The 143,635-nt window shown below is 37.0% G+C and overlaps 4 protein-coding genes across 5 annotated transcripts; 2 read left to right on the top strand and 2 right to left on the bottom strand.

Annotated features, from left to right (window-relative positions):
- Positions 1 to 29,853: 29,853 nt before the first annotated feature.
- Positions 29,854 to 42,959, top strand: LOC119773828 (polyunsaturated fatty acid lipoxygenase ALOX15B-like). Its single transcript, XM_038271001.1, has 15 exons — positions 29,854 to 29,994; positions 30,229 to 30,412; positions 31,400 to 31,604; positions 31,696 to 31,777; positions 32,383 to 32,505; positions 32,599 to 32,702; positions 35,482 to 35,648; positions 35,763 to 35,906; positions 36,846 to 37,049; positions 37,208 to 37,294; positions 37,424 to 37,593; positions 39,029 to 39,150; positions 39,507 to 39,607; positions 40,092 to 40,262; positions 42,298 to 42,959. Exons 2-15 carry the CDS (start codon positions 30,260 to 30,262, stop codon positions 42,475 to 42,477), a joined length of 2,013 nt encoding a protein of 670 aa, XP_038126929.1. The 5' UTR covers positions 29,854 to 29,994; positions 30,229 to 30,259; the 3' UTR covers positions 42,478 to 42,959.
- Positions 42,960 to 45,149: 2,190 nt separating this feature from the next.
- Positions 45,150 to 92,421, bottom strand: tbck (TBC1 domain containing kinase). Its single transcript, XM_038271011.1, has 26 exons — positions 92,271 to 92,421; positions 91,772 to 91,981; positions 90,903 to 90,972; positions 89,717 to 89,831; positions 88,938 to 89,011; positions 88,667 to 88,808; positions 88,508 to 88,568; positions 88,354 to 88,415; positions 87,775 to 87,836; positions 86,403 to 86,551; positions 86,076 to 86,214; positions 85,868 to 85,967; positions 84,474 to 84,523; positions 84,212 to 84,341; positions 81,679 to 81,777; positions 81,525 to 81,587; positions 81,303 to 81,429; positions 81,075 to 81,125; positions 80,283 to 80,366; positions 76,728 to 76,813; positions 74,934 to 74,970; positions 72,669 to 72,830; positions 58,387 to 58,559; positions 50,079 to 50,242; positions 47,540 to 47,699; positions 45,150 to 45,541 (listed from the first exon to the last, which is right to left on the bottom strand). The coding sequence occupies exons 2-26, from the start codon at positions 91,962 to 91,964 to the stop codon at positions 45,431 to 45,433; spliced, it is 2,664 nt and encodes an 887-aa protein (XP_038126939.1). The 5' UTR covers positions 91,965 to 91,981; positions 92,271 to 92,421; the 3' UTR covers positions 45,150 to 45,430.
- A 614-nt stretch (positions 92,422 to 93,035) lies between these two features.
- On the top strand, positions 93,036 to 102,027 carry LOC119773832 (elongation factor 1-alpha 1). 2 transcript variants are annotated; one of them, XM_038271009.1, is made up of 8 exons: positions 93,036 to 93,191; positions 95,466 to 95,633; positions 96,706 to 96,885; positions 96,965 to 97,261; positions 97,677 to 97,827; positions 98,793 to 99,049; positions 99,386 to 99,620; positions 101,324 to 102,027. In XM_038271009.1, exons 2-8 carry the CDS (start codon positions 95,490 to 95,492, stop codon positions 101,446 to 101,448), a joined length of 1,389 nt encoding a protein of 462 aa, XP_038126937.1. In that variant the 5' UTR covers positions 93,036 to 93,191; positions 95,466 to 95,489; the 3' UTR covers positions 101,449 to 102,027. The 2 variants fall into 2 exon arrangements, with proteins under 2 accessions (XP_038126937.1, XP_038126938.1); XM_038271010.1 differs by having other exon boundaries at positions 93,046 to 93,191; positions 95,479 to 95,633.
- Positions 102,028 to 106,915: 4,888 nt separating this feature from the next.
- Positions 106,916 to 141,320, bottom strand: LOC119773830 (potassium voltage-gated channel subfamily KQT member 4-like). The gene is made up of 15 exons (XM_038271007.1): positions 141,253 to 141,320; positions 139,066 to 139,156; positions 132,884 to 133,010; positions 130,737 to 130,912; positions 127,580 to 127,705; positions 126,945 to 127,055; positions 125,547 to 125,642; positions 123,737 to 123,825; positions 121,743 to 121,769; positions 118,175 to 118,231; positions 115,837 to 116,060; positions 113,803 to 113,914; positions 111,324 to 111,455; positions 108,937 to 109,063; positions 106,916 to 108,516 (listed from the first exon to the last, which is right to left on the bottom strand). The coding sequence occupies exons 1-15, from the start codon at positions 141,318 to 141,320 to the stop codon at positions 107,266 to 107,268; spliced, it is 2,814 nt and encodes a 937-aa protein (XP_038126935.1). The 3' UTR covers positions 106,916 to 107,265.
- Positions 141,321 to 143,635: the final 2,315 nt, after the last annotated feature.

Below are 143,635 nucleotides of genomic sequence, written 5' to 3'. Positions count from 1 at the left end.
TTTGGGTAAATAAAAAAAATTCAAACTAAAACTGCTTTTTTAGGGATAGTCATAAAGTAGACATCTTTGAAATACAATTGGTTTGACAAACAAAACACATATTGCAGAAAATTGTGAAGTAATGTGTATACATTGTTTAAAATGATAAATTGCTTTTTCAATTTTTCCAATACTGCAATAAAAACATTTATTATATCTATACTGGAATAAAAATGGAACCGTCAGCTTCTCAGCTCCTGTCTCATCCGTCCCTTAATTACTTATCAACAGATGGCTTATCAGACCTTATCTTCATCCTCATGTTGTATTGTATATCTTAAAAATTAAAATGATTTAAAAAAACAACAACAAAATGGTCAATGGCACTAAACAAAGAAAAAAGAGACTGAGCCTGGTCAGTAAGCGCAATAATATCAATGTCTTTAGTATCTGTCAGTGCAACAGTTTTTATGATGTTTTATATACAATAGTCCTATATCATTTTTTAATCCTCAACCTTATCAGCATCTATAGCTTCTTCACCTTTGGCTCAACTGTCAACTAATTTGAATGCCTCTATTCCTCATAATTCCTCAGACGCTGTTGCTCACATCATCTGCAAACTCAAATTCTTTGCTTTAGTAAGAGTAAAATGACCTGTGGAAAAAAGTATCGATCCATCTCCTTTACTAATTGTAAGTTTTTGCCCTTTATATTTTTGTTGATATTTTTCCCCTCAAGTTCCTTGAATTTTATGCTGCTCAAGAGATGAGACTGAAATATTATTCTGGAAAGAAAATAAAATAAGACAAACTGTAAGTTATTATCTAACAACAATATCTTATTTCATTCTTTTCACTGCAGAAGCAAACAGTATATATATTTAGTGAGATATGATATCCACTCTAATGGGCAGATGACAAATTCTAACTTCCTTATAACATTTATGCTTTAAAGTTTCTATATTCATAATACTCCTTTGAACAAGTGGTATATATTCTCAAAAGCCCCTTTCTCATTGGCTGTTTAAGATTTTTATGCACTTTCTAAGTTTAACCAGTAAGGGGCAGTGTAAAAAGTGACAAAGTCCAATGAAGTAGCTAACATGCAACAATATAATTTGCATAGACACCTGAACAGCTGAAATCACACTGGTTGCACACGTAGTGTAAAAAGACACTTTTTTGTCTCTTTCCTACATCAAAGTAGACCAAAGGTTTTTCCATATGCATGTTTAATAATAATACATTTTCAATAACAATTCACAAATATTTATTTGGTTATTAATAGAATAATCAGTCAAAAAAATTATCTATCCTTTAATATTGTGTTATTAGACACTTTTTCAACATCACCTGGCCTAGAGTATTTCTGAAACTTTACTACAGTGGTGAAGGTCGGATGTTATTTTATGGTGTGTGTTGAATGATCGCACAGCGGAAACACTCATTCAGATATTGCATCAGATTTCTCTTTTTTTAAGATTCATGTTTGATCTGCCATTCTTTTTTTTCCTAGGTATTCTGCTTCAATCGTGCATGTATTTTTGCTCAACGTTCCATACTCAGGGTGTGCTACACAGAACAATGGCTTTACTTTGCTTCATCCCTGTAAAGTCCTTTGTTGTGCAACCTGATGAAGACATACATCAACTCAGAGCAGATAAAACTAAATGAGTATATTTACTTCCTTTTGCTGCTTACCTGCTTATTCTTTTGTGGTCCTTATTCCCTATGATGTAAGACTCTCACATTGCTGTTCTCGAAAGATTTTGTCACTGGAACCATTCAGTGTGGTATCTAAAACCCTGGGGTAAAGTGATGCTTCAAGTGCAAAAATTTTCATTATTTCATCACCTTATTTTGTTTGCTCCCTATTCGACTATGAAAACAGGCAGTTTAATACAGTATATATCTCTTATTTTGACATGTGAGCTGTTAGTTACTGTAGGACTCAGAGATCCATTTGTAATATATTCCAACCTGACTTCCAAACTGATATGAATAATGCTGTATCTGGAGTTTAAAAAAATCCCACATTTCTAAGAACTACTATACATAATTTTTCCCAATTTGCTAATGAATCAGTATCAGCGAATAATAAAGGAAAAGTCCGGGCACCAAGGAATGATCAATGGGTCATTATCTATACCTAAAACTAATATGCTTGATTTAATGAAGTTAGCGTTAATCAGTAATAAAAAAAATTGGTAATTTTCATTGATATCACTGAGTCCAGGAATGGCCATTTTTGCCCAAATATAGTAACACCTTACTCCAATAATAATAATAATAATAATAAATCCAATTTGTACCGCACTTTTCATTAGCAAAAATCTCAAAGTGCTACACAGTGCCAGTAAAATCAAAGATAAAAATCAACATCATAAAAATCATGTGGTCATTAATAAAAATCTCAAAGTGCTACACAGTGCAAATAAAATCAAAGATAAAAATCAACATCATAAAAATCATGTGGAGGCAGAATAGGCTTGCTTAAATAAAAAAGTCTTCAAGCCTCTTTTAAAATCATTCAGTGGTTGTGGAGCTCTCAGATGATCTGGGAGAGAGTTCCAGAGACGGGGGGCAGCGACAGCGAAGGCCCGATCTCCCATGGACCTTAATCTGGAGCGAGGAAGGTGACATCTTCTGGCAGTGACGTCATGGTGCGCTAAGACTAGCGCCAATTTCCCCGCTTTAAAAGCAAAATCAATGGGAACTACTAAATACCCATGCAATCAACAATAATTATTTTATAAGATTTTGAGAGGACTTCACCATTTGCGAGAGCTTTAGTTAAAATGACAATGCCCCTCGTGAATGGCAGTTGGATGTTGTAAACGTTGGGTAAAAGTGAAAATTTTTTGTTATTTCACCTTTCTGATTCATGATCCTGCCATTGAACTTCTTTCCAGACAAAAAAACGTGATATGCAGCCAAAATTTCGAAGAAGAATGTTTTCATGATGACTTGGATAATAGCTCTTTGTGACAATTACCAGATACGGCACTGGGACTTGATCAACAGCTGATACCGCACCACAACGCCACAAACTGGTAGGTGGCAGGTCTTTGACAAACATGGATTCCTCCAGTAAAGCACATTCAAATGAAATTAGTCCTAATTAAAAAAAAAACTTACCTTTATTGAACAGTATGTAATTATTTCATATTTAAAGTACTTTCAGACGTTTGAATTCTGAATATGACCGAACTTTACTTTTAAAATCAGGTTTATGGATAAATAATTTTATTTCAGGCTTATAGAAAATCACATAAGTTCCTGAAAATTGCTACATTTTAAGCACTTAAAAATAGAAATGTTCTTTTTTTGGTAACTATTGTGGATATTAATTAGTGGTAAAAATCGGTCATGACAATTTGACATGACATTTCTTTATTCTTAGTTCAATGAGTGCTCAGTTCTGGTCAGCCATTTGAATTATGATATTCAGATTGAATTGGCAGAAATATTTAGAAATGTCCAAATCCCTCTTTTTGTTTTATAAAGTTTTGATCCCCTTTTAAGAGGAAAAGTTCTAGTGACTGATTTTAAAACCTTAGAATAATCATGCCAAATGTGTTTTCTTTAAAGGCCTGTTTACATGCAAGTTAATTTATCATTTTTAAACTAATTAGTAATATCTTTTCAACTCTAGTAAAGAAAATTAAATCAGAGAAATTTATTTTTTTTTTTATTGTTCCTTATGATAATATGACACATGCAAACAAAAAGAGCAAGAACCAAAAACAACAAAAACCTCCGAAATACCAAAAATGTCTATGAAAAGCAGATCCAAATTAAGATATATGCTGTTCTGGAACCATTTGGAGTACTGTAGGGGCAGCAGCTTAATATCTTGGTTTGTTTGTAGAAGTGATGAAATGTTGTTGCACTGATAAACACTTATTGGTTGCTGAGGTTGAAACCCACATGTTATGCATTTCATTCGTTCTTTTCTCTGTCATGCAGCTACAGGCTAATGCAAGGAGGTAGTCGGTAGAAACAAAAATGGAGGAGCCAAAAGAGACAAGTTTTTCTAGGTTGAGCTCTGTAGTTATTAGTATAATGAAATTACAATTCTGTGGGTTTATGCAGGGGTTCTCCAAGATTTAGCCAAACTAGACCAAAATGGAGAACCACTTGACATGGCAACTTTAAATGGCTATAACCGCTGTTTACATCTTCAAAGAGACATGACTGAGGGCTCTAATGAAAGTTCATTTCCAGAGAGTTCTATGTACAGATTCCATGTAAATATGACTGAGATACAGTGGGGGATGAATGAGAATAACTGAATATCAGTTTCGAGGCTGAGCCTTGAAAATAATTTCCCCAGAAATGTCAGTTTGTCAAAAAAATGTTTTGGCAAAGACAAATAAAATAAAAGCAAACAATTAAATGCAGGTTTTGTTTGAAAGTAGCTACATCTTCTGTCACATCCTCTCCTTTTTAGCTCTTATCTGCTGCTGCTCCGTCCCTGGCAGTCGCCTTACCTCACCTTCTCTCTGGCTCTTTCTGTGGAGGTTGACTGCTCAGATTCATTTTCTAGACATCTGCTGGAATCCTCCTCATATATTTTGTGAGAGACTGCAACTCAGGATCCCATCCTCCAGTTGCTGTGATATACTCACACAACAAAATGCCAGGTGTTTTATTTGTTGCCTAGCTCATTAACTGGCCACTCCAAAATAATCAAAAACGATTTAGAAACACCTGAAAAACCTAAATTTACATTAGGCGTTGGTAGGCAAACAAAAATTGCAAGGACTCCTAATAATAATAAAAAAACACCTACTGTATATTTTGAATAAACTTTCAACTCTTATACTAAACTCAACAAACACATACAGTATGGGCCCTGGCTTTGAGCCCCAAAAGCCAGGGCTCTGGTTGTGATACATGTATATGTAAAGAGGACCGTTTTGCTTGAGCTCTGAGAAGGTTGCAACTACCCGGTTTGATCCCAACAGCCTCCACTATGGGTTCCTGAGCAGAACCCTTAACCCCTGACAGCTCCCCGGGTGCCACACAATGGCAGCCCACTGCTCCCCAAAGGGATGGGTCAAAATGCAGGGACTGAATTTCCCTATTGTGAGACAATAAAGGGATTTACATCTTTTTTTGTTGTTGATTCAGATTAACTTTCATTGAGTTTGAGTTATCTTTAATCTATTTTAATCCAGTTCATACCTAACATGAGCTTTAGCAAAATAGGAAGGAAGGAAGGACAAGAAAAATGTCCCACACTTTGATGATGAAACTGGATAAACAGTCCTCACTCTGATGCCAAAACAGGAGGACACACATAGATTAAAAGAAAAGTTGTTGTTTTTTCTGCTGAACTACAGGTAGAACAAAAAAATAACTTTTGTGAAGTAAGCTGTCCTCTGCAGGAAAGTTGTTTCCTCTACAAAGATATTCAAATGACAAGTTAACTGAAGCAAGAGACTTAATTAACTGGGAATCAAACTCAGCTTTTGTTTTGGTTCAGACAAGGAGATGATATGCTAAATTATGCTGAGAGGACAGAAACAGTATAAACAGTGGTGCCGTGGTCTCGCTTAAGTCACAGTAACTACATTTGGCTGCTGGTTGCTTGCATATATAAATGTGTCTGCAGACTGAGGTCTCACTTCAGCTACTTTTGTAGTGCAGTCCAAACCATTTCAATTTGATGAGAAATAATTAAAGCTAGATTGTGGGCTATGTGCTGACTTTGAAACGAGATCATTTTGCAGCAGTTTTTCTATGAACTACATCAGAGCATTTCATATTCATTTTAGTTCTTGTTTTAATTGCATCCACCTTCAGTAAATTAAATTTCAATTTGTTCCTGCAGTAGCACGTAAACTGTCCCTGCAGACGATGCAATGAATTGTTCAAAGAGGGAACTCTAAATGATGCAAAGAGGCTTATAGAAAATTAATGCAACCTTAGAAATAAAAAAAAGCCATTAACAGCTCAGCCACATAAGCAAAATACGTGCATCAGAATTAATCAGGAACTGCAAAGAAGCTCATTTACATTGCTTTTTTTTTATCTTATGCATACATTGGTACAATTATTCTCTAATTCAATGTAGAAGAAAACCTTGACTTCACATCTAAGTATTAAAATGGTTCCACAAAGAGGAAAATGTGTGACAGTTTTGGAATATAGTTGGATTTAAAAACACTTTCAAGTTATATATTTGGATGACACCCTGACTCATTAAAACTGGCCCCCAGGGGACACTACAAAAACAAACCAGCTGCTGAACATAAATAACATTCCAATGCAAAATTCTAATATTTTGAAAACTGATGAGGAAAAAGTGACAGTGCGACTTAAAGTTGTGAGTCCATCAACTCTGGTGTAAAAGACCTAGAATTACAGTCAGAGAAAATCATCCTGACAGCCAATAACCGTTTGTTGCAGTGGTTTCCTGGAGCTGTTAACTGTTTCAGCGTCTAGATCGTTTCTCATAACAACTCTTTAATGATCGATATTTGTGATCAAACACACCTGAAATGACGTCTGTGTTCCCCAATGTGGTCCAGGGACCAATACAGTCACAAAGAGGAACCTCCACAATGTCTGATGGTTTCATGTCAACGTTACATTGTAATGACCAGAAAACGGAAGACCTAGAATCCCAACCAGAATCAGCAACCAGAACTTCTGGAAGGAGATTGAACACTTGAGTGACCAGGTGGAAACAGCGGGTAATGTTTCCAATGCTGAATTCTGGTTTACTAACCTTCTAGGAGTTTTAGGACAAACTTTGAGAGTTTCTGAAGAAGCCAGTTGGTGTGTGACATCACAGACTTTGAAGAAGAATGAACTACATCTGCATATCCCACACATGAATATGGGTGCTATCAGTTGCTAGCATTAGTAAACCCTACTAAAAATTTGTTGGATGTAACTAAGCTAAGGTTTTTTTTTAGATTATTTACAAAAAGACTCAAACTGCTGGTATTTTAGATCTAAAATAAATAGACTGATCAAAAATTTAAATTATATTTAATAGTTTAAAAAGTATGAAACTTTAATTTAAATAAAAAAAAAAAGTAAATGTATATGCTTCAAAAATAAATGTGATAGTCATATGTTAATACTTACCCGAGCAAAGGCATGAAAGTGGATTTTTAGAAGATTTTAATTTGCTGGTTAATCTCTTTGGTTTAAATTGATCTGTGGCAAATTGCGCCTAAAGAACTAAGTATTCTCTGTATTTACCTGTTCACATTTGAACAGTCTCAAAAAGGAAGTGAATTATTTGAGGTAAATGCATTCTCAACTATGGTTAATCTTTTTTAGGAACGAAAGAAGAAAGCAAACAAGAAAAATTCAACCACTCACTAATCTAACAGGCCAAGGACTCAGGATTTGGACTGTTTCTTAGTATGTGATTGGATTCCTAAACTTTTTCAGAATTATATAGAGGAAAACACCGACAAGCTTTTTCTGAAAGATAAAAAAAATAATATCCTTTTGAGCCTTGTAGTTTTTGTTCAGTGGACATAAGGAATATCTTTGGGCAGGCATCAGTTTAAAACAACCCAAAATTGTTACATTTAAAAAAAAAAGGTTTAATGCACAAGCAGATAAGAGCAAAGGGATTTTAATGTAATAAATATGTTGTTCCAATAGGGCTTGACAATACGGCCAAAATCTATATATCACAATTCATTTCTTACTTTCATTGATACCTTATAATTTCGATATCAATATACATAAAATAAAAGCCTCATCAAGACACAAAAGATGTCTGTGCAAAATTAAGACAATTATTTTGCAGTGTTCATAAAACTTCTCTGACATATTTGAAACATTTGCTTTAAAAAACTGAACACATAAAACTAGATAAAATCAGTAATGAGTTTCTGACTGACTGTAATGTAAATTCCAATATGGGATAAGTCCCAGGCCTGTGAACCTGCATTTATAAGGACCATCTGTATGTCCCAACAGCTACCAAAATAATCATCAATCCTGGTAAAATATAAACAACAACACAATGATATAAAGGGATAGGCACTTGCTTATCAAAAGAAGTCAGTTTTGCTGCATTATGTTTAACTGTGCACCTTGGAGATTTTTTTAAAACCTCCCTTACCTTCCTCTTAATGATGATGGTAAAATCATTTTAGGTCCTCATCTAGTCTCCAAATGTCCACAGGTGTGAGTAAACAATGTTTTCTTTCCTATAGCACTTCCCATAATCTTATCTGTATCACTTCAATTTTGTTTTTTCTTTCCCATTTTAAATAGAATAGAATAGAATAGAATAGAATAGAATAGAATAGAATAGAATAGAATAGAATAGAATAGAATAGAATAGAATATACTTAATTGCCCCCTGGATGCAAAAGTGTGGTGGTGAATGGTGCCATATTCAATTACCCAATATAATCAAGTTCTGGTCAAAATTCCTGAAACTGATCAATAATTAATAGTAGATTGTAAGCTGAAAACACTTTAAAATCCTTTTACAATAACTTTCCAAATATGTCAATGTTTTTTAAAACAGATTATCATTTTGCATCTCTACTGAAAAGGGTGATGAAAGTATCAGATAACACAACACAGCTTTATTTGCAAGATTTTTACACGTTTAAAACGGTTAACTGGTAAGGTCTGATTTACACTACCATGTTTTAGCTACACATCAGTTATCTGCAGCTAAAAGACTCAAACATTTAAAGTAAAAATAGATATAATTAATGTAAATATGTATATTTCTGAGATCTTAGATCTTGAAACTGAAACAGTCAGCTGGTCACTTTTTCCCTCTTCCTCCTATTCCCTATCTTATAACTCATTATGACACGAGGGGATTTCTTTGAATGCATGATAGAAGGTCATCCTAATTGTAATTGTTTATTTCTAATATAGTAGGAAATAAAAAATGCAAAATAATTAAAAACATAAGAATGTGTCTAATCAACTGAGATTACAAAATGGTAGAAACATAAAGGCTTGATTTGATGTTCAAAATGAGAGAAATATAAATTTAACTAACAGTTACTGCTTGGTATAGACAGATTCAGTTACATATGTTTGAATTTGATAATATAGTTCATTAAAAGTTCAGTTTATAATAACAATCACTAAATTACCAAAAGTATCTACTAACTGATCAAGATAATGAAAATTGGGTATTCTAAACACTTTGAGTGCCCAGGTACAGTATAAAATCAAGCACTACGAGGCTGTTTCTACAAACATTTTAACTTTAACAACTCAGCCAAGAAAAAGAAGGCAATTAGAATAGTTTTAGTGATACAATATTTTAGGTGTTTAGCGCTCAGACCTCTACAGGAAACATTAACGCTGAAGTTTACTTACATACTTGAAGTTATGGATGATGGTTGAATCAGGGTCACTTAGTCAGAAACTGACATGTGGGCCAAATGTGCCAGAGGTTGGTTGGTTAGCAGGCTGATTGGACTTCAGGAGGTGCAGTCCAATACTGATTGGCTTGCTTTGAAGAGAGATGAGCCTCTGATTGTATGTGGGTGGGTGATTCAGTTTATTCTGTTGAACCTATGCCTAGGCCTCATTTGTGATGCAATATGTCAACTTTAGTGTGATAACTGTGATAAGAAGCTGCTAGTGCAACGAGTCCAGTCATGAAATTTTCTTCAGCTCTTCAGCTTTTCTGCTGAAGATCATTGTACGTAGAAGTCAACACGTTTCTGCTGATTTAATCACTTAAAAACCTCCAGACTTCACATGGATTTTATGGTTTGTTTCATTAGCTGGGCTTAACTGTGAATATAACAAGCCCTGAAAGCATCAGCATACCAAGAGAATCTCTTGGTATGCTCTTGAAGAAGAGATTGATAGACAATTCTGAGCCACTGTCTTTGTGGACGCAGTTTGGAGAGGATACCTTTCTCTTTCAACATAACCTTTGGAATAATTTAGAGATCAGACGGACAGACAGGGCTTCTCTATCAACATCACTTCATGACCTCGCAAATAATGTGCTTTTGGAAGAATAAATAGAAAATCCTATAACATGTTCCTAAACCTTTTGGACAGTTTTTCTATAAGTGCTGAGGCTTTCATGGCTTAACCAAGATAAAACCAACATCATACTGAACATAATGAGTTAAGAAAGGGATGTCACTTAAATGCCTGTCAAGGAAGGTAATTGAATAATTTGACATCTAAGTGTTGTTTATTTATTCTCTAGCAATCCTTCCTCTGGGTGAGTATGAGGTAACCCTGGAAAACCTTCATAACTTTTTGACAAAAGGAGATTTCCAGGAAAAAAAGCGAAAGGGCCTCCAGTTTAACAAGTTTGTAACAATTGCCTGGGGGTTGATAGAAAAAAAGAGGACTCAAAAACAGATATAATGGCAGGTATAGCCATATAATTATACATTATTGGTTTGTGACCAGAGCTAAGCAAATATGTTGTCAGCGAGTTCTATAAGGGATGATTAATTGTACTCTAATAGTTGCAGTGGAGGCTCCTTCACTGACTTTGTGCCATATAGCGACAAGGTAATGGCAATGAGCTATGGGGTTTTGTAAAAACAGTAGAAAAAGCACCATGAACCTCCATCATTGTGTTCTTGCCCCTGTCTCAAAAAGCATGAAGGAGTTGTCAAGTTATAATGCAGTCCAAGCCCGCAGTGAAGAGAGAAAAAGGCTCAGGGTATGAGAACAGACTGGCTCTGAGGACAAAAAATCCAACACTTAACAAACTGAATTTTTAGGTTATTTACATTTTGTTATTTTTTAAATAAAAATCTCTTTTTTAAACCTCCAGAATCTTCTTATTAACAGATCATTAGCGCAGTCCTTCCAATAAAGATGAGCATGGCTCTCGGTTCAGAAGCATCCAAGTTCAACGCGTTCCAGCGCTGTCAGATGTTTTTAAAGCAACCATGTAATCCAACACACTTTTCTCCTCTTGTTCAAGATGCCTTATTTTCCAAAAATAAACTTAGATTGTTCTTGCTGCAGTATGACATGACAGGCAGATCATATCGGTTTATTGCTTTCTTTTCATGCCTCTCAAAAAGCAGCAACACTCAGCAGCGGTCAAAAACTGTATGGCTGCGTGCCTGAATCCAAGAGCTCCCCGGCCCCTGTATCTAACTTCAATATATTGCTGGTGCTGCACTCACCTGTCTATGAAGGGACAGAGGCGAGAAACAGTGTCAGTTATGCACAGGAGCAAAAAATACATCTAAACAATTCATTATTTCATAATTAAGTCAACTCATACTTCTAACCAAAATATTTCATGTTTAATATACGTCATAAATCAGCCAAAAAAATTGTAAACTAGAAAGAATAAAAGATTCAAACATAAACCAAGCATTTTTCTCCAACAAGATGATAGATTACTGTTAACTTAAGTTGACACATTTGCTTGCATTCTTATTTTAGGGCAACTATTACGATTGCACTAAAAGTGTTCTCTTTATTACTGAAGATCCTATTTACATTTTAAATCTTTTGACATTTTAGCCCTCTGAGCTTTGAGCTTGTTTACAGTCAGTCAGATGCAAATCACTGTTATTGCTAAAGGTATTGATGTACTGATGCTATTTTACTATCTTTTGAAAAAATTATTTTACCCATTATGCCTGCCCAAACCCAATAGCATGGGTTTAGCAGAGAGACAGTAATTTTCACAGTTTTTCAAAGTACATCAAACCTGGTACCTCTAAGGAGATTTTAAATGTCTCAAATGAGTTGACATTTTTTCCCTGAATACCTTCAGTTATACAACATCCTAAAGATTGAAAGTTTCACCAAATGTTGTTTTTGAGGTGTAAAAAAAAAAAACACATTTGACTAAATTCAATGCAACCTCAGTTAAATTCAATAAGAGTTTATTAAACCCAAAGGCGTTTTAACTTTTAAAACATCTCATTGGGCCCTTTTCAATAAGTTGTTACAGATGTCGATAGCTGTAGGCGGGAAGGATCTTAAAGTGGTCTTTCTTGCACCAGATCTGGAGAAGCCTTTGACTGAAGACCCTGTGATGGTGTTTAACAGCCTCCTGAAGAGGATGCTCACTGTTGTTCACAATGTTCTTTAGGTTATGAATTCATGTTTTGAAAAATCAGCTCCAGAGGTTCTAGAGGAGTTTCTAGAACAGAACAGCCTGAGCCTTGAAATAATTGTCAGAACACTCTAGTTTTCAAATATTAGAATTGTCATTGCACTTTCTGACAAATTAAATAAAAATATTAATTTAGTATACATTAAATTACAGCATTTTATGCATCACTTTTGATACATTATACATTCCTATATAATCTCTCATATGTTTTTTTGTTCACTAAATGTGTTATGTAAATAACCCTAACCCTAACCCTAACCCTGTGGTAACATTCCCACTAGAGCTAACCAGGTAAGGAGTAGGTTTTCCGCAATAAACTTAGTGTGTCTTAACCCTCCGTAAAGCCAAACACATGGTTTAATTTCCCGATATAGTCAGGAGAGTTCTGTCTTAATTTTATGCGAACAATAACAAAATAGGTCAGTAGGTCCATTAGGTCCAATGGAGGTGTAGGTGTTATAAACACAAACACGACATGTTGTTTTGACAGGGATGCAATCAATGAAGGAGCGGCACTAAGTCAGGAGAAATAAATAATAATAGGGAACAGAATTACAGCAAACAATGCAGTCAAACAGCCCATTAGTATTTACTGTGTAATGAAACATGATCAAAATGAGGAGGAGCCCCATGAGATGATGCACAGGTCTTACCTGTAAGAACATCTTTTTTTTATTCTTCATCGTCACCATCTGCCAGGTGCGCTACTCCCCTGTGCGATTGCACCTAAAACTCATAGTACCATTGAAGATGTAGAGTAGTTTTCCACCATCATTGTCATGGTTACAATAGGCTATTGGTTTGTTTAAGTGAATATATATTTTACATATCATAAATACATATTTAGTCAGGCTGATAAGGCTTTCAACCTTTGTTTGCCCCCCCACCCTCCAGGGACCCAGACCTGGTTTTGCTTCTGCTGCAGTGAGAGTGCGGCAAAGTGGAGCCAGGACTTCAAGGAGACCTGCCACACAACCTTCCCAGTCAAGCAAAGTGGAGAACCCAAGACCATGGCTGTGCAGTATTGGCCAATACTGATACTATACCGATACCATCTGTTTGAAATTGATTAGTGTGTGTGTGTGTGTGTGTGTGTGTGTGTGTGTGTGTGTGTGTGTGTGTGTGTGTGTGTGTGTGTGTGTGTGTGTGTATGAAGAACTGCGTACTATTTGGACGTAAAATAATTTCCATCATGGCTTTGTCAAGCTCCTGCCTACCTTTGTGAAGCAGGAAAAAGACTAATACAAAGAGAATCCAGTAGAACTTTTTATTACCTACCTGGAATGGGTGACAATAGTTGAAGAATAGTATCGGTGCCCTATTTGTTAGTACTCGCCAATACTGATACCACCATTTTAGTGCTATGGGGCCCCTATCCAGCTATGGCTATAGCTATGGTTGCTACAAAAAAAGTCCAAATAGGGAAAGAGCACTTCCGGTCCAAGACCAGCGGCCAAGGAAAAGAGGAACTCTGATCCACAAAAGAACTAAAGTTCTTCTAAGTATGAACATCATTCAATATCAAGCTAACAGAGCTACTCCAATTTGCAGCCACCTCAAGCACTGCAATTCCAGAACCAGGACATGGTTTAATAAATGGAACGAAAAAACTGTAACAGGAAATAAAAGCTACAGCATGCCTTGAGCAGATAGTTAATAGTTATACAATGGATCAGACAATACCTATTACGGTACCACACTGCTTTATTGACGTCATGTGAGGAAAAGGATGATCCTTTTACAATTCTAGAAACTGTGCCAATGTGACCACTCTGCCTGGTACACTACCCACTAAAATCCTTTTTAACAAATATGATTCAAGGGATTCAGTCCTAATTCACTTCTTATATAATAAAGATGTTGTTTAATACAATCTCAGGCTTCTCCTGGGTTTCCAAATAGATTTACTCACCCCCATATTTCACATACTCTGTCACCGCGCGTACGTTGTGCGTAGTATTTGTCTGTCATGTTAATCAATCAAAACTGTTCCACATCCAGCGCTACTTCCCCACACATCACTGTACACGTACGTCTTCTCCGTCCTTCACTGTCAAAATACGGAGCCGAGCTATATTGGATGTGGGATTTCGGAGGATTTTGGCTTTTGGTGTTAGTTTCTTTCCACTGTTTATGTACAAAGAGAGTTAGTTGATGTTAAATAAATCTTTTTTTATATTTGCTTAATTACAGACAAACTAGACATTAAAACAGCTGTAATAATAATTCCACTGGGTATAGGTTATTTGATGCCTTATCTTTACACCAGTGTTTTGTAACCCTAGTCCTCAAGGCAGAGATGGGGGATCTGGAGTCATCAAGTCATCTCTGCCGTGTATTTGTTCTGACCAGGTGAGTCCAATCTGCAAAGGTTAAACCAGATTGGACTCACCTGGTTCAGTGGGTGGGTAGAACAAATACATGACAAAGAGAGGACTTGTTGACTTCAGATCCCCAATCTCTGCCTCAAGGTACACTACCCTGCATATTTTAGATATTTACCTGCTTCAACACATCTGATTCAGATATTTGGAGTTCAAAAAAGCCCTGTTAAACTTCCCCTCAATTGATATCAGTTGTGTGACAGCCTGGAAACATCCAAATATGCAGGGCAGTGTGCCTTGAGGACCAGGGTTGAAAAACATTGCTTTATACAAGTAGTTTGCATTTAGACCTAAAAATCTGCAAAGCTTTGTTTGACTAATTTCATATGTGTAGTTTTTAGGTGGAAATTGCTTCATAAACCTACTGGGTTTAACAGTTAAATAACTCAAACAGCCTCAGGTTTTTTTAGTCTGAACCCTTCCACCTTTAACTAATCATTTAAGCATCCACCTTTTAAGCATTTAATAAAATCTTGAATTCTTAAACAAATACTCTTATATATACCTTGTATAATATAAAACATAAGTGAACTTTGTGTCACATCTAATTATCAGTTCTGATTATTATGGACTGAAATATAATTGACCATGATCAGCTTTCATCATCCATAACTGTACTAGTACAATCATTTTAACAATAATCTTTACTTTATAATCAACAATACTCACAAATATGACAATGTTGTTTAGTAGATAGTTTACAGGAGTATGTCCTCAATAAACATGTTAAATTTCACAGTGGAGTTTTATAATCAGAAATCTAAGATATTTTAGTGCAACTTGAGAATCTAAATGCCACTAAGATACTGATTTTTAAAAAAAATCCAAGGCTTTATTTGAATTCAAATTTCAGTATACTGAAGTATTATCACAAACATGTATGTAAAGAAATGTGTCCACTCACTGTGAGCTGCAACATCTGTTAGAATTTGACCATTTACCCTTTACTGACATTTAAAGGTGAAGTATGAGTGCTCATTATTTTATGCTCCTTTATTTAGCTCTCTGTGTTTGACTTGCACACCCACAAGGCAAAATCTACTTTTTTGTTCCTATTTGCAATGTTAAACCTAGAGACATTTTTTAGAAGTTATAAAGATATATTAAGGCTTCTTTTTTTTGTTGATTATTAAGTTTTCTAAATGTGCAGGAATGGGTTATACATCTAAAAGTGCTTGCAAAGTTTGATTAGTAAACATTAAATATACTCTTTCAAGGACTAAACTGTACCTCATGAAACTGTTATTTAATTTCTTTGTTGTTTTTGGACTCCAGTAAAGCGCTCTAAAAATTAGGGTGGGAAGGCTGTACATCTTTTAGGGAGTGGGGGAGCCTAAGGGGGGGAAACTATTTAGCATGATTTATTGCTCAGGCAAAAAAATAAAAATAAAATCTGCAGTTAATTTATGCCCAAGCTTCAGTGGTTAATATTTTTATTGTCCATTTTTCTTTTTAAAATAATTAGCTGACAATGCTTTCATTATGTAATTAAAAAACATGGATTTTCAAAGACAGCAGCAGAAAAGAAGAACAAACAAAAGCATGAGAGATAAGATTATCTCTTATCTCTTTTGCAGAATGCTGTTGTTACAGCCTATTAACATTCAATCCAAAGAAAAGGCAGACTGGATTGTTTCAATGTTTAATTTAATGTTCTCTTCTCAAACTGGCTCCCTCTCATTTTACGAAAAAAAGAAAAGTACAAATTGAAGTTGTGCTGTGCTTCGATGAGTCCCATAATTGTTCACCTTATTGTATAACAGCTAACATTATTATTTTCTTTATACAACTTCATAAAGGCTTTCATAAACAGCTGAGTTATAAGTAAGAATAATTTACCTTTAGATCTCCCTGACATCTGAATATAAATTAGTTATAAAAATTTTTTTTTTTACTTTCTAAAATGGGTCTTTAGGATGAGATGCAATTTCTTTCCCGAAAGCAAGGTAAAAAATGATAAAAATAACTATAATAATACTTTTCAAGTTAGTTTTTTTTAGAGAGATCAAGTGTGAATATTTTTGTGATGTTTGTAATCATAAGGGATGACTGGATCAAGATTGTCGGATTTAGGAAATTTGGGGCCCTAGGCAAAGACTGTCAGGGGACCCTCTGAATTGAAGATTGAAGACAACACATAAAAAAGACCCAATATACAGATAAAGAAATTTTAATAGAATAGACATACATTATTTGTTCTATGTTTTGTCTCTCTCTCTTCTTGTCCCTTTTCTTGTTGTTTTCCTCTCTATGTTTTGTACTCAGCTGACTTTTCATGCTGTCTCAAAGTTCACTTAGCTGATTGCTCCTTCCTGTATTTCCAAAAAGGCGCAGCTAACAAAAATAACAGTCCTTTTTTCACTGAAGAATAGCCATGATCTGTTTATCTGTTCTCCATTTTTCATTTGAATGAAACAATAGGTGGAAGTAAATGTGCATCCGTCTCCATTTTTTGGAAAGATCCTGTCCTTCACCTGGAGTGGTCCTCCCCGTACTATCGAGCAGCATGCTCAATCAGACAGCTTCTTAAGCGAGGGTGCAGGGTCATCTTCCAGAAGTAGACTGCTTACTAGCTGAGTGGATGATGCTGGACTGACGCAGTCTGGTGGAACAACATCATGAAAACCTGGCTGGATCATTCTGGAATTCTTTCCGTCACAGCCCATCTCTGTCTCATGCTGAAAACAATCACTCAATCTTGTCTATGTCACTGTAACTCAGGACTAAAGTAAGGACTAAAACACCTAAAAAAAAACAAAAAAACCTGAAATTGTCCATGAAAAAAAAAATAGATTTTTCATTGTTTGTAGCAAAAATGCTCAATCAGACAGCTGCTTTAGCCAGAGTGCTGTCATCTTCAGGAAGTAAACTGCTTAGTAGTTGAGTGGATGATGCTGGGCTAGCAAATACAAACAAAATTCGAAACTTACTTTAAAACGATCCATCTTCAATAAGGTAATACTTATCAATATATGGGGAACATCCCCTTCGATGGTTTAATACTCACCAGAAGTTCATCTCCAGACGACGGACCCTCCACAGGTGCCAACGTGCCGCTGAGACTAATGCTGATTGTGGATTACTGCTGCTGGTGTTAGCCGCTGCCACAGTGAAGAAGCCGAAGTCAGTCATTTTCAGTTACTTTTAAGCAGCTTCCTTTTTTTCTCCTCTTTTCAGCACTGCTAGGGCAGCTTATTTCCATCTTTCTCTCTTTTCCTCTTTCTCTGCTCATCACGTTTCTTTGCGCTGTCTGTTTTCAACTGGTTTGCTTCCGTGTGTCTGGACCTTTCTGCACATTTGCAGCGAAAGGACTGATTCAATGTAGTGGACTCTGAAGGGCGAGGCCCGAGAAACACTTAATGTAATAATGTAATGATCTCAGGAAGTTGGACCCAGAATTCAAGGCAAGACAGGCAGTGGGAAACTTCACAGCGTTTATTTAACAAACAGGTGCGCGGGGCTGCTCGTCTGCTACGGGGCGGATCTCTGCAGAGATGGGAGAATACAGGTCAGTGACTGGATGTGGAGCTAAATACGACTTGGAGCTAGTCACTGACCTGATTCAAAGTTCAGTCCGTTCGCGGAGAACACAGCTGAATCCAGGAGGGAGGTTTGACGCCCCCAGAGTTCCTAGAGAGCGAGCGGAGCGGGCGCCAGCCGACACTGAGCAGCAACAGAGTCCAGAAGGGAAATCCAAGGCCGAAGTCAGAAGACAGTTCCAGGTTCAGAAGCCGGTAGAATCCAAGATGAGATAGGACAAACCGAGCAGACAGGGGCAAGGCAAAACTCCAGATCCACAGGGCAGAAAACTGGTCATAAACAGGAAAACAGACAGACTAAAGAAAGCTAGGAAACGTGCTGATGAAGGTTCTCAGTCATCCAGGTCATAGTCATTCCGTAAAAATTCAAAAAATATCCACTGGACTTGGTTTTCAAGATTTGAAGACGTTTTGCCACCTCTCCAGGAAGCTTTCTCAATTCAAATGTCTGGATCCGCAGTGAGTTTGAGTCTTATATGGACAAGGCCTTGTATTGCTTGGAAACATGCAATGGTAACCGATGAATGGGTCGTTTAACGATGGAACTAAATGACCCATTCATCGGTTACCATTGCATATTTCCAAGCAATACAAGGCCTTGTCCATATAAGACTCAAACTCACTGCGGATCCAGACATTTGAATTGAGAAAGCTTCCTGGAGAGGTGGCGAAACGTCTTCAAATCTTGAAAACCAAGTCCAGTGGATATTTTTTGAATTTTTACGGAAAGCTAGGAAACGTCTCACCAAAACACACGAATAACCTGGCGCTGATGGGCACACAACTTAAATAGTAGAGGAGCCAGGTAGAAATGATCGGCGATAATCAGCCGCAGAACCAATTAGACAGGGGAACAAGGAGCAAAGGAAAAAACAAAACCATCAGCGCCAAGATCATGACAAATAAGCATTCTAATGGCATTTTAGCGAACCGTTTTATAAAAAATGTAATTAATGTGCACAAATAAGAGTAAGAGCTGTATTAACCATACATGTAAAAGGAGTTTTATGTGGCCCCCCAGGAATCCGGGGCCCTAGGCAACTGCCTATGCTTGCCTGATGGTTAGACCGCCCCTGCCAAGAAACTAGCCACTGTAATAACTACATCCTTTAAAGGGGCTACTCTCAGAGGGAACTAAACTTTGGTTACCAAAATCAGCACTGAGGCTCTTACCAGATAACATTGTGGTCACAGAACAAACAAAAAGCATGAGCTTGGAGGAATACTACAGTTTATTTCTGTGTTACTCTTTTTGATATTTGATAGAGAATAAATAAAATATAAAACTTTATAAAACTGTATAGTATGGAAATACGATAATAAAAAAAAAGTATGTGTTTTTCCATATTTACTGTAACAACCTAATGTAGGTATTTGGAGTCTTCAAAAAGTCTCTTTGCAATTGATAAAGATGATCACTAACAATTTTTTTAACAACTAGCTTCAAAAATAAGATATATAATATAGTCTTCTTTTGTACTATTATGTGAAACTTACCTCACTTACAAATGAGGTTTATGACACCGCGTTATCAAAATTTCTTGATACTGACAGATATTTCATCTCTACAATGCGACACTACAATGGCAATAACTTGTGCAATGTATAATGTGCAATTACTATTTTATACCCTGTGCACTATATATATATGTATATAAATATGTAAATATCCATCTATATAATTATTCATTTTAACACCCTTTGGAATAACCCTGTATAATGATCCTGCTTAAAAAACAAAAACAAAAAAAGCTGTCATATGTGGGCGCACTGCCTATACTGTATACACTCACCGGCCACTTTATTAGATACCCCATGCTAGTAACGGGTTGGACCCCCTTTTGCCTTCAGAACTGCCTCAATTCTTGGTGGCATAGATTCAACAAGGTGCTGGAAGCATTCCTCAGGGAGTTTGGTCCATATTGACATGATGGCATCACACAGTTGCCGCAGATTTGTCGGCTGCACATCCATGATGCGAATCTCCCGTTCCACCACATCCCAAAGATGCTCTATTGGATTGAGATCTGGTGACTGTGGAGGCCATTTGAGTCCAGTGAACTCAGTGTCATGTTCAAGAAACCAGTCTGAGATGATTCCAGCTTTATGACATGGCGCATTATCCTGCTGAAAATAGCCATCAGAAGTTGGGTACATTGTGGTCTTAAAGGGATGGACATGGTCAGCAACAATACTCAGGTAGGCTGTGGCGTTGCAACGATGCTCAATTGGTACCAAGGGGCCCAAAGAGTGCCAAGAAAATATTCCCCACACCATGACACCACCACCACCAGCCTGAACCGTTGATACAAGGCAGGATGGATCCATGCTTTCATGTTGTAGACGCCAAATTCTGACCCTACCATCTGAATGTCGCAGCAGAAATCGAGACTCATCAGACCAGGCAACGTTTTTCCAATCTTCTATTGTCCAATTTCGATGAGCTTGTGCAAATTGTAGCCTCAGTTTCCTGTTCTTAGCTGAAAGGAGTTGCACCCGGTGTGGTCTTCTGCTGCTGTAGCCCATCTGCCTCAAAGTTCGACGTACTGTGCGTTCAGAGATGCTCTTCTGCCCACCTTGGTTGTAACGGGTGGTTATTTGAGTCACTGTTGCCCTTCTATCCGCTCGAACCAGTCTGGCCATTCTCCTCTGACCTCTGGCATCAACAAGGCATTTCCGCCCACAGAACTGCCACTCACTGGATGTTTTTTCTTTTTCGGACCATTCTCTGTAAACCCTAGAGATGGTTGTGCGTGAAAATCCCAGTAGATCAGCAGTTTCTGAAATACTCAGACCAGCCGTTCTGGCACCAACAATCATGCCACGTTCAAAGTCACTCAAATCACCTTTCTTCCCCATACTGATGCTCGGTTTGAACTGCAGGAGATTGTCTTGACCATGTCTACATGCCTAAATGCACTGAGTTGCCGCCATGTGATTGGCTGCTTAGAAATTAAGTGTTAACGAGCAGTTGGTTAGGTGTACCTAATAAAGTGGCCGGTGAGTGTATATCCCATGCACCTTTTTCTTCTTTTGGAAAATTCTTCTTCTTTGACTATTTGAGCTGATGTAATGAGTAAATTTCTCCACTTTGAGATTAATAAAGTCAATCAATAAATCAATCAATCCCAACTAGGTTCTGTAGGAGAGCCAAAACATGCTTTTTCAATACCAAGTTGTTTAGCGTCATAAAGATGTTACCATAATGTTTTAGACTATGCATCTTAAGCTAACATAAGTGTTTCTCTCCACTATCATTTGTAGTGTTTTTTTTTAACATAGCTGTTAGATTTAATATAGACAACATCATATACAGACGTTCACTTAATTTTCATATTGGACAGATAAGACACTGAAAAAGGTGTAATCATGTTGTGTTGGGCCAGGCAGGCTAAATGTTGAAGGAGTTTCAGATCCTTGTCATGAAATTAAATTAAAGCTAGAATCCTGCACTGATCATCATTTTGGAGAGTTTTGGTCTTTGTATAAGCTTAAAACAGCACAGGTTTAAAGGTCCAATAACATCTTTACTACATTTTGTCTCTTGCTCCTCTTTCTACTCTACTTTTCTTAGTTATTCACTCAAGAGCATTTATAGAAAAGGACAACAGTTAAACTATTTCTAAATTTGCATAATCTGAGGATTCAATAACAGAATGAAGACTGGTATTTCCTTGGTCAATTTTTCTTTTAAAAGATTGATTAAGAAAAACTTGAGAACCCCTTCAAATAGGATAGGCACCGATAATCTGATAAAGGTCAGAACAGGTTAACTTTACAGTATTTTGCAACACAGGGCACAAATGACAAAAAAAGGTATTTCTTAACTGATTTGAGAAACGGTTCCACAGTATTGTTGCACAATTTTTCCCATGAACAGCTGTCAAAAAAGTTTCATAAGATGATATTGAAATAAGTCAATGTTTAGTTAGACTTTGACAAGATAATGCCATTACTGGCAGAGCAATTACCCTGAAAAAAATAATGCAACCATTTTTGGCATTTACCGTATTTTCACAACTATAAGGCGCACTTAAACGTCTTTTCTTTCCCTCAAAATGTGCGGTGCGCCCTTTGGTGCGGTGCGCCTTATGTGTGTTGTAACTACGACTTTTGAGACCACCTCATTGAGGAGATGATGAAAGAGTGGCTGAATGTAAGGAGACCAGGTGTTTTTTTTCCATTCATCACCATTAATCTGTGACTCCATGCATGCCCATCTCACAGCTGATGTGAAAAACATGGTGAAACAAATTAAAGCTGTGCTCGCTGTTATTCAACCGCCTACATCGGTGTGAACCGGACCCAGCAGGTGCAGCAGAAGCAGTGTGTTTACATGCAAAGTCAATGGTTGACGCGTGTATAGGCGCAGCAAAAGGTCCCGCAGCGCGTTTTGAGCAGCAGGGGCTGCGCTGGAGCGTTTAAGCATCTGCCAACGCGCTGCTGCTGCTCGAGATGGAAAAATTGAAGTTTTGCTGCTGGACGCGCCGCATCAACCAATCAGAGAAGCTGATCTGGGAGCTGACAACGAGACAGACACATCGCTCTGATGACATATGATATTAAGGCAAATGAAAAAGGCTGGATGGATGAGGAGATGATGAAAGCCTGGCTGAGGCAGGTGTATGTGAGGAGACCAGGTGGTTTTTTCCACGCATCACCATCGCTGTTAATCTGTGACTGCGTGCCCATCTCACAGCCGATGTGAAAAAAAAGGTGAATCAAATGAACGCTGTTATCCCGGGAGGTCTGACACAGGAACTTCAACCGCTTGACGTGTAAACCGGCCGTTCAAAGTAAGGCTGCGAGCGGCGTGGGAGCGATGGGTGACAGACTGAGACCACAGTTTCACGATAAGTGGAAGGCAGCGCCGGGCAAATTACGCCACCGTTAGCAGATGGATTGTAAATGCTTGGACTAACGTGTCTGCTGGCACTGTTGTTCGAGCGTTCGCAAAAGCAGGCATTATTTTTGAGGAGCCGCCCGGCACGGAAAGTGACTCTGACAGCGAAGAAGGGGAAATTGGCATGTCTGATTTAGCGCAGCTGTTTAATTCAGAAACAGAGGATGATGACTTTGATGGGTTTGATTAATACTTTGTAATAAATACATGAATAAAGCACAATCATACTCAGTTTTGCTCCCGCTCTATTTTTCTACCTGAAAACTTAATTCAACAGCAGCCTCTGGGCCAGGTCTCCTCCCGCGGCGGCTGGCAGGTGTTTTTTCATCTAAATAATCTAAATCTTGCAGCTATATTTGCTGTGATCAGTGGGAATAAAGTAGTTTTAATATGTTTTTAAGTGAGAAAGTCCACCTGAAAACTTCATAATTGCAGTCAGTTCATCCAGATTATTATCCAGCCTATACTATTTCTGTCGGAGCCGCTCAGACCCCCACATACCAGCGGTGCGCCGACAGTAGAAATCCCTTCAACAGCAGCCTCTAGGCTGGGCAGCCTCCAGGTTCACCGCGGTGGCTGGCAGGTGTTTTTCATCTAAATAATTTAAACTACAGGCACCAGGATACCGGTAATAAAAGCGAACATATTCCGTTGGCAGGTTTCAGGAGTTTAATTTAATTTAGAAGTGATCACAGCACTCTGTCATCTGCGATGTGTCTGTCTCACGGCCAGCACCCAGGTTTGATTAATACTTTGTAATAAATACATGAATAAAGCACAGTCATACTCAGTTTTGCTCCCGCTGTATTTTTAAATTAGCAGTAGAGCTATTTAAAGGTAGTAGAGGACATGTACCTGTATATAAAAAACGCGCCCTATAGTCCGGTGCGCCTTGTGTGTGTTAAATACAGAAATGGGACACATAACTGAGACTGCGCCTTTTAGTACGGTGCGCCTTATGGTCGTGAAAATACGGTACTTAATCATATTTGGTTACTTTAACACAATTGTTTCATATTAGCATGTTAGGACATAACTGAATATGACTAAGTAAATGCCAAAAGGGGTTGCAGTATATTTTTCAGTGTGCTGCAGTTTTCTTTTTTAATTAAAAGGCAAGAAGAGGCAACTATATTTTTCACTTCATCAGTAACAAGACAGCTCAAGGTGGTTTACATGAAAAGAACATGAGCAAGAAAAAATATACAGAAAAGAACATTGCAATGGCATAATAAAGGTAGGTAAGGTTAGGCCGCCAACTTTATCCAATAGTGTTCCTGTTGGAAGTTTTAAGTAGAACAGTCCAAAGTTACTCTAGACAAATAGAGATTTAAAGAAGTTTAACACTTTTACATTCGTTGAGGTGGTTTTTACAGATAATTGCTTCATAAGAACTATTTGTTTCTTCTCTGTGTTTGTTTCTAGTATTCAGTTTCTGGGTATTCAGAGCAGACTGGAGCCAGAAGACCTGAGAGATTTGGGAAGTTAATGAAAAGACACCAAATTAAATGTAATTCAGTTAAACTTGTTTCACTTTGATTCAGTTTAATTCAGTTCAGTTCCCTCTATTTATAAAGTGCCAATTGACAACACATGTCAGCTCCACTTTACGGGGACAATTCAATCAGCTCATACTGTCAGATTGGTTCAGAGTTTTCCGTCTAAAGAAAACCAGCTGATTGCTTTAAGTTATGGATTTTGATATGCTTCTTCTGGGTGAGTATGTGACCACTGCAGATATTCGCTTGCGTTTTGTCTGGACTGCATCTGTTGTACCAAGCATGCATGTTGGCACAGTGGAGAGAAAAACTCCCTTTTAACAGAAAGAAACCTCCAGTGGAACTAGGCTCAGTGTGAGCGGCCATCTGCCGAGGCCATCTGGGGTTCAAAGAGATAAAAGCAGAGATTAAGGAGGAACATACTGTCGAAGCACCGATCTATAAAAAGTTTTAATGTTGGAAAAAGTAATGGTAGACTTGTTCCATATGTGTCTCTTTCTAGAAAAGAAGCAGCTAAGCAGACAAGCTCTAAGCCAGTTTTCATGCCAAAACGAATTAAATAAGGCACATTCAATTGAAAGCTGAGCCCTCTGCTACGTCTACGAGGGAAACTGTCATGATCCTGACGCTGATGGGTGGCTTTTTCAGCTGACCCTGCTCACCTGTCTAACTGGCCCCGCAGCTGATTATCGCTGATCTGTTTCACCGGGTTCCCACAAGCGGCAGACTTTCTCCCCCCAGATTTCTCCTCTCCCTCTGGATTCGTACTGAACTCTCACCCACGTCAGTGACTTTTTCGTCTAGTCGTGATCTGCTCGACATTCTTGTCACTGACCGGAGTTTCCTGTCTCTGCAGAGAATCCAGTAGTCCACCCAGAAGACGTTCACTTAAGCTTGGAATAAAACTTGTTTTGTAAACTGTCCTGATTTTGTCTGCTTGAATATTGGGTCCAAGGTTCTGGGGTCATTACAGAAACAGGACTACACAATGGAAAACAGACCTATCATCTGTATTCAAAGGTTTCTCTGAAGTAGTCTATTTGATATTTTTTCCTCAGGATGGTGTCACAGACAAACAAGACCAGACTAGATGAAGAAAAAAACAAAGAAAACAAAAATGCTATTTATTTTGATGTTAAGTCATTTAGGTATTTATGGACTATGCAAGGTATTTTAGAGTCTATTCTCTGAAATACAGGAAGCCAATATAAGGTTGGCCAAACAAATGAAGGCCCTATTTCTTACTAAAACACTGCTGTTTATATGAAACAACAGTACAGCTCAGCATAGTTCATGAAATCTGAATCAAATGTCCTCTGAGACACAAATGCAGTAAGAAATTAAAAATGATTTCTTTGACTCCTCTTTGTAATTGGTGAATGATTTCTAAGAAATAAAAGCTGAAATCCTGACAAATATGTGAAAGGTTATTGAGTAAGACCTTTGAAATCAGTTGGTTACACACAGCTGTTGCAGTTTAACCAAGTTTCCTAATCTGCTTGACCTTTCTCAATTGTGAGAAGTTGCTTTTATTTGCAGAAGTTTTTGTCACTGTTCATTAGTACAGAAAATACACTTGTTATACACTCTTGATTAGTAAAAAAACTGTAAAAAAACAACAACGAAAAAACCCCAAACATTAGCATTTCATACAGTAACATCATGAATAGAGTGGAAGTAGAGTTTCAAATTACAAAAAGAAGAAATATTAGCAAATAGAAAAACTAGTCCGGCAAGTAGAAAAAATATAAATCAAGAAGATTCGTTATCTGATTAAAACTCTATGATAATTAAAAAAAATGAAAAAGAGGACAGAGCGAGCAGTCCTAGTGTTCCTGTTGCTCATTTAAGAAGTTTTTTCTTAAGATCTTTTGCAAGCTTTTGGGAACATTGATTTGCAGTGAGGATAATTTTCATAAAGGGCATCCACCGCCTCAAACTCACATCCATTTTCATAAACATTTGCCATCCTCTATCGATTTCAATTTGATCGAATACAGAGGCACAAGCAGGCTGCCCTCTAGGAAGCCTTACCACAGCACACTACCTCTGCACAAACCTCCACTTTTAACCTTAATTTATTACACCTTTTTTGAATTTTTAATCACCTTTAACCTGATTATCTTTTGTTGTTCTGTATGTTGTTTTGCAATGGAAAGTATTTATTCTGTTTTATTTTAAAATACAGTGACAATAAAAGACTCTAGTTCTTATCCTGGGGATATTCAAAAAAGGCACTTTATTCTCCAAGAAGTCCTTTTTCAGACAGGCATAATGTAAACACCAGGATTGTCCTTTGGACTCCTAATACTCCAATAAGTAATAGGAGTGATTACTTATTGTTTATTAATTGATATGATTAGTGACTCAAGAAAGACAGTATCCAGGAATGTGTTTACTATACTAGGTTTGTCTTTTAGATCCTAGATATTATTCACCTGCAATATATGCAAATAGCTTTAATTTGTTACCCAGTATGACAATTTTCTTCCAGTGATTATTATACAGCAAGAAAAAACTGTTTTATTTAACATTACATGGTTTAGATTTTGCATTTTGTTTCTAATTGGTGGCGTAAATGGATTGTGGAATGTTAAATTGAGCTATGCTTCAAGCAGTGGCGGCTGGTGAAAAATATTTTTGGTGGGGCTGATATAGCCTAGTGTATGTCTCCAACTAATCCGGAATAAGAATTCAAATAAACAATTGGACAATACATACAATTTAAGAGTAATGATTTAATTTACTATATAATAACAGTGATGATTTGGGTCACTGTGACGGGGTTCTTTGGCCTCCAAGAATCCAGGCTCAGTCGGGTTACCGGTGTTGGTGATTTATTGAGCTCAAAAACTCAAAACAGGGTGCAAAAGAAACTAAACATGTACAAGATACTCTGGGCCTCAGCCTCCCTCCAGTTACCAGCAATGTAACAAAGAAACAGAAAACAAAAATTGCCGCTTTTCTTCCCACAGCCCTCATTAAATAGTTTAAGCCCCTCACCTCAGGCTCTCTTATTTCTGATTTCTTCTCATTAATCGGTTTTGTCCATATATTACCTCCACAAACAATTGATGTACAAAAACAAATAATTTTTACAACTTAATTCTTTTACACAGATTCATTGACTTATTCAATTACACCAAACTGGGTTTGAACCCAGCAAAGACGCAGCCAGACTGAAGATGACAAGTCCCCGTAGCATAAACACGTACACACCCACAGCCCCCACACACCCACACAAACACACACACACACACACCCACACACACACACACACACACACACACACACACGGCTAACCCCACTGAAATATTAAGTGTGCACCCTCAATACGCCAGCAGGTAACCAGGACAGCTTGTGTGTTTTAAGTTAATGGAGCTACTGGTCTCAGCGCGAGTGTATTGGTCCTCACAAACACAGTATAACAGGAATGTGTGTGTGGCGCGCAAAGTTAGAGGTTGTTTTAAGCGATGAGGTGGATTCGTCACAGTCACAATAACCATGAGATGAAATGTTCATATCCTACAACAGGGATGTTCTTCTGGCAAACGGGTAGATAAATAAGGATCTCACCGAATTTGGTGGAAGCTGCATCTCGGTCGTTACGTTCGCCATCTTCCCTCTAATTGTCTGCACCTGCGCTTGGGTTCAGAAGCCTGTTAAAGCGCAGTATTTTCAGCGCCCCAAGACCATAAAGTTCCGAGACGCTGATTGGCCATTAAATTCACCTAGCAATAGTACATGATTGACAGATTCTCTGCAAATGTGGGGCTGTCTGATCACAGCCCCCTGAACAGAGACGGTAGGAGTCTGTCTGTGGAAATCCACAAATTAATGACAGTAGATAGGGAAATGTAGTTTATATAATTTGTTTTGCTTATATGTAAACACTCTAGAGAGTAAAACTGACATTTATGAGTTAATTTCTAAAAATATATTTTAAGTTTCTCTCTTCTTATCAGGGAGGGCGGTGCCCCAGCGCCCCCTATGGGCCGGCCGCCACTGGCTTCAAGGCTGTTGACCAACACAGCGGTCGCACAGCAACACAAATGGACACATTATATGCATGTCAGAAATTTGTGGTTTGTTATGCTAAGTACGTTTTTCAAGTTATGTTATCAACCAGATTTGCTCATCAGACAACAGTTTAAAACCTTTTCTACCATGAGGAAGTCGCATAACCTGAAGTTTCAGTTTGAGTATGCAGACTACTTTCCCTCTAGGTTCTTTGATGCCCAAAGCGAGAGTGTCCCTTCATACCCCCACCCCTGCACTGAGCCTGCACTTTTCCCGGAAAGCAACTCCACAGTTTTTCCATAGTCACTAATTTCTTACTTTAAATGTTCACACAAGCATTTTTAAAGACATAATCCAAAGAATATACAGTGTGTGAGGAATAGAATTACAAAAACCAACAACTTAAAATTGTGTGCAAATGTGATGGGTGCAAAACATAAAGCTGTACAATCAGAAGCAAACTAAAATGTCATGGTTCAGACAATAACTTTAAAGGCAACATCCAAAAATAATGAAAAGATGTTAATTTGAAAGTTAAACACCCTGAATATACTACAATAACCAAATGTTTTGAAAATGTCATGGGGGTGAAATACAAAATTAAAGCCATTGTAAAGTTGTGCAATCAAAGCAAAACTCAGAAATTTCTCACTTCTATTTTGGTCAATATTGTTACAAGTAAAACTTAAAAACTTAATATCACAATGTGCAATCAAAGTAATCTTAAACAACAGAGGATCAACAGATCTCACCTCAAGGAAAATAAAGGAAAGGAAAATAAGTTGTTCAAACAGTGTTCTAAACCCCCTCTAAATATTGTAGGCCCAGGTACTCTGATAAAGTTCAGAACAGGTTCATTTTAAATTTTATTTCCTACAGTATTTTACGTGACGCTTATCTTGCACATAATCAATGCAATTCAAACAAGGTATTTCCTAACTGATGAAATGATAGTTTCACAATAGTATTGCTGAGGTGAAGCAGTTGCATAATAGTTTAATCGTATGGCATTGCAGATGAGACATTGTTTTATTCAAGTGACTGTTTCATCATACTTTTTTGTTAAAAAGAAAGGATTTTAATCACATAACTATATATTCATGTAATTTAGGTAGAAAACTGTAATTTTTCTACCACTGTCGCTTTGTTTAAGAAACAACACCAGAATTTTTGTTTTTGTAAATCAATAAATATTCTGTTGTGCTCTGTAAACAACATTCTAGACAAAAAAAATATATTTTTTTCATCATCATCTCTTAAGCTGCAGTGACACACATCCTTCATCATGTCTGCTACCCTCATACTCAACACTGTCCACAAAGGCTGTGCTGACTAACCCACATATCCATACTCTGAGGTCATGCATATCCTGAAGTAGGCAAATCCATGGTGTTCAAAGAGATGAAAGTCCCTACATGAAAATAAGAACTGGAAGAGCAGGACAGGTAGGAGGATGGTGGTTTCATCACAACAGCTGCTTATTGGTACTGAAGGAACACTCCCATAGCTCTGTGTATATAAAGATATCTGTGGTGAAAAGTTGTATCAAAGCAGCAGTTTTTTAGAGGAACTTTGTGGTCTTATTAGCAAAGGTGAGAGAATTACTTCCAAACAATTTTGCAGAGTATAAATAAATATGATTTTTTTTCTATATGTAGCTTTCATGTCAAATGTTGTTTTTCCAATTATCTGTGATGCAGTGACCTTTTTCTCTCTATTTGTCTGTGAGCTATCAGGGAAAAAAACTAAATGTTTCATTGATGTTCTGGCAATACATTATCACAACACTCCCTTAATGAGTTTTTCTTTCTTCTTTTTCTTTGTAGCAACAAGTGGAATCTATTTTGCAGAGAAAAGATGTTGGACTATGAAGTGACTGTATTCACTGCCAACCGCGCCACTGCTTCAACCTTTAACAACGTGTTCATCAAACTGATTGGCTCAAGTGGAGAGAGTGAACGCAAGTGGCTCTGGAACTTCAAGGGAGCTTCAGCATTTGTCAGAGGAGCCGTAAGTCTGAAAGTTTCAGTTTAAATGTAGCAGCTGTTTTATCAGCCTGTCTTTAGCAGACTCACAAAATCAGTAGTAGAGGAACAGGGTATGTGTAAATGCTGAGGAGGTACTGCATCCTTTTATGTAACAAACTGGGAGAAGTACCGTACAGGGAGTTTCAAAAGTAATGTGGTGTAGTTTTTGTTTTACTATTGGTCAAGCTAATGCCCCACATTTTAGTACATTCAATTAGGATTTTTTTTAAGATACTGCATTAGAAAACTATGCACTATTTTGAAGTGGATAGAAAATTATATGATTTAAAGCTATTTTAAAATTAATCAACATAAAACTGGGTCCTGCTTGAGTCATTACTCTCTAAACCCTCCTTTGCAGCAACTACAGGAATATGCTTCTTCTAGCTTTGGAAGTCTAAAGAGCGATTTACTGATCACAGTTTAGACTTCTTCTACTTTTGCAAAATATGTTGTTGTTTTTTTGTTGGTTTCTGTTTTTTGGTTTATCAGGATGTTCAACATGTGCCTGTATCAAAACCATTTCATTTTAGTTTCAATTTGCTATTGTTTCGGGTCCTTGTTCCAAAAACTCACCTGTTTCTACAGCCTGCCAGTCTGTATGCCCAGAATAGTACTTAGGGATATAAAATTAAGAAAAGGTGAAAAAAGTGATGTAGGTTTAAGATTTTTATCTCTTATAAAAATGGAAAAAATAATTCTCTTTTCACTTTCCTATAATGCATTTATTTTTACTTTCTAAAATACCAACGAAGTTCCATGATGTTTTTGCATTTCTATGAGACAAAATGTGAAAAGGTTTGGGGCATGTTTTTACTTTCAAAAAGCCCCTTTAAAATTCATTTTTATCTTCTTTCCTGAAATACATTGTATTTTTAAGCTTTTTGCAATAATTTTGCTGAAAAGGCATTTGGTTTTCTGTTGTCTTGTTATTACTGACTGTTTTTGCAATTTGTTTTACTGGCCGTAGGTGGCATGTTTTAGAGTTTCCTGTTGCACCTCCCTGGGAAAACTGGTGCTGATAGAGCTTGACAAGCAGCCTCTTTTGCTGTTCCCAGAAGATTCATGGTTCCCAGCAAAAGTAGAAATCAAATCCCCAGAGGGAGCTTGTTACACCTTCCCCATCTACCGCTGGATTAATGACAACAAGGTGCACCGCTTTAGAGAGGGAACAGGTTTGTCTGAAATTCTGTTAAAAGCTCAGTTCTATTGCAGCGGACACTTTTACAAACACATCACTACATGTTTTTCTGTCTCTCCTTTTAGCTCTGAAAGGGTTTGAAGATAAACATCATCTTGGCAGGAACAGCAGGGAGCAGGAGCTCAAGGAGCGTCAGGAGGACTATTGGTGAGACATCAAAGTGGCAAAAACACAAAAGTTCCTCATCCCATTTTGAATAGTGCTTATTTACTTTGATTTATAAACGAAGGTTTGTTGTTAATTAAAATAATATTTAAATTAAAATGCTATTTTAATTAACAAAAAAGTTAATTTTATTATTGCATGATTTACCCATTTAATATGGCATAACATAACCAACTACTTGCAAATTTAGATTTTCAATTAAAAATAACACCCTATTTATCCTTAACAGTATTATGTAACTCACTGAAATGATATATGCTGTTAACTGACTAAAACAGGGGATTTCTAAATGAAATGTATGTACCGTAATATATTGCTTGAGAAGTGTTTCTTTGTTTGTTATTAGTTGTAAGCTTTAATCATACAAATGGAAAAAAGCAAATGCTTGAAATATATTACTCTGCCAAGTAAAAATCTATTTGAGATTCAGTTTTTTTTTTTGTTGGATTGTGTTTTTGATTAAATGCAAATGAACTGAGAATGGTGATATCAAGTTTTTATTTATACCAGAATTTACAATTAAAAGATCAAATCAAATTTCCTATGTTTACTATAGTAAAACTTAATATAAACTCTGTTTGTCTCAGCTGGGATGTGTATTTGGAGGGAATTCCTCACTGCTTGAAGGCAGATGACCTGCTCTCTCTCCCTTATGAGGTCAGATTTTCCTTCACCAAGCAGACAGAGTTTCTTTTCACAGCAGGGGCAGGGTAAGGTCATAATATTCTCGTGCATTTCTGCCATCAATCAATCGTTGCATATACAAACAATAACACTTAGCCTTTCTGATTTGTATTCACTAGACTGACAGAGCTGAAACTGAAGGGATTGGCAGAATGTAAAATGGGATGGGCGGACCTCGATGCAATCAACAGGGTGTTCTGTTGCAAACAGACTGACATGTCAGGTACTGCCTCCTTAAACTAAAGCAAATAGCACTGAGCCTTAAATACTGCTGAGATAGGGATGTGTGTTTACTATTTGTTGGTAGCTGTTAAAGATGTATTTTACAAACAAAACAGTAATGGAGTGACATTGATAGTTAGTAGTGGTTTTGCTTAATTAAGTTGTATAGTTCTTCCCTGAAGGAATGTTTTTCACATTGATAGAACATTTGATGTTTAACAATGTCACACCAAATTCAAGATGGGGATAAAACTTCTTCCTCTTTCATAATGCTTCTATCCTCTATTTCATGTTCTTAATTATTTAAAAAATATATAATCATTACTGAAATAGAAAAAGGTAGTGGTGTGGTGGATAAAGTACTCAACAGTACTACTTGATTAAAAGTACTGAGACCCGTTGTCAAATCTTACTCAACTACAAGTAAAAGTTACTCAGTAAAAAATCTACTCAAGTTCAATTCAATTCAGTTTATTTATATAGCACCAATTCACAACAAATGTCATCTCAAGGCACAGTTGAACCAGATCATACAGTCAAATTGATTCAAAGTTTTCTATCTAAGGAAAACCAGTTGATTGCATGGACTCATTGAATCAAAGGCAATCCCTCACACTAAGCATGCTTGTAGCGACAGTTGAGAGCAAAAAAACTCCCTTTTAACAGGAAGAAACCTCCAGCAGAACTAGGCTCAATGTGAGAGGCCATCTGCTGAGGCCGACTGGGGTTCAAGGAGACTGAAGCAGAGATACAGTAAGAAGCAGAGATACAAAAGGCAACTGTAAACCAGCTCCACAGGCGATCCCTTCAGAAAACACACAGCCAGGCAGACGAGTATCGAGCCAACTCCCATGTCAGAGGATGACGGTCACAGACGGTCACAGTCAGAGAAACAGGACTACACTGAAAACAGGCCATCAGGAACATCTATAAAGAAAGATGTTGATTGCAGCAGCACAGCTGATATTTCTCTCCAGGATGGTGTCACAGCCAAACAAGACCAGGCCAGATGAAGCTACTATGAGAAAAAAAAAGCAGAGAGAGCATAATGTTAGAGATTGAACTAACACATTCTACAGAGGGGGAGAGTAGAGATAGAATGAAGCAGAATGATGAAAAAAGGGATCCCTATTTTCTCCAGCAGTCTAAGCTTATAGCAGCATAACTATAAAGACAGCTCAGGATAACCTTAGCCACTCTTACTATGAGCTTTATCAAAAAGGAAAGTTTTAAGCCTAGCCTTAACAGTAGACAGGGTGTCTGCCTAATGGACCAAAGCTGGTAGTTGGTTCCACAGGAGAGGAGCCTCATAACTAAAATATCTGCCTCCCATTCTACTTTTTGAAATTCTAGGAACCACTAGTAAACCTGCAGATTGAGAGCGAAGTGCTCTGTTAGGAACATAAGGAACAATCCGATTTCTGATATAAGATGGAGCTTGGCCATTTAAGGCTTTATATGTGAGAAGGAGGATTTTAAATTCTATTCTGGATTTAACAGGAAGCCAATGAAGAGAAGCCAGGATAGGAGAGATATGATCTCTCGTTTTAGTTTTCATCAGAAAGGATTTTGGAACAGCTGAAGGCTTTTAACTACAGTTTGTGGACTTCCTGGTAGTAAAGAATTACAATAATCCAGCCTTGAAGTAACAAATGCGTTGACTAATTTCTCAACATCACCCCTGGACAAGATATTTCTAATTTTTGCAATATTCCACAGATGAAAGAAGGACACCAATGAAAAATAACAACAAGAGCTTTTACTTCATTCTCTGAAATCAGTTTAATCCCATCCAAATGAAGTGACTGACTAATCAGCTTCTTTTTGAAAGACTCTGATCCAAAGACTATAACTTCTCTTTTGTCTGCAGTCAGGAGCAGAAAGTTAAGAGTCATCCAGGTTTTATGTCTTCAAGACATGCCTGTAATCTATGTTATGGGTAATGGGTACTACAGGTATTGTATTGAACTCACCTTTGAAAATACTTAAAAGTAAATACATTTATAAGTATTCAAGTATTCAAAAATACTAATGAAATTTTCTAATATCAATACATTTCTGTGTAATTTTTAGTTTAATTATCAGAAAGTACCATAAACCACCTGATGTATTAAAGCGTAAAGCCATTTTGCTACAGATTCTACACCACTTGTAAAAAACTTCAGCATCAAAATACAACTGAAAATTCAGGACAGCTAATGTGATTATCATTAATTTAAAAACAAAGCACAAACAAAACTTCATCCTTCTCACACTCTCATTATGGAATAGAGGTTTATGGTTAAATCCACCACAAAGAACCCGCAACTCGTACTACTGAGCAACTTGGTCACATGGGAACAACTAACACCCTAATTAAAAGTATAAACTAAAAATAATATCTGCCCTGAGTTTCTCACATTTGTGGAACGTCATAAAATTTCTAAATTAGTGGTGTTCAAATTCTGTCCTAAGCGGCTGCTATCTTCCATGTTGAAATTGCATTTAAAAAGTAAGTAACTAGCAGTTTCCTTGGAATGGAGTGGAGTAGAAAATACAATATTTGTCTTATTTTGGGGGGCAACTTATAACATTCACTCCATTATATTTCGATTACTCATGTAAAATAAAGATAACAAAAATTACTTAAGTAAAGTAATCAAGTAAATGTACTTTTATGCTTTCCATTTTTTTAATCAAACCTGCCTCACATTCTTTTAAAAATGTGTGATAAACGCTGCAGCAAACAGTTTTATTTTAGGGAGACTTAAATTTGATCTACACCCTTTTCTTCTTCACAGACTATGTCCAGCAACACTGGAAGGATGACGACTTTTTTGGCTACCAGTTTTTGAATGGGGTCAATCCCATGTTGATAAGACGCTGCACCGTCTTACCAGACAACTTCCCTGTTACTGACAACATGGTATTCCCTGATTCTCAGTTCAGCTTGGCCGAAGAAATGGAGGTGACTGCACACACACACAAAAAACATGGATATTTCTAAGAAAATTTGTGGCTGTTATGTTTGAATACAAATTTGACTTTAATGTTTGTAAATCCTTCTTAACATTTTAAACAGAAAGGCAACATATTCCTTTGTGACTACAAGCAAATGGACGGAGTGAAAGCTAGCACTATCAATGACAAGCAGCAGTACCTGATGGCTCCACTTGTTTTGCTCCATAAAACTCCAGATGATAAACTCATGCCTATCGCTATTCAGGTGAGATTAGCTTTTTTAATACAGCCAATAATATAAATTAATTATTAAGATGTTAATTTAAAGCTTCCAGGCCAGCTTTTATGCTCCACTAATCTGGAACAAACAGCCAGAAGTGCTGAAACCCTAAACTGCTTTAACTCCAGATTAAAAGCTTGTTTGGTTAGAGTGGGCTCTGTCAGTCTATCTAAACATTATTAATTGGGTTTATAGTCCAACATGATTTCATTTTATTGTCAACCATTATTTTCAAGTTAATTATTCATGTTTATTAATTACTCAGTTATCTTTATGCCACTGCAACAGGTTTTTCCCTATTACATTTCTTTTATCATGTACAGCACTTTGAGCTGCCACCTTACCGAAATGTGGCATATAAACAAAGTTGCCTTGCCTTTTATAAGCCAGAAGACTCACATTTGGCAGCGACAGGAGGAAGCCAAATAGCTGGAAGTAATTCAAAAATAAACAAACAAGGCACTTAAGTAGAAGATTGGAATGCAATCAAATCTGTACTAAGAGTTGGTTAAGTTTGTACATCAGAGCCTAAAACTATAGAATTAAACTCACACCTACAAAGCAATGAACTTCACTCTCTGCATTTAACCCATCCCTTTGGGGAGCCGTGAGCTGCCATTGTGCACCGCCTGGGGAGCAGTGTGGGGGGTAAGGGTCTTGCTCAGGGACCCAGAGTGGCAGTCCGTGGGACTTGAACTCAGAACCTCCGGGATCTAAGCGCAATGCCCTAACTACTAGGCCACCACTTCTCAGGCCAAGATTAAAGTAGTGCTAGAAAAGTCTGCAGCTTGTCCATTTAAATTGTTCATCTTTTTGATTATCACATAATTTCATTTTAAATAGAATGAGTAATCAACCTTGTCTGCCTTGGTAAATGTGGCTCACAATTACAGCATATCTAACTTTTCTGTAAACCTGTTTTAGCTGAAGCAGAAACCAGCAGAAGACAACCCAATTTTCCTGCCATCAGATTCTGAGTACGACTGGTTGTTGGCAAAGATTTTTGTGAGAAGTGCAGATTTCAATGAGCATCAGCTAAATGTTCACCTGCTGCGTACTCACCTGCTAGCCGAGGTGTTTGCAGTGTCACTGTTGCGCAACGTGCCCATGGTGCACCCTCTCTACAAGGTAAGTGCAGGTCTGTGTGTGTGTCTACTGACAGATTCTCAGGATGAAACATGTACACAAACTGGATCCATTACTAAATTAATATTCTCCTCCTAAAGTTTTTGTTCCATGACACGTGTGCAAGCTGAAACATCTTTTTGTTGTTATTGTTTTTTCAGCTTCTCATACCTCACACCCGCTACACTCTACAGATCAACTCCTTAGCTCGGAAAACCCTAATATCTGAGGAGGGTGTTTTCACCAAAGTAGGAAAATATATAAAGAATTACTTTACTAATTAAATAATGATTTTTTTTTACGTGTTGTATTATTCACTACACTGCACTTTATTAAATTAAATTGTTGTTTTAAATATAAATGTAACATTTCTCCAGTTTTCAGCTTCTGGTGGCGATGGTATGATCACTATTCTAAGGAGATCTCTGACCTCAGTGACATACAGCTCCCTCTGTGTGCCTGAAGACATTGCTGAGCGTGGGCTAAAGGACATACCAAACTTCTACTACAGAGATGATGGACTCAGACTGTGGAATATTATCAACAGGTATTACTGGGTGCTTCCATTTTGCATCTTACTTTGTGCTACCCTGTCTGTTAAAGACAAACCAGATGGCTTATGTGATGCTAAAATGTTCACCCTTATCAGGATATGGTTTGTAGGCTATGCCTTTATATCACTAAAATATGTCCTTTTTTATTGCCTTTGATCCGCACACCTTCTTTTAATATGGCAGATAAAAGTGAATCCTTTTTTCCCCCTCCGGTTGATTGCAAACATTCATGTGTGCACAGAACAGTATGGTTGAATACATTCTGAAAAAGCATAGAAAATGTTATTGCAACACCAGATAGGTAGTTATGTGCTAAGCTAAATAAAACTTTGCTTAAAATAAAAAAAGGCTTCAAATCTCAAGCAAAGCTTTTTTTTTAATGTAAATTAAGAAAAGCTGCTCTAATACTCATTTAAAATTTTCTGTGTTATTTACAGTCATTATGCTAACATAAATACATTGTAAGAATAAAAAATATGTTATATTAACATCTAAAACCATGTTTTATTAAAAAGTAAACCAGTGGCGGCAGCTGGCGTTTTCTCCGGGGGGGAGGGGGGTAAAAATTCAAAATAGTCTTATACCAACAACCAATCAAACACATACCAAGTTACCATCCTAACATATTTATATGAATGCAGACAATAAAAATATAATATGATGTACAGGTTTACTTTGTGTTTTGCATGGTCCAATCTTATGTCACAAACCTAAAAAAAAAAAAAGTACCGGTTTAATAATGGAGAAGATAGATAGAGCGGGGACTATATAGTGAACTCAGTTAATTGACCGTTCAGAGAGATGATCACTACTTTCAGCTCCCCGTTGGTCATGGGCCATCTTTGTTATTTTTTACAACAAATCCCATGATGCTTTAGAAGGTAAGCGCTCTGCGCTTACCAGTTGGGGTTAAATAACTTGTTGCCAGCTGAAAGATAATTATCCAATAATTATGCAGTAATTATCCAATAGGAGGCTTGTACCTATTTGCTTAGTTGAATCCAGGTGGCGACTTTTTTCTTTGGCCAGGCAGTGTATATAGGGCTGATATTCGGACACAGCCTATAGCCAAAGATTTTTGCAGCCTATAGGACTGAAATATGTCACCAATCCGACAACGAACAAAACAGCTTTACTCATCAGTAAAGATTGAATATTGATCTTGAACATAAAAAATATATTAATATATTTTTTTAAATATTTTATTTTCTAATTTCATTTATATTTGTTTCTTTATGTTATAATCAAGGTCACTGGGTGGGTAGGGCGGTGCCCTAGCGTCCTCTATTGACTAGCCCTGAGCCCCCACTTTTCAAAAGTACTCTTAAAACAGACCTAATAAAATGATTATCTGTATGTGCAAAATGCTTAGCTTTGCTATGTCTCTTGTAAATGTACTTTACGAAAAGTTTTCTGTGTGTTTCAAAGATTTGTATGCGGTGTCCTAAGCCACTACTACAAGAGCGATCATGAAGTTAAGCAAGACTCTGAGCTACAACAATGGATTTTGGACATTTTTGAACATGGATTCCTTTCTCATCCTTGCAGAGGTATGTTTTGAAGAAAATATTTTTAGCCTAATGAGCAGATTGTAGATCTGTGTAATCGAAGCATAGGGGCTGCACACCGTTGCAGTTTGTTTCCCTTGCAGCAAGAAGCACCTGTAGTGCAAACATTAGCTTGCATGTTCTCCCCATGCATGCATTGGTTGTCTCTGGGTACTCGGGCTTCCCCCTAATCTATCTAGATCAATGATCTATCTAAACAGCACTTAGGCATGAGTGTGAGTATATGGTTGTTTGTTCTGTGTGCCTCTGTAATGGAATGGTATTCTATATTGACTGGATGGCTGTGATGGAAGCATCAATTAAGCATTCAAAATTTAAATGATACCTTTTTTTCTCAGGAATTCCTCAGAAACTAAATACAGTGGATGAACTCATCAAGTTTGTCACCATGGTGATCTTCACTGGCTCAGCCCAGCATGCTGCAGTGAACACTGGGCAGGTAATGTTTTAGGATGAAAAAAGCTGATATTAAGATACAAATTGTGCATAAATGAATGATGGCAGTGAATTCAAACTCTTTAGTCACAACATGTCACAGGTTACGCATACATTAAGATTTTGAGGCACAGAGATCTAGAAGTCTACACATTGGTTTAAGGGATATTGTGTCCATGTTGTTTAGATGTGTTTAATTATGTGGCAGGCCAAAGTGATGAGTATTATTAATCATAATTTTATTACCACAGGTTAGCATATCATGTAGATCTAAAGAGCCTCAAATGCTTAAGAGAAAAAAACATTATTTTGTTCCATCTACAGTTGTTTAAGCAATACCCCCTGAATTCTGAGAGCTGTCCGAACAAATGTAGTGACAACTGCGATCATTTTGCTTTGCCATTAATAGAGCTGTATTTTGAAAAATTCTCTATCGACGAAGGAATTAATAACATACTACATGCTCATTCAATTCTCTGGCTCTGCAGTATGACTATGGCGGTTGGATGCCAAACACTCCAATCTCCCTTAAACTTCCGCCACCAACCAAAAAAGGGGAAGCAACTGAGGAAACAATGCTGAAGACGCTGCCGGACGTCAACGTGACAGTTCAGGGAATGGCCACCATGTGGCTGCTCAGCCAGCAGTCAAGTGATTTTGTGAGTGTGTAGACTTCCATTAGCCAAACTATTCAGGTTTAAATGACATACTGTTTAGATCAATTAAACACAAGGTAATGTATTTAGAGCAAAGGTTTTCAACCCTGGTCCCCAGCAACCACAGTCCTGCACATTTTTAAACATTTATATTATTCCCAGCACATTTATATCAAATGGTTGCATTACCCGTTAAGCAGCGTAGAAGGCCGACAGGCCTGTTCATCACTGTTCATTTAAGCCAGGTGTTGAGAGACAGAGAAAAACTTACAGGGCGGTGGTTCCTGAGGTACAGGGTCGAAGACCCCTCATTTAGAGTATTTATTACTTTGATAATTATGTCTCACGGGTAATGAAAACCAAAACTTACCCCAAATTTCTTTGAAGTTTTAACATATATGGGAAGTTTGATCTCTACGCTGCATCAATGCCAGGGCCAGCCCTAGCCTCCCATGGGCCCTTTGGAAATCTTGATTTGGGGCCCTCTATTTTGTCCAATAATCTGCTGCAATCAGCAGTTTAAATCAGTCACACACTCGACTTGTTTCCATCAACCTTTCTTGTACGCATTTTAAAGTATCACATTAGAGTAGGTTAATGGAAAATGCAAAATCTTGCAAAACGCAAAATTAAGTACATTTTGAAAGAGAGTTTTTAACACTATCTTGAGAAAAAGCAATAATACGCTTACAATGGAGATGGAAACACATTTTTGATTTTGGTATGATATAGCAAAAACTTGCCTCCCATGACTTAGCAGCCATTTTCCACCACCACTGGCATACAGACGCAGCATTAGAATCATACTTCTCTCACACGATGTCTCCGGATGGCATAAACCATCATTAATATTCGCAATAAAATTAAAAAAGGAAAATTTGCCAAATTACAACACTGGTCAATCCCTGATCCGCGGTCAATCCTAGCTTGTTAACTCTAAGTACTGTTCACTACAGCCATGCTTAGCTTTAACGTATGACATTACCCTTTACATTACCTTATTAATTTGCTCTAGCGGATGGAAATGTCTAATCCAAATCTTTTCCCACATTTTAACAGTTCACTAAAAATGTGCATTAAACTCGAATGGAAACTCAGCTACTTATCATTAGCTCATTATAGCTCTGGCAGTACTGTTTAGAGTCTCCAATTTTTATGCATAATCTACTGATAAAATCTTTTTATAATAAAGTAATTTTAAGTTTATTTACAGTGAAACTATCATGTCATTTATACATTTATGTTCCAACTATAACATGACAACATTGTTAAGCAATCTGACACATAACTTTGTTGTTGATACCAATCACTGCCAGCCTGCTCAATTATTGTTCTGTCATGAAAGATCTGTTAGGTCTTTATTAATTAGAGTTTAGAAAGCTCCGCTCCACAGATGCAACAGTTACGGGGAGGGTGCAGGCCATCCTCAGAACTACCCAAAGATTATGGTAGAATTCAGATCTTATTCTAAAAGATGTAAAGGAATAAATCAGGGCATCTGGAAAGTTTCCTGTCTCTGGAGCCAGTGCAAAATAGTCAATATCCGATTGTTCTCCAAAGATACATTTGTATCAGATAAGTATGCGTGTCAATCTGGCCCAAAGATCAATCTTGTTTTCTACATGTATAGGTAATGATTTTTTTAATGTAATGAAATTGGGTTCTTTATTATTATTTTTATATAGAAATTATTTTCTATGCAATAAAATTCCAACTGTGCATTAATTTGTGGTAAAAATACTAAGTATACGGTACATTACATAGACATACTTTTTAGTAGGCTAATACAATTGTTTAGCACTTACACGTTCTATGCATTTTGAAAACTTCATGAGAAATTTCTTTATGGGTTTTTATTACCTTTAAGCCATAATCAGAATGGTCAAAAAACATATAGTTGATTTATTCCTCTGCATCAATTTTATCTTAAAAATGTTTGAGTTTCACTTTTCACATTGAATGGTCAGTAGTCTATATCTGACAAATATTTGCATGTAACTGGCAGAAAAACTAAGATTGTTCATTCATTTTTAATCAGGTACCTCTAGGCCAGTACCCAGAGGAGCATTTCAGTGAGGAGACTCCAAGGCAGATGATAAAGAAGTTTCAAAAGGAGCTGAAGGAGTTAAGTGCCGCCATCAAACAGAGAAACAAGGAGCTAAAAGTGCCGTACACTTACATGGATCCAGAGGAGGTAGAAAATAGTGTGGCTATTTAACAAAAGGAAAACAGTTTTTCTCTAAGCCTTCTAATAGAGGCACACAGTGGCTTTACTGCAAGGATCTTTAATATGCATTATAACGACTTTCTATTGGTACGTTAGGGAAAAAAATGACTTTTCATTATTTCATTATTTTTATTTTTGGTTAAAATTAACATTTTTCAAAGTAGATATTTAGTGAAATATTATCATCTGGAATGTATAAATATGAAACATATATCACTGTTTAGATTGTTTTTCTTTGCTGTTTAAAAGGACCAGCTGCCCGAAAGCATTTGACACTGTATTTTGAGACATGGCATGCATTAGGAAATTTTCCATAGAAAACTTACCTTCATGGCTTATATTTTTGTATTGTGTGAATAGATGAATATAGCATTCTATCAGAAAAAAAACAAACAAACTTTTTGTTTCACATTCACTCAAAAGAATTTATGTGTGTAATAGAATGATTGCTGTACAAATAAAAATGTTAATCAGAAAACATTCTTGTGTATTTAAAATATTTTACACGACAGAGAGCAACGTGGAGCAGAGGTCACATTTCTTGATTTTTCTACAAGGTTTATGTATAAAGGGTATTCCGATTCAGAGCCAGAGCTGTTCCAAACAGTAGGCAAGGTTGAAAAGGATGGTGCAGTTTGATAGCTATGATAGTGGACAACGTTACAGCAAAATGAACAAAACAAAACTGGTACAGAGAATATTAAAATTACCTTTCACTCTACACTTCCCCCATGGCACTTCTGAACAAGCCAAGTGCAATGACCATATTAAACCCTGAGGGCAATGAAATGACTGGCAAAGTTCTGGTGAATGTGAAAAAAGTGCAGACAGCTAAACTTAAAAAAAAAAAAAGAACAAATTTTATCCTGGAAAGGAAGGTGTGGATGTTGTTCCTGTACTTCAGTTTTGCTTTCATTACGCCCCTCTGCAATTGGCTGTTAGACTTCCTCACAACCAGACCTCAAGCAGTCCAGTCTAACCACCTCACTGGTCAAAATGGCACAGAAGAGCATGACTTCCTACAGAGGATGAGGAGAGCCCACCTGCCCCCACCCATCCTCACCACCTTCTACAGAAGCACCATAGAGAGCATTCTGACCAGCTGTCTCACTGTGTGGTGTGGAGGCTGCAGCGCCTTAGACTTCAATGATCTTCAATGATCCCTCACACCCCCACCATGGAGTGTTCTCCCTGCTGCCCTCTGGAAAGAGGCTTCACAGCATCCAATGCAGGCCCAGCAGACTCTGAAACAGCTTTTTCCCCACCACCATCAGACTGCTAAACTATTGAAAAAACTCTAAATCATGTCACAGAATCTGCATCTAACTGACAACACCAACACTGAATAATTGCACTATATATTTAATGCTTTAAACTTCCTTATCAATGCATCTCTTTGCACTGTTTTTTTTTCTCCGACACTGTTTACATTTGATCACTGTTGCACTTTAAGACATGGAAATGTCATTGGAGCTGTACAAAATGGCTCAAATGACATCTCGTTTTGTATACCCTCTGTTTATACAAAATGACAATAAAAGTTGTCTAAGATATTTTGGTTAATTAGAATGTTACCTGATCAATGTAGCATGTACACTGGAAATACTGAAACCACCAGGCACTAACAACCAAAACACTACTCAGTTAGCTTCAATCCTGTTACATGAGATTCATGCTTAACCTGACAACAGCCAGATGCATGTCTCGCTCCGCCCAGCTCCACTCACATACGTATGCGAGTGGAGCTGGGCGGAGCGAGACATGCATCTGGCTGTTGTCAGGTTAATTCATGCTAACAAAGCAACCCAAATCCTTTTAACACTGTAACAATTATTACCGGCCAGGCGTACACTGTACAATATTTTCAATCGTACAGATTTTACAACGAAACCACAGGGTTTAAAAGTTCACAGCTCAAGATGCACGTTTTTCCACTGTGACCCCTTGCTCACACTGGCTCCGGTGCGGTTACCGAGCCGACGGAGACCGCAACTCCCGCACACCCCCTCTCACACCGCCCTTTTGACTACGGTGCGGTGCGGCTCTGCGGCTCCGGCAACAGGTCCGGAGATTTAACAGAAGTTCACTTGAGTTCACGTAACTTCACGCGATAACACGGCCCAAATAAAGGATTTTTGCGAGAGCTTGTTGCGGAGGGCTCCGGCACGCCGCAAGGATAGCTTTCTTGCGGAATTTTCTGCAGCGCCGGAGTGTCTCGGTAACCGCAGCCGGACAGCTCAGCAGCCGGTGAGAGAGGTTTACGTCTTTTTAATGACTTGGAATCCTTGCGGCGCCGCACACACCGCACCGCAACGGTAAGACCGGAGTCTGTGTGAGCCTGGGGTGACGCCCGATGCTCTGATGTGATCTACCCGCTCAAACTGCACGTCCCAAAACCACATGTCTGACTCCCCTCTGAGAGATGGTTGCCAGAGGGGAAGAAGAGCTTTGTTGTTTTACACAACGCAGGATGCTCGATGAGGCTGAAACACGGCCCGATACAAAAATTCTTGCACAAATGGACAATCAGCCCGAAAAGGGCAAAAAATCGTACAGTGTATGGCCGCCTTAACCTATATAGTTGACTACTGCACCACTCTACCTTTGTCAGGTGTTCAACAATGAACTATATTGGGTTTATTATTTGTGAGCAATATCAACAGTTTGTTTAAAAAAGATGAATTAATCATTATTTTATTGAATCTCAAACAAATACACTGGCCATAGGTTAACTTTGCAATGAAAATAATTAGCAGAAATATTTTTCTACAAACAAAATATCAGAAAAAGTTCAATAGTCCAGTAAATTCTAAATGAAATCACATTAAAACTGACATATTGAAAAATTATCCCATGAATTTTGTTAACTAACATTTCCTTAATTTCATCATGAAATGTATTTAGTCCTTTTGTTTGTTCTATTCATGTGAAGTTGGTCAGTGGTTCAGATCTGAGGGGAAGGGACAGTGAGGAGTCCTGTGGGCTTCAGCTTGCTGATTCCTCCATCCAAAATGCAAACACGTGAAACATTCACTTTAACCAGATGTGCGGAAAACTGGGAAAACAGAAAACACATGTAAAATACACAATCAAAAAAACGGCATGGACTAATTAACCGTAATAGGATGATTGATAACTAATATGTTTATTTATGATAAATAAAATCAATTATCAGACACCACCTTTATGTATGAGTATACTATAATATTTCAGGCAGATTCAGATAGATGTTAAACAAAAATACAATTTTTAGACCAAATATTTCTTTGTCTTTTAGATTAAAGAATTGCAATGATTTCTTTAATGTCTGTCTGTGGTTTTACTTCATGTTTCCATATTTCTGTGGTTGTTTTCCCATATATTTTTAATCACAACACTTTCACTAAATTCATCGAATCACCCATTGGATGTAGGCTGACATTAATATCTAATCTATTCTATTTGTTATTTTGATGAATAAAACTGTAATGAGTTTCAATATTAATTTTCTCATATAAACAAAATTCCTCAGAAAACTGTTTTAAAATCTGACTCCAGATTTCAAAATGTGCATTGTACTTTGTATTCTAAAATGGCAGCCTCATTCATTCAGACCCAGGTGTGTAGTCAGTTTACTGGCTCAGTTCTATTGACATACAAAAATACTTTACCTCAATCTCACATTACGTGAAATATATCATTATTTCTGTGAATATTTCATAAAGAATTTTTGCTGTTTTTGTCCAGTTTTAAGTGACACCACAGACTTTGTGACCTAAAGAGTTGACACACATGAGTTATTTTTAATTGATTCATCAGGCCAATATACAGTATCAATGCTATGAGCGGAGCTCCCCTCTTGAAATACCAACTATGTAAGTTGTTAGAATGCTCAGTAATTTGGCCAGGTCATGTGACCTGGAAGAACGTATTGCTTTATGGCAACAGGCTCTTATATAGTCATGGGGCTAAGGCTTTGGCTCTACTATTTTTCCGCCTGCTCGACTACTTGTCATGGCTGAGGCAAGGAAAAAGTTTAAACCTTCTTAGGAGGCTGAAAAGAGAAAACGTGAAAGGGATCGTGCAAAAGGAAAAACAAGAGTCATGGAAATTAGTTTATTTGTTGGTACAGGCTGAAAGAAGAAGCCGGATGTAAAACTTTTCTCATCTTTATTATTAGACTGGTAAGTTAACACTCTGCTCCTAGTATACAGTCATATTTCTTTTTTTTTTTTTTTCTATGTTTAGTAGAAGCCAATTACGTGTACAGGTCTAGTGCCCCTAGTGGTCAATGGTTACACGGTGTGCCTTTAGGTTTTTGATAAAATAATTCTGATGTAAGAAAAGAAGAAAAACCTGATAACTACTTTAATGTTTGTGGGAAATTCGCCTATAAAACAAACAGGATATATTTTATACAGTGGGTAAAATTATTTACTTATAAGAAGATATTTTACTGGGCAAATAGAGTTAATTCTGGATTTTCTTCAAAATGCTTTTTGAAGAAACCTTTTTTTTCCCACACACACACATTTCAAGCTTCTGTAACAGCTTTATACAAACAGACAAAGATTAGTTACGCTAACCAAGTTAAGTTTCACACAATGTAAAAAAAAAAAAGAGCATAACCTTTTCCTAGTTTTTTCTCTTCTTATTTCGGTGTGGCCTGTTTTTATTTATTTGAACTAAGGCACAGGCCTTAGTTCAAATAAATAAAATCTTTCTCAAAATCTTTCTCTATCAAAACTTCTTCTCAAACAAGGTTATGGTTAACATTAACCTGAAAATGAGCGATACTGTGCAAAAAAAGCAACGTGTTGATGCTCTGACTTCAGGTAGTTATGATTAAACTTTACAATGATGCATGGAAAACAGTACAATACTTTTTCAGTAAATGAATGAATGCTGCTGTATTTTTATATATAAAAGCAAACTGCATTAAAATTGTAAATTTATAGGACATGTATTGTAAAGCTAACAAAACAAAGAATGGTCATATTTTAGGATTTAGTTATTAAATACTGTTTTAATCTGTTGTAATGTGTAAAGATGTGTGTGAAGCTGACTCTCTCACCAAAGCAGCACTCTTTATAGCATGGCTGATGATCACAATGACCCGCCCTTTGTAGTTCTGGAGAACTCCTGCAGCAGGACACTGCACTAGTTCACCATCAGGACCGAACACGCTGTTAAAGGGAATGTTGATGCTGCCAGAAATATGTCCCCTACCAAAGCTGGATTCCAGGGAGTTAAGGAGCACAGAGTCTGGCAGATGTGCCAAGGCAATGATGCTTGGTGAAGGTTTTTATTTTTTCACAGAGACTAACAAGGAATTTTCTGAGAGCTGCTTTGTTCTTTAGCAACATAAAAAAATGCATTGTAGAAAAGAATAATGTAGAGAAAAGACATTTCAGAGAAAATGAAATCAGGACATAAAGGACAAAGAATAGAGGATTCAGAAGGTATAAACAATGCTCCAGTCCCTGGGTAATCTACTTCTGTTATGCTATTCCCTCTCTATCTCAAAGGGCTGCGTTTGATTGGGTACCTTTGTCAAGAGGCTCACTGCATACGGAAATATTTGAACACATAACTAAAACAGATCCTCCCTACACAATCTGTGCCTTTTTAAAACTCTACCAGGAAGTCTTAGAATTTAGGGTGACTTACAGACAATAAAAACACCTTTGAATGGATTTCATCCACTGTCCCGGATAATTTAGTCATTCGCCTGCCTACACATACCTTACTCAAATAAATAAGTGATTAACAGGCCCTTGCAGTGCTTGGAGGCAGTTAAAGAGGGAATGCAATTAACTGATTCAGGTTTGCAGGTGTAGAAATGCATCTAAAACCTGCAGAAGTAATTGGGCCGGATCTATCAAAGGTTTGCGTGTATAAAAACGTGAGCTATTTCACTGCGCACGCTAAAAAATGTACAAACTGATCTATCAACAGCTTGCTAAAAGGATTTGGTCTTTAAAACGTGCTAAATAGCGCCTCTTATCCATTTAGTACTTTTTCTGCAATGAATATGCAATATGGGGCGTTTACACGCAAAAGTGCGTCTTGTGGGAGGAGAACATGAAAATATATTAATTTAGCACTCGCAAAGTGATTTATCAAACCTGAAAGCAATTTTGCTAACGGTATCTGACTCTATATTTAACACGTTTCAAAAGAAGGTGCAAATGGTCTGTATGCGTAATTGCGCACACATGGCAGCGGTTATTGCTGCAAGAAGGAGACATGGAAATGAAGCAAGGCGACGCAGAGAACGCATTTTTTCACTCCGTATGAATATTTTTGGAATGAACGAGGAAACGATCATCAAAACATTCCGTTTATCCAGCATTGCCATTTTGGAGCTGTTGGGGGAACTCCGAATGGATTTGGAGCCAGCCACAAGGAGGACCCACTCAATACCAGATATCACAAAACTCCTTGCAACATTGCACTTTTTTGCATCTGGGATCTCCCAATCTCCTTTTTCAGAAGTTGGCGCAGTCATCTTATCCACAGTCACTTCTTGTGAGCCATTTGGTATGTGCATTTTTCTACAGGCCAATACAAAACACCTGTTTTTTTTTTTTTGTTTTTTTTTTACAGCAGTGAAGTAGAAATTCAGCCACATACCACCTTAGGGAATAAAGGTTGCCAAAGTTTATATATATATATATATATATACATAATTTTATTTTTTGGGATTGGGTGGGGGTGTCACTGTAAGATTAAAATTTCTTAATGCACTAGTTTGCACAAACTACTTTGCCGCAAACCACAAAACGCGCAAAACCATCATTTAAATAGGGCGTCTCCAACAGTTTTGCACCTGCCACCAGTTACGCAATCGCTCTTGTTAAATTACCTGCAAACCATGGTTCAGCCCCTCGCGCAAAATTCCAGTTTGCGAGCGCAAATTACTGCACGCAAAATTGGATCTTGATAAATCCGGCCCATTGTGAAGTTTTGGTTAAGAGATGGCTCTTGTCATTCGATCAGAAAAAGAGATTGAGGTAATTTTTCTACATTAAAGGTGCTCTGTGAATCACAGGAGGAGACAATTAACTTTTAAAAATATTTCCCCGTACAGTGAGGATAAGGCTGGAAGCCTTATTTTGTCAGATGTCTGAAAAAATGTTAATTTTGAAAAGGCAGAAAAGGAGGGTAGACTAAATCAAACGATATGCATTCATTTCTACATGCATGAACTGCAGAGAAATACACTGTTATCAGAATGTACTGTTACCTGGTTCACTAACCTAAAAAATAATGGCATATATTCTTAGACCAGAATCATAGCATGCAATGGAAATAGACCCAACTACATCGCAAGTAATTATAGTGTGACTCTGTTTGACACAAGGGTTTCAGCTGAAAGGTTTTACTGGCTTCTTCTGTGAAGAGATGCTCACAAGCATAACAGACGAGGGACTTAACTCTTATTTGTAGGACTTTGTTTCTCCTCATCTCTCCAAGACCTTCACTTTCAACATAGTAAAACGTATCAGTATACTAGCTTACGCTTTTGTCAGGTAATTTAAGATCTGATAAGGCAAAAAAATGGCTTAAACACATCAGGAGGCAAGATGCTCATTAAATGGTAAGGATACTCTTCCACATTTCGAATGTCGACAGCAACAATTTTCGGCTTGCTGCTTTTATGTCTCTTGGAGGGTCCAGCGAGTGAGAGTTCACAGAGGTCGATTAAATCCTCAGCTGAGATTCTGGGAGACACTTCAGCTTTCAGGTCACACAGCGCCAGAGGCTCTCGGGACTAAAGGAGAGGAGGTCACAGAAAGACAGATGAAGCAGGAGAACATTTCTGGACCTCATAATCATTTAGAAATGACTGCCAGTTTGGTTACTGTTATTATAAGAGCAAAAAACAACTACTACAACTACACCTCAAGGGCTCTCATGTTTAACCTGTAAAACCTTAGAAAATAAAAGTAGTCCATTAAGGCTCTGATTGGGGCTGGGTATTGATTGAAATTTCAAGAATCGCTTATATTCCAATTGTCAAAATTTAGAAATAATTATTTTAGATCCAATCTAAAATTGGATATCCTTTTTAAATAATACTATAATTTTATTTAATTAAATTCAGCTTTATTAAATGAATGTATAGTTAGGTAATTCATATTAAAGTATTATATTAACATATTAAAACAAATTAATACATTTATGGTAGTTAACAGTGGCTGTAAGGGCAGTGGAAAATACATTTTTTTTATTGATCCATATATATATTGACCTCTAAACATTAACATGAGAATCGATACAGAATTGGAAAATTGATTTTATTTTTAAACACAGCCCTAGATCTGAGCAAGATAGAGCAAGACAATGGCCTAAACAACAAGTTTTTACCCTGAGTTTAAATTAGATCAGATAACAACACAAACAAGGTTAAAATGGTCATTTTGGACAAGTTTAAATAAACCACAGAGGACTTAATTCATTCATGATTTATTGGGGCTAATTTGAGAAACAATTAGGCAACATTAAATAATAAATGATTGGTGAAGTCTGTGAATAAAGGTAATTATACCAACCGGCTTAAAAGAAAGAAATTAATGCACAATGTATTTAGTTGCTGTAAAAAAAAAAGAGTCGTTCAGAATGTTACATTAATTAACTCCTTTCTTTAAAGCACACACATTGTCTTAAATATGCATTTGCGACACCATTCCCTTTATTTATGGACAGAAATAGGCAAAACTGTGGAGCTTGTTAGGGTTATGGGCTGATGAAACCCTGCATGGTTATTTAAATGTCAGAGTGAGCACTGTGAGACAGTCAAGGACGGCTTATAGGAACTTTGGCATTTCAACTGGTCAGACAGTGATGGGTCTAAACCAGAGCCACGGAAAAGCAAGTCAAAAATGTGCAGTAGAAATGTCTGTTAGTGTGTCCACCAGGAACTTTGTTCAAGGTTCAAAATAGGAAGACACTGTCTGGAATGGAAATGCTGCTTTTTTTGGGTCAAAACAAGGTTAGGTTTATTGACTTAATTTAATTAGTCTGTGAGAACAATAACAAAAACATAGCTACTAGCTGAACAGTTGTATCAGTAAAACTTAGGTGATAATTCAAAGAACATAAGAAAAAAAAACATACTGCTGACTAACAACATGCAGTTAGAGGCTAACTTCAGTACAGAAGGAGGCTTTACATTAAAATTCAAATGTAATATGTTTCTAAAGAACACATCTTCCCATTGAAAAAAGAAAAACCAACAAAAATGATAATTAAAGTTTAATTAAAGCCTCTCCGCAAAGTTTCTGAGTGTTTATGAGAATTTAACAATTCTTCCAGACAGATTCCAGCATTTGTGTCGTCAGATGCAGGTGCTGGACAGGAGGGCTTAGCATTGCAGTCTTTTCTCAAATTTCTCCCAAATTAAAGGGGAATGAAACGTCCAATCAAACTAATTTAATTTTTGAGATTCTGTCTTACTATTATCAATATATTATATTAGAAAAGTGAAAAATATAAACATAAAAGAAAAAAAGCTTTGTTTTATAGTGTTTCAGTAAGAACATGTTGCAGTACCTCAAACGGTGATGTCACAGGGTTGGTCAGCGCAACTCATTGGACAGCCAGCTATAGCCTGAAGCTCCTCCGATTGTTTTTAATTTCAGCGCCTATTAGTTAGGCTCTTCTGACCGGCCAAACACACTCTGACAGCTGGTCAGCGACAATCAATCAATTTTAAAGGAAAAGTCCGGTCAGCAAGGAATGATCAGTGGGTCATTATCTATACCTAAAATTAATACGTTCACAGTGATTTAATGGATTTGGCGTTAATCAGTAAAAAATAAAAATAATAATTTTCACAGCAATTACTGAGTCCAAGAACGGCCATTTTTGTATATAGTAAATATACAATATAGTAAAAACCTCACTCCTGGCATCTTCCAACAGTGTCGTCACGGTGCGGTAAGCCTAGCGCCATTCTCCCCGCTTTACAAGCAAAATCAATGGGACCTACTAGACACCTATGCAATCAACAGCAATTACTTAAGATTTTGAGAAGACTTCACCATTGAAATTCGCGAGAGCTATGCTTAAATTGACAATGCCCACGTGCATGGCAGTTGGATGTTGTAATACATCGGGTTAAAGTGGAAAAAAATTAAAAAAATAAATAGATAACAAAAAGGATTATTTCACCTTTCCGATTCAGGATCTACCACGGATGGGTTTGTCGTTGGATTGCCAACTTGAAGAGAGAGGATTTTCTATCAAACTTCTGGCCAGAGAAAAAACATGTGATATGTAGCCAATATTTTGAAGAAGAATGTTTTCAAAATGACTTGGATAAAAGCGCATTGTGACTAACACCAGATACAGCATTGGGACTTGATCAACAGCCGATACCGCACGGTGACGTCACAAACCGGTAGATGCCAGTAGTGCTCTTTGACAAATATGGATGTCTCCAGTAAAGTTCTCCAACTTTATCCCATTTTTGAGTCTCTTAATAAACACACATTTTATAACCCCTTCTGCAGCCATCTGGATGAACATATTTCTGCAGCACAGGGTCCCTTAGCCACCGGATATCACAGCGGGTCCAAACCTCCAGAGAAATGGTTAACTTCTTACCATTGCCAAAGTAAACAAAATGCTCAGTAATTGAAAGTAAAGCCTTTATAAATTGCCCTTTAAGATAGCTTTGCAGTATAAATAGTACACATATCACTGTAAATATTTTAATCTAAATAAAAAACATTCTGTGTCTTCGCAAATAATTTGGACCTTCAAAGAAATAACATTTCATGCATAACGTTTGAAAAATAAAACAAAGTATGTGGCACTAAGGTTCATCTTTAGTTTTGGAATAAACTTGAGAGGGGCTAATGTAGCCGATCTTCAGCTAGATCTAAATGTCTACAGCAGTCAGTAGTCCAAGTACCTCGGATAGAGATAATACACTTTAAATGAGCTTATTATAAAACTGTCAGCTGCTATTACATCTGTAATGCACGAGTCTAAAGGGGTGGCACAGGAGGAAAGATGGAAAGATGGAAAATTATTCTGCAGGATGATGATAATAATTTTCCAAAGTATGGAAATAAGGTAATCATATTTCAAACCATTAATCTATAAAGAAGCAATCCTGACACAATTTATATAAATACAGAAACTGCTCAGAGTGAGCAGATGGGAGAAAAAAAACTATCTGGGGGCCGATTTTCCAACACCAGCACATCGACTGAGACTAGGATGGACCAATAATTGATAGCTATTGAATAAACTATTGAATGTTTTAGAGCTTTGCTGCAGCAGGGAACTTCTAGAAATGTGCGACAGTCAGAGCACATAGTATGTTCATCAGACATCTGGATATGAGCACAGAGCTGTTCACTTTTTGAGAACTTTGAATTAATGTTTAAATGAATCATGCTTTGGGTTATCCTTATTTTAAGAAAACATTCTCATACATGATACCATGGGAGAACAATAAGCTTCATCTTATCTTTTAATGTCGACTCAGTGATGTGGTTATTGGTATACTTCAGTCATATTTTAACAAAATTTAAAAATTATTTCCTCAAAGCTGATCAAAAATGAGACGGAGACTGAATTTGCTTCTCCTGCTGAATGCGCTCTTATGAAGCAGGGGCTGCAGTTTCCGTTCAGGTGCTCACGGATAACAGAACTAAAGATGTCTATGTTTGCAGGTAACAGAAACACTGTTAGAGCATCCACACAAAGTTGCAAATTTCATCACTGTTTTCATAAAAAGTTGCAAAATTCCCCTGCTCAGCTAAACAATTCCTCGTGGCAGGTCGCCATCTTTGTTGTGACTGTGTCTGGCCTGCTAATAGCATGTAGATTTTAGGAGGAAGGAAGGAAGGAAGGAAGGAAGGAAGGAAGGAAGGAAGGAAGGAAGGAAGGAAGGAAGGAAGGAAGGAAGGAAGGAAGGAAGGAAGGAAGGAAGGAAGGAAGGAAGGAAGGAAGGAAGGAAGGAAGGAAGGAAGGAACGAACGAACCAGGAAAGGAAAGAACCTATCTAAGGAAGGAAAGAACCAGGGAAGGAAGGAAAGAACCAAGGAAGGAAGGAACCAAGGAACCTAGGAAGGAACGAAGGAACCAGGGAAAGAAGGAACAAATGAAGGAACCAAGGAGGGAAGGAACGAACGAAGGAAACAAGGAAGAAAGGAAGGAACCAAGGAACCTAGGAAGGAACGAAGGAACCAGGGAAGAAAGGAAGGAAAGAAGGACCAGCGTTCAACTTCATTTCATAAATAATAAAAATATTTTTATTGTTTCTTTTCTTTATAATATTGTAATTTTGAAAACTCTATAAATGCTTAAATGCTCTGTATGTTTAAAATCCAGCAGGGTAAAACTGTCCCCTCAAGGCCACCCCACTTAATTTGCATGATGAGGCACAAATGCATGAAAATGAGTAGAAAAGAGAGGAAAAACAAAACAAACAAAAAAATAGAAGCATTAACAGAAAAAAAATACATATAAAAACAAGTAATTAAATAACAAAGCAAAAAATATATAATTATATTAAATAACTTCATTTTAAATAAGGTGAATAAATAAATAAGCTAATTAAAATACATCCTTCATTTTATGATTTCATTACTGCTTACATTTATTTACATGATGTAATTTTTTTTGCCCAGTTACAGTAACTGTATGCAGAAGAATATATTGAGTATTAATTAATTTCAGGGTCAGAGCTGCTCCATTAATTGTTTCATTTGGACAATGAAACTTTCAGTGAAGTTAGTAAAGTGTTGATTACAGCATTGCCTTAAGGATGTATGCTCCTGTACTGTTTATTTGATGCAAGTAAATATAGAATACATCCTGCTATTAACAGCATTAGGCATTGGTCAGCTACCAGTCACAAGAAATAGTATATTGCCAAAAGTAGGTGTCAGGCTACTTTTACATATTCCTATACTTCATAAATCCTATTAACAATACTAGGACCTAACTTGTTAAATGGATCCCTATTCCCAGAAATAGCAACCCTACTTATACAGCAGCACTTCATGATTCATAAGTTAAAATTATTTCGAGTAAAACTATTTTAAAAACAGAGCACGTCCACATTAGCACAAATATATGGTAAATATATATAAAAAAGGTGTAAGAGTTTTTTCCCCTATCAAATAGGGAGTCATGCATACAAATGTCTTAGCCTGTATTTATAATATTTAGCTCAACTAATATTCACATTTTTATAATTTTCTGTAGGATCATAATTGCAACAATGGGGAGTTTGTCACATGTCTTCCTCATTTCTTCTCCAATTTCCTGTCCATTTACTTTCAAAAATAAAGGCCATTAGAGCCTAAAAATAATCTATCATTGTAGCAAAAATGAAAAACAAAAAAACAGAAAATAAACTACATTTTGTCAAAACACACATAAATTTGAATCAGTATGAAATAGCAATTTGTGGATACAAACTAATTTTCTCTGCTGTATCAAAATTCAGATTAGTTCATTAAGACTAAAAAAATGTGGGATTTTTCTGTGTTATGAATATGAGGTAAAAATATTCTACATTGAAGCCTTTTAGCATTACCTATTTTAGCATGGAGTTTCTAACATCATAGTCATTTACAAGAAGACTGATTGCATCCATTCCACACCACTACACAATAAAACAGCTTCATTAACAATTAACTGTAAGAAAAAAAAAATCGATTCCAAAAATATTTCAGCGATTGTATTTCAAAATAAAAATATAGTGCATTTGATTTAAAAAAAACATAAACAGAGCAAATTTTTATGTACTTATTTACAAGATTTTATACCTAAGGTTTGCATTAAACTTTAATACCGTATTTTCACGACTATAAGGCGCACTTAAACGTCTTTTTTTTCCCTCAAAATGTGCGGTGCGCCCTATGGTGCGGTGCGCCTTATGTGTGTTGTAACTGCGACTTTTGAGACCACCTCATTGAGGAGATGATGAAAGAGTGGCTGAATGTAAGGAGGCCAGGTGTTTTTTTTCCACCCCTCACCATCGCTGTTAATATGTAACTCCATGCGTGCCCATCTCACAGCTGATGTGAAAAACATGGGGAAACAAATGAACGCTGCTCGACATCGGTGTGAACCGGACCCAGCAGGTGCAGCAGAAGCAGCGTGTTTACATGCAAAGTCAATGGTTGACGCGCATATAGGCACAGCAAAAGGTCCCGCAGCGCATTTTGGTGCAGCACGTCGGGAGCGTTTAAGCATCTGAAGCACCGCCAACGCGCTGCTGCTGCTCAGATGGAAAAATTGAAGTTTTGCTGCTGGACGCGCCGCATCAACCAATCAGAGAAGCAGATCTGGGAGCTGCCAGCGAGACAGACAGCGCTCTGATGACATATGATATTAACGCAAATGGAAAAGGCTGGGTGGGTGCGTGGCTGAGGCAGGTGTATGTGAGAAGACTAGGTGGTTTTTTCCACGCATCACCATCGCTGCGTGCCCATCTCACAGCCGATGTGAAAAAAAGGTGAATCAATGAACGCTGTGCTCGCCGTTATCCCGGGGGTCTGACAAAGGAACTTCAACCGCTCGACATCGGTGTGAAGCAGCCGTTCGAAGTAAGGCTGCGAGCGGTGTGGGAGCGATGGATGACCGACGGAGACCACAGTTTCAGGATAAATGGAAGGCAGCGCCGGGCAGATTACGCCACAGTTTGCGGATGGATTGTAGATGCTTGGACTAACGTGTCTGCTGGCTCTGTTGTTCAAGCTTTCGCAAAAGCAGGCATTATTTCTGAGGAGCCGCGCTGCACGGAAAATGACTCTGACAGCGAAGAAGGGGAAACTGGCATGTCTGATTTAGCGCAGCTGTTTTATTCAGAAACAGAGGATGATGACTTTGATGGGTTTGATTAATACTTTGTAATAAATACATGAATAAAGCACAATCATACTCAGTTTTGCTCCCGCTGTATTTTTCTCCCTGAAAACTTAATTCAACAGCAGCCCCGGCGCGTCTCCTCCTCTTCATCGCGGTGGCTGGCAGGTGTTTTTTCATCTAAATAATCTAAATCTTGCAGCTATATTTGCTGTGATCAGTGGGAATAAAGTAGTTTTAATATGTTTTTAAGTGAGAAAGTCCAACTGAAAACTTAATAATTGCAGTCAGTTCATCCAGATTATCTATTTCTGTCGGAGGCGCTCAGACCCCCACATACCAGCGGTGCGCTGACAGCAGAAATCTCTTCATCAGCAGCCTGTAGGCTGGGCAGCCTGGGGTACACCGCGGCTGCTGGCAGGTGTTTTTCATCTAAATAATTTTAGCTGCAGGCACCAGGATACCGGCAATAAAAGCGAACATATTCCGTCAGCAGGTTTCAGGATTTTAAGTTAATTTAGGAGTGATCACAGCGCTGTGTCATCTGCGATGTGTCTGTCTCACGGCCAGCTGCCAGGTTTGATTAATACTTTGTAATAAATACATGAATAAAGCACAATCATACTCAGTTTTGCCCCCGCTGTATTTTTAAATACGCAGTAGAGGTATTTAAAGGTAGTAGAGGACTTGTACCTGTATATAAAAAACGCGCCCTATAGTCCGGTGCGCCTTATGTGTGTGTTAAATACAGAAATGGGACACATAACTGAGAGTGCGCCTTTTAGTCCGGTGCGCCTTATGGTCGTGAAAATACGGTATATATATTCCATCTGTTCTGGAAGATTATTAGATATTGTAGCTTTTACCAATGTCAAAGTATCTAAAATAATGTACCCAACCTGTACTGTAGCTCCCCCAGTATTAGTTTTGACCAGGGGTAAGCTATTGCAGTTCCACGGGACTAGTATCCTGTGACTTTGAATGGTTTGGAGAGTAATAAAGCAAAGGTGAGCAAATGTTAATCTTTAATGACCTTATTTATTTTATGTTAGTCCATAGTTCAGCGTCTGTGAGACTCACCAGGTCAGTCTTTGGCATGTCTTGGTAGTCAGATGAGGAATATGTTGCCGTTTTCCCAAAGATTCCTTCACCTCCAGCTTTCATGGGCTGAGCATACTGTCGGTAGGTGGCGCTCTTTGGAGTCCAGCAGAAGAGGTTGATAGATTCACGAACACAGCGCTCAATATCAATTTCTGCACAAAAAAAAGAAAAAAAAAAGGAAAATAAAAACAATGTGAAATTAGAAAAGTTATTTTTTAACTTTTAAGCCTTTTTTGACAAAACATCACTTTTTTCCACTCTTTGCATAAGACCTTGCAAATTAAACATCAGGCTTGCAAACATAATGCAGCCATTTAAAAGTAAACATGTCACCACAGACCAGGTCAGAGACAGCTGAGGAGACTTCCACCTAGGAAAGCAGCAGGGCAAGGACAAGGTGTGTCCACAGCTACTGAAAACCTGCTCTACTGAACTGAGGGAACCACTACAATGGATTTTCAACCTTAGCCAGCAGCTAAGGAGAGTGCCTACCCTATGGAAGACATCCTGCATCACACCGGTTCCTAAAAAGACCCAGCCCAGTGAGCTGAATGATTTCTGGCCTGTGGCATATACTTCACATATGATGAAGACAGTGCAGTGGATACTCCTCAATCTCCTCAGACCTCAAGTACAACACGCCCTGGACCGTCTGCAGTTTGCATATCAGCAAGGTGTAGGAGTGGAGGACGCCATCCTCTACCTACTACACAGAGTCCACTCCCACCTGGATAAGGGTTGTGCCACAGCAAGTATTCTCTTCCTGGACTTTTCAACACCATCCAAGTATTCTCTTCCTGGACTTTTCAACACCATCCAGTCCTCCCTGCTCAGAGATAAACTGAACAGCATGGGAGTCGACCCCTGCCTGGTGGCATGGATCTCCAGTTAGCTAACACAGTATCCCACAGTTTGTTAGGCTGAAAGACGTCATCTATGACACTGTGGCCAGCAGCACTGGAGCCCCCCAGGGCACAGTGCTTGCCCCTGTCCTCTTCACATTATACACCTCAGACTTCTGTTACAACTCTGAGCTGTGTCACATACAGAAGTACAGAGATGACACAGCCATTGTGGGGTGTATCAGGGACATCAGAGAGGAGGAGTACAGGAGTCTGGGGGGGGGGACTTTGCCCGCTGGTGCCGCATAAACCACCTGGAGCTCAACATCTCCAAGACGAAGGAGTCGGTCATAGGAATTTTGGAGGAATGGACCAAAGACTAAGTGCGGTGCTACTGGAGGAAGCTGAGGTGGAGAGTGTGGATTCATACAAATACCTTGGGGTGTGGCTGGACAATAAACTGGAATGGTCAACACACACCAACCACTTCACAGGAAGACACGGAGCAGGATGTACTTCCTGAGGAGACTGAGGTTGTTCAGCATCTGCAGTAAACTGTTGGAGATGTTCTACCAGTCTGTGGTTGCCAGTGTCCTCTTCTACACCGTGCTGTGTTAGGGGAGCAGTACATCCAAGAAGGATACCCTTCAGACTGAATAAACTGGTGAGGCGAGCCGGCTCTGTGATTGGCAAGAAGCTGGACTCTCTGGGGATTTTGGCAGCGACAAGGACACTTAAACTGCTGGACACTATGAACAAAGCAAGCCACCCTCTCCACACTGTCTTCACCACTCAGAGGAGCCTGATCAGTGGGAGATTGCTCCTCACTAAATGCAAGGTGAAGGAGAAGGTGATAGGAAGAGGGACAAGGGTCAGCACCCCCTCCCCTGACATCTTGTGCAAAACATTACCTATTGTCACTCGTGTACAATATTCTTCTCTCTCACTGTGCAATAACACATGCCAACTACTGTGTAGTCTGTGTACTTTTTGTACTCATTTATAAGGTCATTAAATCTCTGCAGTACAAGTGCAATAATCCAAGTCAACTGTAGTCTTTCCTTAAATCTCTGCTGTTCAGATATAATAATAATAATAATAATAATAATACATTTTATTTAACAGCGTCTTTCTTGACACTCAAGGTCACTTTACAAATAATACAAGAAATAAATACCGTATTTTCACGACTATAAGGCGCACCTAAACGTCTTTTTTTTCCCTCAAAATGTGGGGTGCGCCCTATGGTGCGGTGCGCCATATCTGCGGACGTTGTTGAGACCACCATGAGTATGTGAGAACCCTAAAGGGGGAAGTGTGGGCGTGGCTTGTGTATAAAAGAACAGGTATGTGCTTTATGCAGAAAATTGTTGTCTTAACACATCCTGAAATTGGCAAAGAGACACGCCTATGAAGCCCAGTTTAAACTGAAGGCTATCAGCTACGCAGAGGAACATGGAAATCGAGCAGCTGCGAGAGAATTCAATATAAATGAATCGATGGTTCGCAAGTGGAGGAAGCTGGAAAACGAACTCCGACTGGTGAAGAAGACGCAGCTGAGTTTCCGCGGACATAAGGCGAGGTGGCCCGAGTTGGAGGAAAGACTCGAGCGGTGGATCGTGGAGCAAAGAACGAGTGGGGCGAGCGTTTCAACGGTCACTGTTCGACTAAAAGCAGTAAAGCTGGCGGAAGAAATGAAAATTGAAAATTTTCAAGGAGGTCCATCGTGGTGCTTCCGTTTTATGAAACGGTGCAATTTTTCCATCCGGACCAGGACTACAGTTGCTCAGCGACGTCCGGCGGATTATGATGAAAAGCTGGCGAGCTTCCACTCCTTCTGCAGCAAACACATCGCTGAGAAAGTCATCCAGCCAAGCCACATCACCAACATGGACGAGGTGCCGCTCACTTTCGACATCCCGGTGAATCACACCGTGGAGAAGAAGGGGACCAGCACTGTAGCGATACACACAACGGGGTATGAAAAGGCGTCGTTTACTGTTGTGCTTGGCTGCCACGCAAATGGACAGAAACTGCCGCCTATGGTGATTTTTAAAAGAAAGACTTTGCCTAAAGAGGCTTTCGCAAAAGCCGGCATCATTTCCAAGGAGCCGCCCGGCATGGAAAGTGACTCTGACAGCGAAGAAGAAGGGGAAACTGGCATGTCGGATTTAGCGCAGCTGTTTAATTCAGAAACAGAGGATGAGGACTTTGAGGGGTTTGATTAATACTCTGTAATAAATACTTGAATAAAGCACAATCATACTCAGTTTTGCTCCCGCTCTATTTTTCTACCTGAAAACTTAATTCAACAGCAGCCTCTGGGCCGCGGCACATCCGGGCTCACCTCGGCAGGTGTTTTTTCATCTAAATCTTTTTAAGTGAGAAAGTCCACCTGAAAATTTAATCATTGTAGTCAGTTCATCCAGATTATTATCCTGCCTATGTTTTAAGTTAATTTATGCGTCAATAAACGAAGAAGAAGGGGAAACTGGCATGTCGGATTTAGCGCAGCTGTTTAATTCAGAAACAGAGGATCAGGACTTTGAGGGGTTTGATTAATACTCTGTAATAAATACTTGAATAAAGCACAATCATACTCAGTTTTGCTCCCGCTCTATTTTTCTACCTGAAAACTTAATTCAACAGCAGCCTCTGGGCCGCGGCGCATCCGGACTCACCTCGGCAGGTGTTTTTTCATCTAAATAATCTAAATCTTTTTAAGTGAGAAAGTCCACCTGAAAATTTAATCATTGCAGTCAGTTCATCCAGATTATTATCCTGCCTATGTTTTAAGTTAATTTATGCGTCAATAAACGAAGAAGGGGAAACTGGCATGTCGGATTTAGCGCAGCTGTTTAATTCAGAAACAGAGGATGAGGACTTTGAGGGGTTTGATTAATACTTTGTAATAAATACTTGAATAAAGCACAATCATACTCAGTTTTGCTCCCGCTCTATTTTTCTACCTGAAAACTTAATTCAACAGCAGCCTCTGGGCCGCGGCGCATCCGGGCTCACCTCGGCAGGTGTTTTTTCATCTAAGTAATCTAAATCTTTTTAAGTGAGAAAGTCCACCTGAAAATTTAATAATTGCAGTCAGTTCATCCAGATTATTATCCTGCCTATGTTTTAAGTTAATTTATGCGTCAATAAACTGTATCAGAGGAGTAATCACAGCCCTGTGTCATCAACGATGTGTCTCTCACGGCCGGTTCACAGGTTTGAATAATACTTTGTAATAAATACACCTTGCAGCTTTATTTGCTGTGATCAGTGGGAATAAAGTAGTTTTAATATGTTTTTAAGTGGGAAAATCCACCTGAGAGGACATGTACCTGTATATAAAAAACGCGCCCTATAGTCCGGTGCGCCTTATGTGTGTGTTAAATACAGTAATGGCACACATAACTGAGACTGCGCCTTTTAGTCCGGTGCGCCTTATGGTCGTGAAAATACGGTAAAAAGAGATGAAAATACAAAATACAGATACAGGAACATAAAAAACAAAAAACAATCATGGATAGGGAAAAGAGCAGTATATTCACAGATAAGCGAGCTGGAACAGATGGGTTTTGAGTCTGGCTTTGAATAAGGGGAGAGAGTCAATACTGCGGAGGTCGGGAGGAAGTGAGTTCCAGAGCTGGGGAGCAGAGCGGCTGAAAGCTCTGCTCCCCATGGTGACAAGTATGTTTATATCTAAAGGAAACATATTCCAAGACTTACAACTTTTTTATGCTTTTTTGTACTATATACACTCTTTTTATATTCTCTGTTGTATTTCTTCTTGCGTTAGCTCTGTCCTTTGTACTCTATATAAGCTACTGGAACCAAAATTTTCCTGAAGGAAAAGGGATAAATAAAGTTGAATTTAAGTCAAAGTGAAAAAAAAAAAAAAAACAGGAACTGATTTTAATTAATAAAAAAAAAAAAAAAAAAAAAGTTTTTACAGCACTAGTGGCTCGTTTTTTTATGGACAGTAGGCTGACAGGAAAGGTGGTATGAGAGAGAAGGAGAGAGATGCAGGGAAGCAGCAGAGCCCGAATTCAAACCCGAGTTGCCTGCGTGGAGGACTAAGGCCTCCGTACATGGGTCATGCGCACTAACCACTGCACCACCAAAGCACGCCCTTTAATTGTTTTTTTACAACTGACTGACATCAAAAAGAAAAAGATTCAATAGACAGAATAATTTCTTTCGACCGGATAACACCATCTACTGGTTTATTGTTAAGTTTTTCCAGGTAAAAATTACACTATTCCAGAGATGTTGATCCTTTATGTTAATATAAAAACACTAAGTAATAACACAAAATACTGTACCTCGTGCTGGGTAATAAACAATTTGAAGACAGCTTTTATGAATTATTAATTTTTGAAAAATCTGTATTGTGGTTTTATTGTTTTTTTAACCAATGCACTTCTTAGGCTTCGGTATTTCAGAGATGTCAGCCTTTCAGTTTTTGTTGGCAGAGCCTGCCAGCTTATTAGCAAGCCTTTTTCACTCCTTGTGTTTAGACACACCATAGAATTCAGGTCAACTTCATAAAGTGATTACTGAAACAATATCAAGCTAAAAAAAACACTTTCTCTATTTATAATCAGTTTTCCTGAAGAGAGCGAGAGAAAAAAATATATATAATTTGGTATGAAAAAATATTTTTATTTGATGCCATGTTGTCAAGCAGATAAAACAGAAGGAAGGAAAGAAGGAAGCAAGAGAGAAAACCCAAACTGCACAGGAAATTTTAAAATGCACCAGGAAACATCTTAAACTTGCTATTCTGCCTTATTAGTAGCCTCAAGCACTCATTTAGCACTGCAAGTGCCTCTTTACAGGAATAAATGTCTTATTTAAGTAATAAATACACTCTCATTGCAAGGCATTTGTTTCCTTTCTTAATTTCAATGCTCTCTGCATCTTGTGACTGAAGAGAGGATTAGGGACCTAGGACTTGCTGGATTAGTGGAGGGTTTGGGTAAATTAGAAATACTTTCCCCTTGAAATCCTTCTCACAGGAAACATCTTTGCCCTTTCTGCTCCTGCATTTAAGGGAATCTAGATAATGAGCTCTTCTTGGTGCGCCATGCACTCAGGCCAGGCTCAGGAGAAATTATAAAGAAGATTTATCATGGCCTCCCTCATCTCCATCACGGTGTCAATTTTGGGAGATCCTTGGGATATGACCTGACAAACTCAGTTACAGGGACCATTTCAGAGAAAAACACAGTGGGAGCCTGATATTCCTCAGCGACAGGCTCACAACCAAACATATTCTCTCCCTTGAGCCAATAATACTGGATGCAATCCCTCCTAGTAAAAGAGGCAAACATAAGGAAGAGAAGATTGATTGCTTTAACACTCACTGGGGTGTCTCAGATGGGTACTCTGATGCTGCCAATCTGCTTAAAAACCAATCTGCCAGAGTAAAATATGACAGGAAATAACATAAACGATTTAAAGATGTGTGCGCCGTGGCTTGTTGCAAAAAGCTCCTAGCCTGGGGGGGCAGACTAACTTATGTCCACTATGCAAAGTACATGTTAAAACAGGGGGGAAAAAACGGTTTTTAAGCATTCTTTCAGCGCAGTTTTGTGGATAAAACTATTGAAATTTTTTTTTTTTCATGTTTTCACCAATAAAATTCTGAGAACAGCAAATCCCTGTTTTTACAGGATTCTCCAGCTGAGCTTTGAGCGTACTCTGCTCCACTCTGAATCAGTAAGTGGATAAACACAAGAGAACTGTATAGATTACAGTGAACTACATAGATATCAATAAGTGAGATTAATTTGTCATCAATTGTCATCTTGACATTTCCTACTTGGTTAGAAGTGAAATGTAGCAGCAGTATTTACCCTTTTTCTAATATATGATATGTTTGTTAAGAGCCTCTATTGAGATCATATGTGCAGTAGAAACACTCAATATCCTCAATGTTGATGCACCTCAGAGATGACAATCATTGATTCTGCAATGAAATGCAATTTGGAGAATGTAACATATTCAACAGTACATTTTAATCTGGATGTCTTCTCGTTGATGGAATATTTAACTGTGAAATTGGGTGTTCAGGGTAATGAACTTGTTAGAGAGAATTACTGTCTCTGACTGTATTTGTAGCTTAAGTGTACTGAACAAGAGGATTAATCATATAAATCTTGATGAGAGGTCTCTTTCAGAACATACAATCCTGGAATAGCGTGTTGATTGGCTGGAAATGACAGCTGGGAACAGGAATAGAGAATTTTGTCATATTTATTTAACAAAGACTTGAAACCTTATGTAAAACCGCAAATCATATTAAAGGGCCAATCTCCATCTTATATCAGAGATATGATTGTTCTTTATGTTCCTAACAGCACTTCACTCTCAATCTGCAGGTTTACTAGTGGTTCCTAGAATATTTAAAAGTAGAACGGGAGGCAGATCTTTTAGTTATCAGGCTCCTCTCGTGTGGAACCAACTACCAGCTTTAGTCTGTGAGGCAGACACCCTGTCTACTTTTAAGACTAGGCTTAAAACTTTCCTTTTTGATAAAGCTTATAGTTAGAGGGGCTGAAGTTATCCTGAGCTATCTCTATAGTTATCCTGCTATAGGCTTAGACTTCTGGAGGACATAGGGACCCCCATTTTATCATTCTGCTTCATTCTCTCATCTCTATTCTCCCACTCTGCAAAATCTGATAGTTTAATCCCTAATCTTATGCTCTCTCTGCTTTTTGCAATAGTAGCTTTGCCTCAACTGTTTCTGTTTGGCTGATACACCATCCTGGAGAGAAATATCAGCTGTGCTGCTGCCATCAACACCTTTGTTTATAGATGTTGGAGATCGGCCTATTTTCCAGTGTAGTCCTGTTTCTCTAACCGGTACTGGCTGGATGTGCTTTATTCATCCTCTGACATGGGAGCTGGCTCAGAGCTTGTCTGCCTGGCTGTTTGTTTCCTGGACGGGGCCACCTTTTACATTTGCCTTTTGTATCTTTGCTGCTGTCTCTTTGAACCCCAGTCGGCCTTCTTTCTGTTAAAAGGGATGTTTTCCTCTAAACTGTCGCTACATGCATGCTTATTGTGAGAGATTGCCTTCGAGTCAATAAGTCGATGCAATCACCTGGATTTTCTTAGAAAACTTCGAATCAATTTTACTTAATGATCTAGTGAACTGTAAAGTGCCTTGAGATGGCATGTGGTGTAAATTGGCGCTATATAAATAACTGAATTGAAATGAATAGGAAAGGAGAAATATGATCTCTCTTTTTAATTTTCATCAGAACTCTGGCTGGAGCAGTTTGGATCAGCTGAAGCCTTTTAAATAAAATTTGAGGACTTCCGGAAAGTAAAGAACTACAATATTCCAGTCTTGATGTAAAAAATGTATGGACTAGTTTCTCAGCATAATCCCTGGACAAGATATTTTTACTTTGGACTAATCAGTAGGTCAGACTGAAAGATGTTGCGACTCCTCCTCCTCGCCCAGAATTTCTGGGTATGTGAAAATTTTCAATAACTTGTAAACTTCAACAGCATTTTGAGCAATGGCTCCCTTGATGCCAACAATGCATTGCAGATATCAAAAAGTGGTAACAATGATTTTTTAAAGTTCAAACTGTATGGGAATGGAAAAGAAATACAATTTAAGTGACTCTAAACAGAGAATGGTTGTGGGTACTATATTTGGTAATTTATATACATGAAAAAGTGATGATGCACTTGGATTTTCAAACTAAACAACTGAAAACAACAGAAGCAGAGATAATCCAGGGAGTTGTATGAACAAAAATGCCTTTCTCAATTTAGAAATTTAAGAAAAGACTGTTCTGAAAAGGTAGAACAGCAACAGTAGATAACTTAAGTAAACCAAGTCTGAATGCAACAGACAATATAAATATAAAATAAAATAAGAGTTTTAAATGTGTTTCCAAAGACTAAGCTTAAATGCTATATTAATATTTGTTTTTTTCAAGGTCCTTTCTAATTAAAATTGAAACTTATCAGTACACAATCAGTAGATGGCTGCATCAGTTTAAAATTTAAAACAAGCTAATGTTCATAAATTTCTTGTTTTGATTTGTAAAAAAATAAATAAATAAAATAAATAAAAAACCAACTTAAGAGTCTCAAACATATATATTTCACCTACCCACTCATAAAAAGAAACCAGCAAAGAATTTGTTGACAAGCATGCCATTTTTCTTCATTTGTGCCACACATAGAACTACGCAAAATCTGTTTGACCTGCTTTGTAATCCCAAACTGATATCAGGCTCTATTTTTCTGCTTCCACATGAATTTCCTGTAGCTGTGAATTTGACGCATGTGAAGTCAGCTTGGTAAAAAAAATGAATGGGAGCTTCAGCTCCATGAGGACATCAATTCTCCATGCCTAATGGCAAAATGAGCAGGTGGAGGCCACAAATCACAGAATATGAACCATATTTTACTATCTGCATGTGTGTCTATGTGCATTTGTTACTGTGAATGTCTGTGCATGTTCCTAAATGTGAAGCAGAGCTTCGTTGATACTTTGACGTAGGTTAACTTGAGAGTTTTAAAATATAGTAAAATATTTGAAAAGGTCCTGTTTATAACCTTTGTGGTAGGGCTGCAACTTTTTTTTTATTAATAATCAGATAGCCAAAGGTTCCTTAAAGAAGACTTTTTTTTTAAACCAGGTAAAACTAAAACTTAAAACTAAAGCAGTTCTGGATAGAGCATACTGACATGTTTTTTTTTTATCTTAAATGCAAAATGTTTGGTTTTTACAATTTTGGTATAATTACAGTATACAGTACCTAAACAGATTTTATTGTTATTTTGTGGAAATTTCACAACTCTAAGTTGGTCGCTCTGTGAGCTAAAGGCGTGTTTAGTCTCATAACAATAATAACTGAACTTTTATCTGTCTCACAATGGAGAAATTCACAATCTGCATCTTAACCCAAGGGGCGCCCTGTGGCGCTGGGAGCAATCCAGAGTGGAGGCTGTGGGGATCGAACCGGGTAATTGCAACCTTCTCAGAACACAAGCGCACTGCTCAAACCACTAGGTCACCACTCTCCCTACACTCCTGTAATTGATTACTAAATTTGTTGACGATTATTTCAATAATCGATTAATAAACAATCCGATTTATTGTTTCAGCCCTACTTTATGGACGGGATTTGTAGGTGCCGCCAAGGGCCAGAAGGGGTCTAGTTTGGGGACCAAAGGATTTTGTCCCTTATTTTTGCAGATGATGTGTTTCTGGTGGCTCCTTCCCAAGGATCGCAGCTGAGGGTGAAGCAGCTGGGATAAGAAGCAGTTCTTCCAAGTTGAGGGAGTGGTTCGTGAATTGAAAAAGGTGGCTTCCCCCCCTTCAGGCTTAAATGTCCTCCTTTAAAGTAGTTTGAGTGTCTTGGGGTGGTGTTCACAAGTGAGGGGAGAATAGAGCAAGAGATGGACTGATCAGTGCGGCCTTGGTTATAATGCAGACAATGCACCAGACAATTGTGATGAAGAAAGAGATGAGCCAAAAGGGAAAACTATTGATCTACTCATCTGTCTATGTTCATACCTTCATATATGGTCATGAAACTTGGATCATGGCTAAAAGGTGACTCAGATATCTATTTTTTATGATATATTTATCTTTTTGTTTTTTTTTTCCCCCTTGTCCTGTTCCGCTTAATGGAAGGTAGAATTAATTTCTGACTGCTATAGTTGTGCTGGACAGCTTTACTTTTTCAAGGGAGCCTTTACAAATATAAAGCCTAATAGTCCTCTTGTAATTATATTGATAATTTTTTGTTAATGGTCTGACACTTCTGTTTCTTAATCCAATATAGATTCATGTAAGTGTTTCTCCATTTCTGTTATACAAACTCTGCCCAGATTCTTAATACTTTAAATTACAACTCTCTGTCATTTATGAATTATATCTTGTAATATTTTGAATCTTTATTTAAAAGACATACAGCCTCAGTCAAACCCTTAGCATTCAAAAATCTGATCCTGATGCAAAGTATAAGGAGTTCAAAATACCACAGTTTAACTATTCAGGTATATTTAACTAGGAAATGAGCCAGCAATGATTTCACAAAAAAAGTAGGCAGATGGAGCCCCTTTAGGAGAATGCTAAAGAAGCTGACTCCATCTCCAGGCCAACATATTTTACCTTTATAAGGAAAGCTAGGAGTTTTTCTCCCATCTGGCACACAGGCGTGAGTGTGTGGAAGTTTGACAGTAAACTAAAGTATAACAACACTAAAGGTTGGCATGGGGGGAAACTTCTCTTAAAACTTCTCGGAACAGCTCGGGAAATAATTCAAGTGTATTGTTTTCAAAATCTCAGTATGTTCTGTATTTATCTAAGCAGCAAATTTTTTTAAGGAAATAGCTGGAGCCTTTCTTCATTAAAACATTCATGAAAATAATGATTATGCAAAAAAAAAAAAAAAAATTTGTAAAACAAAACAAGGTGAAAAAACAGGATACATTTTAAAAGAGTTTACAGTTATCTAAAAATTAGGCAAATTACACAAATGGATAATGATAAGAAAAAGGAAAACTAAACATCTCTTAACATCCACCTAAATGCAAGTAATCCTCGCCTTTTTGCATACCCAAAAAGAAAAGCAAATAACTCAAGAACTGTAGGCCCAAATTACATGTGTGATACATCATACAAAAACTAACACCCTCTAGTTTCAGAAAATATAAATGAAAATAGTGTGACCAAAACACAGCCAAAACTGCAGCAGTTAAAACATGGTTATTTTTTTTCCTTCCTGAAAATATTTTTTCTTTTTTGAACAGCAGTAACAACGATATGCTTGAAAATAGGCATGTGTCATTGCTTTACATTAATTCTGCATTATGTCAACAACAACTGCAGAAAATTTCAGACCTCTAGGTATAACGGTTCCACAGCAATGGGACATTTAACTTTTGGAGTTAGCAGTATCTCCAAACCTCACCAAATATGCCAAATTATTCGAAATTGTGCTTATTGCTTTTACCCCAAAAATATGACAAATATTTTTGAAGCAAATATTTTTTAATGTTTCTAACATTCGATCTAATTATCCAACAGTGTGCAATAATCCATTCACTAATTTGCCTTTGTGCCTTTTACGCCCAGCTTTATATCGGGGCTGTAATATTCATATTAGCCATGCTTAACCTTTTTTTAAAGGAATTTTCATTGGCTAGAGAATAAAACATTGCATGTGGACTTAAACAATAGCAGCCGGACTTTATGAGCCATAATGCGAGTGGAACAATGCGTTAAGAAGGCAGCTGAGAGGGAGCGCTTGTGACGGTTTGAGGGCCATCCCTGCGTCAAATACCACTAAACGAAATTGGTGGGGACACTTTTGTTTTGAAGGCTGGAAGGTGAGGAAAACAAACATACCCAATATAGACCTGAAATATCTGTGTAATCTATGGTAATTAGCAAGACGGTTAGCATTAGCTATAAGGATAGAAATTTTCTGATGGTAAAACAGACTTTATGGAGATTTTCTCATCATAGAATGTTTTTATTACGAATATGCTGGATTACTTATCTGTGGACCCTCATGAACAAATGAAATATGAACAATCTAAGATCGGATTTATAATACAGCACCAGGAACGCTTCAAAGGTAGAAAGTCGAAGCTTTATTTAAAAAAAATGTATTTAACATGCTGCTATATCTTTATTAATTGTGTTTTGGTGCTCATGCTGTCCATAAATGAATTGGGCAGTTGAATTGTGGAGAATCTGAGCTTCATAAAGATGTATAATATGTCTATATTGGTAAAAGTTTAACCGGTGTTATTTTCAAACATACTGCTGTGTTTGATGTAAATATACAACATGGTGCGCCAGCGACCCAGTGGAAGTTACGTAAGTGAAACAGAGTCTGTTATCAGCTGATTTGTTGAAAATTGAACATACAATAAGAAAATCTCTCTGCCTTGCAGCCTTCAACTGCTGGTATAGAAGATGTTTGTTATGAAGACTTTTGGCAGGTTTCTAAAGATCTGGGTTACTGCTGGGGTCTATATTTCAGAATGAATGCACGCAAAGTCTATTTTTTTGGTTACCTATAAAAAGCATATGACCATCAATGATGGACCTTACACACAGTTTAAAGTGGTGACTCTTTAATCTTTTCAGCTGCAAAGCTTTTGTAAAAAGTATCCAAAAAACAAGAGACATTAAATTGAAGTTGTTGGCTGTAGAAAGCATGTCTTATTACAACTGAGGAGCTTAATGTCGTCCTTGTTCCTGCATGTTTTAGTCCTCTATAAAGGTGTTTTTGTGAATAAGTTCTACATGGTTCTTTACTCATTAGTTTAAAATTCAATCTTTAGCTCCCCCCTCAATTTACACTGTATGCATCATTTATATATATAATAAATATAATATATATAAAATTTCAAAAAAAGAAAAACCTACTTATAAAAGAAAACTAAACAAGCTAGCCATTTAGAAGCATTTACTGTGTAGGTTCAGTTCTATCATGGTAAAATGAAGCAGAACAAAACGTAAGAATAGTATTTTATAATAATGGTCACAACTATGTTTTACTAAATTTCGTCATTTCTTTGTTTTTTTCATGAAAGCAATTTGCTGTTCTGCAGTAGTTGGATTAATTTTGTAATATGACTAGACTTTAATGAACAAAATTAATCATTAAAGTGAAACTCGTTTCAATTTACCAACAGGTTCCTTTTTCAGCCTTTGGAATGATTTTGTATCGTCCCTCAAGAACAGTCTAAAAAACATTGTCAATTTGTTCCTCAGCAAATGGAGCTGATGTACAAAAACACTTTATAAGTACAAATCTATATTTCCTGAAATTATCAGTACTAGCTTGAGCACAAACTGTTTTCCATTTATCAGCCATGTTTTCTGTCTTCATTTAAATTTAATAGCAAGCATGGCCAAAAACAGATGGACACTCACATTTATTAAACATTATATTAATATAGTCGTTTTTTTTAAGCAATATTTTTTATTTCTAGCTTTTTTTAATAAGATTTTTTATGCTTTACTTAATCCTCTCGAGGTCAAGTGAAAGGAATTCACAATTTTTAACAAGAAAAATCTTGTTGGCCCCTGATTACTTTCAATTTGACTGATTTTGAACCATATTTCAAAAAATTTCAGAGACAACTGGTCTAAAGTGAATACCTTTCTTCAATTAATTTTCCAAAGCGCTCATTCTTTTTCAGATGGAATTCAATAACTGATAAAAAGCTTGAAAATGAATCAAAGCAAACAGTCATTAAGATTTAAATGCCATATGGATCAATGTGCAAAATCTTAATAGAAAAAAATGAGTTATAAACTTTTGCACAAAGGTTCTAATTCTGACGTATATACGCATTTGATATTTATTCTAACAGCGATCATAAGAAACAGACCAAAGTACGAGCTAATGTCCTTACCTGGCAGGTCAGAGAAGAGTAGGATGCATTCATTGAAGCCATTAGCCAGCAGACGGTCCCTGAGCTGCTGCAGTATGGCGACGCCAATACAAAAAGGGAATGAAGAGCTTCCTAGCAGCAATGTGTCCCACAGGTGGAAGATTTTGTGCAGAGGAAATACATCTACATGCCAAAAAGAAAAACAAATACAACTGAGGTATTGTGTTATGACCTGGGGGAAATTGTTTTGATGAGATCTAGTTCTTTCAATTCATAATAAAAGATGCACAATCAATCTGTAGGTTAAGAGCATGTGATACATTTGTGTTTGTGAATTAAAATCACAAGCTCACAAGGCAAAATTGAGCAGTGCCTGAAAGCATATTTGGTGTAGGAGGCAGCTGGGAAAAGGTTTTAGGTGGGCGATGTTGCAAAAACAAATGACTGGAAGAGCATCAGCAGGCTCTGGAGCTTTAGTCCATGAACCTTCATTATGCGCCAAGTCTTTTCAGGCCAAAGAAAACCACATCCTGATAACGCATCCCTCTGCAATTATTATTTCGATCATGACTTTCAGTGTTCCTAAATATATAATTTCTTTTCTCTTGACATGCATAAACTTCAACCAGACTTGGTGCTTCTGTTTATACTATTCAGATTTATTTTCTCTTTTATAAGGAAGCAAAATCCCACTGTGGTGTGGTGGGCTGAGAGCTGGGAGAACAGCTCATAGGGTCTCCAATACATTAGCAGTCAGCTGAATAGACTGGTAGGAGTGAGCGACAGGTAGCGTGTCTGTATGTGAAAGGAAGCAGGGCCTCCAACCTTGCTTCGTATTGCATTGAGGACATTAGTAGTCAGAGAAGACTACCTGAATGCTGGACTCCCACGCTGGTTCAGTGGAAGGATGTAGAGCAGAAGTGTGCCAAACTAAACTCTGCATCCTCACTTGAAGGAGCATGTGTATAATTAATTTAAGCTAGTGTTATTACATTGCCAAGAACAGGAACCATATTAACCACCATTGTGGCTAAGATCAGAGAATAGTTATTTTAAAATAAAACAAATGTGTCCAAATTCATAGAGCTGAGGTTAATAGAGTTAGTGTCACTGGTAAATAATTAGCTGGTTTTATTAATGACTTTAAATTATGGAAAGATCAAAGCAGAATTTAACAAACAATATAAAAAACCCCCCACAATTTTAGCAAATTAACTCTTTATAAAAGCTGAGGTAAGTAAATCATTATGAGTGCAGACAAATGGTCTGGAAAGCATTGCATAAGATTATAAGTAGTAGTAAACCATTTGCTTAAACTTTGCAGCCTATGCATGATATAGCAGCGGTCTCCAAGTAATTCTCATGTAAAACAAATAGTCAACAAGACAAAAATTATCTGGGGAACTAACCACTAGAGGTTAAGTATCAGATCCATAGAAAGTGGATGCTGATCTATTTAAACAACCACAATGGATGACACAATGCAACAGGCAATATTTTGACAGAGGTGGTATAGCTGTCTTAACAAAACTGAAACCATCTAAACCACCTGGAGTTGGGAAATCTTGCTAAAAAAAAAAAAAAAAAAAAAAAAAATCAGTGAGTCTTATCCAATTCAATAACACCTCAAGATGAGGATGATCTGCTAAAAGCAGAAATATTAATCGTTAATTATATTTTGTTTTGTATGCAACTTCATTTTTTAAATTTACATTCTATCCTTTTATAAGAATTATGTTGACCACAGAAATATTGTATTCAAGAGCAATTAATAAAAGGGTTTATTTCTCATTTTCATATAATATCAGCTATAATTCTCTAAAGTTTATATAAAAAAAATTTTTTTTTTTTTTTCTCTAAGGTTTTTTCAGGCCGTAGTTTTCTTTATTTATATTATTTTTGAAAGTAGCCTAACAGGAATTGACAGAGATGGGGGGTTAAAGGTCGATGGGTCGGAACCCGATTCTCAACCAACAGAGGATTTGTAATTTCATTTTACAACACTTCTGATGAGTTTCTGGAATCAAATTGTCATGTGTTGCATGACTGATTAAACTAAATTAAGCCTTTTAACATATTAAAGCCTTAATTTAGTCCTTTATGACTTGGATCCAGCCTCCTACAATGTAAGAGTATTGTTAATTACAGCTTTGGGATGCTTTGTTATTATAGTTCTACTGACAAAAGGGTCTTCAAACTGTAGTAATTTACCTTTATCGGTCTACCTAACTGGTGCTCTAATGTAAGGAAGCTTAAAAAAACAAACACATTAAAATAGTAACTTACGTGTAAACATTGTGAGGAACCAGGGGATAGCATAAAGCTGTAAGGAAAAAAAAAAACACACACAGAGAGGACAAGGAGAGGTTAGATCAGTTACTGGCCTTTATAAGCTTGGATTTTTATAAACCATGTCAAACACGACTCCTCATTTTAAAAAAAGTCATCAATATTAATTTTTTTTTAACTGGAGATACTCCTGACTGAGAGGCAGAACAAAAATCTACTGAAATAAATAAAGGACTTATTTATATTCTGAAGCAAAATGGAGAAAAACAACCCAAACACTTTGCAAGTTCAGTGATCCTTCCTCTTTATGTCAGCTGAAAAATAAAAGAACACACTGACACAGAGACACGGTATTTGACATTAAACCTGTGAAGCACACCCTCAGCATCTTAGATCTGTAAGAGGAAAACTACAATTTGTCTCGGAAACGTAATTGACCTCCGATTCTAGAGGAGCTGGTAGCTACTCTGTAATAGGGACCTGCTTTCACGAATAGTGATGAATCAGGGTGTCTCTGCTTTCCCAGTATCATCCTGACTGAGGGCAGCCAGATTGGATTAGTGAAGGTGCAAATTGCAGACTCAATAAAGAAAATGGGACTAAATTGAAAAGTTCTGGAATTACACAACAGGCTAAATTCAATCTATTCGCTAACTATGCTAAGAAAAGAGGAGCGAAAGGAAAGCTTAAAGATCCATGATGGGTTTCTGTTTCACCTAAAAAAAAACTGACATAACAATAGCATAAATACTGTATTGTAAGGATAAAAATGAGAAAAGATTCTCAAAACTGCAGATACAGACTTAATTTTGTCAGTTTGAACTAAACCTTTTATGTCATGAAGCCAGATTAGATGTTAACTTCAGACTTCTATATCAAAAATTCTTATATTAACACTGCTTTTTTAACCACAGGAGAAACAGTAGATTTAATATCCATTATTTCTAGCAAAATGGTCTAACATGCTTGTCACCTGAATCAACTAAGATATCACAGACAAGGTAGACCCTGGTTACTGATATCAGGGTAAGTCAAAATTTGAAAGAGTTACATCAGCCAAGCTGCTATGATTTTCCATCAATCCTTTCTACTGGGCTGAATATGGTATGATGTGATAAGAGTGAGCTTTCTCAAGCTGCATTGAGAAAGACAAAAGTCAACCTTCGTCTTCCACCGCGTGTAGAGCAGCATAGACTTACCCATGGTTCTAAAGAAAGACATAATCTGTTGCTTTAAAGCTGCAGCATCAAAAAGTGCAGAAGGAAGCTACAGGCTCTGAGCCCCCTCTGTCAAATTGTCTCCGAGGCTCCTCCACAGATGACACTCATTCGTCAGCACCATACTAAATCCATGGACAGACGGCACAGACTTTAACCTTGTCACTGAGCAGAGCTGTGAGGAAGAAGGCAAAGGGCAGTGGAAATTGGCCGATAGTGAGAGAAATAAGCTACTCCTGGCAGAAGGCAGTCATTAAGATTGCCTGGAAGACATCAGCCGCTGTATAAATTACTCGCTGTGGACTATGGGGAGAACTTGACCGTGACCACCAATTCAGGGAGAGAGGATGCGGAGCAAAAAGTGTCACTGCCAATGAAGAGATATTCGCAGCAATCCAAAGATCGCAGTTTGGTTTGCCCACGGCAAGGAGCAAGAAAATAGGAGTAACTGTTCTAATCACTGAATTTACATTGAAACAAAAGCTGCTGTGTAAGATCAGCATCATGTCATATGTCCTGCATTGTGGGCTGCCGTCATTAGTCTGTCAGGACAATTTCATTCTGTGTAACTTACATCTGGAATGAAGCCAATCTCATTTAGGTGGTTGCTTAGCTCTGGGTCATGGAAAGCAATCATCTGGGAGAAAACAGTCAAGTATTCTGAAACAAAAGCATGAGAACATAAAGGTTAAAAAAATAAAAAAATCCTTTACTCTACAGCACGAAATAATTGTGGCCTAAACAGCTTTGAATCAGTTTATCCTTTTACAAGTTAATATTTCTTTTTAATTAACAGTGAAGAGAAATAACTAAGTTTTATGCTTGATCAGGTAATTATATTTTAGAAGTAATAAAATAGTTAATTGAAATGTGCAAATTTTTCTAATGACTAAATAAATTTCTGCTAATTTCCTTACAAATGTTTCTTATTATAGTATTTCACCTCTAAAAAGATATATGGAAAATGTATTATTATATAGGGTTGTACAAGATTTTTGTAAGAGGAAATTAAGAATTTAATTTTTTTAAGAACATTATGATTTCTGTCTTAGATCTACAAATGACTAAATATAGAGTCAAAATGGACAGCTACATATATTCATATACAGTACATCAAAACTAAGAGAAAGAAGAAAAAAAAGTTGCCAGACAAAAATTTTTTTAGAAAAAATGGTAATTAAGTATAATCATACATTTTTTGCATTTGATTTTCTTAGACTTCAATATAAATTTTTTACATAATTAAAAGGGTGTGTTATTGCTAAGCACATTACACTGTATTATGAAACTGGGGTTCTGCAAACTTTCAGTAAGGTGCATTTCAAACCACATAATCAAATTTAAAACTGTTTTGAACCAAAGGCCTTATTTACAAAACACAGCTTAACTTCTGTACTTCAGTTAAGTTTTGTTTTTGTTTTTTCAACTCTGGCATATGTTAAGTCTGCTGCCTTTACACTTAGGTTAGTTACCTGTAACACCTTTTCCACTCTGTAAAATGTTTGCATGCCTCAAGTTTTAATGTGTTTTCTGGTAGCAAATTTTAGCCACGAACTGAAATCCCAGTATGCAAACCGATTCTCCACATGTACAGAGGTGGTAAAGCTACGTTTACACCGCATGCAGTCAGACCCGCCTCAAGTGCATCTTTGATGCTCCTGAAGTGCATCCAGTATAGTGAGTCCAGATGCTTCTAATGCTTCTGTGTTCAATGTCAGAGAGAGGCTTTGTTATATTTGCTGTCATAAGTGGGTAAAAAGTAGTTTTTATATGTTTTTAAGTGAGAAAGTCAAAATGAGAACATATCTGTGCAGTCAGTTCATCAAGATTACGATCCTGTTTAAATATAATTTTTCAATCGGAGTCGGTCAGACCCCAGTACACAGGCGGTGCTCTGTCACTGGGAATCAAGCAGCAGCTGCCTCAGGCCTGTTCACCTCTTGGGGGTTTTCCCTACCGTTTGTAGTGGCTGGAAGTACATGATAGCATTTTTTCATGTACGTGGTACAAACTGCAGGCAACAGAATAATAAAAGCAAACATAATTTGCAGACAGGTTTCGACATTTTAAGTTAATTTAAGCAGGTTTTTTTTGTTTTGTTTTTTTTATTTTATATACTCTAATAAGAGGGAAATTACTTATCTGCATTGAACCCATCCCTTTGGGGAGCAGTTGGCTGCCATTGTGCGGCGCCCGGGGAGCCACTCCACCGCCAGTGAGTGAACTGTTTCAGAGAAGTGATCATAGCGTTCTGCATCAGCAGCCTTGTGTCTGTTTCCATGCCAGCTCCCAGATAAGCTTCTCTGATTGGTTGATGTGGCGCGTAGAACAGCAAAAATAATCTACAGAAGCACCATAGAGAGCGTTCTGACCAGCTGTCTCTCTCTGTGGTGTGGAGGCTGCAGAGCTTCTGACTGGAAGAATGTGAGGAGGGTGGTGAGGACAGCGGAAGGAATCATTGGGGCTCCTCTTCCCTCCATTAAGGACATTTCATCACAGCGCTGTGTGTCCCGAGCCCGTAATATCATCAAAGACCCCTCACACCCCCACCATGGACTGTTCTCCCTGCTGCCCTCTGGAAAGAGGTTCCGCAGCATCCGCTGCAGATCCACCAGGTTGTGCAACAGCTTCTTCCCCACTGCCATCAGACTGTTGAACCTTTGATCCACAATCCGAACTCTGCACCTATTGCACATTATCGGGCATCAAATGCTGCTGAACTTTTAACTTTTAGCCCTTTAAATTGTTCATCTCATTGTATTTTTCAATAACGCATTTTTTGCACAAATGCCATTTTGCACTGAACCACTGCAACTTGCACACTGTCTCTTATCCTCTGCACTGTTCACACTTTGACCACTGCTGCACTTTTTGTATTTTTCTATAACTCGTGCCATTGTGAAATATCAATGCAACGTTCATAAGCTGTATGTAACGCAATTTCGTTCTGTATGCACCCTGTGCATACAAAATGACAAATAAAGAAGTCTAAGTCTAAGTCTAAGTCTAAAAATGTTTCCAACTCCAGCATCTGCTGCTAATGATGCTCAGAAACCTGCTGATCTAGATGCACTGTAGGACCTTTTGATGCCCCTTGGTGCGTGTTAACCAGTGAATTTGCATGTAAACCAGCTGCTTCTGCTGCTCAAAGCACGTGCGGTTTGAACGTAGTAGAGAGTCAAATAAGAAGGATCATTTTGATATAAACTTTGGAATACAAACATCAGTTGCCTGTAGTTATTTAACAGTTGCTTGCACAAGAACTGCAGATCTTAGAGATGGTACTTTTTTGATTTGTGAAACACTAAATGTCCTTGAATAAATCTGGCCCCATAGGGCTGATGACCTGAATAACAACTGTTGTTTATGTTACAGCATATTAGTAGCAGATTTCCTTTACTACAACACATGGACACAAAAAATGTTGAAAATGCATTTCTTTAGGGAAAAAAAAAAAAAAAAAAAAAAAAAAACATAAAATCTTAGAGCTAGTATTAAAATTTTTCAAAATCAAGACAGACTGAGACTGTAGAGAAACCCTGATAATAGCACTCTATTCATTACAACACAATTGGAAATTGTATAACAGTTTACATTTTTGAAAGTCTAAACATTTTACATTAGCATCTGATCATACCACTTTGTTTAAACTAAATCAAACATTAACTACCTCTACAACACTGCCATTCGTTAAAGGATAAGATCTGATCTCTGACAGGGATCCAAAGAAGTGTGAGGCAGCTGTTTATCTGTCACACAGAAGCTGATTATCACATTTCACTGCAGGCATTTGCAGTTTCATTTGTTTCCATTTTTCTAAATGACATGGCTCAGTTGCATACTCTATTAAGACAACATGAAATTAGTTTTCAGTTTAGGAGCAACACTGAGCCCAGATTTAATCAACATTAGGGTGAAAGGCGGATGCTCTTTGTCAGCCAATGATAATTTGTTTTTGAACGTAAAGCCTCTGGGAGTACTTAATCATTAGAGCTTAATTTACAGGGTAGAGGACAAGAACAACCAAAAGAGAAAGACGTAGTCTCAGAGATAAACGGCAACATCTGGTAACTACATGTTATGCTAAAGGTTCCTCAGACAGAAAAAAGTCTGTTCTGGTATATCTTACCTTGGATGACATGAGAGTTGTCCTTCAGGAAGAAATTGTACAAGTACTTTGGAATGAAGGCAGACATGCAGGCATATGCTAATGCTACACAAAGAATAAAAAAATGTTAATATAAAGTAAAGATTAGCATTGACAAGAAAATATTGTTTTAGCCAGAAGTGCATGAATGTACTAATTTTAGGCTTTCAGTTGTTTATTTGAACATAAAACTTGACCTGAGTGGAGGTGAGGCTTTCAAACCTGAAAACATGCTAGAATTAAGTTGCATGTATGTTTGTATGTAATGTATGTTGTAATATAGATGGAGGATAACCTTAAAATTGACCTCCAAACAAAGATTCAATTGTGGAAATGGGAAAAATAATGATGTTCCTTTAGGACAATGAAACTTTGACTTCAATCACTCTGTTTAAATGTAATGACTAAATTAAAAAGCTATGTTTGTGGCATTAAAGCTAATCTGAATGAGCCTTACATCTTCTGCTAAAAAGAGGAGCCAAGAATTAAATCAGAGTAACACATCCAATTTCTATGCAACCCGGAAATCAAATATTGCTGATAGTGTATTTATATATTTAAACTTGATAATTTAAGTATATGTGCAACAGTTCCCTAAATTCCTGTCAAAATGGTTAAAGTGTTAAATTAAATGCACAGTCAGTTATGAAAAAAGGGGTTTGAAATAAAAGATTTCACAAAAAAATAAATAAAAAAATCAATATGAACTTGATGTTGGTGATGAGTGCATGCAAGATGGAACTGTAATCTAAAAAGTTTTAAAGAGATCCTCACCTTCATTATTGAAATTCAAATACAGGAAAGGAGCACAAAGCGAATCCAAACCTAAAAGGAAAATCGTATCAAACAGATTACAGACCAAACCAAAACCTGCGATCTAGAAATCTAGCTTCTAAAATAGGGCATAATCGCCATCTAGTGTTTATATCGAAGTATTACTATGTTGAAATGCTAATGAAACAAAGAGTTAAACAGAAAAGGAGATGACTGGTAGGGACTGACCCTGCCAGTACACCAGGTCAGGGTGGGAGACCACCCAGGCTTTTAACACACGCCTGAACTTAATATGACCCTGAGGAGATGACAGAAGCTCATCGTATTGGTGGCAACGTGGGATGTCTACCTCGATCTGCAGCGAAAGATAAACACATATTTAGCAAAAAGAGAAATTCACCTGAAAAAGGACAACCTACTCAATGGTTTGCGTTTACACCGTTCCCATACCTGTCTGTCAGTTGGTATGGGAGTGTCCTTGTCGATGCTGTCATACTTTGCTTGAATGTCACCCTGTACCAAAAAAAAAATGCAAGAAAACATTAACCAATGAGGCTTTTTTTTCTCCATTTGATTTATTCTAATATTTACTTTAGGTTTGTACCTCAATGCCAAGCAAGGCTGCCCAAGCCAGACCTCTAACCAAAGGAGGAATATCCAATCTGGCCTCTTTCCACACAAGGTTCTTCTTATATGGATAGCCCTGAAGTTCAAACATTTTTAGTGCTGTGAAAAACTCACCCATTAAAATGTAATAAGACCCTAAAACTAAACTGTAGGAAAACTGACAAAACGGTGTTCTACAATTTTTACAAAAAAAAATAAGACCAGAAATCTGAGTGGTTTACATTTATATTTAGCTCTTCTGAATAAATTTCATGTAGAACTGCCTTTTCAATACATTTCCAACTTGATGTCAGCTTTTCCATTAAGATAATTGAATTGTTGCCTCTTCCTGCAATATAATTCAATCTCAGTAAAACTCCATATATGCAGCTATGGATAACAATTTAAGTTGTGACATACAGGTGCTGGTCATAAAATTAGAATATCATGAAAAAGTAGATTGATTTCAGTAATTCCATTTAAAAAGTGAAACTTGTATATTATATTCATACATTACATACAAACTCATATATTTCAGATGTTTATTTTGTTTAATTTTGATGATTACAAATGACAACAAATGAAAATCTCAAATTCATCATATCAGAAAATTAGAATATTGTGAAAAGGTTCAAAATTGATGGCCCCTGGTGCCACACTCTAATCAGCTAATTAACTCAAACCACCTGCAAAAGCCTTTAAATGGTCTTTCAGTCTAGTTCTATAGGCTACACAATCATGGGGAAGACTGCTGACTTGACAGTTGTCCAAAAGACGACCATCGACACCTTGCACAAGGAGGGCAAGACACAAAAGGTCATCGCTAAAGAGGCTGGCTGTTCACAGAGCTCAGTGTCCAAGCACATTAATAGAGAGGCGAAGGGAAGGAAAAGATGTGGTCGAAAAAAGTGTACAAGCAAGAGAGATAACCGCACCCTGGAGAGGATTGTGAAACAAAACCCATTCAAAAATGTGGGGGAGATTCACAAAGAGTGGACTGCAGCTGGAGTGAGTGCTTCAAGAACCACCACACACAGACGTATGAAAGACATGGGTTTCTGCTGTCGCATTCCTTGTGTCAAGCCACTCTTGAACCACAGACAGCGTCAGAAGCGTCTAAAGAGAAACAGGACTGGACTGCTGGTGAGTGGTCCAAAGTCATGTTCTCTGATGAAAGTAAATTTTGCATTTCCTTTGGAAATCAAGGTCCCAGAGTCTGGAGGAAAAGAAGAGAGGCACTTCATCCACGTTGCTTGAAGTCCAGTGTAAAGTTTCCACAGTCAGTGATGGTTTGGGGTGCCATGTCATCTGCTGGTGTTGGTCCATTGTGTTTTCTGAGGTCCAGGGTCAACGCAGCCACATACCAGGAAGTTTTAGAGCACTTCATGCTTCCTGCAGCTGACCAACTTTTTGGAGATGCAGATTTCATTTTCCAACAGGACTTGGCACCTGCACACAGTGCCAAAGCTACCAGTACCTGGTTGAAGGACCATGGTATCCCTGTTCTTAATTGGCCAGCAAACTCTCCTGACCTTAACCCCATAGAAAATCTATGGGGTATTGTGAAGAAGAAGATGCAATACACCAGACCCAACAATTCAGAAGAGCTAAAAGCCACTATTAGAGCAACCTGGGCTATCATAACACCTGAGCAGTGCCACAGACTGATCGACTCCATGCCACGCCGCATTGCTGCAGTAATACAGGCCAAAGGAGGCCCAACTAAATACTGAGTGCTGTACATGCTCATACTTTTCATGTTCATACTTTTCAGTTGGCCAACATTTCTATAAATCCTTTGTTTTTATTGGTCTTCAGTAATATTCTAATTTTCTGATATGATGAATTTGAGATTTTCATTTGTTGTCATTTGTAATCATCAAAATTAAACAAAATAAACATCTGAAATATATGAGTTTGTATGTAATGTATGAATATAATATACAAGTTTCACTTTTTAAATGGAATTACTGAAATCAATCTACTTTTTCATGATATTCTAATTTTATGACCAGCACCTGTATATTTCCAATTGAATCCAATCTCAACTTTGACTGGGTCTTTTTAAGACATAAATGTGCTTTCATCTCACACTGCTTTATAGGTTGGCATTGTATTTAGTTTTGTTGTGTTGCTTGAAGAAAAACCTCCAATATTCAGTAATCTGTAGCCTACAACAGATTTTCTTCAAGAAAAGCCCAGAGTTAAGCTCCGCTGCTCTTCACAGAAACTCTGAACAATCTTCACTTCTCTAATAAAGCACAGCATCATACTGCCACCACTATGTTCTGAGGTGGGAATGATGCATTTAGTGGGAAGTGACTGCTAGCATTTTCGCTCATTGTATAAATGGCAAACACATGTCCACATGTCTTTTTCCTTTCACCCCAAATGTTTACTTTAATTTTGTTAAACTTTCACATAAAAACAAAAATGAATACACTAAAGATTCTAGGCTGGTAACCATTCAATCCCAGGCATGGATTCTCACTGTGTCTAGAGATGCACATAAATACGTATGCTGCCCTGACCTTCAGCAGCCTGTCAAACAGGATGATGCGGATGAGCTGGTACTCTGTGTCCCTCTCGCGGATGATGAGTGGCAGCGTGACAGTGGACGACAGCTCATTGCTGCTGTTAGACTGCGGCAAACTCGCCTGCCTGGAGGAAGGTGGAAAAGGGATGTGCCATTAGTCGTGCCAAAAAATAAATAAATAAATGACAAGGGGATGTGATGTGAAAAATAGTGACTGAAAGGAAGGTTTGTAGGATCTTAAGTTGGAGGAGGCTTACTCGTCTTCTAGTAGAGGGTAATACGCTTCTCCAGCGACATCCTTCAGTCTCTACGGAGAAATTACATTCTTTCAGGTCCTGTTTGCAACTTTAGTCTGTGACTAGATTTAGCACCAAAACAGTCCAATCTGATATACCCTGTCATTTATGTAAAACATGAACAGCCACACAATTTAATAATTTGCAAATACAATAAATGGACAAAACCAAAAAATATATGCATTTTAAATTATAAAAATACTAACTCTGTAAAACAACTGAATCAAAAAGATATATATATATTGCTCATTTTAAATAGAACTAAATGAAGAAATAAAAAAATCATATTTCACTTTCACTTCAATTTATTTATGTATCTGTAGGATGTACGACTTACTCCTCTTCTGAAAGTGTCTGAGTTTGTTTATTGATTGTTTGGTTTCTTGGCTTGAAGCCAGCTGTAAATCATAGTTCACAACTTTTCAAAATGGAGCCAGAATCGTCTCATTATTTTAACGTTTGTCTGCCTTTCCAGCCAAGTTTTGATGTTTGTTTGGGAATAATGTTCTGCAACAAAACTGTATGGAGGGTCAGTGAAAAATAAAACCAGAATTTAACAATTTTAATCATGAGATTTGAAATCCAATTGCAAGAGCATTTTCTAATTGCACATTTTAAATTGAATTATAAAAGAGAAATTGTAAATTGTATTACAATTGTATTCATTATTAAACACTGAATTAATCACATTCAAAAAGGTTATTTATTTATTATTATTATTTTTTCAACTTGCATCTTTTTGAAATTGCATTGCTGTTTACTTTACCTTTATCGTGACCCTTCTAGTCTCTGAGCACAATGAAAAACACTTTAACAAAACACAGTTGCTCCTCAGATAGAACCAACTCTCTCATTGGTCATTTTGTTAATAAAGTGTGATAGTCTAACCAATGAGAGTTCAACTGCTTTCCAATCTGCTCTGCGACCAGAAGGGTCAAGGAAAAGGTAAATGGAGAGGCTAAATATCTAATTGATATATATTCTTTAGGTCTATAACATGCTTTCATAAGGGAGGGAGGGAGGGGTTCAACTGATGTCCTCATCTTTCTTTGGGTCAAACAAAATAATAATAAGTCCAAAAAAAATGTATATTAATCAGGAAAATATGCCTTAATGGATTAAATTTAATGTATTTTAGAAATTTGGTTTAGCAATTGAGAAGCAACGTCAGATTTTTTTTTTTTGCAATACATTTTCTTAACAATAACTTTGAATTACTTTAGTTTTTCCCCCTCAACACGTTTACTGTCTAACTAAAAATAGAGGTAAAAATATTTTTACCTTCACCTTCAAGTAATCTGCCTACAAAAAAAAACCTCACATCTTGACACAGTCCAGTAAATAATCTGCCTTACATTTCTAAGCTGGCATAAAGACAGCGTCACTGTGGTGTCATCAAGTAGAAAGCTTCGATCTCTCCCTTGGCCAAACCATTCCCCATCTTCTAAGACAAACCTGGAAGAAAAAAAAACTAAGTCAGGCAAACATAGCGAGTTAAAAACATCATGTCATGATTTTTTTTTTTTTAGAAATCCCTTCTATATCTCAGTGCGTGTGATGTACTTTGGCAATGTGCAGACTGGAGGTTTGGATTGGATGATTTCCTTGTTGGTTAATTCTTTCTCCAGGTCTCCACCAGCAAGGCACCATAGATGGTAAACCTCATCGATGCCCCTCTCTGACAGGTAGTCGTCATCGTCATCTATGGTTACAAACAGATAAAGGTGTAAGTGTTTGCAGTCAGGGACAATGAGACAAAAAACAATACTTTACATTGTACAAATAAGATGAGATTGATTTATTTTGCTAATTATAAACAAACGGTTTGGCTCTAAAAAAGATACATTTAAACAATATAACATTATGTATGCCAATGTATTTGGAAGAGACCTTTGCAAAGCTCGCTGATGTCATCTGGGAGCTCTAGGTGTGCACAGCGCAGGGAAGACGAGAACAAACTGACAGGCTTCTGGAAAGGGGTGTAGTGGCAGGAAATGCCATCAAAAACAGGGTCTCCAAGGAGCTCAGCAGGGGTTGGCCTTTGATATCACACAAAGAATGGACAAATTAATTAATCAGAATTTGAAATGTACCACTAAAGCAGCCAAAAAAGGAATTTTGTCAGTTTTCCTTCCTAAGCATTTGGCAAATCAAATGCTGACAAATTTATTTAACCCCATTTTGTAAATGCATCAAACATATCAATCCAGCAAAGACGTTTTAATGCAAAGGTGTTTCAATAGACATATGGTGAATAAAACTGAAATTATAAGGTGATTCATTGATTTGCTTTAGGTTTCAAAACGATGGCCTCTACCAAGAAACTTTCTTCCAGATGAATGGAAGAACCTGGCAGAAAGGGGATTTTTTTCCCCATTTCTTCCAGAAGAAACTGGAAGAAAGTCCTGGTAACAGATCATATTTTGGAGAACTGGGATAGTTCCATTGAAAAGTCAACTCACTATATCCACCAGGCTACATAAGGAGAAATCCACCAGGGAAACACCCTTGGGGAAAACCCACCAGAGGAAACCCATCAGGGAATTACATATTTAGTACAGAAGTAATAATCTACTAATAGCCTTTAAATGGTAGGAAAACACTTTCTTGTAGACTCAGATGACACCAGCTGGCTTTCTTTATCCTTATTGTGTTCTGCTATTCATGCCCTGAAATAACTATTATTTATATTATTATAGATATTGAACCCCAACTCTAGGTTTTTACTGGATTTGGGCCTGCTTAAGGCAAAGTATTCAACAAAAGGAACCACACCTTCCAGTAGATTTAACCTACCAAGTTACTTCCAGAAGAAACGTTTTCATACGGCCGGAAAAAAACATGGAAAAATCCTAGAAGATAATGCCCTCCGGAAGAAACTTCCAAACCTGTTTGAGTTCATTGAGTATGTCAAATTTTTTCATTATTAATTATACAAATGAAAAAGAAAAAAGTGAATAGTTGACTGATTCATATTTTTTTTCCTCTTGCTCTCTAAATACGATGACTATACAGGGAAAGCAAGGATAAAGTACTAAAATAAAGAATTGGAAAATCAAAAGCTAATATGTTGACAGCAGTCATTATCCATATAAAAAAACCACGCAATCCAAAACAATCCAGAATGGGTGCCTTTTTATGGATGTTTTGGGTGTTATTGAGAGTCTTTAACTCATTGTTCAAACTCACAGAGCTTCAAGGAATTTAACTTGTGAGAACCATGTAATAAACAGAGGAAATATGGAACAAACCCTTTATTTACCTTTTAGATGGAAGAAAGGTCAAACATTTCCTTAATAGCTCAACAACATTCTCAGGCAGCTCCTGTGAATGAGGCACAAATGTGTCATTGATCAGCTAATTTACCCATTAAAGTTAATACAAAAGCTTTCATTTCCAAAACACAAATGCAGTCAGTTGAAAGAAATGAATTTGGCAGATTGTAAAAAGTATATTTTATTAGCTTTATTATTCAGCAGGTTTAATTCTCCAGAATACAGAACCTCCCATCTAAAAATGTTTGTACATGTTTTATACTTTTATTTTAAGTGGAGAGAAATTGTTCCTAAAGTCTGTTATGAAACATAACTAAAATACTGGAGAAACTGCTTTTAACATGTTTGAAGTTTAGAATTTTGATACTTTTATGAATGAAACATAATCAAATAAACTTTTTTATGTACTTGTAAAACAGGAAACATCTTCAGCCTTTACATAACGTCCAGTTTAAACCTTCATTTCATTTTCCATGCCATATAACTTTTTAAGATTAAATAGATTTACATGTCTTATTTTGGAGGTATTGTGCGTCAGATTACGTAATTAAACAACTACGGTTTACCTTAATAACTTCCAAACATCCGTGTTCCTCAGCAAGGACAGTGACAATGTCATCCATGCAGCCTAACAAGAACAGATAAAGTCACATTTTAAGCCCAGCTGAATTTAAAAGTATATTCCTCTGCACTCAGATAAATGAAATCCCGTTCACTCACCTAAGGTTAAAATGAATTTCAGTTTTTCACTTATTTCAATGTTCTGCAAGATTCTTCTTCCCTACAGAGGAATAATAGCATCAGTTCATAAACTCAGTCCAGTTTAAAAAAATAAAATTCAACATCTAAAGAGGTTTGGGTGGGAGGGGGGATTCTTACTGCACATAGTTCAAAGAGTATGATTCCAAGCGACCAGACATCGGTCTTGGGTCCTGAGGGCTTTGGCGCTTCATCATGTGACGGATCAGTGGGGTGGAAGGAGCCCAGGGCGATCACCTCTGGAGCAAGGTATGATGGGTGTCTGGAGTTGATGCGATACAGCATGTAAGCACAAACCTGCCATCCTTTGGTATGAAACCAAAGAGATACAAGCGTTGCTCTGACCATTGACAAACAGTTACATGAGAAAATGAAAGAAGAAACGACTCACCCGATGGGAAAATCAACATCTGCCCCATGATCAGTCATATGATAGAGCCCAAACTTTGCCAGTTTAACATTACCCTAAAAATAAGAAAAAAACTTTTACAAAATGAAAGTTTTTATTTATGTACAATAACAATTTCGTTTAAAAGACAAGCAAATTTTTAACGGAAAAACATCTTTTTATGTCAATCTATGTAATTTAACTAGTTTTAATTAATGTAAAACAAAGATATTTAAAATCCAAAGGTAGGAGTTTATTTCTTTAAAATATGCATGTAATAAATTTAATTTAATGGGATGAAATAATTAGCAGTATTAATTGTGATTATTGAATTAATTGAATCAACTAATTTAGTAATATATTAATTGTTAACTGGAGTATAGTGTACTGTACTCTCCTGTCAGACTTTTAGCCGATAGCGGAGTAATTGTAACAAAATTATTAAAATATATATTCATATTTTGCATTTGAGAAAAAAACAAAACAAAAACGTTTTTGTCTGACAATTCGCTCCATCCAGCACTGCTCGAGTGGAAAAGTTTTAGTTTCACTTGGTTTCATTTTGTAAAAAAAAAAAATAAAATTATTTTGATATAAGATTAATAACCAAAAAAATAACTGACAGATTAATCAATTAGCAAAATAATCGTTAGTTGCAGCTCTAAAATAAAAATCATTTCATCATTATTTTCTTTCGATGTATGACTTTTATGAAACAAGGTGTCTACAGTATTTCGGTAAACAAGAGTGAAAGTCTTAAAAAAGTGAAAACAATACACCACCTTGCAATCCGTGAGCACATTGTTTGGGCTGAGGGCTCTATGAACCAAGCCATGTTTGTTCATGAACTGCAGAGCTTCAAGAACCTCATAGGCTATTTGCAGCACCTTCTCTGGACTAAAACAAACACAGTCAAATCAGATTGGTGAGGCATCCGTTTCTCACAACAACATTTGTTCTCTGAAAATTAAGTTACTGTAGACATATTTACACAATACCTTTGCATAAACACATAAAACAAAATGTTGTAAACTACTTTCTGTTTACCCAACATGAATTACCTTGCAAAAATCTTGGGCATATATATACTCATTGAACTTTTATCCACTTTGTCGCATTGAAAATTGAGGATGTTTGACTGGCATTTTATGTGATAGACCAAAACAATTAAATTCCCAATTGCGAAGCAGAAGAAAAAGATTAAGATATTTCTTAACCTACAAATAAAAAACCTGAAAAGTATGGAGTATGCTTCTATTCTGCCTCATTTACATCGGCTTTCCTATGTAAAATCATGTGCAATCAACTGTAGTTAAAAAAGGACATTACCCAAAACTGCAGATCATAGTTCAATGAAATACAGGAGAATTCTGGAAGGCTAACAGAGATCCAAACATCAGGCTATAAAATCCCACAATATGGCCTTTACCAGAGAGTTACAAGAACAGAGAAAGCTATACATGCATTGTGTGGGCCGGAGGTCTTTGATGGAGGGGCCTGTTACCCCTAGGGGGTCCATAGAGGTACTGCATGGGGGTCGCATTTCTTTTTATATTCCCCCCTGCAAATTTTTCCACTAATTGAAATGTATTTAAATCCACATTAACATGAATTTAAAACACTGTAGTAAACAGATAAATGGAGGCAGAAGATGTCTTTCAGTCATCAATGCAAACATTCAGAGACACAAAGGAACTCTTTCAAGCTGGGCACCGTTTCATTCACAACACCTGTCCCATCAACCAGCAATCAGAAGCAGAAATACTTTAATTATCCCAGGGTGAAATTACTTTCATTACATTACTCCATCTGTAATAGAGTGACTATAGGACCAGTTTGGTCCTTATATGGAAAACTTTTATCCCACCTGACTGTAAGACTCAGTTGAATTTCCCTGTAAAGTGCCTTGACATTACAAGTGTTGGGAATTGGTACTATATAAGTAAACTGAATTGAATCTGAACTCACGTTGCCGTTTGTCCTTGTCTGAAATCACCTACATTTCTTGAATAGTGCTCTGCAACAACAATCAGCCGTTCTATGGAGCAAGAAAAAAATGAAAAAAGTTATCAAAATCATACATCCATATAATAACCTACTTCACCAAAACCTGTTATTTATTTAGAGTAAGCGTGCATAGATCATTAAAAAATTCCCCTAAAGCAAAAGGGAGAAAAACTACATGTAAAAGGTTTATAGTATGCATAGACATTCCACAACATTTACCCTTAAACTAGTACACCTTGGTATTGTTATACAGAGCATGTAACATCATCAATGACCCCTTACACCCCCACCATGGACTGTTCTCCCTGCTGCCCTCCGGAAAGAGGCTCCACAGCATCCGATGCAGGACCAGCAGGTTCTGATACAGCTTCTTCCCCCCTGCCATCAGACTGCTGAACTGTTAAAATCTAAACTGGACTCAGCATCACACTCACAACATTATTTTGCTACCAACGTAGTTAAATGTTTATAATTCCTTTAAACAGAACCCAACTCAATGTTATACTACATTTGGCATCATATTTATTTTGTGCTGCACTGAACCTTTCCAAATTAATGCCCTTTAGCACCAATATTTTTAAACTGTTTTTTCTTTTCTCCTGTACTGTTTACATGATGATCACTGCTAGTTCATTTCACTGTTGTAAGTTGGAAACAACGTAATTGGTGAATACGAAATGACAATAAAGTTTGCCTGAGTTTATTTTGGGTATATTTGGATATTCCTGGAGGAAAATAAAAGCAAAGAAATCTTATTTTCTATCATGCATCGTGTATTAAAGTTGTCTATTGGTGAAGCTGAATGATAATCATGGTCTCAGCAGGCATACCATGTTTCCCTCTGGTAATATCCACATACTGGCACAGTCTGGGGTGAGTGACGGTCTTTAGGATCTGGAAACGCCCCAGGATTTTGATGGAGTTTGGCGTGAGGGGGAGACCATTGCTGCCACAGACATCATGAGGGAGAGATGAGGCAAAGAAGGTGAAAGCGCCCAGTTCAGCGTCTCTAAGAGGCTTCATCGATACAGCGGACAGTCCTGAGAAATAAAGTTTCATTTTAATATCACATGAAAAGAGGAAGTGAAATTAGAACAACTCATTCATGCGAACAACGGGTCCGTTACTAGAAAAAATACAGCTCGGTTGACAGGTTTTTAAACACTGATGATGAAATTCAGTCTACACCTACAGCTGAGAATATTAATTGCTACAGTAAATCAGTGTACTGATGCGGTGTTGATTCAAATGTAAGTGACCCTGCCTAAAAAGAAAACGAAATTTAGCTTAGAGGCCAGAATAAAATAAAAAAAAACTAGATTACATTACCTTAAAACGTTGTCTTCTTACGCCGAACAAGCTGTATTTTCAAGTATATTGATAAATTTGAAGAAATGCAGCGGAAATGTTATTTTTATTTCTGATTCTGTAGGTACGACGTCAGACTGAGCGTGACCAGTGACGCAATATTTGTGCGACAGAGCTGTGAATTTTTTTTTCTAGAAAAAAACAAAAACATGTAACACATACAATTTCAATTATGAATAAACAGCCATATCTATATTTAAAAAAATCCTTTTCATTTGTTTCAATGCAAAATTCTTAAAGCCATTACCTGCAACGACTGTCGTCACTTCCTGTTTTGCTTAAAATCACAGATATATAAAACATATGAACGCAGAAGACTTGTTGTAAACTATGTTACTTTTTTTTTATCTACATGCTTTAACAATTTAAAGCATCTCAGTCCAGAGCATACAGCCTCTAGCCTGCTAAAAAGCCACGGACCAAATACACAGACACTAGTACAAAAATATATATTTCATGAAGTGCATAAATAGCTTGGATAATAAAAATCATGCTTTTTCTTATGAGGTTTCATATTTTCTTGGTTTAGGATTTATTATCCTGTTGTTACTCGTTGACTCATCTGTAAAAGAGTAAAAGAAACAATTATATATATACTACAAAAAAAGAAGAAGAAAAAAAAAAAACCACAATCTCTCAGATTAATTTCGAAAACCATAGCCCAGCAATTAGTCTGAAAAAAAAGTGTATCTGTAAACTGCAGAACTGTGCAAAGTGGTAGCAGGGCTCCATCTAGTGGTGGAGCCTCGTAGTTTCAGTAAATTACTTATTTGACGGCAGTTGACACCGCAGCAGCCTGTCTGCGTCAGTCTCAGGACAGCACAAGAAGCATCTCCTGTTTCATCCCAGCTGTAGACCAGGGAGCACATCTCACAGATAAAGGTAAGTTGGATCCCAGCTCCCTGGATGGCTCCTCTACTACAACGCACATTATAATCATGTTTCTTTCATATTTAAATTTAAAGGATGCTGACCTGTCATGCAAAAAAGAAAAGAAAAAAGAAAAAGAAACATGTCAGGATGCAGATGAATGTTCTATGTTGCCTGCTGTAATTTGATGCCATCTAAAGTGTTAAAGGTGCGCATGAAGGCTGGTTAGGCCTGAGTGGCGCAGTTTCAATTGAAAGTATTTTTCATGAAGAAGGTGGTGCTGTGGAGCCTCAGCTTCGCCCGTTGCTGCTTTCGCAGTAGAATAAACAGTGCCGTGTACCAGTCTGGGAGGATGCTGAGGGATGCGGGACGCTCCTCGAAACGCCCACCTCTGCAGTATTGCATCAGCAGCGTGCGCTTATGTTTCCCTTTGCACATCCTTCCACCTTAGTTTTATTCATCACTATTTAGACTTGTTCCTTTCTTTCCTTTGGAATCTTAAAGCTGGAATCATTGGGGCAGACAGGTGCATCACCTGCTATGTTATTCAGCATTTTCATGATCAGATATGTTGATAGATACAATGAGTTGATACGATTTTCTGAAAATATCTATTCCCATATAAACAGAGAAATTCAGATCAATTTGCCTTTTTAATTGAAACTCAGACATGCGCATGAGCCCGGAACAGTAAGCTTTTAAAAGTCTGTTTGAAAGGTTTAAAGTAAACCAAAATGTAACTTTAGATTGACGGTATCTAGATTTTCAGTGTTTGCCATAGATTACTTCTTTGCAAAAAAGGCAAGGCTTGGTTCATTTGAAAAATTGAGATTTAATATTGTAGCTATACTTTCCATGTGGGGATAAACTAAACTTCAAATATACTTTTTAAAGTCGACAAGTATTGCCACTTCTGTATAGGAAATTATCCTACACTCTAACTTCAAATTATTCCCTCAACTGGTAACAAGTAATTGAATTAAACTGATTCAGCTTAATTTATTTAGTTTATATGTTGTTATAAACTTGTTGTAAATTCAAGCGTTTCATTTAAGTGTGAGCTGCATTCTATTTTTACAGTGCATGACAATAATAGCACTTATTGAGTAATACTGGAGATAAAAATACACAAAGATTGGAATAATATTTAGAGAAAATAATAATATATTTTCTTTTACATTTAAACCTAATTTAATGTTCCAAATACTGCAGTCTTTAGTTTTCTTCCTTGTCTTAATTGTTTTCTATATGTCCGCTCGTCTTTATTTTGCTGTTGAGCAGATCTTTCTCAGCAGTTTTTGTTTGCTCATCAAAAAGCATGAAAGCATTTGCAAGAAGTCCGATTGAAATGTCATTGAACAAGCAAAATCCCCCTCAGCGTGACTCAACCGAAAGCTTCTTCCTCTCCTTGGACCACTGGTTTTACATCAGCAAGATGTTTGCATTGCTTAAGGGATGTGGGAAAAAAGTCTGCAATCTTCATTTATTCTGATATTCTGCTTTGACCCACTGGTGCACCCTGGGGCAGGACATAAAAAATGGACATGATTGTGTAAAGCTGCCATTTCTGATTCCAAATATTTTTTGTTGTTGTTTTAATTAAAACAATTGCAACTTAAAGTGAGGTCAACTGCTACAATCAGTTGTATTCTGTGTTTTGTTTGTAATTCTCCATTAACCTGTAAGAAGCTTGCTGTTCTTTTCCCCAGGCATTAACTTTACAAACAAGCAATTCCATGCACACACTATTTACATTACCTCTGACCAGCCTATGTGAGATATTCCTCTAGTAACCTCAAAACATATGGGAAACAAACCTATTAAGGTAACTGAAGTAACACCTTGCAATAACATACTGTAAATATGTTGGATTTTAAGGTTATCAAAGTCCAGTAAAGTCATCAATCTGATATTTGAAGCTACTATGTTTTTTCGTAATCATTGCCGACTGATTTCAGTGGGTGAACTGCTGCAGAGTTTCCCTTTCAGTCTGTCCTTGTATAATTAGATTACAGTAAATGATGCAGAGGTTTATGCAGCTGCTGGTAAAGTTCAGTATCTAGTTCTGCATTGCAGTGTGGTTAACCATTAAAGAGGGATGCTGCATTGGCTTTATTAAGCTTAATTTCTTATTCAGAATTAAAAATACTTTATTTTATTTTGGTCAGATGATATCGTGATTAAAGTATGAACATAACATAAGTTATAATCTTTACTGATAAGCATTGTACCTAATGTGAAGATAGCTTTTTCATGTATTGTTTTTTTGTTGGTTCAAACATTTAGGATCGTCTTCCAGGCTGAGCCAGCATGGGAAAGGAGAAGCTCCACATTAACATTGTGGTCATAGGACATGTGGACTCTGGCAAGTCCACAACCACAGGCCACCTCATCTACAAGTGTGGGGGCATTGACAAAAGAACGATTGAGAAGTTTGAAAAGGAAGCAGCAGAGGTAATATTCATCTGTTTACCACTTTTAAGGATTCTCAGCCTTGCAAGTAGAGCAGCTAATTTTAGTGTATCTGGGTTAATCCATTGCTTATATTCACATTTTCTAGTAGTTTTTTTTATTCAAATCTTATCAAGTTAAACCAGAAACCTGGGCTAATACATACAGATGAAAGCGTGATGTCATAGTTTTAGGAAGACATGCAGTATAAGGCTGCAGCATCAGGGCAACCTGTCAAGGAATCAACTAAATAGTCTTCTGTAAATTCAGCTAAACTCATTCATTTAGCCTTTGTAACCTAAAAAGGGACAGCATTTAGTGGATCTAAAAAAAATCTACAATTCATTTCAGAAATCACTGCGATTGCTCAACAAATTATCCCATGCAGCTCAAGCCACCGTTTATTACCAATGATTACATCACTGCTAACTATTTTGATCAAGAGCTGAGAGAAGAATCTTTACAAAATAAAAGCTGTACATTAAGCCCAAGCTTACTCTTATATATAAACATCACACTAAATAGCAGTTTTCTCAGATGACAATAAATCTTTGCTCTGCATTAACACCTAAATAGGATAGAAAATGACAGATAAGCTTCATCTCAATTTTTATGCATTGGTTCTGTTTACTACTTGAGGACATCTAAACTATGATTTTCAACACACATTACTGCTTTAAGTTTGAAAAAAATGTCACAATATGGTAATTAAATATTTTCTATTAATTCTTATTGCTTAAGTCAAAAATTGTGTTGTTTTATTTAAATGTTACCCGGAAAAGTTACTAAAAGTTACTAAATGAAAATGACGTTTTTAGGAATCTGTTTTTTTCCTGAAGAGTTTAATTAGATTAAAAGAAGATGTTAAAAAATGGAAAGCTTTGATATTGACATCAAAAAATAAATTAGATGTATGCTTTTATTTTCTTCATTTTAAAGTGAGAGTTTTGTTGACTTTGTTAATCCTGTATGATATGAGTAGAGCTCAACAAGTGCAACTACAACATGTAGCAATTTAAACACTAGATTATAACTTTTTCCAAACTAAATATTTATTTGTTCATTTGAATGTTAGATGGGAAAGGGATCCTTCAAGTATGCTTGGGTTTTGGACAAACTCAAGGCAGAGCGTGAACGTGGGATCACCATTGATATCTCTCTGTGGAAATTTGAAACCAGCAAGTATTATGTGACCATCATTGATGCTCCAGGCCACAGGGACTTCATCAAGAACATGATCACTGGGACATCTCAGGTACAATCTAAATTAATACATATAAATCAAAAGCAATATTCCAGTTGCCTCATACTTTCTCCTTTCTTCCATCTTTCAGGCCGACTGTGCGGTGTTGATTGTGGCTGCAGGTGTGGGCGAGTTCGAAGCTGGTATCTCAAAGAACGGGCAAACTCGTGAGCATGCTTTACTTGCCTACACGCTGGGAGTGAAGCAGCTCATTGTTGGTGTCAACAAGATGGATTCAACTGAGCCTAACTACAGCCAGAAGCGCTATGAAGAGATTGTGAAGGAAGTCAGCACTTACATCAAGAAGATTGGCTACAATCCTGACACTGTGGCCTTCGTACCCATTTCAGGCTGGAATGGAGACAACATGTTGGAGCCCAGTCCTAATGTGAGTCTGACATTAGGTTTCTCCTGTAAACCCCTTTCATTATAAGCCACACTTAACATGCTCACTGAACCATGTAGAAACAGAGATGTAGCCTTTGAACTTCCTTGAATTTTTTTTTCAATTGGTAAATTTTTCACGTCGTAGATTTGAGGTGTCAAACTCTGGTTCTCACAGACTGGCCTCCAGCAACCTATAGAGTTGCCCCTTTGCAACAAGTCTAAATAAAATGATTAGATCACGAGCAAACTCGATAAACTCAACTGTATACTCAGGTGGTAATTCAAACGTTTCATGTGTTTTGGGCAAGGGGCACATGGAAGTTGAAGGATTACACTTAGGTGGACTGGAGTTTGATAACCCTGTTGTAAAAGAATTATGAATTATAAAGGGCAGTAACAATAAGTTATCTCTATAGATGACGTGGTTCAAGGGCTGGAAAATCAGTCGGAAAGATGGCAATGCCTCAGGCACTACACTGCTGGAGGCCCTCGATGCCATCCAGCCACCAACCCGACCTACTGACAAGCCTCTTCGTCTGCCTCTGCAAGACGTATACAAAATTGGAGGTTTGTGATTTACTAGTTACTAAAACATGTTGGTAAAATATAAAATAGAGATGCATCTATCTAGTTTGTACCAATATGATATGATACCGATACCTGTAGTGAGCGTTGCAGCCAATATACTGATTCAACTGTTGAAAAAAAGAACCATATATCTTGCCATGAAGGCTTTAGCCTTGAAATAATTGTTCCTAAAAAAAAAAAAATAATAATAATAAATTATATTATTTATTAACAAATAAGCAGCCAAATGAAATAAATATAACATTTCCCTGTAAAGAGCACTGGATTAAATCTCAAGGATAAGATATGAAACCACTGATTTCTGTTCCAGCTAATTAGTCAATATCAGAGCTGATATCCGATGCAAGAATTGGATTACTGCATCTCTTATATAGAAGCCCCAATTATAAAGTAATGGTTAATGTTATGAGACACTTTAATAAAAAATTATCTTTCATCAGAAAAAAAAGAAAGAATTAGGTCCTGAGTGAACTCCCATGGTAGTGTTTTTTCCTGAATGTTTAAAAGTATAGTATAGGGTTTCTGCGAATTTTTGAAAAGACTTACCCTCTCCACTATAAATAAAATGCACATGCACAATCCTGTACCTGCTCCCGAAGGGAAACTCCTATTAAATGCGTGCAAAAGCATGCATGAGCCAATTTCCCATCATGTGCGCTCTGTTTAAAAGTTGCTGTTTGCGTCGCTCATACAAGCTTACTTTCCAAAAGAACATTTGCAATTTGTCCACTATGTCAGACTCACCACTGGTAAGTGAAAATGGGGACAAGCATGTAGGACGGCCTTACATAAACATATCACCAGAATGATTGACAATTAGGAGGACCACTTATTTTTATGCTCCACCTGGAAAAAGAACATCCTCCACTATACCTTAAATAAAAGCTTTTCACTGTATACACACCAGCTTAACATGGAGTAACACTGCCTTCTCTATTCATCAGGTATTGGCACTGTGCCTGTGGGCCGAGTGGAAACAGGAATCCTAAAACCCGGTATGGTGGTAACATTTGCTCCTGTCAATGTAACCACTGAAGTCAAATCAGTGGAGATGCACCATGAAGCCCTGAGTGAAGCGTTGCCAGGGGACAACGTGGGATTTAATGTTAAGAATGTCTCAGTGAAGGACATTCGCAGAGGCAATGTGGCTGGAGACAGCAGAAACGACCCGCCGCAGGAGGCAGCTGGCTTCACCTCCCAGGTCTGCTCCCATTAGCAAACCAAACATCTTTGATTTGCCAAAAAATGGCTATACTGGGTATCCAATTTTGAAACTAGATGGGCTTTCTGCAGCTGGACCAAACTGTGGTCTAAGGACATGGTTTGATGCCCTTCATTTGTATTAGCCGGCTTTTTATTAATAACCAGTTTAGAGGCAAAAAAGCTAAATTTAATTTTTAAAATAGGGGAATAACAACCATTCATTTGGTGGATAAAAACTAGCCAGCATTTCCTTTTAGGTATTCTAATTTGTTTTCTCCCTAAGTGTTGGTTTTGTTCCTTTAGTTTTTTTCTAACAAAAAAACATTTTTCATAGGTGATTATCCTGAACCATCCCGGTCAGATCAGTGCCGGCTATGCCCCTGTCCTTGACTGTCACACTGCACATATCGCTTGCAAGTTTGCAGAGCTAAAGGAAAAGATAGACCGTCGTTCTGGAAAGAAGCTGGAGGATAACCCCAAGTTCCTGAAGTCTGGGGATGCTGCTATAGTGGATATGATTCCTGGCAAGCCTATGTGTGTGGAGAGCTTCTCTGAGTACCCACCGCTTGGTGAGTATCCCACCCTGTAACAAACCTTCCACCTCCTGCTACTGTATAATGCCTAGCAAATGTCTTAAATTGCCATACATTTTAAAGTCCTTACTACTGATGATGTTGCAGCCATAACTTTGGTCCATGGCCATTTTAGGCAAGACAGAGATAAAGTTGAAGTTTAAAGCGAGGCCAGGTTGTAAAATAACATTCTTGGCTTTAAACATATCTCAGAACATTGTAAGATCAGTAAGACACTGGCTCTGTCTGAACGTCCACACTAACCCCTAAATCCCTTAATCACTTTCTGGAGCGGGGACTAGATAGGGGACTCTATAGTGAACTCAGTAAACTGACCGTTCAGATAATCAATATTTTTTGCTAACCGTTGGTCGTGTGACTCCGCCTCCCTGCATGGTGACTGTGCCATCTTTGTTATTTACCGCCACTACAATAAATCCCATGATGCTTTGCAAGGAGAGTTCCTGCGAAACAATCTAGGACTGCTCATCGATGGACTATCAATGGTCTGTACTTTTTAAGATGCATATTGGAAATTACTTTTTCATCCACTAGACGTTCAGACACTCATTTAAAATGGTGCAACCACCATATAGTGCCCTATATAGTGATTAGGGCGGCTGTTGGGACACAGCCATTGTAGTCCTCTAGATCAGGAATGGGCAACTCCAGTCCTTAAGGGGTGGCGTCATGACACCTTTAGAGGGCCATGAACACCTATTTAAGTTGTAGGACAAGGACTGAAGTTGATCATCCCTGTCATGGACCAGAAGATTGGGCAGAAAGGATAACTAGTGATCGGCCAGACGCAACAAAGTAAACCATGAGTTGCCGCAAAGATCCCCCGCACAAATAAGAAAAGGACTCTTCACATATCTTTTTATTTTTGTTTTTTTGAGACTAAAACATGCATACTTTAAAAAACATACAGGAAGCTACCCATGGAGTGTAATGGTGCACATTATGTGTATACAATAGGGGAGCATAATATTTTGAGCATGATTTTCTTTAGGGGGGAGAGAGAAGTTGGTCAGTGTGGATGGGATGATGAATGGATCTAAATTCAGGGAGATCTTAAAAAAAGCTGCTGAGATTAATATGTTGGTCTACAGTGAACCTACTGTAAGCAGCCAGAGCCGCAGCGAAATGGTATATTTTTAGTTAGAATACACCTGCTAATGTTGAGACCCAAAGACTTGAAAATCCCTGTTCCAAGATGCTCGTCTCATCTGACTGAGCTAATGCCATATCAAAAAGAAGAATGAGAAGTAATTTATTAAAATTGATCTAGTAGATATATAACTCAAAAAGATGTGTGGCTCTAAATTTGTCACACATGGTTCTATAAAGTATTGGCTCTCTGGAGTTTAATCAAATGTGTACCACTGCTGGTTTTATGCCACACATGGTGTCGGATTTCATGTAAATAAAAGCCTAAAACTATGAACCATTCTCCTTTTATTTAATATTAATATAGAAAAAATTTTGAAAATGATAGTTGTTGCATAAATAATGTAAATATATTCAAGGGGCATGAATGCTTTTGCAAGGGATTATATAATTATCTTTATTTTAGCTTCCTGAGAATAAAAAATTAAGTTTAAATCACAGATAAAGAGATGAAATGTAGAGTATTTACAAACTGTCAAGAGTGTATTTATTTTGGTGGTGTGATATTTTGGTGTTACTTTTTTCTTCAGGTCGTTTTGCGGTGCGTGACATGCGTCAAACAGTGGCAGTGGGCGTGATAAAAGGTGTGGAAAAGAAAGCTCCCACGAGTGGCAAGATAACCAAGTCTGCTCAGAAGGCGCAGAAGACCAAATGAATGTTGTGTTGGGCTGGTGCCCCAACCGTTCAGCGCGGCAGAAGACCCGCAGACGTCTCCCTCCATCTGCACACCATAGTAAACATCTGGTCCATTATCACAATGCATCGAAAAAGCAGACGAAGGAAAAAACAAATCCATCGCATTCGAGATGAACATCTTAGCAAACTGTTGTGTGTAAGCTTCATCGTATCTTGTTTCGTGCTTGAACATCACAACAGATTTGCATTACGGTTCAAAGATGTGCTGTTGTAGTTAAATCTATCCTGCTAATTTATCTAAAGAGGCCCTGTTGTTACGCTGTAGAGATGCTCTTCTCGGTGGTCTTTGTAGAAGTAACGTTTCTTGTTAAAGCTTTAAAACCAGTAAGCTCAGCAGCCAGACATATACAGGTTGTTTGCATGTTTGCTCATAGCAGCTTAGGATCCAGCTTTAGACACTTAAACATTTAATCTTAACACCCTGTTTGTCTTAAGCTACCTGATAGTATCTCTGGTACATGTTACTGGAACATTTGTGCACCTTAAATGCTGTTCTTTGTGACAATATGTTCATAAGAGTAAAAAATGTTAAACATTTTTTTTGATTCTGCTGGTTTTTGTTAAAATAAAAGAAACAATTGGGAAAAACATCGGATTTATAACAACGGAATTATACACAAGTTAAATTTTGTTTTATCCTTACCTTGTTTTCATTTTTTCCCTTTGCTACTGATTCATTTAGCTTTTGTGGTTATGTACAATTAAATCCTCATGTTAATATACACAATATTTAGAGAGATCTCAGTTAAACATCAAATGTTTTTTTAGGTATTCTTATCTTTACTGACTTCAAATTTAGATAAATATTTCTTTTAAATGCTATTATGGCAAAATAACTTATTGAGTTTGAGTTCCAGTACCCCCTGAACAGATCGCCAGTCTGTCTCAGATTTATCATAACCAGGAAGACATATATTCAAAATGAATTGCAGTTATACAGCTTGTACTATTTTTAGTTTTTTTTTTCTATGCTTTTTATTTCTTATTCTTCAGGAGATTGTGTTAAATATATTTAGCAATATGTTAACTTGATTGATATTTTTAAAAGAAGAGAGAAAAGCATTAAGGCCTGAAAAACATTCCCTCAAAAATGATTTGCTGGGTTTGCGGAGTTAAATGTTTAGTGCCGCCGCTGTGTATCTGTAATGATGCAGGGGTAGAAAAAACAAAACAAGCTTCTCAAAGAATCAATTTTATTCATTAATGAGAACAAAAGTCATTTTGCATTTTTATAACATTACAGGCTGTCTTAAACCAATGCCATCACTAAAGTGTAAATATTTGGACACAGTTGAAATAAATTAAAGGACATGAGACAAACCTTAATGTAACAATTTTCCATTTTATGCCCATTACAAAGATTATAAAAAAAAAACTACTATGTTGCAAGGAGAGAGATGAGGAGTGCAGCAATATGTATGGAATCAGATGCACATTTTAGGAAACTATCCTCGATGTACCACAATATCAAGGCCCCAATATTCTGTAGATCTAAAACAAGAGGTTCGGGCTTTTTATGCAAATATTTATAACTGAAAATACTCTGAGATGTTAAGTGTGCAATCATTTTCTGGTAAAGATCTGTGTGGATAAGGAGGCCTCATGCAAATAATATTTCAATGTAGAAGAGGAAATGATCTTATTTGTATAAAGCTAACTTTTGGCCATCCAGACATATCTAGGGGATGGATGTAAAAGAAAATGTCATGGAGTGAGAGGATGACTTTTTCATAAATGCTGTATTTTATTATTCATTTTAAAAACCTCATAGGTAGTGTTATTGGGTCTTTTCCATCACCATCATCATCATCTCAAACTCAAAAATCTATTACAGAGCATTTTTTCCTTGCATTATGGCATTTTGTTGGAACTAGCAAATGTTAAGTTTTCATAACTTGTTCTACCTTCTTCTACTAGAGGCAACATGATCTCAATAATAACTTTTGCTCTAACCATTAGCAGGTTTGACGCATGTTTGATTTGCATGAAAGTAAAATGAAAAAAGAAAGCAGCTATTTTTTCTTTTTTGAACTTTTGAGGAATAGGCTAAATCAGCAGTGCACCAATCAGTTGGAATATATATATATATATATATATATATATATATATATATATATATATATATATATATATATATATATATATATATATATATATATATATATATATATATATATATATATATATATATATATATATATATATATATATATGACCAGAACTTTCAATAATAATGCATTCCTTTTACACTTAAGGCAAAAATTTACATCTGTCCGACTGGTTGAAAGGATATGCACCTTCCTGCTCTCATACACAAACAAAATTTTCTGTTTTACCTACGGTACTTAAAAACTATATGTTTTTTAATAAATCCACAGAAGGGATTACGGTGCTAAAAACTTGAGAATATTATGAATTAATCAGACTTTGGATATGAAAACAAGTTAGGTTTAGTCACTGCATCCAGTTCTGCACCATGCAACAGGAAGAGAAAGATGATGGTAAGTTATATTGTCACTGCACAGCAGTTCAAGCAATCTTGAGTTTACACTAATAAGATACACATTCTAATTGCAAAGTCCAGTTTAAAAAGTCAGTTAACAGTCCTAAACAGGAGCAACATAAAACAAATGGTAAGTCTCAGACAAAAATGATCACAACAATTTTTCCAACATGCAGAATTAAAGAGTAAACCAGAAAATGACATTCAACAATTGTTTTAGTCCATGGCAGAACCAGCCTGTGTAAAATTGTTCTGGACATAAAAAGCAGCTTATCTTTTTCCCTGTCCACATCACTGTAGCTTCAACAAACATTAAGTTTGCAGCTCAGCTGAAATTATGGTAAAGGTTTACCTGAAAGTAAAGTTTTTTTTTAATGAAATTCAGCCACATAAGTTGCCTAAGACCATATGTACTTTCAGCGTGTTCTCACAGGACCTTCAGGAAATTACATGTACTTAAAGGCGCACCATGTAACCATTGAGCACTAGGGGCACTAGACCTTAAACTGCTTATATTTTGGTTCTACTAAACATAGAAAATAATAACAAAGGTATATGACTATATATACTAGGAGCAAAGTGTTAACTTATTAGTCTAATAATAAAGTAGGAAAAAGAGAATCAGTTTTACATCCAGCTTCTTCTTGAATAAACTCCTTTCCATGTGCAACTCTTGTTTTTCCTTGTGCACGATCCCATCCCTGTTTTCTCTTTTTAGCCTCCTTAGGAGGTTTAAATTGTTTCCTTGCCTTAACCATGACCAGAAGTCGAGCAGGTGGCAAAATAGTAGAGCAAAAGCCTTAGCCCCATGATTATATAAGAGCCTGTTGCCATAAAGCAATACGTTCTTAGAGGTCACATGACCTGGCCAATGACGGTGCATCTTTTCCCAACTTACATAGGCGATATTTCAAGAGGGGAACCCCGCTCATAGCACTGATAGTGTCAAGTGCAGTATTTTGGCCTGAGGAATCATTTAAAATAACTCATATGCATCAACTCTTTAGGTCACTAAGTCTGGGGTATGCCTTTAAATCAACAAAATGACCTTCATTGAGCTGCAGTTCACAGTGGTTAAAAGGGACAAAGCATTATTTCAAGTCTCCTATAAAGTACAATGTGTGAATGTCTTTCTGTGCTAAGCAATTCATGCTGAACACTGTAGGCACAGTCATGAAATTAAAAAGTTTTGTTAATGTCATGTCATTATGTAAACCTGCTATTTAATTATTTTGGTCTGGAATAAAAAATAGTTCTTAGTCTGGTCTATGCCCAAATTCTCTCTAAGAAGTATACATTAATGATGGAAACAATAAAGCTTTGACAATAAAGCTGGAGGTAAACAGATTATGTCTGTTACTGATATTAGTGGAGTAGTTCTCCACCATTGTCATGTATGAAGAAAAATAAGGGAATGAATCCAAAAAGTTTTTTAGGTGAGTTGATAAGATTACAAAGCTGCTATAAACAGAATTTCAGTATTTCCTTAATATGGGAAAGAACTTCGAGGCTTTTGTAATCCTTTTGCTTTTCCGAGCTTTAAGCCTCCAGACTTGTTGTACTAATTTAGATCGCACATCTGATATTTTGCAGGTTCTTTTTGATGTAAAACAAAGGACCATGAGAAAATTCATATTCAAGAATTTATCCACCTATTTTCTTAGTTGAATACATGTTTTAGAGGGCTAATGTTACAGCTAAATCAATATTTATGATGCTCGGTACACTTTACTTTGAAAATGTCTCCAAATTAATCATACTGTGAGACCATCTCTTGTCCACAGCTCCATATGTGCAATGGTTTGATTGTGATGCAGAAAATCGAAAACTCTCTTTATTTTTAACATTCTAGCAGACACTTTTGTTTTTGGAGCACCTTTTGCAAGATGGACATCGTACAACATTAGTAACACCACTGGTTTCACTGAAAGAGTAATATGTGGGGGGGAAAAAAATCTATTTTATGGATTGCAATATTCATCATTTTTGGGCAAGGCGATATTTCTGCTGATTAGAATCTGATAAATTCTTAATTAAAAACTGTTGATGGGAGTAAAACTACAGCTGGAATCTCTAGACTGAACCTCTACTAAAATGGGAAAGAACTAAAATCATTTACAATCGTCAAAAGAAAAAGCTAACGCTTATTAAATGATGTTGTCAAAATTGACACTAGTTAAATATTACATTTCATTTGTGCATTTCTCTCTATATAATATTTATGATTAAAAAGGTAAGAATTTACCCATTTAATCTCTCAGCAAAGACCAGCCATTCTCTGGTTTTATTGATGGCAACAGTATTTCTCTTTTATTTTTTTATTTAATTTCCAAATTTCTGATGGCGCTGTACTAATGAAATACTGTATGCCTTCACAGCATCCCTGATTAGTTGAATCTGGCTTTCATTAGAAACATTAATTCAGGAAGGCATCCTTTTAGTGAAACCCAGCAAACACTGCTTGACCTTTGTCGTTGATGAGTCAGAATTAGGAATTTAAATCTCTCTTTTATGAGCACAGAACCAGTTTTTTTCATTACACTATTGTCTTTTTCATGGTCTCAATTTTTAACATCACCCAAGACTGGTATTTTAGCAGTGCTATAAACACTTTCTATATGAGATTGAAATTCATGCAAAATGTGCATTTCCGTCATTGACTAAATTATTCAAGAAAAATGTATATAAGAAAACAAAGTAAGTTGGATAAGATCCTTCAACTGGTCCACTTGCAGAGGTCTGGCTTTCTAAAATATATTTAATGTTATGAAAAGAAAATGCCCACATTTCCCAGTAATGAGGTACTCTTTGTTTCAGCTGTCATGGAACAAAACAAGCTTCTTACTCACAGTTATGTAGTTAAGTGTTAGGTGCACAAATAGGTGCACAAATATTTATATTTGTATCATGTTCAAAATAAATCTCATTTCATATCTGTGCATTTGACTGGAAACATGCAGTTCATGCTATATAGCAAGGTCTAACACTGACCCAGGCATTACTTAGTAGAACACAAACATTATCTCCTCATTTTTTAGCCTTCCTCTTTTATCTCAGATTCATTAAGCATACACTAAAACACAGAGTAACTCATGCCAAAAAGATCTGCCTGTATGAAAAAAAAAATGTTAATCTTATAAAACGGATCAAGGTAAAAATAAACAAAAGAGGACAAGAGCCCATGTGAAAATCCCAACCCACCCACCTCCCTTCATAAAAAATAAAAACGGTCGCTGAGGTGAGTTTGTTGCGGATTTTTAACATTTTTTGGGTCTATTTTAGCCGTACGTGTGGCATGTTCAATGGTTTGGCGTTGCTAGCCGAGTGCGGCGGTTGGGAACCATCAACCAAGTTAGAGCCTTGGGTCCCTGCCCCTCTATCAGCTGTCCTCAGGCGCTCCGGAGAGATCATTGGAGTCTCAGATGTCCCCTGTGACAAAAAGTCAAACCCCGGTGGCTCCATGTCCCTGTCACTGATAAACAGGTCCTCCTCACCCCAACAACCTTGACCTCCCCGTCTTGCACTCCCACTCCCTTCCGCAGGGTCATGGCGACAGCTGCTGAAGCCTGCTGGAGAGTCACTGCTTGTACTTGGGCTTGGAGATGATAGGCTGTGGCTTTGGTGTGCATCATTAACAGGACCTACCTGCACCAAGTCCTGCACTGACATAGATTTGCCCATCCCTTGGTCCATATGGATGGTCCTAGAGCAGCAAGCTGGAGCAGGTGGCACGAGGGGCTCAAGCTCAAGACTCATATGTCTCCGCCAGGAGCCATCCTCCTTAGCATTGGGCCTGCCATTACCATTGGTACTCCCTTGTAACTGATCCCCTAATGCGCCCAACCCAAACTGAAGTCCAAGGTCCTCCCTAATACAGCTGTCCTCAGTGTGGCTCTGTAGACCTCTGCAAAAGCTTCTTATTTCAGGAGAAGCCTCAGTAGAGGTTGTTCGCGCAAATTTCCCAGAGCCAGCGCTTTGTCTGGAAGGGGGCGGTGGAAGCTTCGCTAACAGAGGGAAGCCTTCATCCTCTATTCCTTGGCCTCCAGAACTGCTTGTACTGTTCGGGGTCAGGACAGTAGAGGAGTTGCCAACATTCTCATCAGTGCCACTTTCAGGTGATGTGGCCTGAACCTGTTTATGATGTTGCAAATGGTGATGATGATGGGGCAGCGGTGACGGGCTGAAAGGGGAAGATGTGTGGCCAGAGGGGGGTGTGGACGACGAGGCACGGAGATTCAGGTTAAGCTCGCTCTGAGGAGCCAGAATAAGGTGGAGTCCTCCCTGGGAAAGCTGGGAGTTGGTTGACGATCGTGTGGCGAAGCCAGTTGGGTGAGGCGCACTGCCGTAGCTGAGCTGGGCGGAGCTGGAGAGATCCTTACTGAAGACTGAAGAGTTGTAGTCTGAGGTCTGTTCCAGCTCAAACAGCGGCAGTGAGGAGAGAGTGAGAGCAGAAGAGGAGCCTTTTCGTAGTACCTGACGGTAAATGTCCAACAGAGAGTCTAACTTTGACTCAATTGACTGTACCTGTGTGGAAAGACAATGATGACAAGACTGAGAGGTGAAAATAATCAGAGCTACAGCCGATCTTCTCCTGGTGCTTCTCAATAAAGTAGAACCTCACCAAAAAGTTAATTAAACATTACAATTCAAAAAGTGAAACACATTTAACACACATGAATGAGTTTTTTCTCCTTAGCCCAAGTGGAACTCCTCTGATGTTCCTTTTGGATCATTAGTGGTTAAACAGAAGGGATGCCACAGCTTTAAAAGCAATGACTCAAGATGTATCATGTCTCGTGTGTGTTTTATAAATCTAAAAAGGATGTTTTTACTTTTTAAACTGAATCCTTAAAATAAATTAACTTTCTATGACATCCTTATTCATGAAGTTGCATGACTATAAAGCAGGTTTACAGAAAGGCGTTAGCCACCAGTTTTACCCACCTGCCTCTCCACCTTACAGACACGGCCCAGCATACTCATGTCCTCTGATATATCTGCATCAGACAGCAGCTTCTCTCTTATCTTCTTATCCAAAGGGACCTGTCCCTTACCAAGGATTTGGTCCACCCTGGATTGGTTACAAACACAGAAACACAAATATGTAAGTATAAGTATTAAATATACTTGTACTCTGATTAGAAACCTCCAGACAGGACTTCAGACAATAATGTGCCCCCTTTTTTATTGGAAGGGGAATCATTTTGAACAGGAAAATAAAAATGGAAAAAATTTAAAAGCAATGGCAGCAATTTATCTACAATATTCATTTAGCTAATATTTGGATTCTATTTAATTTCCCAACCTGCAGTTTGAGAGTCTGAAATAATTTCCAAAGATTTGGCCATAGCTTTAGGATCTTTCTTTTAATTAATTCAATTATAGGTTTTAATTCAACAATAGGAAGGTTCTAAGTAAAAAGAAAATGCTAAGTAAATCTGTATAAACATCAGAAAATATTCTTTTATAAAATATTAAACGTTAAGGCGACAGACTGGCGACCTTTCCAGGGTGTACCGTCTTGCCCATAGACTGCCGGAGATAAGTACCAGCCCCACAACGACTCTGACAAGGACTAAGTGGGACAAAATGAATGGAAAAGCATGGATATTCATCATTAAACCTATTTTCTACAGTTATACTGGTTAAGTTTTGCCATGGTGTCCAGTTTAAACATTTATTTAAACATTTAAACATGTATTTTCTTCCATAATTAATATTGAAGGAATTGATGTATTCATTTGCTTAAACGCAGATGCCTGCTCACACTGAGCTGGATTCTGCTGGAGGTTTCTTCCTGTTAAGAGGGAATTTTCCTCTACATGCATGCTTGGTGTGAGGGATTAATGAAGACTCAATGGAAAAACGAATACTGCTGCCTTGAGCTCATCCAGGAAGAGCATGTCTTCCAAGTCAATAAGTCGATGTAATCAGCTGGTTTTCCTTGGCAGGAACGTCCAACTAATCTGTATGATCTGGTTGTTTCTGTAACGTGCCTTTAGATGATGACATGTTATAAATTGGCACGATATAAATAAACTGAATTAAATTTAAATATTTAAATTTAACTTTCTAGTCATTTATCTATGTTAGCTAGTTATCCTGTCTGTAATATTCAATTACTTTACAGATGTTTCTTAGTACAGAAGCAAATCATTTTTGATTCGATTGTTTTTGTGCAACTCTTATCTAAAAACTAAGAAAACCTGCAGATCTTTAGATAAACGTAATAGAAAGCAAAGATTAGGTTCACATTTAAGTAGTTCTTTTAAACCCTGAGATTTGCTCAGTGTTGTTGGTGGAAATGTGATCCTAATTGTCTCTAATCTCCACAGTTCTGCTCTACCTACAGTCCTGTGTTTTCCTGATTTAGTTTAAGTCGTTTGCAAGATCACAGCACATGGATACAAACTCATAGACATGTTTAATTTGTGATTTTTTTTAAAATAATACAGTATACTGTATCATGACATAATAGTGTACCTGAGCTAAGAAACTATATTCCTTGAATAGACTACTACTGTAGGTTTATCCTGTCCCATCTTAGATGAAGCACATGTCTCCAAGAAAAACGAATGCACCTCATTTCAGTACTGCTTCCCGAAAATGTCCGTTGCCACCAAACTCAAATACTTCCTGATGTTGGCCGTAGTCACAGTGCCTTGATTTTCATCTTACAATTAAGTGAGTAAATCCATTAACAAAGTAGAAAGTAGGCCTAATGTGTCACAAATCATGATACTATTTGAATAATTTCTAATTGGAATGTTAGGATCGCATGAATCATATTTTTTATCATTACACCTAGTAAAGATCTTATGCTGAAGGTAATTCACAGGTGCTGCAGCAGTATTTCTGTTCTGCAACAGCAGGGGTCAGTATTAACACAGGGATGTATTTGTTAGTATTGTTCAATGGAAGAAAGGAGAAAAAAAAAAGAAAAGGTCTGCTCCATCATTTTAAAACCACTATAAAAAGCCCTATTTTAATATGTTCTAATCAAACCTGGGGACTAGAGATACTGCATACATCAAGTGTTTTGACTGAATAACATTTCCATAAACGCTAAGGGGAGGGGAGGGGAGGGAAAGGATCTTGGCTCTGGTACTCAGGGTCTGTGTGTCAATGGTCATGTCCAGACTGTGAGAAAAGCAAACATATGCACTCACAGAGGGACTTAAATCCCAAAAGAAAAAAGCTTACATCAATATCTTGATGAATATTCACAATATGCATTCTTACAAATACACACAAAACATATCCATCAACCCAGGGGCTTCAGGAATAAAAGCTGATATCTAAGGCAATGTGCAGCCCTTCATGGTTCCTACCTGCTCTGCAAATTCTTAATGCGACACAGCATGTCCAGGTGACCGGCAGAGTACTGCTCGATTACATCCTTCACATCATATGGACGGAGAGTCTCCTTAAACTTCTTCTTCGCAACATGGAACTTCATTATCCTAAAGGAAAAGCACAAAGATATTCAGAATTCAGTCAAAAGAGGGTGCTCCAACACAGTAAGAAAGGAGAATCTGCAGCAGCTTCACCACAATAATTGTTTTCTTTCTCTTTAAATAAGAGCCATTCTGACAGTTTCTCCATTGTGGCCCCAATACTTGAATATCCAGCTGAAAAAAATCTAGTGTGGGTTGTAGCTGTGTCTTTTAGCTTGTGTGTTATACCATTTCTATAAAAAAGATTGATATACCCAAGTTATTTCAAGGCTAAAAAAAAAAAAAAAAATATGACTGAACAGGGGAAAAGGCAGCAAAGAGGGAATACAAATAAATTAATAAGACAACTCTGTGGATGAAAGCTATATATCAGATAATAAATAATGTGTGGATACAAAAAGCTTAAAAAAAGTAAGCATATCTTCCGGAAAGGCTCCTTCCTAGTAACATATTCAAAACTGTGTATATAAGTACCGTAAGCAAAATGCCCATATTGAATAAGGGCAGAATTGTTCAGTAAGATATGACTTAATGAGAGCAACATGCAGCTTGCCTAAAAACATCTAGAGATAGGTGGCCACCCCTGCTGGATGAGAACAAAAAGTTTGATTTGCCGTTCTTTGTTTTTAAGAATATGTTTCTTTTAATTCTTTAAAGTCGCCATAATAATACAAAGAACAAATAGCCAAGACACCCATTCCAAACCTGGAGGAGCTGCACAGATTCACCACTCAGGTGACAGAATATTTAAACAGGATAGCAAAAAGTTGTTCACTTCACAAATAAGCCGTTTATGAGGAAACGTAATTGCTAAAAGAAAACCATTTTAATCCTGTTTACAGATTATAAATGCAGGGTAAAGAGCTTCCATGTGGCCAGAGTTATTCTGGTCTGGAAAAGTCGAAATAAACTTTCTAGGCAGCAACCTAAATACTATGATTACATATAATCCCAATCAAACCATCTGGGTTAGGGATTTTTTAGCAGAGACTGAGATGTTGGTCCTAGTCGATAGAAAGATGGCTAAAGGTAAACACAGGTCTCTGCCACAGAAAAACTCTAGTTATAGGTTTGAGACAAGAGCAGAGGTTCACCTGCCAGCGGGGCAACAAACCTTAGGGATGAGGATGGTTAAGGATTTATTGATACAACTACTCTAAGTGATACCCCTTATCAATCCGATATTTTATAGATACTCTTATAAATGCCTTTCTTAAATTAACACATTCAAAAATTAAAAACGAATAATGAGCTCTGCTTGGTTTATTAAAAAAATAGAAGAAAAAAAATGCTTCTTTCTTTACATAAATGAAACAGTTACACTATATAAGTAACATTTTATATATAAACAAAAGACTAAAACATTGTTGTAGAAAAGAATATCAAGACTCAAATATTAATTAATATTATACCAGAACCAGCTTGGGTTCTAGTATAATATGGTTGCTATGATAATAATCTGGTTGCTATACTAACAATTTGAGGCACAGCATGGATGGGGTGAGAGGCTAAGTATAAATCAATAACAGGGAGAAATCTATTTAAGAAAAGAGTTTTAGAGAAAATAAACATTAAGTTAAAGGTTTTGTTAAAATCAAATTTACATCTCACTTTGTAATCAAGGGTGGAATCAGTGGAAGCTTTGCTAATGCAGGGCAAGTCATTTTCAAAAGGGAAACAGACTGTAGTTACTCTCTTCCTTCAAATGACTGCAGACACAGTTTCCTGCATGGCGAGACTGGACGACTGCAGCCTTTCAGTGCTGTCAAAGTGGGAGGGGTTTACAACAACATACGCTGCTGCTGAAGACAGTAAACCCAGAGAGCTCAGTGCTTTCCCTCAATGCCAAAATCTCCAAAACACAGGAAAAAGTCGCTAGACTGGTTGCTAGCTGCTTCTTTTTTTCTTTTTAAAAGTAACTTGTGCCGTTTTGTTACCAGGCGTCAGTACATGTTTGATACCGGGTGTCGGTACTCATCCCTAACAAGCAAGGTGCTATAGAGTGGAATAGCATATTTTTAACCAATCAACCCATATTTGTAAAATCTTTCTCAAGACAAAAAAAAAAAAAAGTCTCCATCCAACACAAACGAGCTTCGCCTCAACCCAGCCTCAAATCATAATGGTTTTAAGTAAGGTCAATACTTTTGCAAAGCTTTATAGGATCATTATCAAGTGCTTAAAACCATAATAACCATACTTCCTGAATATTCACTATGTCACAGAGGCTATTGGCAAAAATGAAAATATAGAAGAAAAAAACATTTAGGTCATTTTAGTCCCCGACACTCAGGTGAGGTACTAAATGCAGCATCAGCTGTGGTACAATAAAATGTGATTTCTTTGGACAAACCTGACGGCTCGGATGACAGTCTTAACGGATGGCATCAAGTCTTCCACGGAGATCTCACAGTGACAGCCCTTTTCATCGAAGGCATCTTCCCCGGCAACAGCGGAGTCCGCTGCTTAAGGAACAGGCAGAGGAGAGGGATTGTTCATCGTCATATACAATGAGCAGGAAAACTATGCGTCACTCGTGGCATTATAGTTAAACACATCAATATATTTGTATAATCAGCCTTATGATGAATCATATGCATTTAATAAGTAAAAAGAAAAGTAAAATGTCAAAAATTCAATATTTTATTAGTTCAAAGCCCAATGTGAAGCTACCATGTAAGCACTACTCCTGATCTGTATAAAGCTGCTGGATCCAGGAGCAAAGTATGTTGAGGCTTCCTTATGTGTCTCATAATGATGACAGGGGGATTTAGTGAATGGAAAAGGAAAGAGGGAAGAACTGATTGAAGCGTCTGGAAGTGCAGACTAGTTGTAAAGAACAAAGGCCTCTGGTGTGTCTTTAGGATTTATCTCCAACAGCAGCTCTGTTTATAGAGTTACGACTTCCTGAAGTGAAAATGGGGTCACAGAGAAGCACCTTTAAAATCAAATGTAAAGACTCTAGTAAAACAGAGCATGTGTTTGAAACAAAATGTTTTTTAAATGTTAATGCAACCCATAAAAATGTCTTTACCCCTTTCTCGGCCCTCACCCACCCCCACCAGTCCCTGCACATACTAATCCTAAACCTGCTTGAACTACGTTATGATTGCGACATGAATGCTATTGACTCTTCTGAATTGCATTTGAAAGTTATCTGCAAACTAAGAGTATTCATGTCGCCTAACAGATGGATTATTAAAGAAGCAGGATTTCATAGAACAGCTCCCAAATGCTAAAAATTCTAAGCTGTCAAAGAAAAGCCCCAGAGCTTGATACCCCACACATACAGTCATGGGGAAAAAATATTTAAACAATATACCACTGTTGTTTTTTTTATATTTGTTCGTCTCTTTATTTTTAATATACAACTATAGGTACATTTGTTTGGAAAAAATATACTGATAACAAGTAAAATAGCAAAAAGGTGTTTATTTAACACTTGCCAAGTGATGTATTTTAACATCATTACATATATCTTAAATTAAGCTAATATTTGGGGTAAAGTTATGCTGCATTGCTTTAGGTTCTAGCTAGGGTTGGTAAATGAATTACATTTACAATATAATTGCAATTTTACAAAACACAACTTTTGAATTGAAGCGGCACTCAATTTGGGTAAAATTATCTCTATTGATGGCACAACAGACTTTCTCGCTCGCTTTAGGTGGCAGTAGTAAACTTAAAGAGCGTTTGCCCGTACACATACGGGAAGGCAGAGTCATAGCTAGTGTGCAGATCCATACATTGAAATAAAAATCAGCACTTTTCTCTAAAACAGTTACAGTAAAGACAATAAATTGCAATATTGGTATAAAAAAATAGATACAATTTCAAAGTTTGGCAGACTCGCTAAACCCTAGTTGTAAAATCTATACCTGTGGCATCTTATTGCCTAAGACACTGCTTACCAAAGTTTTCTTTTCTGTATATATCAGCAACATAATAAATACATAATTAAGAACTTCACTGCATAGCTATGCTATTGTTTTTAGAAATAAAGGTAGTCTAATCATTTTTTCATAAGTGTTTAATTTAAACCCAACTGCTTTGAGTAAAAGGCACTGGTCCTATTTAATCTTTGCTCAAATATTGGTAATTTGCCCCAGAGGCTGTACGTAGCCTGCAATATGTTGCAAAAATCATTAAATGAACCCATATGTTGTCTTATGTCCACTTATCAATAATATCACAGCTAAGAGAAAACAACTGTCATCAATGAGTAGGATCACAACAAAGCTATTAATTGTAGGTTTAGAAGCAGATTACAAAAGCAAATAAAACATGATTTGAAATTATAACATTTATAAGGGCAACTTTTTTGTACAACAAAGGCTAGTCCTGTCCTGTAGGTGAAAACAAAGGGTGGGGGAGTAGTGTTACTGACCATCAGTGGTGGAGCGGGACTGGCTCTTGAGCCGCAGCGAGGGCCTGAAGCGGGTGCGGTCATTGAAGCTCCAGCTCTTTTGCACTTTGGCAGGACTGGTGCCCTCTGTGCCACTGTCGGCCACCGGAGAGCGGCGATCGTTCACTGAGGAGCTCTGGCGGTTCTTGATAGTCTGTCCGCGGGGGCTTGCCATCCTCACACGCTCCTTGAAGCTCAACTTCTGGCTGAGAGTGAGAGGACCAGGAGATGTGCAGAGGGAGTTTGAGTTTGCAAAAGAAAAGGGAGATAATAGTTAAAAGTAAAATACAGATGAATATTGTTTATTTATTCAGGTTTGAGATCAGTAACTGGAATTTCTTTAACTTGTTTATTTATAAAGGTATTAACATCATTCAGAGCTTTTTCTGAGATAAAAGTAAATCAACTGCAGGGCAAGAAGAAAAGACAAGCATGCATTGCTGAAGCTGCTGTATACATAATGCAGGCTCTGCTTGAAGTTGATGTTCCAGATGCATAGCAAGGATTCTAAAGCATTGCATTTTATTTTAATAGATTATTTGAATACATCAGCCTTCAAGATACTACTGGGGAATATCAAAATATTGTAATTTATACAATTACTTATCACAGACCAGAACGAAAGTAACAAATAATGTATTTCCTTTTGTTGTCTATTTTGTGAAAGTGTAACATTTAAATTACTTAATTTTTTTTAATGTTTTGCTAAGCTACAACCAACTTTAAGACATTTTTATTAAATGGGGCAGGCCATTACGAAGTGATCTACTCTTCCAGCATTTTCCTTCTAAAAGGTGAATTTCTGCACTAGTGTTAACTAAACTGAAGCATAGTTTAACCATTTTTCTCTTTTCTTAAAAAAGATTCCAGTTACATCATTTTGCCACAACTATTCTTCGCAGTAGTGATGGTGTGTTCACAAGGAGCAGGCCAGCCGAAAGGTCAATTACTGTCTTATTTGAGATATTTCTATATTTTTTCAATAAACAATATTCTAATCGTAAAATATTACAATTACTATAAATTTAGTTTTTCTCCATGGTTTTTATTCAATGAATTTAGCAAACTTAAAATGTAAATGTGTGTGTATATATATATATATATATATATATATATATATATATATATATATATATATATATATATATATATATATATATATTATATTGTATATAATTTTATGTATAAAATTACAGAAAGTCAGATTCCAAATGTAGATTATGGGTCTTAACTTTTTGTGGGGAGTAAAAATAAAGCCAGCTAAATACAAATGTGCACCTTACTTTCATGTTAAAATTAAAAAAGGCTGAGATTATTTTCCTTCCACCTTACTATAACATGATACTTTTTATTTGTAGGTTCCTTAAAATCACATTAAAACATGTTACAGATTTGAAAATTGCTTTATTTAGTCAGAGTTTTTTAGGGATGTTTAAACTGTTTATTAAAAATATTGCCTGTTATGTTTGAATACAATGGTTTCTCAATCACAATTATTTAAATTCATCTGTGAATTGTGAGAAAGGTGGACAAATAAGTGCAGAGAAGTCCTGTGTGATGAAGTGTGTTTAGTGCAAAATGGCAGCGTGCAGCAGCAAGGGCAACAAACTGAAGCAAGACTAATATAAACTGGCTAATTTCAATAAGTTAAACACATACACAATCGTTTTGTTTAAAAAAAAAGCACTTTGAGCAAATTTACTGAAAACATTAATGTTTTGTTTCTACAAAGTAATACATATAGCCCAAAAAAGTAAAATCTTTAAAATAAAATCTGGAAAACTGGGTCACTTTGAAGAAACTACGTTTGGCTGAATACACAAATTAGTTAGGATTAGTTCTACTTAAACGCTAATTCATAGGAAACTTGTAGTTATCCATTTTGACTTCTGATCTTTTTCATTGGATTATAGGACCATCAGAAGTTACATGTGATCATTGTGAAGAAAAAACTATTAACATGAATGAAATAGCAAGTGTGGTAGTTTTTAGTTTAGGGGCAAGTAAAGAAATGACTGAAGAAAAATACAACATAAAAAGCAAGATTTCAATCAAGAAAAGGCTCATAAATGGTTATAGGTTTACTGACTTTTAGCTGAGGATTAGCTTGGCAAAATTCTTAATTAATATTCTTAATAACAGATCAAGCAAAGTAGCACATCATTCAGGCACATATCAAATTAAAAGCAGATTATTCACTTAAGGGGCGGGGGGCTGATGTCTTTCTGCAGGACCACCTTGCTCTGGCCTATCCGGCTGCCTTAAACGGACACCCATGCACCAAGAATTAGTTAGCATTCTCAAAAAGAACACGGTGTACCTATGTTTCCAAGTCGTACATCTCCTCAGTAGCTTCTGCTTATTACTATGAATTTTACTAAAAATCAAGGGGAAATAGACACATGATGATTCGTTACTTGATGCAGGAAGAGATGAAAGAAAATATTTACCTTACATTGTTAAAAAAAAATCTACTTTCAGCTTTTTTACCATTCCTACTGTCTTTTCTCTGTGAATTTGAATCCAATAAATGTTTTTACCTAATTATTTAACTTAAAAAGTGAGTTTAATGCATTTCAAAAAGTCAGAGCGCCATTATAGTATTTATGACCTAAGATATGATTTAAGAATGGCTTAAATGAACAAAATCATCTTACTCCATGTCCTAGATATGTGTGTGTGTGTGTGTTAGCTCTTGAAGCACTGACTTAAGCGTGAGTTTACAATTTGTAAATAAGTACCCTTGTCTAACATGTTTTCCTCCCAATAAAAAATCCATTAATATGCTTGAGAGCTCTTTAAAGAGTTTCTACTTTTGCAAGTTCAGAAAATGTCTAGTAAACCGCCATCAAGTTATAATCATGTTTTTGTAACTTATGGCATAATATTTCTTTGTATTTAGAATAGGTTTTTTTTTATTGTTTTATGTATCATTACATTTTTTGAATTTTGTTTTTAATTGTCATTTATGAATTACCTTTGCTGCACTTTTTTTAAGCCATCAACGAAATTTAATTCTGTGAGCTAAATAATTAAAATAGTTTTTACTTTCAATTTTTTTAAGATGCACCTATTAACCCTGCAAAAAGTATTATGCATGAATGTGCCTAAACAACAAGGTCAGAATGGATGTTTAAGTTTGCAGAAAAACTGGCTTTCAGAGGCAGCAGAACAGGGGCTTAGTGGAGGAAAATGAACATCTACTGCAGAATCGTCCAAAAAAAGCCTGCAATTTGATGAGTCATGCACTTCATGTCAATATCCCTCCTTTAACCATGTGAATTCAAGCAGGCCATGGCAACAAGTGCCTGAATCGCAGCATGAAGCCAGCAACCTTTCAGTAGAGTCTTGTAGTTCACTGTTGTTTCCTTGTTTTTATTGTCATTTATGAATTACCTTTGCTGCATTTTTTTCCTAAGCAAATATTAGTCTTTGAATCTATGTTATAGATAAAGTAGCACAGCTGCAGCCCACTGTACAGAGAGGTTCTTTTCTCTCTCCTGAGACCTATTCATAGCAATGTTTCAGCATATTGTACACACAGTAATATTAAGGCCTTTTAAACCGGCCATTTAATGTCTTTTACATTATTTACAACAAAAGGGCTGCTGTGGTGCTTCACAGACAAACATTTACTCTGTTTCGTATCCGCAAACAAAATATATTACATCACATTGGCCCTGCTGCCCCGAATGCAATCCTGCCATAATGATTCTGGAAATGTATCAACACCATTAATAAATACCCTTGAGATAGTTGTGCTATATAAAAACAGACAAAGAAGAATGGCTTATAAAGCTACTTAACAACTACCTGAGGCAAGATGGTGGATGTTAAAGAGACAATATGTTTTTGTGCATTCTTGTTTTATTATATTTTTCTGGTAAAAAAAAAATATGTTTTTTGGTATTATTGTTTTTAAAAAGGAGCACTAAACAAACAGATGCATTAGTCATGGAGTGCCAGAGTAAAAACAGCTTTTAGCAGGGCTAAATATCATTACCCCCTACCTTAAGCTGCTCTTATTAGATCAGCTTTGCTGTGTCAATGCAGTTAACACAGTATAAAAAACCCTTTTTTGCTCTACTTTTGCTGCAGAGAGATCAATGAAATTCTCCATACGTTCCTTTGCAAAAAAAAAGGAATTTTTACTCCATTAAGAACAGTTATTGCATAAGAAAGTGACTTTTGAAAGCAATTCTACAATTCATTTAATTCATTTTGTGATCCAAATTGGTGAGCCCTGCACAAGGCCACACAATGCAGAAATCCTGTATTAGACTATTTGTCCAATGGAATTTGGGACTCTTACTCATAATAAATGTATTCGATATGTGTAACTCAAACTATTATCCTCTATCCTTCTAAATGGATAGATGCATTTAAAGCGTAATAAAACCCAATGTAAAAATATAACGTCACCCCAGACAAATGAAGAAATGTGCCACCAAATGGGCAGCGCCAAGAGACACAGAGGTGCACAGCCATGTGCAGACAGTGCCAGGGGGTTAAGCTGGAGTGTGGCTTGGATTAGAGAAGGTGACAGTAAATTTGATATGACCCAATCCTATACATATCTTAATCAAAGCACTCTAGTGACTAATAGATAATGGTACCTCCTGAAAATGGAGTGAGATGGTTTTATGGTATGGTATGTTATTGTCTTTGTCTCGGTTGTTACTGCACACTGCCTGCAGATGATATATCTGAACACTGTAGGATCTAAAAACTAAAATGTTATCACCTAAGAGAACACATCACCTGCAATCACTTGTAATTTCCAAGATTAATCGTAACCACCACTATAGCCAAAACTTTAGGGTTAGGGCTGTGACATAGACATGTACCATTCCAACCATAGGGAACACATTTTACTGCTCTAGCCACTTTTAAACACTCAGAGGGCAGCATAAGAATGGTTTTAAACAACGTTATACAAACATTTTTTGAAATGGCACAGTAACAAAAAGATTGAACTGTGATGGCCTGATTTATGCAGTTTATTTGCAAAAAAGGGGGGTTAGGTTACTTTAAAAAAAACAACAAAATTTTTAACTATGGGAACTTCATATTTATTCAGCATACCAAATCTACAGTTTTGATCATGATGTGCAGTGCTGAATGGTCAACGGCCGGCTCTTATACACTGTTTTATCAGGTCCCCAAAGCACTTTTTACTACATCCAGTCATTTACTCATTCATGCACACATTCACACACAGGAGATGGTAAGCCACATTGTAGCTACAGCTGCCCTGAGGCAGACTCACAGCAGTGTGGTGAAGCAGGGTGCTGCTGTAGGTGCTCATAGGGCCCAGAGATAGAGCAAGGGCTTAAAACACTAACCCACTAATAGAACTTGTGTTTAAAAGGACTTTATCCATTGATAGGCTAACTAAATAAGAAAATGCATTCTGTTATACTTGTTTACTGATGTGTATTTTAATAAATACAGAAACACCAAATAAACGCTGCAGTTAACTTACTGTGTGAATAAGCATGAAAGAAACAACATGAGCTGCAAGCTAAACAAAGACTAAAAATTCTGACCAAATAATAGTATTAATGTTGCAGAACAATACAATATAAGTAATTTGTTTTTGTCTTTTTCTCACAGTGGGGCACAAAACAGTAGTTATCAGTAATTGCTAAGCTAGTTTTACATCTAATTAAAGATAAACAATTTAATCAATGTAATTAACTGAAAAAAAACAATTTTTCGAATGACTTTTCTAGTTGTCACAGTTAGACATAAATGGCAGTATATGACTTAGTGATGGGGCAGTATCTAGCTATGTAGATTTGTCCACAGACTAACCTCCATCTGAGTTTCTACATCACATTTCTAACACACACTAACAGTGAAAGTCCAGTGAAACGATCACATACCTGGTTGTTGACTCTCCCTGCTCCTTCCTGGTGTTGATAGAAAAGAGAAATGCAGAAAAGTATGAGGATACATTTTATTTAAGGCTTTCATAAAAACAGTAGCAATAATAATAAAAACAGCTTAAAATGAAATATATATAAGGTGTTTTTGCATGTTTAAGCTTTAACTTCTAAATGAAAGAAGTTTAAATAAAAGCTGGTTATGCTATCAATGAGTAACTTTATGTTCTTAGAGTATGGAAATATTTCAGCCAGTATATGTATCCAGGGGAGTTTTTTTTTTTTTTCTTTTCCAAAATTAATAACATATATTGAACCTTAGCACTTTGGGTTCTTCTCTACTGTGGACAACCTGACATTATTATTATTATTATGAGTTAATGCAGTGATACAATTTTTTGGTGGCACTTTTCTTCGGCAGGTTTTAAAATGATCTATAGAAGTTGGGCTTAGCTGAAGTTCCAATCACAAACTGTATACATACACACCTGTATTATCTATCAAAGGGACATAAAATTATATAGTTAAGCTACCCAGTTGCTGGATGCAACACTTAAATCTAAATACAATACTAAGTGCATCCAAAAGCTTCGTGTTATGTAGTTGACCTTAGATGGTGCCTTATATTTGTCGGGAGCTCAAACTGCTAAAATTGATGTAAATTAACAGGTGTTTAGAGCTGTGATAACTGATTATATATATATATATATAAGAAAAAAAGTATAGCGGTAAACTATGGCACTGATTTATGTATTGTTGAAATAATCTAAAACTTGCAAAAACACCCGCGTGTTTCTTAGAATCAGCACTGTTCCAGCAATCACTGCTTTCACAAGTGCTCATAATTTAGGGTTAGCATCACTGATTACTAGCATGCATTTCAGAGAAAGAAACTTAGTAAAACACTCACTACTGCATGCAAACATTCAAGGGAAACTAAAAATGTGCTTCCAAGAAGAGAAAGATACTTACGTTTGGGTTTTTTATGTTTAACCTATGCTTTTTGGATAGTTTTACACATTTTTTTCTCTCTCTTTCTTTCTCCATTTATCTTTCTATCTATTATGTGATAGATACACAGTAATATCTATCACAGTAATACATATTAAACAAGCCTGTTGGAATCAAAATTTAGCTGAGCAGCAATCACTGAAATCAGGTGTTTTCTGCCATGTTCAGGAAATGTTTAGTCAGACTTCTGCACCTAGTGACAGGTACGGTCGTTCGCTGTTCATGAGCGGGGTCATTTGATAAGTCTGGGAGAGTTTTTTTCTTTAGATTACTTTCTTAAACAAAACTTATTATTTTTTTTTTTTTTACAAAATGGTCATTTAGTAATGATATAGAAATAGACATTACTGTGCTGTTGGCATAAACAGATCATATAAGAGGTACAAATAAGCAGTGCACAGCAAATTTGTTGGAATGTAGTTTTTCTTTAAGTAAAGTTTTACATTATAGTGATAAAATAAAGGAATTATATTTTATAGCATTTTTTAAACATGAAAATAGCATGTGTGGATATGCATAAATAAACATAATGAAGCAAAAACTTAACACAACAGTTAAACAGCAACACAATTGAATAAGCCTAAATCTGCTATCTAAGAGACAGTGTAACAAAAACAACAAATATAGACATCACCTGCCATAGTTGTACCTACTTCGTAGGGCTGCAGGTGTGCAACGCCTTTAAGTGAGGCTTCCAGGTAGCAACGGAAACTGAGTTCTCATCAGCCGAATAACTACGCCAAACACACTGCATGCAGAATACAAACAGAACACCCCCCAAAAACCCAGTTAAATATAAAGCAAAAAAACAAACAAACAAACCAACAAGTAAAACAGGACCAAAGAGGGCACCAGAAGGAAAAGGGCAAAAAGGACGAAGACAATGATTAAACAAATAAGAACAAAAGATTATTGGAAATGCAAAAAAATAAAACATGTATCACAGGTCAGCGGTTTGGTGGAGGTCAGGCATGGATACATGCCTGTGGAGTGGCAGGAGGCTCTCATAGTGCTGCCATGTGGCATCCAGGTAGGGCCTTATGCTGTCGGTGGAGTAATAACGCCACGCAGCCTGGTTAAACATTCAGATGCACAAGATGAAGAGGAGCAGATGAATGAGCAACAGTGGTTGAAAAAAAAAAGAGAATCAAGCTTGTGGAGGTGCATGGAAGAAAATAAGAAGTAAAAGGAAGAAGACGGGAGACTTATGGAAGCATCTGGGAATACAAAAACAAAATTTTATTAAAGGGGCAACCATAGGGTGAGGATGAGGGCTAGACATTATTGTGCTGCTTCAGAGGTTCCAGGATGGAAAAAGAGAAACTGATGAAAAAAATAATAAATGGGGTTATTCATTATTTTTCAAAAATGAATATTTAAATAAAGTCTTCACAAAACCCTTTGTTTTCTTAAATTGTCACTTCATAAGCAAAATCTCCAATGTATTTTATTGGGACTTATGATACATCAGCTCAAAGTAATAAGCAATAATGAAGTGAAAGGAAAATAGCAACTTCGAAAAAATAAAATCTAGCAATTTAAACGTTTTCTGACCTAAATCTCATGAATTATTGTTCCATTTTACTTAGATCCTCTGGGATTATTAAAGTATTTCTTATTCTGATTCTGATATAGTTAAATCTGGCAAGTCTGTTTTTCGGTTGTGCAGCTGGAGTGAGTCAAACAGAGAGTCAAAGGAACTGAATACTTTTTTTAATTATTATTATTATCTTTATTCCATTTACCACTAATGACTGCATTGATCTATTACATAACATCCCAATAAATGCACGTAAGTTTGAGGCTGTAATGTAACATGTGTAGGTTTAAGGGGTTTGAATACTCTAGCACAGAAAGTTAAACATCTACACCCTTTTAACCAAAGCAGTTCAAGTGCTGGGTCAGGTCTACTGTAGTGCTACAGCTGTTAATAAAATGTTTTTTAACAAATATGCACAATACATCAGTATTAATATCAGGTTAGTCTTTTTCTAACAGGTTGGTATTGCTCTGATAAGTAAAATCAGTTAAAAAGTAATAACAACCAATGTTTATTTCTATCCATTTGTTTCGGAAGAGGGACAGGAGGAGTTTTGGCCATAAGGTATTTATTCTTGTGAAAGTGATGCAAAGAAGCAGTATCAGAGCCTTTCTGTATATGAAAAATATAATATGGATGAATATTGGCGTCCGCCATCACAGTAATATTAACAAAAGGATATTTCTATTGGTCCATATCTCTATATTAGTATAGTCATTGCTTAAACAAAGAACTGATTTTATTTTTTTATAATTCATAAAAAAACATTCAAATACAAGCTAAAGTAAAAACAGGAAAAACAGTTTGACTTCATACAAAGATTTCTTTTGTTAGCTGTCCATATCTTTTTCCTTTGATTTTAAATAACAGTTGCTCTAGAAGCTTCAGTGTTCCCCAATTGTTTAGTGCAATATTGGGTGGCATTTTCAACTGCCTACTGATATGAACTTTGATTCAAATAGAGTTGATACAAACACCCTTTTTTACATGGATGAATAAATGACAGTTAGTGGCATTAAAATGTTCCACAAGCTTTTATTAAAGTAGATTCACTTCATACAACTGGTATTTACAACTTTACACATGGTCTGGTTGACCGCTACCACTACTGCTCCATGTTTAGGTTTGCTGCTGTTTGTTCTACTACACGGGAACTTCATTGGTTAAAAACAAACACACACTGAAGGGTTCTGTTTAGAAGTACTGCTACTTTCAATACATTAATGTAACAACCAAAGGATAATCAGCTTTACCTGAATGAGGTAGGCTGCAGGGTTCCTCCTCTTCTCAAAATGCTTCTGTCTGTGCTGCTCCTGCACCTTCAGAGCAAAGCCTGAGCCCAAAATACCCTGATGAGAAATGCATTAGTTGGTTTTCTGTAATATAAACCCACATAGTGTTTTGTTTAAAATAGATATTTAGCCAGTTTAAAAAGTAAGGAGTTTTAATGTATTGCATAAACGATCAGACCCAAAGTGTGCATAATCAGGAAATCCAATATCGTTAAACAAGAATGAAGCCACAATTGAAAGGTTGAAAGAAAACAAGGTAACCCAAGAACCCTAGACCCACTAAAATATTTAAAATATCAGAATTTAAAGATGTTCTTTATTTTATCCATTACTACATGTATTCCAACACCGAGCAGAAAGCAAAGTGCCTAAAAACTCAATTAGACAGCTGTAGCTGATCCAGAATGCTGTTGCCTGCATCCTCACTGTAACTAAGAAAGTGTAGCACATTACGCACATTTTAAAGTTGTTCCACTGATTCCCCTTTTAAGGGAAAACACTTTTAAATACTTCTGTTAGTTTATAAATTGCTGAACGGCTTAGTTAGCACCGAAATACATTTCACACTTGCTGTGTATTAACCTCCCAGTCCTCTGAGGTCTTCTGTGACAAATCTACTCTGAATACACAGAAAGAACCAAGCAGGGAGAAACAAATTAACACATTATAGTTCTAAACTTTAGTTTTACTAATCTGGATAAAATAGAGACTAAAATTGCTGAAACCCAGGGTTAAAAATGTAGTTGTTCACAGTCCTTTGAGTATTGTTTGAGTTTAAAGTCTATCTTCCCTTACCTGCATTCAGTCACTTCATTATTTTTATTTTCTCCCTTATGTTATAAATTATTTTATTGAAAATAATTTCATTTTTACATTTTCATAATCATTTCCTCATTTCAGTTTTTATTCTATTGATCATTAATACTCACTTTTGTTATACTATGCCACTGTAATGTCGCTTTTTCTGCTTTTTCCTATTAGGTTTTGTTCATTCATGTACAGTATTTTGAATTTTCTTGTTGCTGAGATGTGCTACATAAATCAGTTTACCTTGCCTTATATCAAACATGTAGCGCATCAATGTAAAATGTTTTAACCTCCACAGAAAAAGGCATGCCCTGTAGATTCACATTTTAGTTTTTCGGGTGAAAGTACAGATATTGGATTTTACCATGATTTCAGCAGGTCAAATCTCCTCATACAAACTTTAATGTTAGAATAAAAGCTTTGCTGTTTAATTTTCAGCTGTATTAATTGTCTAATTATATACAAATCCAAATGTCAGGTTATAGTAAAGGGGAAATGTAAACACAAACAAATGCATTAAAAAAAGAAGTCACTGAGAGAGAATGTACTCACTGCAGGCAAGGCAAAGAAAGAGATGCCCAGGAGGGCAAACACCGCAGACAGCAGCCTTCCTGTCCAGGTCTTTGGTGTCTTGTCTCCATAGCCAATAGTTGTCAGGGTGATCTGTGGTAGAAGACAGGAACTAATCTTAATAATATTGACTTAGTGTTTCATAATGTAAATGCAAATTACCCTTCACACTTTGAAGCAGTTTAATTATTGAAGAATAACTTTCTTGCTGCTGTAAATTTCATCATCTCAGATTGACCAATAGAGAGACAGACACAGTTTACACCATGTACGGATGTTATTTTATCTGAATGTTTTCAGACTGTGTAGTTTGTTCTGTTGAGGCAATAGCTGCCATGAATGAAGAAGCCACATTTGCCATTATGAATACTTTATTTAAGAAAAGTGTTATTTGATATAGAAGTGAATGGTTAATTCCTATAGCAGTTTTCTTTGGTCAAAGACAAATTACATAAGTGAAAATTAAGAGATTAAGCATCATGAGCAGTAACAAAATTAAGAAATCTTCACTGTAAACTTCACTGTTCAATTCCATTGATTTCTTAGGGTAATACTCAGATCTGTTACAAACTTTTATTTTTAATATCGGCTTTGTCAACAAATGTCACTAAGCTCACCGTGCCCCACCACAAAGCATCAGCATAGGTAGTAAACTGGTCGTTGGACTTGTTCTCCACAAGGTAGACGAGGAATGAAGAGAATATCAGAACCAACAAGCCGATGTACCAAGCAGTTACCAGCTCCTGTAGTAAACAAATCAGATGATGCAGTTATTTTAGATGAGCGAAAATAACAAACATTCCTTTAAGAGTAAAGATCCTTTCTCGTCTTTTAAGGTAAGCCCTTTGCCTCCACTTTATACATCATTTTATTAAGCTTGAAAACCAGAGATGACATTTTTTTTCCAAATCTACAGTATGTCTCAAATCTCCCATAACTAATTCTCTCATTTAATAAAACAACATTTAACCAATAATAACTTGTTACATGTCTTGTATAAATGCTATTTACAGTAATATGAAATAAACTGATATGAGCAGCAGATAATTATTTGAGATGGAAATAAACCCTGCAAACAGATGTCTTTGACATAAACCTCTGAATAAATAAAACAAGGAATGCTTTTATTGAAAAAAAACATAAGTGTTTAATGACATATTGTAGTTATCACATGTAAGACAAATGATAAGCAAATTAAGTATACAGTCCTTTACTATATGGTTCACTAGGTTAGGTTTGAAGACTGCATCTCACCAAGATGGAGTATTAATCATTATTAGGAGATTTCAAACTCACATATAAAACCTTCCCTATTGAGTCTAAACAATACACATGCCTTCCTGCAGGTTTTGAAGTGCAAAATAAGAAGTATAGCACATTGTATTGTAGTAACTAAATCAAGGATAACCTCAGATGCTTTTATTTTATGAACATTTTGAAGTGTCTGTATTTAAAATGATGGAAGCTTATCTAGAACCTATGAATGAATAAAGAGGAGAATATGTTTGACTATCAGAACTTCTGTCTGTGGTTTACCGACAAGTTTACTTTCACCTAAGTTTCAATTGAATTCAGTTTATTTATATAGCGCCAATTCAAAACACATGTTGTCTCAAGGCACTTTACTGAGGCAATTCAAACAGATTATACAGATATATAATCAGATAAATTAAAAGTTTTTTAAGGAAAACCAGCTGATTGCGTCGACTCATTGACTCGAAAGCAATCCCTCACATATTAATGGCAAACATTGTTCAGGGAACTAAAATCTGAGATCACTGGTCTAAGTTAATTCTTATGTCTTTACAGCAAGAGAGTTTGTAGAATCCTAAGTAAAAACAAAGATCTAAGTTGAGTCTAAAGTCATCTACAGTATAAGCAACTTAAGTGAACGTTTATTTTCAGACTTGACTCACCACCTCTTAAGGATATTTTCCCTCAGACAGCTAAAGAATGACACTAAAACTATTTTAGTTCCATTTAGGTCCTTATATAATCTGAGGTATACCAACCATCAGTTTTACTGCGTTACCATAGTCAATAAAAAAATGATTGTTGAGCATTTACATTCAAAGCTCCATTAGACTGGAGCAAACTACCTGTTCTAATTAGATGTATTATGTCTCTACAGATCTTTAGGAGAGCTATATTCATTCACTTACAACATTTTCTTTTCTGATATGGATGTATTCTTACCAGATGCTGCTTATTTTGAATTATAATTGAAACAATTTTTGGTGTATTCAGTTTGCTTAATTGCTATTTAAATGTGTCCATGTTAATGTGTATACTGTACTCCTTTGATTTATTGGTTCATGTACTGCAATCTGCTTGCGCTTTGTGGATTCTATTTCTGTCTTCTGTATAATTGTTGTTTTTCTCATCCAGACAGGTTATCCTTTCAATTAAATTTCAAACATGGCATATCAGTCTGAAAAGCCCGACTTTAAAGGCGGGACTTATAGGATCTCTAGACACAGGTTTTCATTCAATCAGATAACAACAGATGTGTAGCAAAAACGTCTTTAAGAAAAAAAAAGAATAGCCTTTAGAGCATGAGGTTAATATAAGTATATATTTATCTTTTTCTGGATATAATGAAGGGCATCATTAAAACATTGCTCCATTGCATTATGGGTAATTCTGGTGACACATTGGAAACTCCTGCCTTCAGTCCAGGGATTGATCCAGGAGCTTTTAGACTGTATAGTCTAAGCCTGCCGTGACTGACAAGCTGTGTATTGAATACACATGGTGTGTGTCAGTCTGGGTTGCCAGCCTATAATTCCCTGAGGGAAAAAAAGCCCTGGGGTTTTTAATCCCAATGCTTTGCGGGAGAAGAGGGCTATAATTACTTTATCTGCAGCTAAATGGTAAAAACATAAATATTTGTGTGGCTACCTCTATTCTAGACACCAGTACAGAAAAGCCCCCATGTCACAATTTTTAAGGAGTTGTGTTTTCTGTTTAAAGATGCACTGGAAACATAGCTGGCCAGAAGCTTTCCCACCGAGAGATGTAGGAATAGATAAAAGATTCCATCTTTAAAAGAAGCAAAGAAAAGCAGAAATGACCTGCTGTGGTTTCTACAGGTACTGTAGAAGTAAAAGAGAATATGTCTGTGTGGGCAGCTGCAAGTGAAAGCAGAGCATTAGCAAAGATTTAAAGAAAAGAGAGCAAGAGGTTTCAGAAATTGGAACAGAAAAACAAGAACAAAGTAACTGGATCACTATGTTTTCACTAAAATGTTATGGATACATCATTTTTCTATTCCTTGTAAGACAATGCGCTTTCTTTTCTAAAACTGGTTCTTTTACAGTGGGTTGTTGAATGGTGTGGCTATGTTCCCTTAAATATGTTTTTTTAAAGAATTTTTATATATAAAAAAAGTTTCAGGACGAGAAATTCACATATTACTGAATATTCATGACTAATAAACTAATAAATAAACTAATAAACACTGATTCTATACTTTTCAGCATAACACATCATAAGTAATAATGTGTTAACGACAAACTATTACAGTTGAAATAGAAAGTCTTTTTTTTTTATATATATATTGTGTTATTGTTTTTTTCTATAATGTTTAATTTTATCTAGTAGTTGGTCTTGATCTGTTTTGTCACACAGCTGTCAAATCTAAGCTGGACCAGCAGTCAGTCTAGGGTGATTTTCCATGTGTTTTAGAATAGAATAGAATAGAATAGAATAAAGAATTCCTTTATTGTCCCACAATGGGGAAATTCTGGTGATTATAGCAGTTTTTAGTCTAACCTTGCTGTGGGCATACACCACGGAACCCAGCAGCTTCCAGGTGCCGCCTCTTCGGTCCATCCGGACCATCCGAAGGATCTGCAGGAAGCGCAGGCTCCGCAGGACTGAGGTGGCAAACATGTTGCTCTGGCTACCTGCTGATACCACCGCCACTGATGCTATCAGCACTATGATGTCTTGTGGTGGCAGAGGGGAAAGAGGGTAGAGAAAATTATTATGAAAAAACAAAACATAAACAAAAACCAACTTTTTTAAATTGGAGTATGAGTAGATAAAATTAGTGTTTTTGTGTTACATTTGAGATTTTTTTATAGCAGTTTGTGAACATTAGCACTGCCAGTCTATTTGTAAACCCAAATGAAAATATTACATCAAATTCACAAAAATTAAGATTAATAAGTCGATCACTTGGCGCATACTGGTTCTGAACTCATTAGGAAGGCTCATACTTAGGATCCTCAGGCTTGCCATCCAGAGGGCACCGAGGATCCCCTTGTGCTCTTTGTTATTTTCCCTTAGGGCTGGAGTTACTGTTGGGATCTGGAGACTACCCTTTGTCTCCAGCAGAGTGCGCCGTGGGTCTTCTGGAGCTGGAACCTTCCTGCACACCTGATTTCCATCTACTCATCAGGAGACCTCCACTTTATAAGCTCCTGCCAGAACTTGCTTCCACGCCGCAGTGTTGATCTTAGTTGGTTAGCTTCCTGAGCCTCTGTTACAGATTGAATCTTGGTTGTCTCTAGAGTGAGATCTGATTCTAATCTCTCCTTTGTCTGTGCCTCACAGGAAACCTGTCGCTAGTCTGAAGCTCAGGAAGAGCTGCCTCACTGGAACCCTGTCTCTGGTCTGAAGCTCAGGGAGAGCTGCATCACAGGAAACCAGTCTCAAGCCTGAAGCTCTAGGAGAGCTTAACCTGCTAATCTGCCCTGGTGAGCCAACCTGAAGGTTCCTATGTGGAATCACCCTGTAGAATCCTATGTGGATATTCCCTGTTGTTCTTTGCAATGAGCTGGAAGCTCAGCCTGAGCAATCCTATGTGGATATTCCCTGTTGTTCTCTGCAGTGAGCTGGAAGCTCAGATCAAGGTCTGCCATGCTAAGCCTGAAGCTAGATGCTTAGCTTCCCATGAACTCTGCTAACCAACAGTCTCCAGTCCCAGTCAAGACTTTAGTGAACCAGCCCTGAACCTGTTCCAGAACTTATTCTTTATCGTGTGCTTGTGTACCACAATAAACTCTGTTGAACTTTTACCCAGTTTACGTGTGTGTTCTGCATTTTGGGCTTAACTCTGAGACCCATCATGACAGCTCAGTGGCTAATCAAAGGTTTATATTAAAATGCTGTTTCTCACTTGTGTCATAGTATTTGCCATATGAACTCAGCAAACACAAAATAGCACAAAGATCTTCACTCTATTGCTGATGTCTGGAGATGAAAGTGTAGAATGGACAGAGGAGGTTTCTAGCTTGGCTGGAAGTGAGAGAATCAGACTTTGATATTTAATACAGTCCTGACCAATGAATGGCTGCGGCCTTAGGCTGCATAAGGAGGCAATTTGTGGGCAGGTGAGAGAGTCTTCCCAATTAAATTTGCACCTAAACTTCATTAAAAAAAAAAAAAATTAAATAATGAAAATATGGTGGTCGGAGTCTTTATTTTTGAATGCATAAAAGTTTTACATGAAAACATAATTTATAATAAAAAAAAACACAGAATCTACAATAAAACAATTGTTAACAACCTTGTAGAAAGTTTCAAATCCTTACTTCACCTTTTTGATGCAGTGTCCCATTCATCCTCTCCCTTTCCCTTAACTAGAACTTCTATCTTGCATAGTGTGCTTGATATTTTGCTAAATACCCCTTAGCAATACAGCTGAGGGGGCAGCACAAACCCTGTGCCCTCTTGCCTGGCCTGATCTCCTGACTGTACTTTCCAAGCAGAAAGATCCAAGTATAAACATGGGAAAGGGTCAAATACAGCTAATGCCACGTCTTTGCAAAAGACTTCCTGCCTTTAAAGCTCTTACCACAGCTGAAAATGAAATCAGCAAACCATGGTCATTATAGAGTGCTGAGAGACTAAACTCAGAAAGAGAAAGTGCGCTCTGTCATAGAAGACCAGGGTGCTGGAGAGGTTAAACTCACCTATGACGCAGAAGGGCTTCCTTGCAAAACGCAGCCGACCCTGCCATCCTCTGTAGCGGCAGCAACATCCTGCTGACCAGATGCGGATGATGTACTCCAAACCGAACACCACAATCATTACACATTCCTGTGGGTATAAATGGGAGAAAGCTATATGTGATAGTTTAGGAAGCACTTGTTTTATTGTGGGAGGAAGATTGTATTCTATGCCTATAGCAGGTTTACAAAAGAATACCAATAAAGGCACCTGGCTGCAAGATAAGAGACCAGTGCATGTCCTTCTGAGGCTTTAAAGCAATTTAAAGCTTAAGCCAGAATTACTTACTTACTTACTTACTTACCAGGAATATTGGTTTATCTATTTTATCTTCCTTTTTTTTTTTGCCTATGGTTTAAAGACATTAATCCGCAAAGTTTTCTTAAAGTCCCATCACAGCATGAGAACCAGTTTTTAGTCTGCATCATCAGTGGGTCATTTCAAAATGAGTTATGTCAGCTGATTTGCTGTTTGCTTGTGTCCAACTGGTCCCGATTTAATAGCAGTTATATTTTTCTGCCCCACAGAGATATTCAGTTTATGGAGAGTCTAAGCAGATGCAAAATAGAATAAGGTATTTCAAATGTGGCTAAACGTGTTATTATTATTATTTTTTTTTTATGGCTGGATGATATGCCCAAAACTTATATCTGTCATGTTCTGCTGCTCTGGACATTTGTTGTGTTTATATTTGACCTTTTGTGTTTTAGTGGTTTATGTTTTTCTGTTTTTTTTTCCTTTTAGCATCCCGTGTCGAATCTTATTTTACCACAGTCCTCCTGGGTTTGGAAATTTGTTTTATTAGGGTTTATTTTGTTACCCTTAGAATTATTTTTATTCTTGGTTTTTATTTTGATTTATCATGTTTTATTTACTTCTTAGTTTAACTTTTCCTTGGGATTTTTTCAGTTATGTCTTATTTTGTATTCTTGTAATTTATTTAGTCTTTATTGTAGTTTTTCATTGCTTATTGTTTACTGTTATTCCTATGGCATTGTAATTATCCCAGTTTTTCCAGTCTTCTCCCTGTCATCTAGTTTTCACTTGCTCATTCTGTTTTTTCTGTTCTTATTTATTAGTTTCATTTCCATTTTGTGTCATCAAAGTTCATTCCAGTTACTTATAGGCCCTGTTATATTTTCCGGTTGCTCTCTGTTACCTACAATGCTACTCTTCTTTCCCCTCAGTTCTCTTTCATCTTTTTCTTCCCACACCTGCTCCCTTTAGTCAGTTACTCCATGCATTTTTCAGTATTCCCCTTCCCGGTATATTAACTCCTTCTCTGCAGTTGCTCATTGCTGGATTCTCTTTATTACCTCCTATACGTCATCTGTAAAAGGAAAGGTATGTGTTAACATCTTTAAGCTTGCGTTCCCCGATTCTTTCCTGAGACGATATAACTCTGATGTAATAGAGTTATATAATATATAACTCTGATATAATCAGGACAAAACTCTGGACAAACACTCTAAATAACACTTTACAATGCATGTGTGTGTATTCAATAACAATGAGACATGACAACAACTGTGTGGTGTGAAGGCTGCAGCGCCTCAGACTGGAAGGAGGTGAGAAGAGTAGTAAGAACAGCAGAGAAGATCATCGGAGGTCCTCTTCCCTCCTTTAAAGACATTTCATCCTAGTGCGGCATGACATCATAAATGACCCCTCACACCCCCACCATGGACTGTTCTCCCTGCTGCCCTCTGGAAAGAGGCTTATATATATATATATATATATATATATATATATATATATATATATATATATATATATATATATATATATATATATATATATATATATATATATATATATATATATATATATATATATATATATGCCAGTGGTAATTGGAGCACTGGGGGCTGTGACCCCCAAACTGGGAGAGTGGCTACAGCAGATTCCAGGTAAAACATCAGAGGTCTCTGTCCAGAAGAGCGCAGTCCTAGGAACAGCTAAGATACTGCGCAGAACCCTCAAACTCCCAGGCCTCTGGTAGAGGACCCAAGCTTGAGGATGACACATACCACCCCACGAGGGGTGAGAAAACAGTTGTTGTTTTTTTTTCTTTTTATAATAAAATTTATGTTAGAACTGAAAATATATATACATATATATTACATATATATTATATATATTACAGTCATACATATATATTACATTTTTTTATGTATTTATTAATGTTTTTGAAGGCTGCACTTTAAAAAATTTAATTGTCTAAAGCTGTTTTAAATGAAATTTCTTTTTGTTTACATTCGTGTACACAAAATGACAAAATTTCTAAGTCTACAGTCTAAGTCTTTTTTTCCCCATAAAAGGTAATCTTACTCATACCGGATAAATTACTTGTGTTAGAGATAGCAGCGCTTACCAACGGGGTCGGTTCTACAGGAAGTCTGCCCTGAATCACAGATAAAAAAAGCATTTTATACAACTCCAGTGTCACACCCTGCCACATCATCACAATACATCATTACATCATAAACTTTTGTAAATGTCTGGATCCCTGGCTCCAGTCAGATCAAACTATTACTCAGTGTCCCAGATAAAGGCAGATAAAGGAACTCGCTGTTAAGAAAGATCCAATCTGTCTGTGCCCCCATTTCATTTCCAAATCTCTGCTATGTACATAATGAACATTATAATTGTATATATTGACAGAGGAACTGTCCTAATTAGATAAACGGCTTGAGAAAACATTAGTTTTGACTCACCCATAAAAAAATCCAAATGCAACTCTCATATTACTCTCTGCTATTGTCCTTTGTTGCTTGCCTGTTTACCATTTTATTTGTTGTCTGCTGCAATCATCTCAATAAATCTGCAAGAACCAGTCTCCGCCTCTGCATGTTGGGGTCCTTCTTCAAACTTTGACAATATCACAATATATTTCTTAATTTTGTTACACACAATATAATTTTGATATCAATACAAAGAAAATATAAGCCTCAGCAAGACTGCCAATAATGCCCACAACAGAATCCTCTACAAACTCGTGAAAGTTATTTCGCCATGTTTATGAATCTCTACACAGGTTTAGGCAGGCTGCCATTAACAGGTTATTCTAACACCAACGTGTTAGTTTCCTTTGAAAAGGCTTGTGACGTTTAGTTTATTAGAAACATATATACATTTCCAGTTTTATCTATTACTTGTAGATTCTTCACATATTCTGCCTTATTATTGGCTTATTGTTTGTCACCAGGTGCTGAAGCTCTTCGTCAAATAATGACTGAGGTAGGGTCTCTGTTAATGCACACATACTGCTTTTGCTTCCATTAGATGTAACACTGATGTAATTAGTGGGCTGCACTTTGTGAAATGGTAGCGACAGCTGCAGGGGCAATTGTGTGCAGGAATTGATGCAGTGACCTTTTCCTTTCTGTTAGAGGCTTTTCAAAAGAGAAAAAACACACAAAAAAGTCACATTAGGAAACTTTTAAAAGCATTTTTGCTCTTGTGACCACTAGTCCATACCGAATCACTTTCTTAAAGGATCTTTGAACTCCATTTGGTGTTACGAGTACTTACAGTACAGCAGGTACATTTCATGGTTTGAGGGTAAAGGCTAAAACGAATCAGGTGCAAATGCACAAATCTAAGATTTATTTAACTCTTAACCTTGATGACTGTCTTAAAAAGTGCTCACTTTGTTAGTATTCATTCAGCTAGGCCATAATCTACAGTCATAACTTTGCCTAACAGAAAATCCAAATGATAATCAGGAGAAATAAACACCAACGTTAATCAGATATGTTTTTTGTTGATTCTTAATAAACAATTTATTATGATACAAACTCATTGTATCTCTATTTATATAAATTTCCTTAATTTACCAGTATTTCATATCTCACCTTCAGGCAATATGTAGATCAGGATATTTCAAACTCTTTAGTTATTCATCATTAGCAAGGTTTGACCATATCATCTTGGTAGAAACCCTAAAACAGCATTACAATATGACTCAAATTTCTTTAACTCTGTATATTATATAAATAATAAAAAAAAAAACATAAGCTAACCAACAATTTAAAAACTGTGACTGCCCTCAATTTACGGCATGTGGGGATCCAAACTTTTTTTTTTTTTTTACGATTTAAGGTGTCCCTGTACCCTACTGCTCTATAAATATGCTGTTTCTGAGCATAATTCACTGTTCTTCCCTGCTCGCTTGAATGTTGGAATTAGCTAAATAAAAACCTTTATTACATTTTTGTCTCCCTGATCTTTTACTAAGCTTAAATAGCTATTCAGTAACACCTAGATATCCAATAATACTGCTCATCTTTCTAGGTAAAAAATTATCTAATGCTCTTCTGTGCTATACTCTGCATTCCTCTTAACCCTTTACAATGCAGACTTTTTTACATCGACTCCCCATGCTTCCACCTCTAGAAGTTCTTTGACAGTTCTGCCATAGTTGGCCTCATCACAGTTGGGGACGACTCAGAGTATAAATAGTAGACTCAGGACGTCGTAAATCGGTGCCAACAGAACCACCTTCTGATTAATGCAGGGAAAACCAAGGAGCTACTGGTGGACCTTCGCAGAAGCAGATCCATCCCACTGACACCTGTGAAATTCCAGGGAACGGACATTGAGATAGTGGACTCTTATAAGTACCTAGGTGTTCATCTGAATAACAAACTGGACAGGACTCATAACACTGAGGCTCTGTATAAGAAAGGTCAGAGCAGACTCTTCCTACTGAGGAGACGGAGGTCTTTTGGAGTGCTGGAATCATTTTACACGTCTTTGAGCATCTGTAATTCATTTGCCATGGCTGCATTCTTTCTCTCTCGCTCTCCTCTTCTTCTGCTGGGGTCCACTGCCACGGATGGCTCCTGTTCTGGGCTTGGCCCCGTTTGCCTCATAACCGCTTCTCTTTATGTTTACACATGGAACTCAACTTCAACACTTTACTGCACCACTCTCATTGTCTTACTGATACCTATAGACTTGCATGCACCTGCATTTACACTGATCTTATTATACTTAAGAACCAGGCCGTACCTGGTTCTTAAGTATACGTAACAGCTTATGTGAAAAAAGTTTCCTCTCTCCTGACTCAGGTCTCCTAAAAAAGTACAGTTTGTTCTACAGTATGCTTTCTTATAAATGGCTTAACAGGTTGGTCTCCACCTTGTGTACAAATGTTTTTCATGGAAAAAAACTATTTCCATCAAGTTAGTTGCGAAATACATTTCAGTGAAATGTTTCAACAGTGCACAATGAAATTAAGTACCAAATAGCATAGGTTTCAGAATTTGAAATCGGGGCAGCTATTAGATGCCATCTCAGGATCCAAATTTTAACTTAAGGGTATAGGTACACGGCACAAGTATATATTTGTTCTACTAAACAGATTAAATGGCAATAAATAACTCTCATTGGGGTGATCTAGAATAAAAGCACACGTTTGGTCCTATTATCATATCTTTTTCCTAAATGGGACATACACCTTCTTTCTTTCCCCATTTAAATCATTCAATTATGGTCTATATGAACTAAAACTGCAAAGCTTTGGCAAAATCCTTGTTTTTGTGTTTCATTAGGTCAGATTTTACTTCTGTTCTGAGGTACACCTGAGTTCAACTTGCAGTCTCCTTACAAGGCACTTCATTACTACAATTTAGATTTGTGAGATTGATAAGCCTAAAGTCCATGGTCTTGCTTAGCAGTACCGTGGCAACGGTTGCAACTTTATTGCTCAAAAATACAAAAGGGAATAGAGAAAATTTTACAGATTAAAAAATATTAACCAAACAAAATATAAAGAAATCTAAAACCTAGCTCCTGTGGGGAGTAAGTTTAACCCTTGTGAACGTCAAAGGACTCCAGTTGCACAACAAAAAAGGTAAGGACTGAACAAGCTGATCTCAAGGTGTCTCTCCATATGTAAGAGCATAAATTTCCGAACCCATTGTGAACTTGCACTACATTTTAGATATCTTTAGAGAAAGCTTTGCTGACAGAGATTTCCGGTCCACAGGCTCAAATAGGGCAGCAGGGATGTGGGTATCAGAGAAAAGAGATGAGTCTTCAGTAATGGTTATTATCCTGCTCCCTTTAGTTCACCGATCAAATAGGTGACAGGATTGGGAGGAATTAAACAGAATTCTTTAGCTTCAAAGATTCCTACCAGAATTAGCAGGCAGCTTGAGGAGAAGTCCTTATGATTGGGGATGGTTGTGAAGACAGAAAGGACCAGGCAGCTGAACACCAAGATGAACCTGAACAAAACACAAAGTATTAGAGTCAAACAGGAAAAAAACAGTGGTGCTAACTCTTAACTTCTATAGACCAGTGCAATGAAATTTAGTTGGTCTCTGCATGTTCCACTTTGACAGATATATAGAGCATATATAGAGCTGTTGCTGCACTGAGGAAGAGCGGTAGCCCAAGAGCATGTCAGTGCAATCACAGGACTTATTTCCTGTCTGCAGCGAACCATGAGCCAGACTATTATCCAATTTCCCCGAGATAGCAACCTAATCATGCTTGTTTGTGTAACAAGACATGGAAAAAAAACAAGCTGTGAAACTGTAGCTACTACAAAACAAGCAGCATCTGTCAATTTCCATGCTTTGACTGCTTTTCTCTTTGCTTTCAAGTTCTATCACGTCTTGGTTTTCTTGAAATCCTTTCTCCAGAAACATAGTGCTGTCTAAAGTACCAATATAATTTTGGGCTACCATGCCTTGTAGCATACAGTATAAACTTGTTTGATGAATACTGCAGATTTCCTGTTGGATCAGTTAATTAAAGTGTCTATGCTTCAATTCTGCTGATGACCAAAGATACTGAAAATATCCCCCCTCACACACACACACCAACCAACCCTAATGTTAAGTGTAATATAGAACCTTAACCCCAAAATGAACACAATTTTTTTATCCTTGCTTTTTGTTCTCCTTAGTTAATTCTGAACAATTGCACATATATTATAAACCTTCAGCTGTAGGATTTTTCATTTATATGTCAGAATTCAAACCATCAGGATGGCAAATCCTTATTAATATTTAGGGATGCATGATATTGGGATTTTGGCCGATATCCGATATGCCGATATTTTAAAACTCATGTAGCCGATAACCGATATCGATACTGATGTTAAAGCTGGACAAAAATAAGTAGTCATTGAAAATAGCAGTTTTGTTATCCATTTCTGACACTTTGAAAAATAATATACTCAAATATGTTTTCATATGCTGATATCAAATGGATTTTTAAAAACGCGGTATCGATCTATTTTACTTTCAAAATCTTGTGAAATTTCATCGTTCTGTTACAAAATCTCATGATATTTTGCAAAATCTTGTGAGATTTTGTTAGTAAAATAGATCGATACCGCGTCAATATATCGACATATAAAAATATGGCAAAATTTCCTGAATTTTCGGGGGATTTCGTAGCATAACGATGACATATAGCAATATTTCATTAGTCAAAGAGATTGATATGGTGTTTTTGAATGACAATATATTAGCATATGAAGATATTGCGTTATTTTAATGTATCAATAATTTTCCCTCGTCTTTAGAAGTTTTTAAGTCTGTAAAAAAGAAGTTTTTTGAGGAAGAAGTAGAAGTAGTATTTTTTTTTTTTTTTTAGACTTTAGAAACTCAAAAGCTGATCAAATATCGGGTTAAATATCGGTGGGGTGGCCGATGTCCGATATTCAGTTTTAAGGCCGATACAGTACGATACCGATAGGGGGCCGATTATATTGTGCATCCCTATTAATAATATAAAGCATTATTAAACCCTTTGTATAAATCTCCATTAAAAATGAGCCAGCAGCCGAACTGTGATAAAAATTCCTTTGTGAAATTATTTGAAAACTGTGGGTAGATATGAGAGGAAATCACAGATCTACACCATGACAGACTGTTCATCAGCAGATTATTAAAACAACTGTTCATGAGTTTTCTTATATTTCCTTAACACACCATCTGCTCCCACTTGTTTTAAATTTTATCATTTGTGAAATCTGTACAAACTCTCATGGAGTGTACCTGTATATGATTGTTTTATAGGTTGGCTGGCTGCTTGCATTTCTCTGATCTGCTGTATTGGTATGCTTTGTTAATTGGAGTGAGCAGATTCACCTGCTTTTCTACTAATCCCCCTCATTGCCCCCAGCTGTGGTGATACCTATTAAAACCTGCCTCTCTCTGTTAGTCTCTGCCTAATTGTCTATTTACCTACATAACCTTAGTTCGATTGATAGCGTGCATCGCCTGCCTTACTATATTCCTGTGCCTGCCCTGCTCTCACTGGTTATTCCCTCCATTGCCTTTGTCCACAACCTGCCCTCACTGGATACTTGCCCTGGACTATCTCTTCCTGGCACCAGTCTTTCCGGCAATCATCTTGCTCAAAACCTGCCATCATCCTTCATGATTTCTCAAGCCAACTACCAGCCTCTTCAGACTATCGCCAGCTGGTTCAGCCATCATCTTCTACATAAAGCCTGCTACCAGACTTTTTGCATTAAACTCCAATTAAGTTCATCATTATATTAAACTTTCAATAACCTTTTTAAGAGCACCGCTGTGTCACCATGAAGATTTTCTAAGGTTTATCAGTGTTCAAACCTTTATTTCAATAAAGGCTTAAACACTGGTATAATGAAAGGTATGTGTTTCCTGATACAGTCATTACAGTTGACTGCCAAAATATGACCAGAGTACTTCAAGATGAATCCCTTTATGTCTGCTCACTCCTAGCTCATTTATTTCAAGAGCTAAGCTTATAGAAGCTAAGTGGACCTTACCCTTTAACTAATCCCTCAAGAACAATCACAGAAGTTCAAAAATCAATTATCTAAGGATTATTGATTTATGATTAAGCAAATCATTTAATAAAAGTCGCTTTAATCAAATTAAAGGCTAACTGGACCTCCAAACTTTTTAAAATAAACTGTGGTTCTTAAACGCAAAAGCAATGCCAGACCTTGATATCGTTGCATCATTTTATTGATTATGATTTTTAACTGTTTTCATTTCTTCTTCTTTGTATACATACTACCTCGATTTAATTGAGTTAGTCTTAGAGTTTTTAAGTAAAATACATTTTTATATTCTTAAAGGAAGTAATTGTGTAAGTAATTGTATTCCATATGTGTGCAGTGTTAATTGTTTGACCATGATTTAAGCTGGATTCACACTTCCTTTTGTTGTCCTACACACAGCCAGTTGGGCATCTGTTGGAATAACAACATATGACAGTCAAAAAGTTATTCAATTAACTAACATGTTTGTCCCCCCGGGTTGGGCATTGAATATAAAGTTATTGTGTAACAGTCACAAATCTGGTCGAGGCTTTAAAATGAAATAAAAGCACTTTAGAGGCTTGCTTTGTTGACATTTACAAAGATTTGAATAATATGAATGTGACTGGTGGGAAACATCGGGTGACAGACATTGTGGGACTGTCAACTGAAAAGCAAGTTCTTTGTCACTGGCACACCTACGCCTTGCTCACCTACAAGGTTTTCAGACTGAAAATTACAGAGCGGAATTAAACTCCCTCTATCCGAGACCAAACTCGTGCCTCCACTTTCAGTGCACATTTACTGTTAAAATCTGGGAAAGAACCAATGAAAAGTTCTGTGACACATCATTACGTACTTATTGAAGTTGCTATTTAATCCCACAAATGAACATGCTTAGACGACCTTGGTCTAATCCATTATACGTCACGGTGCTCAGAGGCTGCAAGTTCAGTTTCGAGTGTCTCACTGTGTATTAGCAAAGTGTAGGGGAGTAATCAAACTCTAGTTGATTTCATACCGGCTAACACACACAGCCCCACTGTAACATTCTGCCAAATACAATAGGAACATCTTTCCTTTGACGCACTCACCTCCTCCTCTCCCATCACATGGACACTCGCAAAAGGACACAGCAACAATGAATAAATAAAAAGTGCTACTCCTATCTGCATGATTTAGTTGAATTGTCTGCAGAGTGAGTTTCAAACACTAATAGGTAGTGTTCATATAATCATATAATAACTAGGACCACTTTGAAATTGATAAGGAGACAGAGGACCAGAATTTCTGTCCTAGGTACACAAGCAGCTGGCCTTATCACCTTAATTTAATCTTTGTTTAAAATTCTTAAGATTAATTTTAAGCTTCATGTATGTGCTTGCTAAACCCAAATAATACCTTAATAATACCTGCCTGTTACTTTTTTAGGTGGATGTTTTCCCAAGCAATTTATCTAATTAGGACAAGATTTGGAAATGAAATGGGAGTATAAAGACAGTGTGGATTATAAAATGCTTTTTTAACTGGTATTCTGGGCCGTCTTTCTGAGGAAGCAAGCCTGGTTGAAAGTGCTGCCATCTGTTACTCAAACCATTTCTCTGCACTGAGTGGAATTACAACTTTTGTCAATCTATTTTGTCATGTCCTATAGTAATTTAATACATAAACCTTATAAACTGTTATTTAAAGTTTAAGTTTGAAGTGATCTCTCCTCAGGAAAGAATCTGGGAAAGCTTAAATCTGTAAACATAAACCTTTCCTTTAGAAAATTATTACATCATTTCTATTTTATTTTCTCATTCTACCTTTAAAGGAGCACTGAATGAAATGCGTGCCTCACATGTCTGAGGATGATAGCCCTGTTGACATTAGGCAATGTGAAATTTCTACGAATATTTAATCATAATTTAATAATAATCCCGAAGACTACAGG

This window comes from Cyprinodon tularosa, unplaced genomic scaffold (genome assembly GCF_016077235.1).
Source record: "Cyprinodon tularosa strain WSP-4 unplaced genomic scaffold, ASM1607723v1 ctg787, whole genome shotgun sequence".
In the NCBI taxonomy this organism is placed as follows: Eukaryota; Metazoa; Chordata; class Actinopteri; order Cyprinodontiformes; family Cyprinodontidae; genus Cyprinodon; species Cyprinodon tularosa.
The sequence above is the reverse complement of the archived record's forward strand: the minus strand, read 5'-3'. Positions and strand labels throughout refer to the sequence as shown.

What these genes read in the sequence shown, in the direction of transcription:
- LOC119773832 (XM_038271009.1), top strand. Translation starts at nt 95,490, where the DNA reads ATGGGAAAGGAGAAGCTCCACATTAACATTGTGGTCATAGGACATGTG. An exon ending in TGATCACTGGGACATCTCAG is followed by an intron (nt 96,886 to 96,964) that starts GTACAATCTAAA and finishes TCCATCTTTCAG; the next exon opens with GCCGACTGTGCGGTGTTGAT. An exon ending in AGACGTATACAAAATTGGAG is followed by an intron (nt 97,828 to 98,792) that starts GTTTGTGATTTA and finishes TCTATTCATCAG; the next exon opens with GTATTGGCACTGTGCCTGTG.
- tbck (XM_038271011.1), bottom strand. Translation starts at nt 91,964, where the DNA reads ATGAAGCCTCTTAGAGACGCTGAACTGGGCGCTTTCACCTTCTTTGCC. An exon ending in AGACAAGGACAAACGGCAAC is followed by an intron (nt 89,832 to 90,902) that starts GTGAGTTCAGAT and finishes TGTTTGTTTTAG; the next exon opens with TCCAGAGAAGGTGCTGCAAA. An exon ending in GTTCCTCACAATGTTTACAC is followed by an intron (nt 72,831 to 74,933) that starts GTAAGTTACTAT and finishes TTTGGCATGTAG; the next exon opens with ATGTATTTCCTCTGCACAAA.
- LOC119773830 (XM_038271007.1), bottom strand. Translation starts at nt 141,320, where the DNA reads ATGATGGCAGGTTTTGAGCAAGATGATTGCCGGAAAGACTGGTGCCAG. An exon ending in ATGCTTTGTGGTGGGGCACG is followed by an intron (nt 127,056 to 127,579) that starts GTGAGCTTAGTG and finishes CTTCTACCACAG; the next exon opens with ATCACCCTGACAACTATTGG. An exon ending in ATTAAGAATTTGCAGAGCAG is followed by an intron (nt 109,064 to 111,323) that starts GTAGGAACCATG and finishes TAACCAATCCAG; the next exon opens with GGTGGACCAAATCCTTGGTA.
- LOC119773828 (XM_038271001.1), top strand. Translation starts at nt 30,260, where the DNA reads ATGTTGGACTATGAAGTGACTGTATTCACTGCCAACCGCGCCACTGCT. An exon ending in GCTTGGCCGAAGAAATGGAG is followed by an intron (nt 35,649 to 35,762) that starts GTGACTGCACAC and finishes CATTTTAAACAG; the next exon opens with AAAGGCAACATATTCCTTTG. An exon ending in AGGAGGGTGTTTTCACCAAA is followed by an intron (nt 37,295 to 37,423) that starts GTAGGAAAATAT and finishes ACATTTCTCCAG; the next exon opens with TTTTCAGCTTCTGGTGGCGA.